Source organism: Schistocerca serialis, chromosome 6 (genome assembly GCF_023864345.2).
Source record: "Schistocerca serialis cubense isolate TAMUIC-IGC-003099 chromosome 6, iqSchSeri2.2, whole genome shotgun sequence".
Lineage (NCBI taxonomy): Eukaryota > Metazoa > Arthropoda > Insecta > Orthoptera > Acrididae > Schistocerca > Schistocerca serialis.
Window position 1 is genome coordinate 370,559,777 of NC_064643.1, and position 144,179 is coordinate 370,703,955.

A 144,179-nucleotide genomic window follows, 5' to 3' on the forward strand; every position below is an offset into this window, starting at 1 on the left:
CTCTCGCAGCGAGGCACGGCGCGACACGGCCTGGTGAGCAGTGAGCAGTTCGCCGCAACTCCGGCAGGCTGCCGCGCTGGCGCAACACGGCAGGAGACGGGAGCTGCTGAAGAGAGGGTCGCTGTCCGTGAAGGACAGCCCCGCTGCCTGCCACCAACTCTGACTACAGCTCACTCACACACAACCACACACATACAAAATTTCCAAACATATTTGAGTACATATACACTACTGGCCTTTAAATTGCTACACCAAGAAGACATGCAGATGATAAACGGGTATTCATTGGACAAATACACTCCTGGAAATGGAAAAAAGAACACATTGACACCGGTGTGTCAGACCCACCATACTTGCTCCGGACACTGCGAGAGGGCTGTACAAGCAATGATCACACGCACGGCACAGCGGACACACCAGGAACCGCGGTTTGGCCGTCGAATGGCGCTAGCTGCGCAGCATTTGTGCACCGCCGCCGTCAGTGTCAGCCAGTTTGCCGTGGCATACGGAGCTCCATCGCAGTCTTTAACACTCGTAGCATGCCGCGACAGCGTGGACGTGAACCGTATGTGCAGTTGACGGACTTTGAGCGAGGGCGTATAGTGGGCATGCGGGAGGCCGGGTGGACGTACCGCCGAATTGCTCAACACGTGCGGCGTGAGGTCTCCACAGTACATCGATGTTGTCGCCAGTGGTCGGCGGAAGGTGCACGTGCCCGTCGACCTGGGACCGGACCGCAGCGACGCACGGATGCACGCCATGACCGTAGGATCCTACGCAGTGCCGTAGGGGACCGCACCGCCACTTCCCAGCAAATTAGGGACACTGTTGCTCCTGGGGTATCGGCGAGGACCATTCGCAACCGTCTCCATGAAGCTGGGCTGCGGTCCCGCACACCATTAGGCCGTCTTCCGCTCACGCCCCAACATCGTGCAGCCCGCCTCCAGTGGTGTCGCGACAGGTGTGAATGGAGGGACGAATGGAGACGTGTCGTCTTCAGCGATGAGAGTCGCTTCTGCCTTGGTGCCAATGATGGTCGTATGCGTGTTTGGCGCCGTGCAGGTGAGCGCCACAATCAGGACTGCATACGACCGAGGCACACAGGGCCAACACCCGGCATCATGGTGTGGGGAGCGATCTCCTACACTGGCCGTACACCACTGGTGATCGTCGAGGGGACACTGAATAGTGCACGGTACATCCAAACCGTCATCGAACCCATCGTTCTACCATTCCTAGACCGGCAAGGGAACTTGCTGTTCCAACAGGACAATGCACGTCCGCATGTATCCCGTGCCACCCAACGTGCTCTAGAAGGTGTAAGTCAACTACCCTGGCCAGCAAGATCTCCGGATCTGTCCCCCATTGAGCATGTTTGGGACTGGATGAAGCGTCGTCTCACGCGGTCTGCACGTCCAGCACGAACGCTGGTCCAACTGAGGCGCCAGGTGGAAATGGCATGGCAAGCCGTTCCACAGGACTACATCCAGCATCTCTACGATCGTCTCCATGGGAGAATAGCAGCCTGCATTGCTGCGAAAGGTGGATATACACTGTACTAGTGCCGACATTGTGCATGCTCTGATGCCTGTGTCTATGTGCCTGTGGTTCTGTCAGTGTGATCATGTGATGTATCTGACCCCAGGAATGTGTCAATAAAGTTTCCCCTTCCTGGGACAATGAATTCACGGTGTTCTTATTTCAATTTCCAGGAGTGAATATTATACTAGAACTGACATGTCATTACATTTTCACGCCATTTGGGTGCATAGATCCTGAGAAATCAGTACCCAGAACAACCACCTCTGGCCGTAATAACGGCCTTGATACGCCTGGGCATTGAGTCAAACAGAGCTTGGATGGCGTGTACAGGTACAGCTGCTCATGCAGCTTCAACACGATACCACAGTTCATCAAGAGTAGTGATTGGTGTATTGTGACGAGCCAGTTGCTCGGCCACCATTGACCAGACGTTTTCAATTGGTCAGAGATCTGGAGAATTTGCTGGCCAGCGCAGCAATCAAACATTTTCTGTTTCCAGAAAGGCCCGTACAGGACCTGCAACATGCGGTCGTGCATTATCCTGCTGAAATGTGGTGTTTCGCAGGGATCGAATGAAGGGTAAAGCCACGTGTCGTAACCCATCTGAAATACAACGTCCACTGTTCAAAGTGCCGTCAATGCGAACAAGAGGTGACCGAGACGTGTAACCAATGGCACCCCATACCATCACGCTGGGTGATACGCCAGTATGGTGATGACGAATACACGCTACCAATGTGCGTTCACCGCGATGGCACCAAACACGGATGCGACCATCATTATGTTGTAAACAGAACAACAGAACCTGGATCCATCCGAAAAAATGACGTTTGGCCATTCGTGCACCCAGGTTCGTCGTTGAGTACACCATCGCAGGCGCTCCTGTCTGTGATGCAGCGTCAAGGGTAACCGCAACCACGGTCTCCGAGCTGATAATCCATGCTGCTGCAAATGTCGTCGAACTGTTCGTGCAGATGGTTTTTGTCTTGCAAACGTCCCCATCTGTTGACTCAGGGATCGAGACGTGGCTGCACGATGCGTTACACCCATGCGGATAAGATGCCTATCTTCTCGACTGCTAGTGATACGAGGCCGTTGGGATCCAGCACGGCGTTACGTATTACCCTCCTGAACCCACCGATTCCATATTCTGCTAACATTCATTAGATCTCGATCAACGCGAGCAGCAATGTCGCGATACGATAAACCGCAATAGCGATAGGCTACAATCTGACGTTTATCAAAGTCGGAAACGTGATGCTACGCATTTCTCCTCCTTACACGAGGCATCACAACAACGTTTGACCAGGCAACGCCGGTCGACTGCTGTTTGTGTATGAGAAATCGGTTGGAAACTTTCCTCGGCGCGTGGGATTAGCCGAGCGGTCTAGGGCGCTGCAGTCATGGACTGTGCGGCTGGTCCCGGCGGAGGTTCGAGTCCTCCATAGGGCGTGGGTGTTTGTGTTTGTCCTTAGGATAATTTAGGTTAAGTAGTGTGTAAGCTGAGGGACTGATGACCTTAGCAGTTAAGTCCCATAAGATTTCACAGATAAAAAAAAAAACCTTTCCTCATGGCGGCACGTTGTAGGTGTCGCCACCGGCTCCAACCTTCTGTGAATGCTCTGAAAAGCTAATCACTTGCATATCACAGCATCTTCTTCCTGTCGATTAAATTTTGCGTCTGTAGCACGTCACCTTCGTGGTGTAGCAATTTTAATGCCCAGTAGTGTAATACAGTAAACGAACGAGTCAGATGTAGCAATGAGACAAAATCCGCACAAGTGCGAATAGGACTCGCGCACTAAGCGCTCTGTACGAAGTTAATTATGTAAACAATTAGTTTACCCATTTTGGGAATCGAGAATCTCTATGATTTATGTCTGTTATCGATATCATCGATACAATTCGCTAATGACATTGCTATCCCCAGTGACAGTGAAGAAGAAGTACATGATCTGCTGAGTGGAATGAACAGTTTAATGAGTACAGAATATAGAATGAGAGTAAAAAAAATGGTTCAGTCCCCTAGAACTTAGAACTACTTACACCTAACTAACCTAAGGACATCGCACACATCCATGCCCGAGGCTTGATTCGAACCTGCGACCGTAGCGGTCGCGCGGTTCCAAACTGTAGCGCCTAGAACCGCTCGGCCGAATGAGAGTAAACTGAAGAAATACTAAGGTACTGAGAAGTAGCAGACATGAGAACAGTGATAAGCCGGCCGGGGTGGCCGAACGGTTCTAGGGGCTACAGTCTAGAGCCGCGCGATCGCTGCGGTCGCAGGTTCGAATCCTGCCTCTTGCATGGATGTTTGTGATGTCCTTAGGTTAGTTAGGTTTAAGTAGTTCTAAGTTCTAGGGGACTGATGATCACATATGTTAAGTCCCATAGTGCGCAGAGCCATTTGAACAATTTTTTTTTTTTTTTTTTTTTTTTTTTGACAGCGATAAGCTTAACATCAGGATTGATGGTAACGAAGTAGGTCAAGTTGAGGAGTTTTGCTACGTAGGAAGCAAAATAACCAACGACGGACGGTGCGGGGATAACATCAAAAGCAGACAAGCACTGGCAGGAAGGGCTTTCCTGGCCAAGGTAAGTCTAAAGGATCAAACACGGGCCTTAAATTGAGGTAGAAATTTCTAAAAGAAATGTGTGTTAAACCTTATGGGACTGAACTCCTAAGGTCATCAGTCCCTAAGCTTACACACTACTTAACCTAAATTATCCTAAGGAGAAACACGCACACCTGTGCCCGAGGGAGGACTCGAACCTCCTCGGGGACCAGCCGCACAGTCCATGACGGCAGCGCCTAAGACCGCTCGGCTATTCCCACGTGGCAGAAATTTCTAAGAATGTACTTTTGGAGCAAAGCATTGTATGGTAGTCTAACATTGACCGTGGAAAAAGCGGAACAGAAGAGAGTAGAAGCGTTTGACACGTGCTACAGACGAATGTTGAAAATTAGGTGGACTAATAAGGAAATGAATGAGAGGTTTTTGCGCAGAATCGGTGAGGAAAGGAGTGTGTGCAAAACACTGACAAGGAGAAGGGACAGGAAGGCAGGATATCTGTTGAGATATCAGGGAATGACTTCCATGGTACTAGGGAGAGTTGTAAAGGGCGTAAACTGTAAAGGAAGACAGAGATTGGAATGCATCCAGCAAATAATAGAGGACGTAGGTTGCAAGTACTACTCTGAGAAGAAGAGGTTGGCTCAGGAGGTGCGATTGAGGGGGGGGGGGGGGGAGGGTGAATACGTGGCGGGCCGCATCAAACAAGTGTGAAGACTGACGACTCGATATCGATAGTGGCAAGTTACAATTGCTCCCTAGAATTCCAAGACTTTCGAGAATGCTATAATTTTTACTTTTAAGCGTGTACTTCGATTAATTTCGCACCTGCATTTTTAATTCTTCATTTATTTTATTAATTTGTGAGTTATATTAACATGTTGTACTAACTAGCGACTGCATTTATGTCACGTATTTTGATAGTACAAAATGCACTCTTCAAAACCTATAGGGTGCATCCCGTTGACCCAGAGTCACGAAGTTTGACAGGACAAATAAAGGAAAAAAATCCCAAACTGTTAACTCCACCGCCAAGAGGCCGTAGTATATGACATCAATTCGAACGTCATACGTCTACCTGTTACTGAGAGAAGGGGGTCTTAACAGAGGACAGACACACAGTTGGGTAACAAATGACAAAAAAATATTTTTTTATTGTGATATAATTATAAATTAACAATTTTCGGACTTTTTACTTTACTGGTACTGATAAACCATGCGTCTTGCGAAATTTAATGATTCTAGATGGACGACAGGTACCGTATAGGTTTTGACGAGTCAGCTTGCGAATATCTAAATGCTTGACACAAATAGCTGTATCTTTTCACCGTATTGAAGTTTGAAGCTAAAATTTTTATAACCGCCAACGGACTGTAGGTCTCAGTACTTGACGTAAATTTCAACTTGATGCAGCTACCCGTTCGTGAGAAAAAGAGGTCTTAAGAAAGCAACAGGCAGACAAACAGGCGAACAACCAAGTGGGCTTATAAGAGTTGTGATTTTATCGATTGATACATGGAATTCTAATTGAAGAATAGAAAAGCAACAGGAACAGACGGAATAAATAACCAATTCCTAAAATATGGAGACCATTTATTGAAGGAATGTATGCCACATCTCATTAACTTATGTTGGACGGCAGCTAATGTACCTGACGAGTTGCATTTCGCTAAAATTTTCTGCATATTCCAGAAAGGCAACAGAACCAACCCAAACAGTTACAGAGGAATTAGCCTCATTAACTCAGACTGTGAAATATATAGCACTGTCTTAAATAATAGACTGCACTCTATCTCTGTTACGATAACAAGAAGATTTTAGGAAACGACAATCCTGTATTGATGTATTTGTAGTCTAAAAGAGTTGGCAATAAAAAGGAAATAATTTCACTTAAGAGTGTAGAGTATGAGATAAAAACATACCGTGTCAGATTATGGAAAACAGGGGATTAGTAAGGCATCTAATTAACTCTCTAATTCTAATCGGTCATAGAGATAACTTGCCTAAAAAGTGTTCAATAAACAGGGAGTTGAACAAGGACGTGGCCTCCCTCCACCTCTATTTGACGTCTACATAGGCTGCCCCGTCAGGGCTTGAAAACATAGTATAACCTACGGCATAAAAGTTAATAGGCAGAAATGCTTTAATACTATGACACGCACGGATGAACAACTTACAATTTAAGGAAATAAACATAATTTTCATAGAGTCATTTATCACTTTACTTTATTGGCTTCTAAATACACACATCGAAAAAAAGTTTTGCACCACCTCCGTTCCGAGAGTTCCGGAAACTGTACAGAAAATTTGAATAGAGATCAACATAAACATCATTTCCCCCTTGTTTTTGCTTATGAAAACCACACATTGCATGTTGTACCACCATACAGAGAGATCTTCAGAGGTGGTGGTCCAAATTGCTGTACACACCGGTACCTGTAATACGCAGTAGCATGTCCTCTTGCACTGATGCATGCCTGTATTCGTCGTGGCATACTATCCAAAAGTTCATCAAGGCGTTGTTGGTCCAGATTATCCCCCTCCTCAATGGCGATTCGGCGTAGATCCCTCAGAGTGGTTTGTGGGTCACGTCGTCCATAAACAACCCTTTTCAATCTATCCCAGACATGTTGTCGATAGGGTTCATCTCTGGAGAGCATGCTGACCACTCTAGTCGAGCAATGTCGTTTTCCTGAAGGAAGCCATTCACAAGATGTACACGATGGGGGCGCGAATTGTCGTCCATGAAGACGAATGCCTCGCCAATACGCCGCCTATATTGTTACACTGTCGGTCGGAGGATGGGATTCACGAATCGTACAGCCGTTACTGCGTCTTCCATGACCACCAGCGGCGTACCTCTGCCCCTGATAATGCCACCCTAAAACAGCAGGCAACCTCCACCTTGCTGCACTCGCTGGGCAGTGTGTCTAAGGCGTTCTGCCTGACCGGGTTGCCTCCAAACTTGTCTCCGACAATTGTCTGGTTCAAGGAATATGCGACACTGATCGGTGAAGAGAACATGATGCCAATCCTGAGTGGTCCATTTGGCATGTTGTTGGGCCCATCTTACCGCACTGCATGGTGTCTTGGTTGCAAAGATGGACCTGCCATGGACGTTGGGAGTGATGCACATCATGCAGCCTACTGTGCACAGTTTGAGTCGTAACACGACGTCCTGTGGCTTCACGAAAAGCATTATTCTACATGGTGGCGTTGCTGTCAGGGTGCCTCCGAGCCATAATCCAAAGATAGCGGTCATCCACTGCAGTAGTAGCCCTTGGGCGGCGTGAGCGAGGCATGTCATCGACAGCCCCTGTATCTCTGTACTTCCTCCATGTCAGAACAACATCGCTTTGGTTCACTCTGAGACGCCTGGACACTTCCCTTGTTGAGAGCCCTTCCTGGCACAAAGTATCGATGTGAACGCGATCGAACCACGGTAGTGACTGTCTAGGCAAGTTGAACCACAGATAACACGAGCCGTGTACCTCTTTGCTGGTGGAATGACTGGAACTGATACCCCCCCCCCCCCCTTATTATAGGCGCTGCTCATGCATGGTTGTTTACATCTTTGGGCGGGTTTATTGACATCGCTGAACAGTCAAAGTGACTCTGTCTGAGATACAATATCCACAGTCAATGTCTATCTTCAGGAGTTCTCGGAACCGGCGTGATGCAAAACTTTTTTGTTGTATGTATAACATGAGTATATCTACTAATAAAAGAAAGGCTATGGCACTTAACGCCTATAAGGCCGAGTTTTATTATAAATAATGTAATATTCGAAAAAGTAACCCACTTTCAGTGTCTTGGCTGTTACATAAGACTAATTTTGGATACATGTATTGATAACATGTTCACAATGTACAACACGGTTTGTGGAACAATTAAAAATACCCTAAAGAAAAAGAAACCGCCACGAACGAGACATGGATGAAGTTTTTCAAAGCCATGACAGTACCTACCATGTCCTGTGGATCGGAAACCAGGGTTCCCACTGAGAAGGATATGTGCAAGATGCAGGCCGAGAGAATGAGATCCCTCCAGCGTGTTAAAGGGGGCAGCAGAGAAGACCGCTTCAAAAATGAATTGCTAGCTGTTTCAGTGAACAAGAAAATAGATCTAAACAGAAACACATGACACAAGACATCAAAATATACTTGCGAAACGAATAAATTCTTGAGTACAGACCTAGAGGTACAAGACTGCTGGGATGACACAGAAGAGATGGCCGGCCTTTCGTTGACTGGAACAGATGAACTCACCCAATTCATCAAGAGGAAGAAGAAGAAGAAGAAGACGTACGATTGGGCTAAAGACTTGTTGTAAAGTAAGCTCAGCTTCTTATGGATGACATGACCAGCACACAAAAAGGTGAAGCCAAAAGGTGAAGTGGGAGGGTCACTGCTGTTCACGAATTAAATTGCTCAGAAAACTGAGACCTGAGTTTCTCCCGGCGTGCAAATAATTTACGGCACTGCAGGCTGATGAAGTTGGTTGGTTGGTTTGTGGGAGTAAAGGGACCAGACTGTTACGGTAATCGGTCCCAGGCTGATGAAGTCGTCGACTATCGCCGATGCATGCTTGAACATAAGTACGGATGCTATCCAGGACTGCAGGTTGCGCTGCTGTATATGGCTACGAACGACCATGAACAACGTCCACATTACGTTGCAAGTGTCAATCGTGGTCAGAACATTGTTCCGTTTAGTTGTCAGTGCATTATGTCAGAGGTAAGTGAATTCTAACACAGGCAAATTGTGGTGCTTGGATGTTGGCTGCTCCCATAATCAACTGTACCAAAGGGTTTGGTGTTTCAAGAGGCACATTATCTAAGATTTAAACAGTATACGGAGAAATCGGAAAAGCATCATCCACTAAGTCACAAAGCAAGCAAAGGTGTGTGTTGACTGGTTGAAGAGGACTGTGACGAGAAATAAGAGGACGGCAGCTGCAAAAGTCATTGCAAAGCTGAGTGTCGCACTCACGAACTCTGTCAGGATCAGAAAATCACAGAGGGAGCTCCATAAGCCGTAAACTACAGGCGAAATAGGAAAAAGGGATGTGATACCTGGCCTATGGAGCAATGCAAGAAAGTCATTTGGTCGGCTAACTATTATTTCATACTGTTCCCAACTCTGGTCGAGTTCACGTTCCAAAATTGAAATAAATACTCACAAACTATGGCTATTGTGCAGCAACCGAGAATTATTTTCAATAGCAAAAAAAAAACAGTCTACGTTGTAAAGATAACGTAAGATTTATTGAAGGGTTTCGCGTCTTGAGACATCGTCAGAAATCGTATATAAACTGCAAGTAACGCATTAGTCATAAGTAGTCGAAGTTTGGGTGTGTACCTTCGACGAAGGCCTGGAAATATGGCCCTATCTGAGCATAGCTGCATTCTTTCGCCGAAGGTACACACCAGAATTACGGCTAATACATTACCTGCCGTTCATATACGATTTCTGAAGATGCCTCAAAAAGACGAATAAAGCTTACGCTATTTTTGCAACATGCTCTGCTGTTTCCTACTCAAAATTGAAATGGGGCAGGTGTTCGGTGACCAAAATTGTAAGGGGGCAGGGGTTCGATGATAATTTGGACAACCATATCATGCATGGTATTCCATGGGCACCATGGCTATTCTGCAAGGCCGAATAGCTGCTAAGCATTATGTGATGATCTAACATGTGTGAGACTGGTTGTGATCTATCTTCCTACCACAACTGCGCAAGGACGCTCTGTGAGTGTTTTAGGAATTTGTGTTGAGCCTACAGCTTGCAAGGTAGGAAGACACCATTTCACCATCAAGACTTCAGAAGAGTGCAGCAGTACGGAGGGTGATGTAATCAGGCAATGATCTCAATGCCGGTTCCACTATACTCCCTGTAAAAGAAACGTTGTCGGTAACGGAAATTAGTGTATGGGTTCAGGCATAAGTATATGCCAGCAAAAAATGAAAATCTGAGATTTTCGTTATTCAGGGTTATATTTTGCTCTAAATACAACTTTATGACATTGCAATCATAATTGTGACACGTACAGGATGGTAAAATATTGATATTGACTGTTACGCAACTGTAAAGCTAAATTTCTAACTATTCTATGATTCTTTAATGGTAAATGGTTGATGATCACGTCTGAGGGTCGATAAAATACAAGCAAATTAAATACAATTGGGGCCAGATATATCAATTAAGTTAAAACGCACAATTAAAATAACCAAATAATGGATGGGGGTCGGTAAACAGCAACCGGCAGGAAGTACACATTTTAAAAAAATCAGGAATTTCAGAATATAAAGCATTCTACAGTGGCTGATCAATTCTTTTCGTTAAATCAGATATCTCGCGTTTCTGGTTCAATTAAGCCCAACAATCGTGAGTATGGTAAACTACTGGTCATGGTTGTGACGGAGTCTACTGCAGTTCTGAGTGTCAACTGAATATCACTTGCTGGTGTAGGCTGCTGTAGTGGCTGCTGTCAGCGTGAGCTGTGAACCTGAGAATCTACTCTAAATCTCTCTCGACTGTTAAACACCACTCTGATACATTTCCTACGTCTTTGGTGAAGCCGAGACTCCTAGTTTTTCCTTAGGCATGGTACATGCTGTTTGGCTGGAACAGCGAGTACGCCGTTGCCCTCAAATCGCTCGCAAGCGTTAGCTGTCAGTGCTTGGTGCAATTCTCCGTACTACAACACTTTTCAGTTTAACTCCTTAACAGTTAAGACGAGCCTGTCAACCATTGTTCACATAATCACTCTCGCAATCGTCTCAGTGCAGCGCGAGTTGCCTTGGTCAAACGCTCGACGATTTCCTTCAAGAGAAAGAGCCAATTTCTCTGTCTGCAGTTTGCGTATATCAAACATGATGCGATGCTTTTTCTTTCGGGCCAGTCAGGGAATTCGTAAGTGATATAACTCCACCCACTACAGTTTCTGTACCCTACCACAGGCGTCGTTTCTTTCAAAGGGCAGAGTCTAACTTGTGCTATGTAATACTGACGTAAATAGCTTCTTTCCACACGGGTTTTTATGTAGGTGGCCACAGTGAGTCAACACTGTTTTGAGTTGGATTTCTTCGGATGTTTATCTGCTATCTCAAGCCGTGTTGCTGTAGAAAGGCTTTCCGAAGGTTCGTTGTTAAAGTCAGGGACAAGGGCGGCTTTTGCCGCCGGTCTGTGCAAAGGGTCCAGCGTCTCATTGTGCCTGCTGGATGTCCTGCTGTGAAGGTTTCGGCCTACATGGGACACGTGTTGCCATCGTTTAATTCTCATTTTCCTGAGAACTGCAACTCGTAGCTCAGGTCTGGGAAATTACTTGCGCGCTATTGCATTGTATTGTATGTTAACCAGGGACCTAGAAGCGACGGAGAGGCTCCGTCCCCGTCGCAGCCGCAGTGGTCCACAACCCCACGACGACTACCGCAGCCCACTTCAGCCCTCCGCCGCCCCACACCGAACCCTGGGTTATTGTGCGGTTCGGTCCCCAGTGGACCCCCCAGGGAACGTCTCACACCAGACGAGTGTAACCCCTATGTTTGCGTTGTAGAGTAGTGGTGGTGAACGCGTACGTGGAGAAATTGTTTGCGTCGCAATTGCTGGCATAGTATAACTGAGGCGGAATAAGGGGAACCAGTCCGCATTCGCCGAGGCAGATAGAAAACCGCCTAAAAACCACCCACAGACTGGCCGGTTCACTAATCCGCCGGGTGGATTCGTGCCGGTGGCCAGGCGCTCCTTCCCGCCCGGAAAGCCGTGCGTTAGACCGCACGGCCAACGGGGCGGGCTGCGTGCAATTACTAGTGTGAGTGTTAAGTGGTTTATATTAACAAAATGACGGCTACTTTATTCGATTTGCATATCAGTAAGATTCATACGATTTCGTGTAACTGTCGTGTGACATATCGATTTATTTGGAATTGTTTTAGGAATTCAATGTAAGGTGTGTTATTTGTTTGACACCTTACAGCCATTGTGGCCAGTCAGGTCCATCCCATGGTACAATGTTCCCCAATGCTGATACAGTGTTCCAGGATGACAGGACAACAGTTCACACAGCTCTCATGGTTCACTGCTGGATTTGTGAGTACGTGGATAATCTGTCGCGTCTCCTCTGGCATCCATAGTCACCAGATTATGTTATCCCTCTGCGATCTACTTTGGAGAGATGGGTGCGTGATCGGTATCCAAATCCAAAATCGTTTCCTGAACCTGCCGCTAGTTTGCGGGAAGAATGCTATAAAATTCCCCTGAAAATCGTAGAGGACCTGCGTTTATCCATTCCAAGACGACTGGAAGCTGCCTCGAATACCAACGAATATCCTACATCGCATTGGGCGTGGTAATGGGCTGTGTTTGTCTTGTTTCCTTATTTTTGTCCAGCCCCCGTATTTATTATTCGTTTAATGGAATTACAGATACATTATTATGTTGTAGTGTCACAGCGGCCCTTTGGAACAGAAAAAAATAATGTTGTTGTTGTTGTGGTCTTCAGTCCTGAGACTGGTTTGATGCAGCTCTCCATGCTACTCTATCCTGTGCAAGCTTCTTCATCTTCCAGTACCTACTGAATCTGCTCAGTGTATTCATCTCTTGGTCTCCCTCTACGATTTTTATCCTCCACGCTGCCCTCCAATACTAAATTGGTGATCCCTTGATGCCTCAGAACATGTCCTACCAACCGATCCCTTAATCTAGTCAAGCTGCGCCACAAACCTCTCTTCTCCCCACTCCCATTCAACACCTCCTCATTAGCTATGTGATCTACCCATCTAATCTTCAGCATTCTTCTGCAGCACCACATTTCGAAAGCTTCTATTCTCTTCTTGTCCAAACTATTTATCGTCCATGTTTCACTTCCATACATGGCTACACTCCAAAAAAATACTTTCAGAAACGACTTCCTGACACTTAAATCTATACTCGATGTTAACAAATTTCTGTTCTTCAGAAACGCTTTCCTTGCCATTGGCAGTCTACATTTTATATCCTCTCTACTTCTGCATCTACATCTACATGATTACTCTACAATTCACATTTAAGTGCTTGGCAGAGGGTTCATCGAACCAGAATCATACTATCTCTCTACCATTCCACTCCCGAACAGCGCGCGGGAAAAACGAACACCTAAACCTTTCTGTTCGAGGTCTGATTTCTCTTATTTTATTTTGCTGATCATTCCTACCTATGTAGGTTGGGCTCAACAAAATATTTTCGCGTTCGGAAGAGAAAGTTGGTGATTGAAATTTCGTAAATAGTTCTCGCCGCGACGAGAAACGTCTTTGCTTTAATGACTTCCATCCCAACTAGCGTATAATATCTGTCACACTCTCTCCCCTATTACGTGATAATACAAAACGAGCTGCCCTTTTTTGCACCCTATCGATGTCCTCCGTCAATCCCACCTGGTAAGGATCCCACACCGCGCAGCAATATTCTAACAGAGGACGAACGAGTGTAGTGTAAGCTGTCTCTTTAGTGGACTTGTTGCATCTTCTAAGTGTCCTGCCAATGAAACGTAACCTTTGGCTCGCCTTCCTCACAATATTATCAAGGTGGTCTTTCCAACTGAAGTTGTTCGTAATTTTAACACCCAGATACTTAGTTGAATTGACAGCCTTGAGAATTGTACTATTTATCGAGTAATCGAATTCCAACGGATTTCTTTTGGAACTCATGTGGATCACCTCACACTTTTCGTTATTTAGCGTCAACTGCCACCTGCCACACCATACAGCAATCTTTTCTAAATCGCTTTGCAACTGACACTGGTCTTCGGATGACCTTACTAGACGGTAAATTACAGCATCATCTGCGAACAACCTAAGAGAACTGCTCAGATTGTCACCCAGGTCATTTATATAGATCAGGAACAGCAGAGGTACCAGGACGCTTCCCTGGGGAACATCTGATATCACTTCGACCATCATCAGTTATTTTGCTCCCCAAATAGGAAAACTCCTTCACTACTTTAACTGTCTCATTTCCTAATCTAATTCCCTCTGCATCACCCGACTTAAGTCGACTACATTCCACTATCCTCGTTTTCCTTTTGTTGGTGTTCATATATATATATATTATTATTATTCACGTTTGGGCCCTACTGGACCACGCGAAGTACAATCACGGGGCATTCAGTTATTTTCTTTTAGACTTTCTCTCTGCCCAAATTGTTTTCATTCTCTCGGAATGAGCTCTTTTCCTTTCATCAGACCATGTGGTTCCAGTTTTCTTTGGTTTTTCAGCTTGACCAACTACCCAGTCATGAATTTTTTGCCTAAATAATTTTCTGTCTTGAATTTCATCTTGTTTTATATCTGCCTCTTTCATGTCCTCTTTTATAGCAGCAATCCATTTTATTGTCTCAAATTTAGCTTTACTTCGATTTTCGTAGAATTCCACTACTTGTTTAGTTAGTCTGGTGGCATCCATTCTTTTAATATGCCCATAAAATTTTAATCTGCGTTTTTTCATATCCGAATATATGCTGGTGTATTGTTGAATTTCACTATTTGCTCTTAGCCTGTATGTTCCTTCTTCAGTATATTTTGGACCTAGAATTTTTCTGATTACTTTTCTTTCTCTTTTTTGGATTTCTTGAATGTCCTTTTTTCTGTTTAAAATTAGCGTTTCAGCCCCATAAAGGCACTCTGGTTTTATGACCGTGTTGTAATGTCTCGCCCGCATCTCGTGGTCGTGCGGTAGCGTTCTCGCTTCCCACGCCCGGGTTCCCGGGTTCGATTCCCGGCGGGGTCAGGGATTTTCTCTGCCTCGTGATGGCTGGGTGTTGTGTGCTGTCCTTAGGTTAGTTAGGTTTAAGTAGTTCTAAGTTCTAGGGGACTGATGACCATAGATGTTAAGTCCCATAGTGCTCAGAGCCATTTGTAATGTCTCAATTTAGAGTACCTCGAGAGACATTTTTTGTTGTAGATGTCTTTTGTAAGTCTAAAAGCTGTCTCCATCTTTTGACAACGAATTTCATTTCCAATTTTTTCTAGACCATAGGAGTGAGTTACCCAGAACGTGCTGCAGCAATAACAGGGCAGATGACAACGGTGCGTGTTTGTGAGATGGAGGTTGCTACTAGTCCGACTACAATAATGGCATGCAAATGGGGCATTCATAACCTTGGGAGTCCCTGTAAAAGTACAGAGTTCGAGAGCAGAGAGGCGTGTCCTCATTAGGGCCCAGCCTCGGAACTCTGTAACTACTCGCGTTTATCCGGCTATTTTTACTGGTGGAGGCAGTGCCGCGGTGACCGCTCTCGCAGCTCCTCCGAAGAGCCCGCGGGGACCGGTGTGGCTCGGCGATGCATTATGCAGATGCCGGCGTGTGCGTGATAAGCATCGCCGGGCTCGGGAGCTGCACTAATAGGGGCCCGGGGCGCAGGTGCGCCGCCGTGAGGCGCGGGGGCGTCGCGCGGAGTGGCGTGGCGTAACGCTGCGACCAGCTGCCCGGCAGGCGCGGACGCCCAAGGCCGGCAGCCTTCAATGGCGACCAGCAGCCGCGGGGGCCGATTCAGGAGCGCACTCTGCCTGCGGGGCCACTTCCGCTCTGGCCGCGCTAAGCTCCTATCTTCACTCCTGCTAATACTCTGACGTCAAAAAGAATCATAACACGACGACGAAGGAGTTGTGCGACATAAACAATAGTTGGTAGGCGTGTATCTACAAATGGAAGATGACACATTTTCAAATTTCATGCCAGTCGCGTAAGAGCGGAGGATGCAAATCAGGTTTGCTTTAAACCTTCCACAGGCAAAATAAAAAATAATTAATTTTTAATTTTTCCTTGTTTTTATTGTATTAATTTTCATACAGTGAGACAGAAACATGTAAAAATTAAATGAAATATACATAAACCGAACACATACAGGGTGGTTTCAATTGGACCCACTGCCCGCTAAATGTCATCACTTTTGATGATACAGATAAGGATTTATCCACTATGCCTTCAACTTTTCCAGTATATATCTGAAAATCACAAATATATCCAAGCTTATCAGCTCTGACCCAGATTTTGTATCCCCTCTTGATTGGCTTTTGGGGCATATATTGTTTGAATGCGATTCGTCCTTTGAACTTAACCATGCATTCGTCTATAGCTTGCTCCTTAGTAGGTGCATAGAATTCTTTGAAGTTTATTAGTATCTGAGTGATTAGTGGACGGATTTTATATAATTTCTCATAATTTCTGCTCTCCCTTGAAGGCACAACAGCGTTGTCATTGATGTGAATATGTGTCAAAATCCAGCTGAACCTTTTTACCGACATTAGTGAGGAAATGTACTCATCTTGAAGTTCCTTATGGGATGACCAGCAATCACGATAATAACAAGATTTCTTGTTTCCCATTAGAATGTTTATTGCCAAAAATACTCTTAGTTCTGCTTTAGAAACATTCCTGAAATTGCCACCTTTCTGTGCTGCTTACAGGGTAGAATGGAAAACTATGTGTTCTAACATAGTGTCACAAAACAGACACAAAAAAATATACTGGTTGCATACCTTCACTGTTATTTTTAAGTTTTCCTCGTACACCGGATTCCTCTGAAAAATTGGTAGCAAAGTTCATTGTACTGACGTACTTTCTCCATGAAAAATTCGCAATGGAAGACAGTGGCAAATCGTCATTAGTGCTGAAACTACCATCACTGTCATTGTCAAAATGGTCCTCACTCTCACTTTCCGAAATAATTTGAGACAAAACAGGTGTTTTCATTCGCAAATCCAGATCACCATCTTCAGCTAGCACATCACTTTCACTGTCACTGCTAGTGTCTACCTGTGGGTCTGCATCTGAAGGAATATCTGCGAAAAGGCACTCCAGAATTTCCTCATCCTGTAGTCTGTGAGAATATATCACGTGAAACTGGGGGAAAAAAAATTCGTCACACCTACTAATGCTGCCGTTACAGGAGCAGTGGTTTCGAATGGAACCACCACAACATTCACGGAAGTAAATGCATTATTCTGGTTATTATTGCAGTACATATAGTATTGATGTAAACAGAACAGTATTCTGCATTTAATACATGCATAAAAGTTACATAATACAGAAGAATACAGTCACAATTTGAGAACAAAGACGTTCACGCACAGTGTACAAAAATAGGTATCCAACTCGCCTCACTGCTTGCTAATAATTATAGATTTTGAAGTGGTTCCAGTGAAAGCCGCTAGAGAGCAGCACGAAATAGGCTGCTGAATGCTGTCCCCAATTGTAGCTACTGCCCTTTTGCCACAAAATGAGAAAATTGTAGGTGGTTTCAAACGGAACCACTTCCCCTGAAAGGGTTAAGTACATGCTGTAACGGTCGTGAGCGTTAGTTACCTTTGAGATTGGATGTGGTTATGTCAAAGCGGTAGGTGGATCAAAACAAAATGTCCAGACAGTCTGTGACCAAAATGGTACTGAAACAGAGGATGACACACTAAAGGCCGAAATACTAAATGTGTCTTTCCAAAGCTGTTTCACATCTGCATCTACATCTACATCCATACTCCGCAAGCCACCTGACAATGTGTGGCGGAGGGTAGTAGTGTGTAACACTTCCATGATATCCGAATCTTATCGATCGTTTCCAATGGTGTCGTAGGTCTACAATTACATGTTGGTTTTTTCCTGATATGAAATGCTCTTTCCAATGTCATATTTTACCGGCGAATAAGTACCTGTTGAAAAATTTGAAGATTGTCGCGGCTTTTATTCGGTAGATAAAAGCAACAGTGCCAACGTTATTGGTCAAATGTGCCCCTCGCCCCATTCAGTCAGCGTCTAGACGTATTTAAGAGTGTAGCACTCAGCTGATCTTCGGTTGGATGGAACGGATGAGAGAAGTGTGATTAGTACGTACGTTGGTGCGACAGCGCCCCAGGTACCGTTTCCCGGGGCAGAGAGGCGCGAGGAAGACTGCACTGTAGTTCCTTCTCTAGATTGTCTCACAGATGACAAAATGGTAGATATCGAAATAGATGACAAAGGGAAAGAAAAACAATTAAAATCGCTCAAAAGAGGAAAGGTCACTGGACCTGATGGGATACCAGTTCGATTTTCCACAGAGTACGCGAAGGAACTTGCCTCCCCCCCTTCTTGTAGCGGTGTACCGTAGGTCTCTAGGAGAGCGTAGCATTCCAAAGGATTGGAAAAGGGCACAGGTCATTCCCGTTTTCAATAAGGGACGTCGAACAGATGTGCAGAACTATAGACCTATATCTCTAACGTCGATCAGTTGTAGAATTTTGGAACACGTATTATGTTCGAATATAATGACTTTTCTGGAGGCTAGAAATCTACTATGGAGGAATCAGCATGGGTTTCGAAAAAGACGATCGTGTGAAACCCAGCTCGCGCTATTCGTCCACGAGACTCAGAGGGCCATAGACACGGGTTCCCAGGTAGATGCCGTGATTCTTGACTTCTGCAAGGCGTTCGATACAGTTCCCCACAGTTCAAATGGCTCTGAGCACTACGGGGTTTAACTTCTGAGGTCATCAGTCCCCTAGAGCTTAGAACTACTTAAACCTAACTAACCTAACGACATCACACACATCTATGCCCGAGGCAGAACTCGAACCTGCACCGTAGCGGTCGCGCGGTTCCAGACTGTAGCGCAGAGAACCGTTCGGCCACTCCGGCCGGCCTCCCCACAGTCGTTTAAAGAACAAAGTAAGAGCATATGGACTATCAGAACAGTTGTGTGATTAGTTTGAAGAGTTCCTAGGTAACAGAACGCAGCATGTCATTCTCAATGGAGAGAAGTCTTCCGAAGTAAGAGTGATTTTCGATGTGCCGCAGGGGAGTGTCGTAGGACCGTTGCTATTCACAATATATATAAATGACCTTGTGGATAACATCGGAAGTTCACTGAGGCTTTTTGTGGATGATGCTGTAGTATATCGAGAGTTTGTAACAATGGAAAATTGTACTGAAATGCCGGAGGATCTGCAACGAATTGACGCATGGTGCAGGGAATCGCAATTGAATCTCAATGTAGACAAGTATAATGTGCTGCGAATACACAGAAAGAAGGATCCTTTATCATTTAGCTACAATATAGCAGGTCAGCAACTGGAAGCACTTAATTCCGTAAATTATCTCGGAGTAGGCATTAGGAGTGATTTAAAATAGAGATGGGCAAAACTGTTCTTTTCAGAGATCGGATCAGAACTGTTCACTCCCTGAAATGAATTAGCTCTTTTTCATGACTCACCACTCATTTACAATAGAAAATAAATGGAAGGCACATTGCCCTTTAGACTTGGTTTATTCCAGTACTATACCTGTATTTTGATCTTATTTGATCCTATTTTGAAGTAACACAGATAATGAGTAAGAATTTTGTATTGTTTATTGAAATTTCCACGATATGACAAAGTTTTTGATTATTGATTTATTTTGCACTATCGTGGTTTTTTGGGTGATCGGAAAATGTTGTAACTTGAGATTTACATTAACAATATATTTGGCTACAATGTATTAAAATTTCATTAACCTCATACAAATACATCGCAAGCCATATATTTTTAAAGTGAACGTTTCCTTCCGAAGACGCCTAAAATCGCAAAATCCGTACCAGAATAAGAAAAAAACTATAAATTTGACTGTAAAACGAAGGTGCTGCATATAGCCTTACGCAGAATAAAACAAGGAAAATATTGGTGTATCACATTTTGCGATACGTTTATCAGTTCGCTCGTAATTAAAGCGTAAATTCGAGTGTCCATAATAAAAATCCTATAGTAAGAGGAGTCGTCAGGAACCTAATCTAATCAGTTTAAACAAATAAAAATAAAATAAAAACAAATGATGTATACATAACATAATAATGTAATATACGTAGCGGTATTACTACGAAGAACATTATCCAGTAGAGACGAACTCCGATGCAGAGCCGCTGAGTCGAGCAGGTCGAGCCGCGAGCTGTATTACTGCGGGAGCCGAGACTGCAGAGACCAGAGTGACACCTGAGTCGCTTTGCTCAACGCTCTGGCTAGAGTCGAGACGGTGGGGTGAGCGTTGAGCGGGTGAGTTCCGAGGGTGGGGGGAGCGGTGAGCTCACCCGCTCCGAGACAAATCGTCTGTTCTCTTGCGAGCAGGTTGTTGCAAGTAGTTCCTATGTTATCCGCTAGGTGGCTCTCTGTCCTGTTGCTCGCATCAACTGCCCAGAGGGCAGGCCGTGCGACTGAAACGATCGCCGACAGAGTGCGATGCGAAGTCAAGCTGCGCCAGACACTGCGCGCGGCAGACGACGCACAGAGACGGCACGGCATATGTGAAACACTAAATCCAATGGGGCACTGCACAATGGAGGCAGCCAAGGTAGAAGCAGGGCAGAGGCCGGCGCTGGCTGTGCACTGTGCTGTGACCAGCAGAGGCGCCGCTGATATGCTCCGTCTCTCTCTCTCTCTCTCTGCCGTGGGAAACGTTTGGAGCTACCGTTCTTTTTTTCTGAATCACTGATTGTTCACTCCTTTGAAAGATTCAACTCTATGAATTAGTTCAAGAGTGCATCCCCCATCTCTAATTTAAAATGGAATGATCATATAAAGTTGACCGTCGGTAAAGCAGATGCCAGACTGAGATTCATTGGAAGAATCCTAAGGAAATGCAATCCGAAAACAAAGGAAGTAGGTTACAGTACGCTTGTGCGCCCACTGCTTGAATAATGCTCACCGGTGTGGGATCAGTACCAGATGGGGTTGATAGAAGAGGTAGAGAAGATCCAACGGAGAGCAGCGCGCTTCGTTACAGGATCATTTAGTAATCGCGAAAGCGTTACGGAGATAATACATAAACTCCAGTGGAAGACTCTGCAAGAGAGACGCTCAGCAGCTCGGTACGGGCTTTTGTTGAAGTTTCGAGAACATACCTTCACCGAGGAGTCAAAAAATGGTTCAAATGGCTCTGAGCACTATGGGACTTAAATACTGAGGTCATCAGTCCCCTAGAACTTAGAACTACTTAAACCTAACTAACCTAAGGACATCACACACATCCATGCCCGAGGCAGGATTCGAACCTGCGACCGTAGCGGTCACGCGGTTCCAAACTGACGCGCTTAGAACCGCGGCGGCCTTTGACCGAGGAGTCAAGCAGTATATTGCTCCCTCCTACGTATATCTCGCGAAGAGACCATAAGGATAAAATCAGAGAGACTAGATCCAACACAGAGACATACTGACAATCTTTCTTTCCACGAACAATACGAGACTGGAATAGAAGGGAGAACCGATATAAGTACTCAAGGTACCCTCCGCCAAACACCGTCAGGCGGCTTGCGGCGTATGGATGTAGATGTAGATGTAGGTATTAGTCAAGAATGCCTTTAAGGTGACAAAGACGCCGTTACTAACACCGCACTGAGTTTGAACTAGGTCGCTACGAGAAGCTGGATGTTTCTTCTGCGATAGTGGCGAGAGACTTGGCAGGAACGTAGCCATCGTGCGTGACTGCTGGTAGCGGCATTCTCGGGAATGTAGTGATCCAATAAGACTGCGCTCTCGACTGATACGTGCTAGTATCGAGAGGAAAGACTATTGTGTTCGGCGTGTGGCTGCGTCGTGTCATATTTCTATTGCAATGCCATTTGAGCAGCAGTTTGCACCACAGAGACACAATAGTCTGCTACAGATCGCTTGCTTCAAGAATAGCTCAGCACCAGTTGCCCTATAGTGTGCATTATGCCGACCCCAAACCACCGTCATTTACGACTCCAGTTGTGTCAAGCGAGAGCTCATCGGAGGGCACGGTTGAGGTCTTTTCTACTTTCTACTGAAAACTGATTCTGCCTCGGTGATAGTGCTAGCCGTGTATTGGTTATAAGGAGGCCATTTGAAGGCCTGTAACCAGCCTGTCTACATGCTAGACACACTGGACCTACACCTGGAGTTATCGTCTGTGGTGCGATTTCGTACAACAGGAGGAGAACTCTCGTGATTATCCTACGCACCCTGATTGCAAATCTGTGTCAATCTGGTGATTCGACCTAGTGTGTTGCTGTTCACGACAGCATTCCATTCCAGGACGTGCTTTCCAACAGGATAACGCTCGCTCACATACCACTTGTTGTAACCCAGCATGCTCTACTGTGTGTCTATAACGCGAAAGCTGCAAGTTCGCGCCAAATACAACGGTCTTGCAGACTAGCGTTACCCTTTGGGAGGAATTTAGAAATATTTTGACTACGTGTTTACCTAATCGGCAGAGGGTATTGAACAGTAATTTCGTACTTATAGCAATTAATACAAAACTGAACAGGCTTTGCTCTGGGAGTAATGAAAGTCGAAAGATTCGTACAAATAAAATTATAAACGGTCGCCAGCCTAATTAGGCATAATAATTTGAAATATTATGTTTTAAGAAAAATGACGGCTATCCCGGCCGAAGTTCGAGTCCTCCCTCGGGCATGGGTGTGTGTGTTTGTTCTTAGGATAATTTAGGTTAAGTACTTCAAATGGTTCAAATGGCTCTGAGCACTATGGGACTTAACTTCTAAGATCATAAGTCCTCTAGAACTTATAACTACTTAAACCTAACTAACCTAAGGACATCACACACGTCCATGCCCGAGGCAGGATTCGAACCTGCGACCGTAGCGGTCACGCGGTTCCAGACTGTAGCGCCTTTAACCGCTTGGCCACCCCGGCCGGCGGTTAAGTACTGTGTAAGCTTAGGGAATGATGACCTTAGCAGATAAGTCCCATAGGATTTCACACAAAAAAAAGAAAAATGAATATGAGTTACTAAATTGACTTTCATCAATTTTGAATAGTGCAATGAACACACACAACTACCGAACGAACTGAGTAGTGGGTAGCAGTAGTTACCGTTAACACAAATCAGCAATCATAGGAAATTTAAAAGTTATTTTACTCGTAGTAATCATAGTTACTGTAGCAATCAATAGCTAACTCAGAACTAAGATGTTATTAAAGACCTCACGAGACTAAAATTGGGCATGACAAGAACCCTGGTTTAACTAATATACAGACACCACAAATGAGGTTAAATAGCATTACACAGACACTTGTTATACTCACACTCTTATGGAAATGCTTCAGATTTCTTTAGCAAAAACATTATTTAGTTTATCTTTCTTAAAAAAGAAATTAATATAGTGGGGACCCATAAACTGAAACTGTCTTTATAGGCAAATTATGTGATTATTTCAGAAACCAATTGCAATCTACTAATATTGATTTTTAACCCCACTTGAAATGGTTTATGTGTTCGCACTTTAAAGCAAGTTAATTCAAATATTAATTAACTTCAGAAAATCGCAAAATCCGTACCAGAATAAGAAAAAAACTATAAATTTGACTGTAAACGAAGGTGCTGCATATAGCCTTACGCAGAATAAAACAAGGAAAATATTGGTGTATCACATTTTGCGATACGTTTTTCAGTAATATTAATATTAGCACTATTCATGTGTGTATACACTACCGGCCATTAAAATTGCTACACCACGAAGATGACGTGCTGCAGACGCGAAATTTAACCAACAGGAAGAAGATGCTGTGATATGCAAATGATTAGCTTTTCAGAGCATTCACCCAAGGTTGGCGCCGGTGGCGACACCTCCAACTTGCTGACATGAGGAAAGTTTCCAACAGATTTCTCATACACAAATAGCAGTTGACCGGCGTTGCCTCGTGAACCGTTGTTGTGATGCCTCGTGTAAGGAGGAGAAATGCGTACCATCACGTTTCCGACTTTGATAAAGATCGGATTGTAGCCTATCGCGAGTGCGGTATATCGTATCGCGACATTGCTGCTGGCGTTGGTCGAGATCCAATGACTGTTAGCAGAATATGGTGTCGGTGAGTTCAGGAGGGTAACACGGAACGCCGTGCTGGAAAATATGGTGTCGGTGAGCTCAGGAGGGTAACACGGAACGCTGTGCTGGATCCCAACGGCCTGTTAGGTAGTCTGAAATCTGCCTTCTATTACTATTGCTAAACAGATAAACCTTCCTCCCTTTTTTTATATTCCTATTAACTTCCATATTCAGGGATGCTGCAACGGCCTTATGATCACTGATTCCCTGTTCTGTACATACAGATTCGAAAAGTTCGGGTCTGTTTGTTATCAGTAGGTCCAATATGTTATCTCCACGAGTCGGTTCTCTGTTTAATTGCTCGAGGCAATTTTCGGATAGTGCACTCAGTATAATGTCACTCGATGCTCTGTCCCTACCACCCGTCCTAAACATCTGAGTGTCCCAGTCTATATCTGGTAAATTGAAATCTCCACCTAAGACTATAACATGCTGAGAAAATTTATGTGAAATGTATTCCAAATTTTCTCTCAGTTGTTCTGCCACTAATGCTGCTGAGTCGGGAGGTCGGTAAAAGGAGCCAATTATTAACCTAGTTCGGTTGTTTAGTGTAACCTCCACCCATAATAATTCACAGGAACTATCCACTTCTACTTCACTACAGGATACAGTGTATTACATACTCCTCTGAAGGCAAACTGTCATCGGATTTTTAGCAGCGTACACTATCTGATCGAAAGTATCGAGACACTCCTCTGCAGTCCAGACTTGAGCAGAGGCGTCACGAGCGGCAGACGCACCAGTTACAAGGAGGTAGGCAGGATTGTGGCACCAGTAAGGAAGCAGTAAGAGCAGGTAGGGTCGGTCTATGAGAGGTCAGTGACATCAAACGTCGCCTGGTCATTAGATATCACCTGACTAACAAATATATCAGCCTTTCTGTAGCTGCCCAAGTAGACCGTTGCTGATGTTGTGAGGGGTAAAAGCGAAGTAACAACCATTGCTAAAAGAAGACCAGACGGCCCTCATCTACTGACTGAAAGGGACCGTAGAGCATTGTGGAGTGTGGTCGTAATAAATGGCATGAAATCAGTGGAAAGAACCACCCGTGAGTGCCAGAGTGCTAGCAGCAGGCTTTGTGTCCTGCGTGCAGCAGAGGAACAGTTCGGACACGGTGATTGTATGAGCATGACAATGCACCCTGCCATAAACCAACATACAGCGTGAGTCACTAACTGTTGGCACCAAGAATAACCCCGAAAGTATGATAGGAGCTGAAAACTTTGTGGGACAAAAGTTGCACAAGACAACGGGGGCCATAATATGAATTGGTTTTTTGTTGCTCGGTGGGGTCGCTTCAGAGATATGAAGGTCAACTTTGTTTTTTAATGGGATGCTACAGTTTGGTACTGCTTTTCTGATAGCGGCTATCGAGATGATTCCAACGATGTGTAACAAATAGGTCATTGAAGGTCAACGAAGGTCACAAAGGTGGCATGAACGTCCATTTACAGAAGGTGTTCGAAGTGATGGCCTTTGGTACCAATGCAGTGCTGCAATCTTCTTATCATGGATTGAGTGGTATTCCTTATCACATCGGCACTTGTCGAAGTAGATGCTCTGACAATTCTCTCTCGCATATCTTTAGGTGCAGTTGGTATGTATTTCTAAACATTGTCTTTAACGAATCCCCACAAGAAAAAATTCAGAGGCGTCGAGTCTGGCGAACAGCCGGCAACGACACATATCCTCCACGTTCAATCCAACGATTTGGGAATTGTCTTTGCAACTCATTTCTAGATATCAGTGAAAAAGGTGCCAGACACTCATCATGTTGATACCAATTCTGTTCCTTGTTCCTACAGGTATTTCTTCCAATAAGAGTTCTAATATTTCTTGCTGGAATGTGGTGTACTTCTTACCATTAACATTTCCTTTAATGAAATAGGGGCCTACAGTTCTGTCCTCTAGAACCCCACACCATACATTCACCGACCACAGTTTAAGGTGTGCAACTTGCCGCAGTCAACATGGATTTTCAGTTGCCCACTAATTCATGTTATGCAAATTAACATTTCCATGGTTCGTGAATGTGAGCTCGTCAGTAAATAAAATCAAATTAATAATCGTGTCATCCCTCTGCATGGAGCCCACCGACAGAATTCAATGCGACGCATACAATCAATACCAGTTAGTTCTTGCTGGAGACTGATATGGTAATGATGATATTTATGGCGATGCTGAACACGAACACCACCACTCTGGCTCATGCTAAATTCCCTTGCGATTTGAAGCGAACTGACACAAAGATCTCGAACCACAGTGGCAAGAGTACCAATTTCCGTTTCCTCGTTAGTAACTTCCCTTTGCCGGATATATTTCCGATGCGTTAAAGATCCAGTTGTTCTCAGTTTATTATATACGCATTTAAATGTACGACGTGTAGGGCGAGTACGTTGAGGATATCTTTCAGCGTGTAAGTCTCTAGCTCTCACTGAATTTCGTTGGCATTCTCCGTAACTGAGAAGCATATCGACTTGTTCTTCGAAGGAATACATCACTGACATTCGCTTGATTCGTTGATACTAGTCTTACTGTTCCTATTAGTGTTGTATTGCGAAGCCGTCGAATGGTTCAAATGGTTCAAATGGCTCTGAGCACTACGGGACTCAACTGCTGAGGTCATTAGTCCCCTAGAACTTAGAACTAGTTAAACCTAACTAACCTAAGGACATCACAAACATCCATGCCCGAGGCAGGATTCGAACCTGCGACCGTAGCGGTCTCGCGGTTCCAGACTGCAGCGCCTTTAACCGCACGGCCACTCCGGCCGGCTCGTCGAATGGTGTTGACATGTCAATGGCACGTTACATGGATACGCCGTATTCGGCGAATATTTACTATTTGCACGATATACGAGAGAGAATTGTCAATGCATGTGTTTGATAAGTGCCGAAGTGATAAGAAATACCACTCAATCCATGTTAAGCAGATTGCAGCACTGCATCGATACCAATGGTCATCACTTCGAACACCTACTGTTATGGACGTTCATGCCACCTTTTTGACCTTCGTTAACCGTCAAAGACGTTACTGTTACACATCATTGTATTCGTCTCGATAGCCGCTATCAGAAAATAAGTACCAATCTATAGCATCCCATTTTAAAAAAACAACAAAGTTGACCTTCTTATCTCTGACTCGACCCCACCTAGCAACAAAAAACCAGCATCATATTATGGCCCCATTGTCCCATGCAGCTTTCGTCTCTCAAATTTTTCAGCTACTATCATACTTTCAGAATTATTCTAGGTGGCAATAGTTAATGACTCACCCTGTATATGAAGCAGTGTTTCCTGCAATAGACTGGGCTGGCCAGAGTGGCTACTTGAACCCAATGAAGCAACTTTAGGGTGAGTTAGAACGTTGACTTCGCTCCAGACCCCTCCGCCCAACATCATTACCTTCTCTGGTTTCGGCTCTCGAAGAGGAATTCGCTGCCATTCCTTCGCAGACATTCAGACACCTCACTGAAGGTATCCTCATCATCCAAGCCGTCATTAGCGCGAAGGATAGGCACACGCCATATAAATGTTCAGTAATAGGTGTCCGGTTGATTTTGATCTGATAAGATTATTAATATGTGAATCATAATAAGAAAGTTTTCGACAGGTAATTAATTATTTAACCGACAACAAGCATAAGAACAACCAATCAGCCCACGATTTCGGTCCCATCTTCCGTTTTGTGCTCTCTCGGATACGGGTTACCCGTCAGCGGCGGACATCAGCGATCTGTAAGACAATTTAAAAAAAAAAATAAAAAATAAAAAATAAAAAAAATAAAATAAAAAAAAAACTCATCACAACGAACTGCATTAACTGGATTTCATTAGGACTACCGGTTTCTGCCGTAAGCCATCATCTGGTACGAAAATCACTCAAAACATTTCATTTGTCATGAATACTGAACCAGAAAGCATTGAATATTTTAATTCACATGAAACACATTCTTAGCATTTACAACTGCAGCTATCATCCTATTCATGACAATTGAAATGTTTTAAGTGATTTTCGTAGCGGGTGATGGGTTACGGCCTACACCGGCAGTACTAACAAAAATGTAATATGAATCGAGTGCTGAAATGTTCCTCAAAAAGACCTGTGTTATGTTATTCTTTGACAACGTCATTGGAAAGATACGCGATATGCTGATTTAAATCATGTGTGGATAAGAATCCTACGTCAAGATCGCAAATTTTCTTTTCTCATTACCGATTTCGGCTCATTACTGAACCATCTTCAGATCAGTCTAAAATGTTGTTCAGTGTTGTACTTTCAGAGCTAAGTGGCCCTAATTGAATAAAAAATGCCAAAGTGAAAATCGTAGATGATTATGTAAATTGTAATTTACATAACCAACTACGATGAGCTCAATAAAATACGACGATGTGTACACACTGAACAACATTTTACATTGATCAGAAGATGGCTCAATAATGAGCCGAAATCGGTAATCAGTAAAGAAAATTTGTTGTGATTTCTTCTTATGTGCTTTGTTTCTTCGTGTGGTATTCTTCATTTGCAGAATGTGCGACAGTAATCTTGAAATCGGTTATGAAAGTGATACGACTATTAGGATCCAGCAAAGCGAACTCAATACTTGAAGTTAACGGCGAACATATGAACTGTCTTGGTAGCTAGCCATACAGGTAGCGATATCGGTACGACTTTCCACTTGCGCGTAGCTGCTGACTGACAACAAATCCCCACTCAATGCTCGACTATCGATCGCTTGGTTATTCTGAGCAACGTACCACCAAAATGATAATTTATGACAGTGTTCCTGGGTGCATTTAGTATTGTCGGTTCCCGCCATATAATGGTACGTCCAGCGTTGTACAACATGATCGCCGGCTGCTGTGGCCGAGCGGTTCTAAGCGCTTTAGTCCGGAACCACGCGGCTGTTAAGGTCGCAGATTGCCTCGGGCATGGATGTGTGTGATGTCCTTAGCTTAGTTAGGTTTACGTAGTTCTAAGTCTAGGGGACTGATGACCTCAGGTGTTAAGTCCCATAGTGTTCAGAGCCATTTGAAGCATTCTGAAAAACATGATCATTTTGGAGGTCCAATTTTTACGGTGTGGTTAGGCATAACGCTGCATGGGCCGTACTGTCATCCAAATCGTTGAATACGATACACTAACCAGTCAAAGTTATTATGACATAGTGCTCCTACCCCATGAGTGGCTTTTCATGGCTGCATTCGGCCATTACTTCATTTCTACGGATGACAATGCCCGACCGTATCGAATAGCGGAAGTGAAGGAGCCTTAGGAACGTAAGGACATTCGGCGAACGGACTGGTCAGCCCGTTGTCCGAATTAAACCCCGTAGAACTCGTGTCGTATACGTTGCAAGGACGTATTGCAGCACGTCCGCATGCACCAACGACTGTCCAGCGCCGGCCGTTGTGGCCGAGCGGTTCTAGGCGCTTCAGTCCGGAACCGCGCTGCTACTACGGTCGCAGGTTCGAATCCTGTCCGGACATGGATGTGTGTTATGTCCTTAGGTTAGTTAGGTTTAAGTAGTTCTAAGTCTAGGGGACTGATGACCTCAGATGTTAAGCCCCATAGTGCTCAGAGCCATTTGAACCACTTGAACTATCCAGCAGTTGTCAACCGCGGTGTTGGAGGAATTGAAACCCCTACCACAATAGCTCCTTACCAGTCCCGTGGCCAATGTGGAAACACGTTGCAGAGCATGCACTGCTGTCCGTGGTAGTCTCACACCCTATCAAGAACCATGGCCGGCCTATTGTAATGTCTAGGGGTACGTCATAATTCGCAGTGACTTCAACGTAGTTGTTATCTTTGAAAAAAGTGTAATTTCTGTTCGTCTCATGGCGTATTTCTTTCAGTTACTTTCTGCATTATACAGCAGCAGTTCGTTCTGTGTATGGTTTAAGTTTCATCGAGATATGATACTTGGCAGTGATACATCACGCGTAAGTCACTAAGTTTTGTACAACGTCGTATATTCTGATAGACCTGGGTAAAAGCTGAAATTTTTCCACGTTTAAGAAATAAATGAAAATTCTACCGCTGAATACGTATGGTCCTCCTCCAACTGAGAAAATTACCTACGCTGCCTGAAGAAAAAACCCTACAGAAAACGCCAAGGCAAGAGAAGGCTGTGAGGAAGGAGGTAGCGAGACAACCTAATATGTAAAGGCATTGGAAGATATGCACTGAAGAGTGAAAAGGGATTTAAAATTTTGTGTTCACGAAAAGTGGATCAACAAGAGACAGTGCCTGAAAATAGAGTTTCCGATTTCAAAGTGAATACCACTGGAGACTTTGATTTATGAAACCGAATGGACAAAAGACACTAGACTAGCCCAGAAGGTGCCTGAGATTTTTGAGAAAATGTCTCTCGGTTACCTGATCTGGTCACTCAGTATCGAAGGGATCATCAGTTTGAAGCCTCACGTGACAGAATCTCTGCTACCTTATGGGCAAAAACTGTAACTATGAAGACAAGTGAACACGAGGAACCATTATTTCGTTGTTGTAACGCGTTGTTTTGACAGTATCACGCTGTCCATTTTGCTGATTTTCAAATGCAAAACAGTACCAAAAGAAGACATACCTAGGATAATGTTTGTGAAAGTTCATGACAACGGTTGGATGGATCGGGATTAGACTTTTTCTGCTTTCAGAAATTTAGGAAAAGGTCTGTCGTTTTGGTACTAGAACAGTTCACACATAACCCAAAACAAACAGAAGATTTTTGCAGAGAAAAAACAAAACTTGTCCTCATACCTGGAGGCTTGACATACTGGTTTTCTTCTCGTGGTCGTAGCATTGACGAACTCTTCAAATATGCTATGAGGGACTGATGAATGTAGTGACCCGTCCGGATAGGTGTGCTTGCTAAAGCAGCATTTTCGGGACGGAGAGATGCGCCGGCCCCAGATCGCATCCGCCCGATGGTTTAACGATGAGGGCCGGTGTGCTGGATATGCTTTTAGGCGGTTTCCTACACCCTACTAGGTGACTACTGGGCTGGTACCCAAGTATCACCTCAGCTACACGAATCGAGAACATCGATAAATCTTTCACTCACTTTCACGTGAATAATTCTACTACTGTGAATGGGCTACACATATTCCATATCGGTAGGTAACGAGGTGGCGACAGTAAGGGCATACGTCCACCTCCTTTACTTGAAAGTGCCAAATCTGTTAATAACGATGCCAACTCTGCGGCGATGCGGGACAAAGAAACAAGCAACAGAGGTAGAAGAAGACCAATTAATATAATGGATGAAGTCTTCTGTTGACAGTTTTAAACCAGCAGGAAGAAAAGAGAATTCAAGCACGAGCGAAATTTATTCCTTAATTAAGACATCCTGAAATAATCGTCAATCTGAGATTATGGTCAAAACATTTGGGAAACGTAACATCTCAAAAGCTGTAGGTGAAACTGAGGTGGCCGGCCGGGATGGCCGAGTGGTTCTAGGCGCTACAGTCTGGAACCGCGCGACCACTACGGTCGCAGGTTCAAATCCTGCCTCGGGCATGGATGTGTGTGATGTCCTTAGGTTAGTTAGATTTAAGTAGTTTTAAGTTCTAGGGGACTGATGACCTCAGAAGTTTAGTCCCATAGTGCTCAGAGCCTTTGAACCATTTTTGAAACTGAGGTGTATGCATACGCTGATCCGTCTTCAAACACAGATGAGCAAAAGCTAACAGATGAGAGTTTTAACAACGATTGGTATGAGATATATGAAAGATGAAGCGAGTTCAGTAGCTAAATTTAACGCTTGGGTAAGCGTCTCGTAACGTGATCTTTTTGTACGTGGAGATTGTAAGTTATGTAATGGTACTGGAATTTTAAATAGTGATAACGCCATTCGGCATGGAAAAACGCAATACAGACATGATCATCAATAAATGCATAAACATTATTATATACTTAATGACACTCTTGGTCTACAGTGCATCAAATTATCTTCATGATTTCTGTGGGTCTATATTTCGTGCTTTCAGAATTATAAAAAATAATTGGCAGATCAATTTTCCGTACAACGCCTGTTGAGGAACGTACTATTTAATCTGAAACGGCCTACACTATCACTGAGCCCACAGTTTCTGATGCCCGTAAAGCAAACACTAAAGAAAATTACTGGGATCGCAGAGGTGCCCTGTCGAGCAAAACCTAAATTTTACCAGCAAATGGGAAAATATGGACAGAGGACATATACGGTAAGTAACAGCTCGCATAATCCGCCCAGAAATCGGGAATATCTCCGTTAGAAAATCACTGCAGAGATTCATACTTTAACACTGAACTGTGCAGCGCTAGCAGAATTCTCCACGTCACCCAATTAGCGATCATTATATATAAGCCTCTTAACTAGTAAGAAGAGTGTCTACCAAGCATCCATTGGAAGACAGTAAGCTACGAGTGTGTAGAAGATATGAGACCGAACAGGAAACTTAGTATATTGTGGTCCGACATATTTAGTCCGTGAACAGCTTCTGGGAGAGGCAGTTGGCGCAGTCGCGGAGCTGTAATGATGTGCCGTAGTTTTATTGCCACTGATGTATCAGATAGGCTTTCTTGAATATCGTATTCGGAGAAGTTGGATACTGCGCTCGCCACCCACGGAGGCAGTATAACGACTGGTGTTGTCTCGCAACATTCAGTTTCAAACCTACACACTCGCACGTCAAAAAGCTTCTAATTGAAAATATTCTACGAGCGTTATGTATTTATCCGCCATCAGTTTGCCACTGTCACTTAGTTACGTGAAGCTATTGTAATGGGTCTTTACATTCAATACTCGGCTATGTCACCAAAGCAGGTTGGGTCTCGCGTTACGTAAAATGCCAACTACAGATTCTTAGCAGTTTCTAACGACCCTCTGCTACTTTTGTTCCGCCTGTGTAGACATTGTATTACGTAGTTATGCTGCTACTGCTTTACACACTGAAATGCTGTTTAACCTAGACAAATGGAATTAATTCCCGCGACTTCTTCGTTCAATGTAGGTAAATAAACTGACGTTTGATGTAGAGCATTAATTATGATGACACATCTTTAGGAAATATTCCTGTAAAGTCATTGTAATAAGTCTTCTGCAGCTATCCTAAAACATTGAAAGGAAGCTACAATTCTGTCATTACGTTAACAAAAAGTTGTGTAACCTTGTAAAAACAGAAGAGGAGATAAAAGTGTTAAAGCAACCACTGAAGAATTTTATGAAACATGATGCTGTGCGAAATTTTCGGACATCATATTCGCATAGAAATTTTTATATCGGAATGGAAAACGATGTAACCCTGTAGTTGTAAAGTTCTTTACGTATTTTTAAGTTTCTGACAAAGTCTTGTTATGGGATGGGGTTAAATTCACAGTGCTAAAAACGAATATTGTTCAAGCAGTTGTACCATGCCATCTGCATTAGAATCAACAGTCATACAATAATACTGTAATTTAGAATACTATAATTTAGAAAATAAGTCAGGCATTTTAATTACATTAAATATATCAAAAGTAATTCCCAAACTTTGCCCTTTATTTGAAAGATATTACTGTCAATAGTTGGATCGTCGAGTGATGAGAAAATCTATCCTCAGAGATAAGGTGACAGGACAGATAGGATACCTGCGCGATTCTACAATTAAACGCCAAACAAACTGGTATAGGCATGCGTATTTAAATGCAGAGAAATGTTAACAGGCAGAATTCGGCAACGCGATCGGCAACGCCTATATAAGCCAGAAAGTGTCTGGCGCTTTTTTTTAGATCGGTTACTGCTGCTACAACGACAGGTTATCAAGATTTAAGTGACTTTGAACGTGATGCTATAGTCGGCGCGCGCGCGATGGAACACAGCATCTGCGAGGTAGAGATAAAGTGGGGATTTTCCCGTACCACCATTTCACGAGTATTTAGTGAATCCGGTAGAAGATCAAATCTCCGACACCGTTGCGGCCGGAAAAAGATCCTGCAAGAACGAGACCAACGGCGACTGAAGGGTATCGTTCACGTGACAGAAGTGCAACGCTTCCTCATATTGCTACAGATTTCAATGCTGGGCCATCAACAAGTGTCAACGTGCGAACCATTTAACGAAACGTCATCGATATGGGCTTTCGGAGCCGAAGGCCCACTCATGTACCCTTGATGACTGCACGACTCAAAGCCTTACACCTCGCCGGAGCCCTTCAAAACCGACATTGAACTGTTGATGACTGGAAACATGTTGCCTGGTCGGAAGAGTCTAGTTTCAAACTATATAAAGAGTGGATGGACGTGTACGGGTATGGAGACAACTCCATGAATCCATAGACCCTGCATGTCGGCAGGAGATTATTCAAGGTGGTGCACGCTCAGCAATGGGATCGGGCGTGTGCAGCTGGAGTGATATGGGATCTCTGATACGTTTAGAAACGACTGTGACAGGTGCACAAGCATCTGGAACACTCTCTTCTGAAACACTTCTCCTGGCCTCCAAACTTCTCAGATATGAACATTATTTATACATTTGGGATGCTTTGCGATGTGCTGTTCAGAAGAAATCTCCAACCCCTCGTATTCTTACAGATTTATGGACAGCCCTGCAGGATTCATGGTGTCAGTTCTCTCCAGCACTACTTCAGACATTAGTCGAGTCCCTGCCACGTCGTGCTGCGTGACTTCTGTGCGTCCGAGGGGGCCCTACACGATATTAGGCAGGTGTACCAATTTCTTTGGCTCTTCAATGTATATACAAAATGCGAAAGATTTTGTCCAACTTTCATCTGCATTTTATAATAGATCGCTGGAAGGAAGCACGTAGCCATAGTCTTGTATGAGTTGTAAGAATTACAGAACACGCTTTAAGCTTGCGTATTTTGGCTTTTAAGCAGACTGAAAATAGCCTTAGGGACCACTATAATCAGCACTGCTGAGAAATTCAAAAGTCCTCGAGCCGTGACTACTTAAATGTTGGTGGGCATGGCACTCAGCTGGCGCCTATAGCTATCTGGTCTGTTGATTTCGAGCATGTTGTGGGTTTTCAGTGGGCTGACAATTATAACGACGACTGGGCGAGTGAAGCTGTAGAGACAGAAACTGGATCCTGTGCTGTGTGTGTAAACGTCGTCGCAAGCTGAAAATGTTTGCTCCTGAACTATTTGTACAGTTCGGGGTGCCGTCAGCGCTAGCACATGTAATGTTCGTTCATATTAATAGAAGGCACGGTTCTAACAGGATCAGGATCATAAAAACGTATGTTCTTTTATAGAAAATATACAAAGATTTTGCTTTTTTTGTCTCTTTACTGTGGGAGAAGATGTCTTCTGAACTAAGAAGATATTATTTTGGATCATTGTTCTAAGCGAGAGCAGCGATCGTAAAATTGTATGAAAACTGGCTTAGCGCTAGTTACGTCGCTCAAATAGACTCTAAGGTCTGCAAAGACATTTTTTCTTTTTCCTTAATCGAATTTTTATGTTGATCACAAATTGCAACAACCTCTGAACTTTTCACGCTAATTAAGGACATAGAAGCATGGGCTTTTTCGAATGTGTTCCTGACCAAAGTGAGACTCTGTTACCTGGAGTCGAGGGTTTTTGTTAATTCTGCCTCTTGAGTTCCTGCAGTAATATTTGCATAGAAACTTTCGTCCCATAAAACACATTTCTTTATATCTAGCTCAGAAGTGAAATAACAATTTTCATACATTTAGCTTTCGATTTTTTTAATACAACGAAATATTTTCTTAAAAATTTTCATCCTCTGTTTCATTTAGCTTTCGATTTTTTTAATACAACGATATATTTTCTTAAACATTTTTGTCCCTTGTTTCATCCCGTTAGGGACAGAATTTCCAAAAGCGGAGAAACCACGTACAAATTTTCATAAATTTAGCTTCAAAACAGGTTTAATAATGAAACATTTCCAAAATACTTTCATCCTCTATTTTACCCCCTTAGGGGTTGAATTTCCAAAAACAGTGAAAAACGTAGATTTTTTTCATCTAACAGAGAAGCCAAATCAAAATTTTTATAGAGTTAGTTTCAAAAATTATGAAATATTTTCAAAAATCTTTCCTCTTCTATTTCACCCCCAAAGCGACTGAATTTCCAAGAACACGTACATTTTTATTTTGACCGAGAAGCCAAACACAAATTTTCTTAAGTTTCGCTAAAAATGCTTCCATAAGGAGATACTCTCATAAAAACTTTCTTCCACTATTTGATCTCCATAACGGTTGAATTTTCAAGAACACTGAAACCCGTAATTTTCTGTTTGCAATGCCTGTATTAATAGATGTACCCCTAAAAATACTATAGTAGTACTTTAAGCAAGATTTATTTTAAAAAATTTCGCTCACTATTTTATCCCCTTAGTGGCTGAATTTCCAAAAGCGCTGATACTCGTCTTTACTTCTGACCGAATCCAAATACCAATTTTCGTAGTTCTAGCTTCAAAATTGTCTTACTACTGACGTAGTTTCAAAAAACATTTCATCCGCTATTTCACATCCTTAGGGGTGGAAATTCGAATAATCTCTTGTCGAACGACGTCTACAGTATGTCAACGCCTTCGACAAATTTCAGGTTTATATCCTTAGCGGTTTAGAGTGGCCAATGATGATTCAGTCGGTCAGGACGTTAGTGACGGTAAGTATCCCCTGTAATTCTGCGTCGTCCCAAGAAACCTTCATTAGGAATATTTCATCTGAGTCTGTATGACATGTGCTTGATACAGATGGAGTTTCTGTTTTACGAGTCACGTCCTACAACTCAAAGGTGGCCCCTAACAGTTTTTTGCGGATTCCCGCAAAGTATAGGCAAGAAAAACTGACTCCATACCAGTATATGTTGGCTTCAGATACGCATGACATCTATACACTGCAACGTAGTGGGATCGGTCTTATTGAACACAAGTTAAACCACAAGAATCCGTACAAAAAGAAAGCGGAACAAATTAAAACAACGCTAGTCTATCAGATATTGCCGCAGCATATTTCAGTGGGACAAGGATTTAAATTTCACACGGAAACAACGGAACGTCTTCGCAGCGCGACCAACAGTTTCTTTCCCATGTCTTCCAACTTGTCGTATTACCTGCTGAACATGTTAAGATTTCCCCTGCTAATAACTCACTCCTCAATACCAATATCGTATACAGTTTGAGCTCTTAAGCCATCTGGAAAGACGCTATTTAAAGTTTCATTTTTCTTTCAAGGCTCGTTTGCTTTTGTGGTATTGTGTGTAGACAATGCCGATGTCTGTGGCGCCTCCACCAAATATTGATTGTCAAATGCCGTTCTAGTGTATTTTTGGGTGTAGATTGCCGGTAAAAAGTAATTAAAATGTCTATTCATGTACAATTTTGATAGAAATTGCGAATTTTTATGAGATATGAAAATTGTGGCTATTTAATCATTATAATAACGCCTGCGCTGCTTTTTATTTTTTGAAACGCGATCTACCACATAAAATTATTTTATAGTCTGTAACCCAGCTATCGTAAACCAGGAGTACCTGAGTTCTGAAGTTTTTTTTAGTCCAGAAAAGAAAAAAATTCGAATGGACTATTTGTGGGAATTTCTTGACTGGGTGACTATACCAAGTACCCCTGCTCCCTGCGCGAAGGGGTCGGTCATGCGAAAGACAAACACTAATCTCAGAAAATCTGGCCAAGTTGAAAGCCAAAATTTGGAAGAAAAGCGTACTGTTTGATACTTTGATAGACCCTTCAAACGTTCTCCTGCTTCCACTTCGTATAAAAGTTGTACCAGACAATTTTCTAAGGCCCTACCAAAAGAAGATAACACATTCAAGTATGTGGCAAACAAATTTCTGCGCCTTTAGAAGCTAAGCTACGAGAAGGAATTCGATCGACCGTGACATTAGGGAACTCGTGAAAGATTGGAGGCAAAATGAAAGAAATTGAAAAATTAACTTTCTTATCCTTTACGAAGTTGTCAACAAGTTTCTCGGCAGCTACAAAGACATTAATTAAGACATCATAATAAGAAAGATGCGGGATAACTTCACAGTTTTTGGTGCCTTGATGAGCTTAAGCTGCAATACATGGACTTCCAGTCAGCTATTTTCCATAAAATCTAGGTGCTATAAGTGAATATGAAGGTGAAAGGTTTCATCAAGACGTCCAAGGAATGGAACGGAAGTGCCAGACTAAGGAGCCGGTGAAACACGCCTAGAGTGGTTTGTGCAAATGTGAAGGTGGAATATGATAGACTAGGGGAGCGGGACATAAGCGCTGATAAACTGGAGGAACTAAGAAATTTGTACTACCAGTAATGATCTGCACCAATGGAGGACAGATTACCTCTGACTAATCGTACAAAACGGACGAAACGTTAGTGCTTCAGAAGAAACAGCACACAGGAGAGCGAACAATGAAGGAGTGCTGCACATACAATAAGTGGATCTTATTCTTGCTATCGTCAATCTGCCTAGTCTTGTGCCAGATGCCGGTACGCGGTCTTGCCCAATGATGGCCTTCACGGCTGATTGACTTCGGCGTTTCTCCGGACTGTTTGCCGACGTGATTCGCGCACACGCACCGCATCGAGATGCCGATCACAAGGCATCCGCTATCTGCCGCATTTAAGATGTGATGGGCTTTCAACCGACATGGAGTGATAGAGAATGCTACTTGGCTGGAGTGCAAATGTACACTCCTCATTCCGTGATCAAGAACACTGACGACGTACACCTTGCTACATGAACGACATTCAGTGACCCACGTACAATTTATCTTCCACCCACACCAAGTGTTCTGACACGTACTAGGCAGTGTTTTAATGCCCTTGTTTGATTAAAAATCCATAATTAATTTTATATTTGTTTTCTCTAGACTATGTCATCCCCTATCCAAAGAATGACTAATACATAATATTTCCCACCCATGGCTCGGAAAAGTACTGTTACAAATGGTTCAAATGGCTCTGAGCACTATGGGACTCAACTGCTGAGGTCATTAGTCCCCTAGAACTTAGAACTAGTTAAACCTAACTAACCTAAGGACATCACAAACATCCATGCCCGAGGCAGGATTCGAACCTGCGACCGTAGCGGTCTTGCAGTTCCAGACTGCATCGCCTTTAACCGCACGGCCACTTCGGCCGGCAGTACTGTTACTTCTTTCATGTGTGTGTCATGTGTGTCGCGTACTTACGAGTATTTACAATGTCAGTATCAGTGTTCAAAAATGGCTCTGAGCACTATGGGACTTAACATCTGAGGTCATCAGTCCCCTAGACATGGAACTACTTACACCTAACTAACCTAAGGCAATCACATATATCGATGCCCGAGGCAGGATTCGAACCTGCGACCATAGCAGCAGCGCAGTTCCGGACTGAAACGCCTAGAATAGTCCGGCCACAGCAGCCGGCAGTAACAGTGTGATGATCACTAAATCTATCGTATACTATGTTCAAAAAATGTTGAAATGTGTGTGAAATCTTATGGGACTTAACTGCTAAGGTCATCAGTCCCTAAGCTTACACACTACTTAACGTGAATTGTCCTAAGGACAAACACACACACACCCATGCCCGAGGGAGGACTCGAACCTCCGCCGGGACCAGCCGCACAGTCCATGACTGCAGCGCCTTAGACCGCTCGGCTAATCCCGCGCGGCATACTATGTTCACCATAAGCAAATTTCTACACAAAAAAAGAAAGAGCAAAAAAAAAGTATGCCATTAGGTGCCTATGCATAAATCAAGGCATCAATATAAAGTTTTTGCCGATACTATCCCGTAAGTAGGGCATTCGTTGACCTGTGTTGTGTGTAGAACCCGTATATGTGCACCGGACCGATTTCAACCAAACTTGGTGTAAATTTCCCTTATTGTTAGGTAACACTCGCCTGGGGTTAAGAAATACCTGTCTAGCCTACTCGTAGTTCAGGAGATGACGATGATGATGAGAGGTACCATACTCCGAGAGCGTAGGGAACGATGCGAGAGACCCGCACAGCCGGCTAGGCAACATCCTAGCGGAGGTGGTTAGCCATTGTCTTCCTCCAACCGTAATGCGGATGAATGATGATGATGAAGACGACACATCGACACCCAGTCATCTCAAGGCAGGGAGAATTCCTGTCCCCGCCGGGAACCGAACCCGGGACCCCGTGCGCGGGAAGCGAGAGCGCTACCGCAAGGCCAGGAGCTGCGGGCAGTTCGGCAGATATGAAGTAGTAAACAATGAGATGCATGAGAAACAGCCGCATCATGCATGACCTTTAAATGTATTACTTATGTACTACTAACTGGATTCGCAATAAATTTCGCAGGCAATCTCAGCATGTGCCGTTAAATCCTCTCACAAAAGTATGTCATGGTAAGACGCACAGTTCAGGAGATATGGCAACATAAACATTGAAATATGTGAAACGTTGGAGCATTGTGAATAACGTTTATATTTATTACTTTTTTCTGTTACATTTTTTCACAACACATTTTGGAGACAATACCCACATATGCCGCTGAATGTGCTTTCAAAATTCTGCCATTGTATGACACATGGATCAAGAGATAAGACGTCATGAGCAATGAAATGCGTGAAAAAATGCCGCATGATGCATGACGTTTTAATACATTTCTTCTTCACTACTAAGACACTCCCACAGCCGAGTCAAGGAAATCCGTGGCACCTGGTAGCACCTTGCGAAGCGCAAACAGCTGCAGCCGAAAACGATAGCCGTCTATAGGGCTATGAGGAGGCGTTGCCGTAGAGACGTTCATGAAATCGCGTTGTAGACACGTGAAGCAGCTGCGCCCAGGGTACAGAAACTGTTTCTTAATCACGTTTCTTAATTTGGATACGGAACTTATATATTTGAACGACATTTTATGACTATTTCAGAACTTCGAACTTGTTTTTACGAATACACGGAAATGAGGGGTTTGGGTTGTTTGGGGGAAGAGACCAAACAGCGGGGTCATCGGTCTCATACGATTAGGGAAGGATGGGGAAGGAAGTCGGCCGTGCCCTTTCAAAGGAACCATCCCAGCATGTGCCTGGCGCGATTTAGGGAAATCACGGAAAACCTAAATCAGGATGGCCGGACGCAGGATTGAACCATCGTCCTCCCGAATGCTAGTCCAGTGTGCTACCACTGCGCCACCTCTCTCGGCACACGGAAATGAAACTTTTTCGATACTTCACTACTGGCGCAGTTCACTTTTTTGTTTTAAACTGACAAAATGCGCATGAGGGAATGACGGGTTTGTCAGACAGTAAGACATTAAATTTAGACCGAAATTAGAATCGTCACGCTGTTCACAAACTACGCACTGCTTTCCGCCACTTCTTACCATGATGTGCCCGCAGAATATATGTCAGTTTTTCCGAAAACACAACGTCAAGGAGATAAATAGGGAGACAATTACCAGCACTGTGTCATCTTATTCTTCTGAAATTGTAAAAACGCTGAATATTTTTATTACCCTACTGTGTAGGTATGCGAGTTAAGTTTCTCTTCCTCTGGCACCAAACTTACAAAAGCATTAAATTGTGTACAAATGAGTTCATTAGGAACAAGAAAATAATTGTGACCAAACTGAGCGAATCTGAAGGAAGTTCTGAATAGAATGGTTCAAATGGCTCTGAGAACTATGGGACTTAACTTCTGAGGTCATCAGTCCCCTAGAAATTAGAACTACTTAAACCTAACTAACCTAAGGACATCACACACATCCATGCCCGAGGCAGGATTCGAACCTGCGACCGTAGTGGTCTCGCGGTTCCAGACTGTAGCGTCTAGAACCTCTCGGCCACTCTGGCCGACTTCTGAATAGAATTACTTCCTTACATTATATTCTTTTTTTTTATATTAGCACTAAATTAATTTTTGAGACATAACGTAAAACAATAAATCGAACTATAAATTTCACGAACTTTGTGCGGAATATTTGTTGATTGTGACCTTCTGATATTAAATCTGCAATTCTCCTATTAGATTCATAATACTACAGCCTTCTTAAAGTGTGGAGATTTTTCAAGGTTTTTCTCCTGTTCTCCAGGGATCACATATTCGTTAAGGCTATTCTTTAGTGTGGTAACGTATCCTGTATACCCATTATGATATTCACAATATCTTACTCCAGAGTCACGGGTCTAATAACGCAGGCATCTGTTATATTGAGTACTTGACTAAGAGATGCCAAAATACTATTGACTCTACAGTCTAGTATTCGACGAAATCAATAATTTCAAGACAGAAACGAGGAGAAGAAGGAGAAGTTGAAGATGACGAGGAAAAAGAACAAGAAAAAGGAGAGCAAGAATAAGAAAGACACAAATTCCATTTGTTCACCAATAAATCTGGAAAATTCATATTTTGGATCTTCTAAAGCGACTAGGTTCAGGAACTTTTGCAATCAGGATAATTTCCAATTTTGAGGATATAGAAATTAGTAAGCTAACATCCTTTGCATATTTTCACTCTCTGATGTCATACGGAATAATATTTTGGGGTAACTCAACACTTAGACAAAAAGTATTTTCATAGTCGCACATCCTGTAGGCATCTTTTTAACAGATTGGGAACTCCTATAATAGCCTCACAGTACATTTACTCACTAATGAAATTTGTTCTTAAGAACATGGACCAGTTTAAAAACAACAATGACATTCATGATTATAATACCAGAAAAAAGAAAGACTTACACTATCCTTTACTCAACCTATCTTTGGCACAGAAAGGTGTAAAATACGCTGCTATAAAAATTTTTGACGAACTACCAGATGAAATAAAATGTTTGACAGACAGCAGTACCAGCTTCAAAAATAAATTTAAATCATATCTCCTTGACAACTCGTTCTATACCATAGACGAATTCTCAATAGGAATAAACAAATCTATAAGTATTGTATATGTATGTTGTGCCATTTAAGGGAATGGGGTAAGTAATAAAAATATTAATATTTAACAAAAAATCTTGTTTCATACGTGCATTTCCTGTCCACTTGACACGTTCCATGATAACGGCTACCGTACCGTGCGATTGATCAATGGAACACGCAACTGACCAACTAACTCTGTAAGGAACAGTAATTCGCACTACATCCTACAGTTTTGTTGGACGCTCGTAGAATCAAATGCTGTGCAGACCATATGAAATCGTAATGCGGTTCTCAATCCATAGTATAGTGCGATTTATGAGGCAAAGAATCTTGTGCCATGGGGATGAAACTAAGCCCTCGAACAGGCGATGAGTATATCTTTTAAATCAGCTAGAGTACTTGAGAGTGCATACTGGGTGACATTTTGAGACTGGTCCGACAGGTTGTCAGATACTCCGAGCACCGCAGCAAAATGGCCACTTCGGCAGAGACTGATATATTCTGTCACCAGAATAATTTAACGGTGGTTTATAAAACGCTATTGAAGGTTATAGCAGTTGGAAAGTTCAGGGGAAACTGCTGAACGTCTTATTTAGTGGAAGTTCTAGACACGAAAGGCACTGCATCACCTGCACTCTCTTCTATCACTGTAGTTGATGCAGAAAATTCCCGTAACTACGGTCTACCTCACGACTCTCTTCCCAGCTGATGATTGGTCCGTAAATAAAGAAGTAAAAGAAAGAAAATGTAGCTCAGAGACGAAGTTAATGTACTGGACATCCTAATAACGAATAATCAATTGGTAACGTACATTATAAATGACTTCGTTTGAAAATATTTCTGTTTGTGCCACACCCGCACTTCACATTTTTAATTTACTATCAGCAAATATTTAAATGTCATTTGTACAGCGTGTGAAACATATGGACACAAAGGACAAAAATTGAGTTATAATTTTTCCAGGTCTTTTCACTTAATTAATATGTAAATATATATTTGGCATAACCAGTATTTTACTCTAAACGTAATTACAGACCATGGGGAAATTAACGAACCATCTGCTAAAAACTGTCTTCTGTGTAAAGTCTATGAGAATGATTTCAAAGGCCAATCACAGTGTACATGCGCATCTGGTGAAAAAAGATCTTAATTTCCTTATACAGTGTGATTAAAAAATATTATATGTTTAAAAATATTACATTATTTCATAAGCAGATAATATTACAAAATCAATTACAATTATTTTCCTGAGCATCTCAAACAGGGCAGTTCAGAGACTTTTTCTCTTCGCATAATGTCTCGTTTTCGTAAACGAACAAAATTAACGTCTTAACTCATTGTCTCATGTTCACCTAATGGCCAGTCATCGCTTGGAAGGAATGTATTAATTTATTAAATGCGGCCAGTGGGATTGATGTATGGTGTTCACTGAAAGGCATCTACAGAGTTGATGGCACTGGGGAGCACAACTTTGTGTTACTGTGTAAACACGAATTCTGAAAACTGTATGAATGGCTTCGTCGAGACGTCTTTACAAATACTGATAACTTGATGGAAATTTTTTATATGGAATTTCCGGAAGTGAGGTTAATGAATAGGTTGTCGTGGACAATTCCAAAAATCACAGATCAAGAAACTGAAAAAAATAGTGATTTAATGAAATGGTGACCCTATCGAAGAACCTCAAGTAGATGACGTGGATGACTGAGTTAGTGCTGATAACGGTTTTAGGGCACTGGAGGTAGACCTGAATTAGGAATTTGTAATTTTCAAAAACCTAATGGTTGTAGTACAACGAAGAAATTACAGCACATATGCTGTTATTTTATATTTCTCTAATATTTGTTAAACGCTGACGTCCTTCTAATGAAAAGATGGCTGGACATCGCTCCTTGAAAATGTTTCGAAAGGCGCAAGAAACAAACAAAATGTGCTACATTTTTTTTGAATGAGTAATTCATATGCTACAAACTATGAAGTACAGTGTATTATATATTGCCGTATGTAAACCAAAAATGTACTGTTGAATTCAATAAAGAACGTAAGAGTAATAAAGGAAGGGATTTTTGAATTCGTTTGACCTTCAAACGCTTTAAAAATATGTGCTGTAATTACAATACAGAATACAGTAATACGTATAATACGCAGTAGGTCTTCATGGATGAACCAAAAAGTAGTTAACGCAAACGTCAGCACCCCTCCCCCCTATAGTTCGATATGTACTAGAAAATATCGTGGAGTATGAGAAAGTACGATTAATAACTTAGTTCCGTGAAAGTGAATGAAGGTTAAACATATAGAACCAGGCAGCACAAACCGAACAATTTCTTCAGTAAAATTAAGTCAGTACGTGATAAATAATAACTTTTTAGCGTGCAATGCTCCAAATTCGATGTTTTTTCGGGGTGCTGTCTCCTTGGCGCACTAAGACGGTATTTCGCAACGCCACTGCAACTAAATTTATTAACTCATTGACTTATACAGCCGACTCACAGCTTCCGCAGGTTTGAAGTCCGTTATTACATTGGTGGCAGTGAGACGGGTCGAGCAGCTATAGCTTCTTTTTAGTGTTTCTTCTTCTCTATTAATAGATGGCATGACATCTTATACACCATTAGAATGCTGAAAAACTGATCTATTTAACGATGTATAATATACTCGGTTTCCTTCTACACTTTGTGAGCTATATGCAATCGTTTTAAGCATTCGTTAAGTTGATTCCCCCACCCCCCACCCCCAATTCCATGAAGGAAACATCCCCACCACCCTCCAGAAATTGTGGTGTGTGCGAAGTAAGGAAGAACGAAAGTGATACATGGTATGAGTGTGAAAAACGTCTGTATACTACACCAACAAAAACTTTCGAAACAGTATTATCTTCACTACTCATCACTTCAATAATAATTAAACGTAGATTTATAAATAATTCCTATCAAAACATTATATAATTTTGAGAAAAGTGTTTAAAACAAAATATCCTGGTTTTCGTAAATGCAAATAGTAAATATAGGGTCGACCATGGAGAAAAAATATTAGTAAGTCAGTGGGTACAAATCCGATCGGCAATATGATCAAATACAACACAAAACCTAAGAAAGTAACGTGGCTATCCCTTCTTCTTCCATAACAGACAACTAGCAACATCTGATGTGTCGCGCCTGTTGCAAACACTCCAAATGCCCTTCCATTTAACCCTTAAATGCTTGAAGACAAGTTAAGTCCAGATACCGAATGCAAATAATTAAGAAGACTATGAAATGCATTTAAAAAAATCGATGTTATTTTGAACAAGTTCTGCCTGTACCTTCGATCTAATGACATTCAAAAGCTGCAGAGAGCTTAAGAAGGAACCTTACGCCACGGTGCTTCTTGAGTCGATGGAAGTACTATATCTATGCCAATTCCAGTACATTTTACGCTTAGATGCATTAATTGAGTATGCGATATCACTGATTGCACAATCCAAAATGGCAGCCATTTGACATTGAAAATTACAAGAGTTGTTGCGGGTCAGCTACATGCAGCAGCTATGTTATCGGTGACATCATCATCCTCACCAATGACATCATCATGCCAGATCCCCTCCCACACCCTCAACCCTTCCCCTCCCGCTTCCTCTTCACGAACGCTCTGATGTTGTATTTGTGCCATGTTCCAACGTAAGAAGGCAAACTTCCAGTATTTAAAAACACTTTACAAGTTGCACAAATGTATCTGAGCCTTCTGAAGTTTCTGCAGCATGTTCTAAAGTACACTCCTGGAAATGGAAAAAAGAACACATTGACACCGGTGTGTCAGACCCACCATATTTGCTCCGGACACTGCGAGAGGGCTGTACAAGCAATGATCACACGCACGGCACAGCGGACACACCAGGAACCGCGGTGTTGGCCGTCGAATGGCGCTAGCTGCACAGCATTTGTGCACCGCCGCCGTCAGTGTCAGCCAGTTTGCCGTGGCATACGGAGCTCCATCGCAGTCTTTAACACTGGTAGCATGCCGCGACAGCGTGGACGTGAACCGTATGTGCAGTTGACGGACTTTGAGCGAGGGCGTATAGTGGGTATGCGGGAGGCCGGGTGGACGTACCGCCGAATTGCTCAACACGTGGGGCGTGAGGTCTCCACAGTACATCGATGTTGTTGCCAGTGGTCGGCGGAAGGTGCACGTGCCCGTCGACCTGGGACCGGACCGCAGCGACGCACGGATGCACGCCAAGACCGTAGGATACTACGCAGTGCCGTAGGGGACCGCACCGCCACTTCCCAGCAAATTAGGGACACTGTTGCTCCTGGGGTATCGGCGAGGACCATTCGCAACCGTCTCCATGAAGCTGGGCTACGGTCCCGCACACCGTTAGGCCGTCTTCCGCTCACGCCCCAACATCGTGCAGCCCGCCTCCAGTGGTGTCGCGACAGGCGTGAATGGAGGGACGAATGGAGACGTGTCGTCTTCAGCGATGAGAGTCGCTTCTGCCTTGGTGCCAATGATGGTCGTATGCGTGTTTGGCGCCGTGCAGGTGAGCGCCACAATCAGGACTGCATACGACCGAGGCACACAGGGCCAACACCCGGCATCATGGTGTGGGGAGCGATCTCCTACACTGGCCGTACACCACTGGTGATCGTCGAGGGGACACTGAATAGTGCACGGTACATCCAAACCGTCATCGAACCCATCGTTCTACCATTCCTAGACCGGCAAGGGAACTTGCTGTTCCAACAGGACAATGCACGTCCGCATGTATCCTGTGCCACCCAACGTGATCTAGAAGGTGTAAGTCAACTACCCTGGCCAGCAAGATCTCCGGATCTGTCCCCCATTGAGCATGTTTGGGACTGGATGAAGCGTCGTCTCACACGGTCTGCACGTCCAGCACGAACGCTGGTCCAACTGAGGCGCCAGGTGGAAATGGCATGGCAAGCCGTTCCACAGGACTACATCCAGCATCTCTACGATCGTCTCCATGGGAGAATAGCAGCCTGCATTGCTGCGAAAGGTGGATATACACTGTACTAGTGCCGACATTGTGCATGCTCTGTTGCCTGTGTCTATGTGCCTGTGGTTCTGTCAGTGTGATCATGTGATGTATCTGACCCCAGGAATGTGTCAATAAAGTTTCCCCTTCCTGGGAAAATGAATTCACGGTGTTCTTATTTCAATTTCCAGGAGTGTATTTATCAAAAAAAATAGTAGTACATAAGGGGAGTAACTTGCAGTATTTCAAAGTACTTTACAGGTTCCAAAACGAATCCGAGTGCTCTGAATTTCTTTTGCACCATATACACACAAAAAATTATATACAGGATATTTTCAGAATTTCAACGCACTTTGGATGGCGCTCAAAACCATCCGAACATTCTGAATTTTTTGTGCAATATTCAGAAATATTTATCCAAAAAGTTACTTGCAGTACTTGAGAGAACTTTATAGAGCGCTCAAAAGTATTGTAACCCTCTGAATATTTTGCGCCACGTGCATTTCATGTCCTCCTTTAATCTGACTTGGTGGGAATCAAAACACCCCAGGCAACCCTCAAGAATGTATCACACTAGTGTTCAATGTGTGATCTCCTTTATGGATGACATACATACCAAGCATGAACGACTTAACGAGTGATCAGGTAATGGAAAGGGGAAAGTGGCAAACAGCAAGCAGCAAGTACCAACTGACAAACGGCAAGCACCAATTGCAATGGGCAAGCATCAAGTGGCAAGCAGCAAGTGCAATGGTCAAATGGGAAGTGGCAAGCAGTAAGTTCAATGGGCAAGTGAAAGTGGCTAGCAGCAAGTAGCAAGTGGCAAGTGGCAAGTGGCAATTGGCAAGCAGCAAGAAGTAAGGGATAAGTGGCAAGATGCAAGTCGTAATTGGCAAGCAGTCCATTCAAGGCCATTGTCCTCACGTAATACCACCAGATGACATCACTGAAAAAGTGTCTCACCACATCGCAAAGCCAGGACACACAGTAGATCTGAATCTGAGAAAAGGGGTAAACGGTAAACAGTACATCTTATCCATTATCAATTGTACGTTATCCATTTATCCATTTACCTATTAATCTTGGGTACAGACGTAGAGCTCCCAGCATCATGATCTGTTGAGGTCATTTCTGTTATGACGCTGAGAACCCTGGCAACATCATAGACTGAAGAGCCAAAGGAAACGGTACACCTGTCTAATTTCGTGTAGGGCGCCCACGAGCACGCAGTAGTGCCGCAGCACGACATGGCATGGAGTGGACTAATGTCTGAATTAGTGCTGGAGGGAACTGACAATATAAATCCTGGAGGGCTGTCCATAAACCTGTAAGAGTACTAGGGAAGGAGATTCCTTCTGAACAGCACGTTCCAAGGCATCCCAGATATGCTCAATAATGTTCATGTCTGGAGAGTTTTGTGGCCAGCGGAAGTGTTTAAACTCGGAAAAATGTTCCTGGAGCCACTCTGTAGCAATTCCGGACGTGAGCGGTGTCGAATTATGCTGCTGGAATTGTCCACGTCAGTCGGAATGCACAATGGACAAGAATGGATGCAGCTAATAAGATTGGATGATTACGTATGTGTCACCTATCAAAGTCTTATTTAGACGTATCAGGGGTCCCATATCAGTCCAACTACAACCGCCCCACACCGTTACAGAGTCTTCAGCACCTTGAACAGTCCCCTCCTGGCATGCAGGATCCATGGATTCTTTAGGTTGTCTCCATACCCGTACACGTCCATCCGCTCAATACAATTTCAAACGAGGCTCCTCCGACCAGGCAGCGTGTTTCCAATCATCACCAGTCCAGTGTCGGTGGTAACGGGCCCAGGCGAGGCGTAAAGCTTTGTGTTGTGCAGTCAAAAAGGGTACATGAGTGGGACTTCGGCACCGAAAGCCCATATAGATAATATTTCGTTGAATGGTTCGCACGCTGACGGTTGTCGACGGCCCAGCACTGAAATGTGTAGCAATATGTGGAAGCGTTGCACTTCTGTCACGTGAACGACACCCTTCAGTCGTCGTTGGTTTCGTTCTTGCAGGATTTTTTTTCCGGCCGCAGTGATATCTGAGATTTAATGTTTCATCGGATTTCTGGCATTCACGCAACACTCGTGAAATGGTCGTACGGGAAAATCCCCACTTTCGCTACCTCGGAGGTCCTGTGTCCCATCACTCGTGCGCCGACTATAACACCACGTTCAAACTCACTTAAATCTTGATAACCTGCCACTGTGCAGCGGTAATCGATCTAACATCTGCGCCGAATACTTGTGTCTTATATGGGCGTTGCCGACCGCAGCGACGCATTCTGCTTGTTTACATTATTTGTCTGTATTTGAATACGCATGCCTATACCAGTTTCTCTCGCGCTGTAGTGTATGAGGTCAGTGAACGAGAATGTGCCATTGATTGTGGCTGTTTACAGTTTACCATTCACAAAATACATTCGTCATTTACCTTCTTCAACATTTACCATCCGTTAATTACCTTTCATTTGTTCAACTCCTTGTGCTGGCTGTGTAGCTCTTCTATAAGGTAGGCCATAGAACATCAGTGGTGTAAGGCGGAAATAATTTGTCATCATGCATTTAATTATCTGTAACTTATTTTTGATTTGTATTTACATAAGATCACTGTTTATGATGCACAATCAGACTGTTATCCATTCCATTGCCTCACACTGGCTAGCATCACTTACTAACAATTTCTGCAGCACTGCATGTCTGGGAACTAATTAAAGCTGAACACTGACAGAAAGGGGGGGGGGGGGGGCGGGCGTGGGCAATGCGTTACTCAGAAGATGCTATCGGCTAAATAGGATCTGGGAAAAGAGCTGTTGTGTTCTGCAGGGGCGGACATTTACTGTCCTGAGAGAGAAAAGAGCAAGGAGGCGGCGGTTTACAACGCTGGAGGCCACAGCACTCCCAGAGTGCAGAAGGTGCGGGCTGGAGGTTGCAGTCTGGAAGGTGGAAAAAATTCAGAGTAGCATACCTGGCAGAAGTTTCGACGGCAGAACGAGGCGAAAACATGTCCTTTTTAGTGTGGAGGACTGCGAGGAGTCACAAGTGATGTTCTTGACTGACCTCCGAGGACACGTTTCCCACCGAAAAGCAGGGACACGTATTTGGCTGGCGGAGTGTTAAGGATGTAAGAGGAGAAATCAAAACTTCCAGAAAATCTTCTGAATGGAGTATGAAGTTCAGATCGCTGGCTGGCAGATTCATGACCCAGGCAGTGGGAGGCAACGTTTTTGTAACGGCCATTGGGATTCGTCATCTGATCGCAAACACAGACGCTGAATTAAAGGTGGGAGCGTGAGTATGTTTCGATCATACACCTCCCTGTGGCGATCGATCGAAGATATTTCGCTCTGCGGATCGAACTATGAACTCCGCTCGTGAGACCCACAGCGGAGAATCTGGCAGAAGAGTTTGAGACGTGTTGACTTAGCCACAAGTATCATGTGAATTGTTTCTCTGTGAACAGAGTTGTGATTCTGTTTACTCGAGAGATGATTCTTTATCTCTCTGTGAAGTTTGAGACAAACTGAAATGATTCTTCATGGAAAAACATTTAAATCGAACTTCTCTTCCTGGCTGGTGAGCGAACAGAAATCTTGATCTGAGGTAATCTCAACCCTAGGAGTTTGCGGACTGCATATTGCGTCCATTGTGTGGGCAGGGAATTACAAGTACACCTAGTACATCTTCTACACAGTGGCCAACGCCCCAAAGAGCAAATATCGGTGTAGAGTAACTACTGCCCGTACTTCAACAGTTGATACGCGTACTTTGGCTAGGCAGATAGGGAAACGCTCACAGAAAGTGTGTTGATTTCCATTTGCTTGTCAAATGGTTCAAATGGCTCTGAGCACTATGGGACTTAACTTCTGAGGTCATCAGTGCCCTAGAACTTAGAACTACTTAAACCTAAGTAACCTAAGGACGTCACACACATCCATGACCGAGGCAGGATTCGAACCTGCGACCGTAGCGGTCGCGCGGTTCCAGACTGTAACGCCTAGAACCGCTCGGCCAACGCGGCCGGCATTTGCTTGTCCACTGAGCTTTGACTGATAGTGCTAGTCAAGCTGTTGGTCTTCTGTTTCTCACTGCTAATCAACAACAGCTAACTTTGAGTCCGTCTGATAAAAAGAGGCACCGCCCAAGTAAGTCAAACATACGTTCTGCCAGTCTCGAACTAGCATTTAGGGTAGACTAACATCGTGTACTTCATATTTACACCCTTTTTTGAACTCTAAACGTTTTTTTGAGATTAAATAGTTTACGGTATTAAAGTTGTGAGTCATTCTAGTAGCATCGTGATATGAATAATTGGTTTGATTTCCTAAACTAGAGTGAAATGAATCGACAACCAATACTTCGTTTTATGAATACCCCTAGATGTAGGTTATCAGTATTAGGGGCGTTTTAATCATTTGTAGGTTCAGAATTCCACTGTCGAGACAACTGTAATCAACCACACACTCACGCAGTATATTACGAACACCACGATGTTCACATAAAATAATGCCGATTGTGGTCCAGGATAGTTCACAAAACCGGAGCTTTTGTAAATAGTTGGGGAATTTTCCTTTCAGCACGTAATTTGTTAACCAAGATTTCCGTTATATAGAACTATAACTAGCTTTGTTAAAACTGCAATTTGTGTGTTGTAAATTCACATTGTAGGGTTTATTATATATTTTCTGTGGCGCGGTAAACGTTATCTCGTCTTTTCAGAACTGTTTTTTTTTTTTTAGTTGGGTCTGACCCCGAACATTATTTCTTTCCGACTTTGTTTTTGTCGTCGTTTGTGCTGGGTCTTAGATTATTGTTTCACTACCACTGAATTTCGTGTAGCTCAAGATGACAGAAAGCGTCGGTAACAAATAGGTACTGTCAGTCACATTTTGAGTCCAGATCGTGAGTTTCATAATGATTTTCATTATTTGTCTGTATATGAGTGTACTTTGAAGTTGTGTTGATGTAGACGCAAAATAAAGCGCTTAGTGCTAGTCAGCACAACGCAATACTTCGTCGTATGGAAATTTCTAGGTGTAGGTTATCAATGGAAGAGTCGTTTTAATCATTTGTAGTTGTGAGAATTACTATGCGGCGACAACATTAGGCAACCCTACGTAAACCTTATCTTAGAAACACCACAGGTTTTATAATGTGGCATATTCTTGTGTACCAAACGGGTATTTGAATTCCCACCAAAGCGATTTAAAGGCAGACATCGAAGAAATTCAGAAGCATGCTGCTGGATTTATTATTGATAGGTTCGATCAACAAATAAAGTGTGCTTCAGCAAGGGAGAACTCATTTAATTCTGAAAATTCTATATAACTGTCTCTGGGTCGTTGTTCTGAAGAAGTATCTGGAACAAAATCGAGGTATCAGAACTCAGCGACTTAACCCATGTGTTCCTTGACCGTTCTGTGCTTCTTCTAGTTTAAAATTATTAACATCGATTCCAGACCGAGCATTGTGAAGTTTGATGTAGGAGGACCTGTGTTTCTACAGCTCGTACTTTCCTCAAAAACGCTTCTGAGTTTGAATTCGTGTATCTAATGTCTGCAAGGTAAGTACAAGAGATATTTTTCCAAAATCTTTTCAGTCAAAATCATCCATAGTGTGTGTATTTAATGCTGTTGAATCGAAAAGTAATGTATTAAAAGAGGAGCGAAAAATTCATTCTACGAGAATTTTGTAGTCAACTTTTACCTGTTCTTTTCCATAGTTAGCTCAAAGTCTGACTTATGCGTAAAATGAATATAGAATGAGCAGTGAGTGAGTAGTGAGACACGAGCTTTTGACGTGGGAATATATTATTTACTTCTGAGCCTTGTCCATAAGTGCATTTCAGCTTTAAGTTGGCATTAGCAGTAGTTCTCAAATGTGTTTTTCTACGTAATCTTATTACTACTTTGAGCTGAGAAAATCAAATGCATTGGATGTCAGCTAGAGAAGGTTACTTGGAATGAGCAAAATGTTCATTTAACAATTTCATTTTTGCTGATGCTTTCCTGCTTTGTGACACTCGACAGCTATTTTAGAATAATTTAGATATGGAAAATAGTTAATTTGGACTCCACTGTGACGTATATTATGTATGGCAAAGAAATCGAAATTTGCAAATACGAAAGCGCTACTTTAAGTATTTCTTTTTGTAAATACTTCGGAACATTGCAAAAAAATTCGGAGCATTCGAATAGTTTTGAGCATCCTGTAAAGAACTTTTAAATACTGCAAGTTATACGTTTTACATATTTTTTTATATAAATGTAACGCAAGAAAGAAATCCAGAAGGTTTGGATACTTTAGTGCACGTTGCACAGATTGTTGCCTGCGGCCTCATACTTCCCCGCCCCCCTTCCCCCCAGCCCCCTCCCCCTGAAATGCTCTGATCTTTCGTCCCTTCTTGGAAAGGAGAGAGCAAGCCCTTTTAGAACTTAGTTCTTTTGACAATACGTTGTTGCAGCTGTATTTGTTACATGTAGTAAATATTTATGACACAAATGATGAGAACTAATTACGCAGTCACAGTCAGGGGTAAACGGGCCTTGGTACCAGCAAGTATGTACACCACAGCTTTAGAGCACAGCCATAATACTGCACGTTACACCTTTACGTGAATTTTTGGACAAATACCTTTGAATATTGCCCCGAAAACAATTTCATAGCGTTTGGATGCTTTCGAGCAAAGCCATGCTGACTGGACTGTAATTCAGTATTCCCTTTTAAAGTCTGTAAAGTATTAGGATTTGACTGGAGGGCTGGGGAGGTAAGGAGGGGAATGACATGTACGAGTAGCAGATCTTTGTTGTGAGTGGTTGTACATGAGTCGACAATGACGAATGACAGTGGACATCCGGGGCGAATTTTTGATTTGATCACTGCTTGTGGTTTCGTATGTTGCGGCACAACAAAAAATTTGGAGGGTAACACGTCAACTTAATTATTACAAACCACGGAAGATCAATGAGTTGGGACGTTTCAAACATTTCACGAGTAGTTTGTGTAGTGTTGGCAGAAGAGCCAACACCGTGTTGCTAGAGGAGGCCGAAATGCACGCTTTTAAGCTCACGCAGATTGGCGTGAGGTCTGGAACAGTTAATGGGATTAATAGTAGCAAATAAAGTACGTAGTTGATGTAATACTTAACTTTAATCCATAATTGGTGAACATTGGTCTGACGGTACAGGCATCACAATATATATAGCAAAGGATTATGGCGCCTTGCTAGGTCGTAGCAAATGACGTAGCTGAATGCTATGCTAACTATCGTCTCGGCTAATGAGAGCTTATTTGTCAGTGAACCTTTCCTAGCAAAGTAGGCTGTACAACTGGGGCGAGTGCCAGGACGTCTCTCTAGACCTGCCGTGTGGTGGCGCTCGGTCTGCAATTACTGACAGTGGCGACACGCGGGTCCGACGTATACTAATGGACCGCGGCCGATTTAAAGGCTACCACCTAGCAAGTGTGGTGTCTGGCGGTGACACCACAGTTTGTACAACATTCAGATACTCACAGTTGAAACAGTATGGTGAACCGTATTATTGAATAGCAGGAGGACTTGATTTGAATAAATATCCACACACCCACACATATATACGTATATTGAGAAACATACATGCAAAACTTTAATTTTTGTTTGAAATAATGGGATTAAAATGGAATTTAAATTCAAAGTGACAGGATACCAATAACAAGATTTACTGATATCATTGCTACACTCAGAGAAAGTGAAGCAGAATTGCATGATGTGATGAATGCAATGAATAGTCTAATGAGCACAGAACATGGACTGAGCATAAAACGGAAAAAGACAAAAGTAATGAGAAGTAGCAGAAATGAGAATAGCGAGAAATGTATCAAAACTGGTGAACATGAAGTACACAAATTAAGGAATTCTGGTACCTAGGCAGCAAAATAACGCATGATGGATGATGCAAGGTAGACATAAAAAGTAGAATAGCACTAGCAGACAGGGCATTCGTATCCAAGAGAAGACTGCTAATATCAGAAAAGGCTTTAAATTAAGAAATTTCTGAGAATATATGTTTGGAGCACAGCATTGTGTGGTAGTAAAATATGGATAGGGAGAAAATCGGATCAGAAGAGAATCCAAGTATTTGACATGTGGTCTTACAGAAGAAAAAATGAAGTGGACTGATAAGGTAAGGTATGAGGAGATCCTCTACGGAATTGGGGAGGAAAGGAAGATATGGAAAAAACTGACAAGAAGGAGTTACAGGATGATAGGGCATCTATTAAGGCACAAGGGATAACTTCAATGGTACCAGAGGGAGTTGTAGAGGGTAAAAACCGTAGAGAAAACAAAGATTGGATTACATCCAGCATATAACTGAGGATGTGGGTTGGAGATGAAAAGGTTGTCACAGAGAGGCACAACAAACCAGTCAGTAGATCCATGACGCAGGAAAATTTGGTAATGAACATTTTCCCAGAATTTACACCGTAAGTAACCAGATTCAGCAGCGAGATTGAAATGTCGACAATCCATCGAGTGACCACCTGCTACTTACTGTAAGGACTACAGATTTTTTCCCCTCAGTCTTCTGACTGGTTGGATTCGACCCACCATCCCTACTTCCTCTCTTGTGCCAGCCATTTCATTTCTGAATAACACCTACATTCAGCGCTCTTAACTATTTGCTGGATATATTCCAAACTTTGTCTTCAACTATAGTTTTTACCATCCACAGCTCTCTCTAGTCCCATGCATGTTATTCCTTGATTTGTCAACATATGTCCAATCATCCTGTACCTTTTTCATGTCCGCATTTGTCGGCCGCTGTACCCGAGTGGTTGTAGGCGCTTCAGTCCGGAACCGCGCTGTTGCTACGGCCGCAGGTTCAAATCCTGCCTCGTGCATGGATGTGTGTGATGTTCTTAGGTTAGTTAGGTTTAAGTAGTTCTAAATCTAGGGGACTGATGACCTCAGATGTTAAGTCCCATAGTGCTTAAAGCCATTTGAACCATGGCCGCATTTACCACATACTTCTTTTCTAGCCAGCTCTGCACAGAATCTCATTTCTTGTCTTATGAATGCACCTAATGTTCACCTTTAATAGTAGCACATATCAAATGTTTCAATTCTCTTCTTTGTCGATTTCTCCACAGTACATGACGTTTTATATAGTTTCGTCCTACACTGTATACTCTCAGAAAATTGTGACGAAATGTTATGGTTACTTATAAAGACTACAGGACCAGTACATGGGTACGTTATACTTGGGATTTGATCCGTTTTGATTTGCACACTGATATAGCAATATTTTAAACAACACTAGCTCAAGTCACCAGTTGCATATACGGTCAGTTCCACAGCTAAAATTAGAGCGACCATACCCGTTTGTTACATCGATTCAGAATAATTATTATTAAACAAATGCTGTCCCCTCCACACTAACTAAGATTGGTTCTATCAGGTAGAATGTCCCACGTAAATGCTGTGTATGCATTCGCATTTATAACTCACATTTCATATCTTATTTGAAAAGTGTTTCAATGGAAAATTATTCATTCTTCCTAGCAGAAAACTTATACGCTACTATAAAATAGATACTTCCTCTTAAAAAAATAAGTCGCACTCCCCCTTCTCATGCAGCAGCAATTTCTGTTAAGAGGTTTTGGTAGTACGCATAATTTTGCATCTACATCTATATACCTGTCCTGCAAACAACTGCAAAGTGCATGGCGGAGGGCACATTGTACCACTACTAGTCATTTCTGGATAAATTTGCTGACACAATTCCAGCGGATGAACATGTATGTGATGCTTCTGTACACGTAGTATCAAATAAGAACGTGAAAGTCCATATGGCGATATATACTCAGCACAACTGAAACGTATCAGCTAAATCAGTTTCATGAATGCCGAGAACATTTGGCGTCTTAACATGCAGGCAATATTTAGATCGTTTGAGTTTCACTCTGTGACAGTCACACGTAGCTCCTGCAAAAGGGATGAGCAACCTTTGGTTTTTTTATTCAACCATGTACAGCCTGTTTTATTCCTGTATTTTCCTAGTGTGTGTACGTGTGTGTGTGTGTGTGTGTGTGTGTGTGTGTGTGTGGGGCGAGTCTACGCAAGCATGGGAGCATGTGGGATGCCTCCATTATGGCCAGAGTTCGTAGAGTTGAAGTTTTACAGCTAGCCTAATTTGGAAAAATAGAATCCAGAGAGTTTATCGATCGGTGACAGGGAAACAACCAGATCAGTATACCTCAGGGAGGTGGTTCATACCCTGCCACTGGACTAAAGGAAATTTCTCCCGGTACCGGTCACAGAGTCTACAGCAGTAACCAGTGCACTTATTGTCATTCTGTAGCTGACGCTGGAACTGTGAATATTGGATCAGCAGTACACTGGTAGATGGAAAAATGTGTTGGTGTTGCTTGATTTATTTTTATGGGATCATGAACTTCTTTTCTTTCAGACATAACGTTTAGGCAGGTATTTCGTTGTCTCATTTTCATTTTATATCATTATTTTTGTTTGTATTCGTGTGGTTGTCTGAACTTCGAATGATAACCCTTTGTTCTGATAGTAGCTCCACTGACTGTTGAACTATCTGTAATATACAAGCTGATCATCTGATCCCATCTTCTGATAACCCACGGGTTAACCTGTGCAGCGTAGCTTTTGGGTCTCTTGACAGTTTTTTGTTGTGTTCACCATGGTATCACTTGACCGCTAAATTCATCACATACTTGTATATTGGTTACTGTGGTAAATCTGTGTTCTTGAAACAGAAGATTATAATGTGTAGCGTCAAACGAAAAACTATAAATAAAAAGAATTTATACTAGTTTTTCATTTCCGATTTTTCTCAGAGACAGAGTGAATTTGTTGTTGAGTGTACCTCGTGTCTCATCGTTAATCTACTAGAGATAAACAGTACTGCACAAACTGTAGATCATGAAGTGCTCAATAAAATGAATACCTAGATGCGGGTGGGATTATTCCTGGTTTCCATTTTTTTTAAATAGTGTGATTTTCGCCAACTATTCCAGAACATGTCCTGAGTTTCATTGTTTTGGATCTGCACATTCGATCGTTTTATCGGGCTCGTTACATTAAGCAAATAAATTTCGCTTGCTCATTAAAGATTTTTCCTCTTTTGGGTGTTTATTGTAGAAATAGCTCCCCAGGTCAAACTCACGTCACTAACACTATCGATTTTTATCTGGTCTCTGTAATAAGACTAGATTGCAAAGTAACTGTTGTTAGTTTTCTGTATGTGGATATATGCAGGAAAATTCAGTTCTTCCTGCCTTTTCGCTAACATAGCTCCACTTTTCTAAAATCCGAGCAGTGAAAGAGTACGGTATGTTATCTCAATTGCTTTCCGAATTTATTTAATTCAAGTTTTTCTTTCTGGAACTACTTATGAAAAATTTAACTGTAAAGTCCTGCTGTTTATGGGATGATGTCTCCTTTAAACCCCATTAATGTATAACCATAGAGAACGATGGATGTCATAGCTAAATTAATAAATTCACAGTTTGATTTCTTAATACTCACCATTCAAAAGTTTCCAAAATTGCGCCTATTCAGTCCTTAATCCATTTCATAGGATGCTCAGGCGTTTTGACATGCACAACGCCTAACAGAACTCTGAAACTGAGAGAGAATGATGATTGTGAGGCTATTTGGTAAGTATATATTCATTAAATACGTACTATATGTACGAAAACCTTTTCTTCTCTCAGATGCAGATGTTTGTCTTCAAATAAATCTTTTCCGTCCTAATTGTCCGTTGTGCGTAATAAAACTAAAACTACGTGAGTAATGGGCTGGTAAAATTGCACGAACCCATATCAATTTTGGTGGTCACGCTCGACTGTGAATATGATGGAGGAGGTAACGAATACAGTCCTAGGAACACAAGAGGTTACGATATTGTCCCCAGCAGGGCCGGCGCAAAGCACGTGCGAAACGTGCGGCCGCACGGGGCGGCACTTTCTGAGGGGCGGCTAATTTGCCGCCCCCCACCTTTTTTAAGGACAAACTCAACATTCATGCCCAAGAGGGGATTCGAAACCAAACCTCGGAGAGAGCGGCTTCGGAAACTGTGGCATGGCGCCTCGACTACCTGCTAGCCGATCCTGTTGAACAAGGGGAGGGAGGAGGACTAATTTCTTCCTCGCCACTGTGGCAGCACCGTCGTGCTTACGCCGAAGGAACAGAGAGGGGGAAGCAGTCTGGCGTACAGTCGTACACGCCAGTATTCTTATGAGTGGAGTGCTGCCAGCCTGTTACGCGCCGTGCGTTTACTCACAACTAATTTTGCAGAAGACGAAATCTGATTTGGAAATTCGAATGCAATGTTCGATACTGCGGTTACATGTTAAGCCTGAAGCAATTTTGTTAAGTTTTCAATGGCAGTTTCCGAGTGTTTTATTCTTCCCGCATTATGGAAAAAAATGACTGAACGTTAGTACAGCCAAATATGTCCAACACCTACAATGGCTAGAAGTATTCCGAATGGGTAAATACGCTGCGAGTAATTACAAGGGATAAAGAGATTGCTAATAGGCCTGGCATAAGTTGGGTTTCGACGTATTTTTGAAAATTTTTGCTACCCATTTCAGAGTGATAATCGGACGCGTTTGTTTTTGAGCCATGAAACACCTGTCTCCGCCTGTATGAGCAACAATTAAACTCTGACCGGCACTTTTGTTTGACAATACTACTCGCACACTAGATGTAAGCACATATTAAAAGCTTTGAGACTGGCCACTCAGTGGCCGAAACCTAGGTAGATCTGAAAAATAAAAACAAAAATTGCGATTTATTGCTGACACTTCCTACAGATTTGTTTAAATAAAATGTCACAAACGTTTTGTAAAAAAAAAGAGGGGGCGCGGCAATTTAGCAGGTCGCACGGGGCGGCATTTGGGTTTGCGCCGGCCCTGGTCCCTATATAGCCGCGCGGTCACAGGTGCCCCGCCACGGTCCGTGCCGCTCCTCCCGTCGGAGGTTCGAGTCCTCCCTCGGGCATGGGTGTGTGTGTTGTCCATAGCGTAAGTTAGTTTAAGTTAGGTTAAGTAGTGTGTAGGCTTAGGGACCGATGACCTCTGCCGTTTGGTCCCATCAGACCTTACCAGAAATTTTCAAATTTCCTATTGTCCCCAGATGATCGAGATTAAGGAGCGGGTTCAAATATAGAATTTTAATGAAAAGAACAAGCAAAACGAATTTGAAAGACCCCTTCTCAGTGAATAAATTCTCCACTGAGCTTTGCATTAAAGTGGAAATCGGTATGGTCACACATACTCAATACGCACGACTCTCGTTGAGCTGAAGCTATACGTCTGCGACGATCAGAGCGTATCGCTTTCCTGAGACAGCTAAACATATTCCTTCCAGCGAAAACGCAGCAGCCACGTGAACCAGTTCCCGACTTCCTAGCAGAGGTTCTGTTTTATGAGTCCCTCGCCGTCTATAAAGTTGTCCGGGCGGCGGTGCGGTGTTGACATCTGCACAGTGTCAAACCTTGCGACCTCGCAAGCAAAGAGCCCGGCTGCAGCGGTCCACAGTCAACATCTGCCACACCAGCGATGCAGGGCTGCTACTCTCTCCATTAGTACACCGAACTGGCCAGTCATCTTTGACTGTGTTCTGAAAATGGTGTTTTGACACTTCTTTCGACTGATTTGTTAAAACGGGGTATTGTAGGAGTGATGAAATGACTGCTCTGTGGAGACTGGTTGCCTTTAATGATGAGCCTGCCTGTTTAAGCGCCCCGTAACTATCTGCCGACGAAGTCTGTTGAAATTATACTAATGAAAGTCGTTTCTAAGAGTGGATATAGAACCTGTAACGAAATGAAGCGACACAATGGAAAATCATTTTATAGCGTGAGGACGTTAGTTATTTTTCTGGGACCTTAAACATACTTTAATAAATATACTGTGAATCGTGATTAAAATTTTTGACGAATACTTTGCCTAATTTAACAAGATCATGATCAAACTGCTATAACCGAATAAGAATTATTTTGAAACTTGGAAACGTGTACTATATCACCCACGAAGCTCAAATACACTGACGGGAAAAAAATGGCAACACCAAGAAGGAGTTTGTCCCACAGAAACGAAAGTTGGTAGGGGTGTATCTACAAATGGAAAGTGATATCTATTCAAAATTCGAGCCAGTCGCATGATAGTGGCGCTAGTAGTTCCGCTAAGAGGATACAAATAAGGTTTGCTTTAAATAAGCGCTTTAATTGTCTTGAGAGTTAGTTACGTTGGAGACTCGACGTGGGGGGTTGACATTGGTCGAGAACGCGTTTAAGTTTTCATTGAATGTGAACGATGTCATGTAGAAGGACTACGAGAAGCTTTATGTTACTTCTCCGATGCTGCAGAAAGACTTGCCAGGAATGTAGCCACTGCACGTGTCTGATGGCAGCGGTAGTCACAAGAATGCACGGTCGCAAGAAGAGTCGTCTCCCGACGGCCACGTGACAGTACCGAGCTGGTATACCACCGTGTTCGCCATATGGCTCTGGCGCATCGTACTTCATCTCCAGCAGCAAACTGAGCATCAGTTGGCACCACAATGACAAAACGAACTGTAGCAAAACAGTTACTTCAAGGACCCGTTCGAGCCAGACGCCCTGTCGCGTCCACTCCACTGACCCTAAACCACTGTCATTTGCTACTTCAACGGTGTCAAGTGAGAGGTTATTTGAGGGCAGAGTGGAAGCCTGTTGTGTTCTCTGATGAAAGCTGGTTCTGCCTCGGTGTCAGAGAACGTCTTGTTTTAGTTACAAAGAGCCCGTTTCAGGGTCACTAACCAACCTTTCAACGTGGCAGACAACCTGGAGTGTGCGAGGGTGCGATTTCGTACGACACCAGGAGCACTCTCGTGTTTCTCCCGTGCAACCTGATTGCAAAACTGTATTTTAGTCTGATGATCCGACCCTTTGTGCTATTAGTCATGAAGAGCAGTCGAGGGGGTGCTTTCCAAAGGATAACGCTCGCCCACATTCCGCTGTTGTAACCCAACATGTTCTCAGAGCGTCGACGTGTTGCCTTGGCTTGCTCAGTTACCAGATCTGTCTCCAATCGAGCACATATGAAACATCACCGGACGGTGACACCAGCGTCATCCACAAACAGCGTTAACCGTTCCTGTATTGACCGACCAAGTGCAACGGGCATGGAATTCCATCCCACGAACTGACATCCGGCACCTGTACACTATAATGTACGTATGATTGGATGCCTGCATTCAACACTCTGGCGGTTACACCAGTTATTAAGATAACATTAACCTGTGATCTTGCAATGTTAGTCGCTTAAATAAGTTACCTTCACAAATGTAATCACAATTTCACTACTCTATATAAATTACATTTTGGTGTTGCGATTTTTTTCCGTCAGTGAGCAGTAAAGTTCTGTATTTGTATACGATCGTTGTTTGAAAGTTGACTAATCAAAAAATTCTGCAGCACAAGTCTTGCAAGCAACAACATCTGTTGAAACTAGATCGTCAGAAAGTCACCTTCACAGTTATTCAGTCTTACGAGAGGCTTGAGTTGCAAAAATGTCACGAAGACACTCTGTTCCGGAGTTGTCGACTGCTAAATTTGCTACAGTCTTAGGCCAAGATTTGTATGTAGCAGATACTTTTGGACGTATAGTGAACTTACCAATCAGGGCCCTATGTGGCAATGGACTGGAAGCATAGCCTGTTGAAAATGACACGAAAGCATTCTAATCTTCTCTTGATTCCGGGTTCCTGCGGACGACACTTTTTGCCTGTTTGTCGGTGCTTGTTGGAGGTGGCTTGTAGATGCTCTATACGGTGTTGAGGTTATCTGATTGTCCTACGTATTCTGCATACTACGAGGACTATGATGCGACGGAGGGTACAGCTTCGAGTAATATTTTGTTTGTAGCGCTTTCAGAAATATAGATGGACTTCGAATCGTGTCTAGACTTAACTTAATGCTTGAGGTACGGTATCGTTATTTCGTCCATCTGTGGAGCTAGCGTGCGGTATTCATCACGTTCTCTTTGATTTAAAAATGCTCAGTCTACGAGATTGTCTAGAGTTTTCTTTTGGTCCAAATCTCATGTATCGTGGATTATTAAACAACGTTGTCCATCATAGATCAAGTGTAAATATATTATTTGCAACCCCTTACTGAATTGGAAATTAATAATCATGAATTTCACTAAAACATTTATGATTATTTTCCTCCGCCAGTCACTTATATTCATACTTGAGCCAGTAGCTCACCTACGAACAAATTATTTCGTATATTCTGCTTCAGTGGATTTATTAGTCACAGTGAAGCCAATTTCCATCAGCAGAAATATTTTGAGTTCTTTTCACGCCTTCACCGCTCGTAGCATAGGTGAGTGCGGCCGAGGCTTCGAGCTGAATGCTATTCCCGATTAGTTCGATGTGAGTGTTATATTTCATTTTCTTGTTAAATTAAGCGTTTAACTGATTTTGCACTTCCTTCCAAACAGTACCTGAAACGTCCAACTTCAACGACATAATTGCTTTTCAAGAATGAATTTCCCTATTACCTTTGCCGTTTAGGGGATTTGGCATGTTCCAGTTTAGTAGTCCACCTCTTTCTGATGCTTCCCCCTACACTGTTTCTGTAGACTGGAACCTTTTGTTCACCACAGTTTCACGAAACACTGAAATACGTTAAAATTCAAAGAACTTCAATTTAAAAATTTATTGCTGTATTATCATAGCAGCTAAAGAAGTCACAAACATTAATCATACTGCTTGCTACTCGTCTCTTTCCGTACTCCACTTCCCGAAAACATTGTGTAAATGTTAAGTGAGATGCTCTGAGTATTATTCAAGGCTTCAATATTCACCGAGTTTATCACCTGTTCACTTCTTTTACTGTCCTACGGATCTGGGGAAGTGAAATAGAATTCAGTATTTACTGGGTTTATCAGCTATTCGCTTCTCACATGAATTGGTCATTCTTCTCTACAAATAAATACATAAGTCGCAGAACTCACTTGGGAGCTGAAATGATGTTGTTGAAGGTTATTTGATCGAAAACGAATCATTCTGTCGTGTGAAATTTTGTTGTCAGCTTCAGTTTAATGTATATTACAATGTTTGATGTAGCTTGGAAATAAATTGCCAGATTGGTAGAGGTTTGTGCTTGATTTTTGTCTCCCAGTTTAATAAAATTATGGTCATTCATTAGAAATAATCTGTTCTTTTCATTTCGCTAACCCACTAACAGCTCTGTTTTTTATCTTTGCTTGCGCAGCAGGTTGATCTGTCCATGACGCTAACATCCAGTTGGCTGTCGCGTGGCAGCGTGACATCATCCGCTAAGAAGTGTGGGATCGCAATTACATCATGCTTAGGGTAGACTTGAAATACGATTTAGCGGTGACCACTTCTCCCATCATGCTTAGTACATCAAGTTCATAAATACACTCCTGGAAATGGAAAAAAGAACGCGTTGACACCGGTGTGTCAGACCCACCATACTTGCTCCAGACACAGCGAGAGGGCTGTACAAGCAATGATCACACGCACGGCACAGCGGACACACCAGGAACCACGGTGTTGGCCGTCAAATGGCGCTAGCTGCGCAGCACTTGTGCACCGCCGCCGTCAGTGTCAGCCAGTTTGCCATGGCATACGGAGCTCCATCGCAGTCTTTAACACTGGTAGCATGCCGCGACAGCGTGGACGTGAACCGTATGTGCAGTTGACGGACTTTGAGCGAGGGCGTATAGTGGGCATGCGGGAGGCCGGGTGGACGTACCGCCGAATTGCTCAACACGTGGGGCGTGAGGTCTCCACAGTACATCGATGTTGTCGCCAGTGGTCGGCGGAAGGTGCACGTGCCCGTCGACCTGGGACCGGACTGCAGCGACGCACGGATGCACGCCAAGACCGTAGGATCCTAGGCAGTGCTGTAGGGGACCGCACCGCCACTTCCCAGCAAATTAGGGACACTGTTGCTCCTGGGGTATCGGCGAGGACCATTCGCAACCGTCTCCATGAAGCTGGGCTACGGTCCCGCACACCGTCAGGCCGTCTTCCGCTCACGCCCCAACATCGTGCAGCTCGCCTCCAGTGGTGTCGCGACAGGCGTGAATGGAGGGACGAATGGAGACGTGTCGTCTTCAGCGATGAGAGTCGCTTCTGCCTTGGTGCCAATGATGGTCGTATGCGTGTTTGGCGCCATGCAGGTGAGCGCCCCAATCAGGACTGCATACGACCGAGGCACACAGGGCCAACACCCGGCATCATGGTGAGGGGAGCGATCTCCTACACTGGCCGTACACCACTGGTGATCGTCGAGGGGACACTGAATAGTGCACGGTACATCCAAACCGTCATCGAACCCATCGTTCTACCATTCCTAGACCGGCAAGGGAACTTGCTGTTCCAACAGGACAATGCACGTCCGCATGTATCCCGTGCCACCCAATGTGCTCTAGAAGGTGTACGTCAACTACCCTGGCCAGCAAGATCTCCGGATCTGTCCCCCATCGAGCATGTTTGGGACTGGATGAAGCGTCGTCTCACGCGGTCTGCACGTCCAGCACGAACGCTGGTCCAACTGAGGCGCCAGGTGGAAATGGCATGGCAAGCCGTTCCACAGGACTACATCCAGCATCTCTACGATCGTCTCCATGGGAGAATAGCAGCCTGCATTGCTGCGAAAGGTGGATATACACTGTACTAGTGCCGACATTGTGCATGCTCTGTTGCCTGTGTCTATGTGCCTGTGGTTCTGTCAGTGTGATCATGTGATGCATCTGACCCCAGGAATGTGTCAATAAAGTTTCCCCTTCCTGGGACAATGAATTCACGGTGTTCTTATTTCAATTTCCAGGAGTGTATCTCCAACACCCACATGCCTCTCCTGCCATCGCCCTCTTCCATCTCCATCACACAGCCCAGGCTTCGTGAAGTGGAGCAGTAGACCTCCTTAACAACGACGACGGTTATATTACATTATGCGCTCAGCAGACAACTTCGCAGACACCGTCAAAATCGTCATTAGCACCGTCGTCGCATCAACAATACCAATGCAACCCGAATAACTGCACTTACAGCAACTTCATGGTCCAACATAAAAAATTCGAAAATGATTCCACAGAACTCCATATGTAATAAAGAAGTAATTATTGAGGTACAGCAAACTCACTCCCGACTGCCCGTCCCTTATTGAGAGTGAAATTATAATCAAGAAGAAAACCAATATCAGATAAACTGTCGCTCTCACCCCAGCATATGGACTCCACCCTCCAGTGGATACTGTGATAAGTGGACAATCGAAAATGACCCTAGGTGTCTTAAAGGTCGTGGAATGGTAAATAGATGTTGTGCAATATGGTTATTGTAGCAGCGTTCGCAGAATATTATGAAGGATTGAGTTTAATGGTCTCACAGTTTCGGGCAGGCATTTGTGAGCAAGGTGAGCAACATCAAACGGCTCACGTTCACAAGTATGAATAAAAAGTTCGGAGTGGTGAATCCACAGGCTACTTTGGAATGAAAAAAAAGTTATTGCAGTCAGCCATGAAAGGCAATTCATGTGGACGAAATTCATGTTTCAACTGATCCATAAAAGTGTACCACCACATTTAACAGTTAACTTAGTGACTAAGCGTAGGTGGATATTCGGATCAAAGATTTTTAGATAGTGCTCAAATACTTGATTATGTAGACTGCAGTTTATCAAGACATTGATATTAAACGTATTGCCAGACTTTTGAATGTTGTTAGCACTCTTAAAAAGACCTTTGTTGCCGACCCAAGGTTTCGAATCGCCAAGCCCTAAGCTAATACAGCACGGACGGTACACTTCGCAGAAACAAAAACACAATATTCTCGCTTAAATTCATTTGGAAATCGTACACTGTAGGGCACTAGACCTGATGAAACATAAATAGAATTCCACGTTTACTAATATTGCAGCCGGCCGGTGTGGCCGTGCGGTTCTAGGTGCTTCCGTTTGGACCCGCTCGACCGCTACGGTCGCAGGTTCGAATCCTGCCTCGGGCATGGATGTGTGTGATGTCCTTAGGTTAGTTAGGTTCAAGTAGTTCTAAGTTCTAGGGGACTGGTGACCACAGATGTTAAGTCTCATAGTGCTCAGAGCCATTTAAACCATTCACAAATATTGTCTTTTATATGTTATGTAAGTAAACAAATAATTTTGAGTTCCAAAAAATATTTCGTTTTCTTAGCTATTCCTCAGGTGTGGTTTATTTCTTTTGTATTGTTATACTACATGGAACTGTTTTTGTTTATTTCCATTTTTTGTATCTTTTTGTCAATTCAACGTTCCTATTCTGAGGTGTACTCTAGAATTTCTTTATGTAGAGGTAAACGTGATTAACTCTATGATAGTGTACTTGCCTTTCGAAGCAATGACACATCGCTAGCTAACTGCCCTTTCCTTCTTAGAGCACATCGTCTGGTTAAGTGTAGTGTGAAGGAAGTGTTGCCTAGTTCGGAATATTGTAGAACGATCTCCATAAATGGTATGAGTCCACTGCCCGTGAAACTAGAACAAATTAATTATTAAACTAGAAAAACTATGAACAGAATGAGAATGGGCTTGTGGGGAGTCGCCGCTACAACTTGTACATCATAATGAAGTCTTTCTGCATAGCAGTGACATATTTTATCGGTAATCCTACGACTCAATAGACGTACGATCTAATATGGGTGACTGTCCGCCTGGCAACTGCTAGGACTATTCAATTAACATTCACAGGCAACATAACTCAACAGTCAAGCAGTAACAAACTGACAGTCACAACTAACATATCTCAACACAAACATAATATTTTTAAACTTACCTTATATCAACATACATGAGCGGTGCATGGCTCGTGTTCATGCCATTTATTGTTTGTCATCTTCAATTACGGTATTGCCACCTCGTTTTCTTATTCCATTTACTGGAGTCACTAACTTCCTGCCTTACTTGCCCGTGAGTGGCAGCAGCAGCGCGTATCGATAAGTGCACTGTCGTACCATCTCTGGAGTGACCGATAGTATTTCTGAGTCGTCGTGTGTCTGACAGTCAGTTCGAGACAGACCAGCAGTGCAATCGGGGACGGAGCCCCAGTGAGATCGGCACAGCCAGTACCAGCGGAGACGACCGTTGGTTGGTCGTTCGGTCGGTCGTCTTATCGACGACATGTATTTGGGCCGGTTCCTTCCTGCGCAGAGACGTCGGTTGTGTTACCTCTGCATGGTTGGGTTGGAGCCAGTTTCTCCATCCGAAGGAAGTCAGTGAGTTGGAGACGCACCAGCAGTGCAGTCGGACACGGAGCAGCAGCCGCGGACTGACCAGCAGTTTAGTCGGTCGGTTGGCGTGGAGCACCAAACAAGCCCCCGTCGCGCAAAGTCGGGCTGGAGCCGATGGCGGCGTGCACGCGCGGTGGGAGTGTGAGGTGCTGCTTGCGAGTGTTACCAAGTTCATCGCCCACCGATCTTTGACATGAAAATTGAGTCCTCACTTAACTTACTATCGAGCCTCAACTGTTTATGTTTCTTTGTTTGATCCTGGTTGTCACTTTTCGGACATTCCCGCAAGCAACAATGTGTGTGTATTTAACTCGGCTAAGGTCCAGCCACCTTCCTGTGAAATTTAACTTAACTATTTTTTATTCCCTGTTATGGTAGTTCACCAGCGGTATCTTCTGCCTTGTGGCCATTGACGTTCCGGTTACCTGCCCTGATCGTTGACGTAATTTTAGGCAGTGTATTTTTCTCGTCGTGTTGTTGCTGACCAGTGCGGCGTGTAGTTCGAAAACTGAGGTGTTTTTGGTCGTTGTGGGCGCCAATATTCTATGAGTCGTGTATTGAAATCTTGTGGACGTTTTGCTGGTTGCGTGCAGCGGAACTGATTTGATTGATTGGTCGGTCGGGTGTCTGTCGGTTGGGTTGCCTCCAGATTAAGAAGTCGTTGGACAGTCTATCTGTCTCACCTAAACGGGCGTTAGTGTTACAATCCCAGGCCGACCCTTCGAAACTTCTGAGCGCTGTTCCTTGTGTGTTATGTTGTAATCCCCCTGTTTGGATTTTAGTTATTTGGTTGATGTGTGGCTTTCAGCCGAGTATCAGTATCTCTTAAATTAAGGCCCTTAAGGCATGATTGTTATTCTTTATTTTATATGAAATGTTTTAAGATAAGGCCTTTTCCTATTGATTGAAACTCCTCTTATTCCTTAATATGCGACCTCCAGCCTAGTTCCATAAAAATTAAATTGCTAAGGGCTTCAGCCGATTAGATTGAAGATTTAGAAAATATTCTTGTGTGAAACGCCCAGAAGAACCTTGTATTTCAGTTTTTGCTTAGGCCTTGTGTCTTCTATTTTGAATGTGGCCTTCAGCCGATCTAAGGTTAATCAAGAAGGTCGATTAAAGTTTTGAGTGTTTTGCATTCATGTTGTAATATTATGTGTTGATAATAAAGTTTGTATGTAAAGTGCAACTCACAGGAACTCATTTTGGCCCCTTTCCACAACATAACCCGCTCTGGCCTGCTAGCCCAGGTATTTCAATACAGAAATGTTTAGGATACCCCAAAATCTTGAATGAACAGGGATGTAGACGAAAAATATACATTTACTCGCACTGTCGTTTCACCTCAGTTGTTCATTATTCGTATGAACATGTAGAAATTCTAAAACTTAGTTTGTCAGTATTTTTAAACAACAATGTTCTGGAATGCTGTTGTTTTGTCATACTCGAATAAGCTGCTCAGAACAATACAGTGTACATTACAAACAAAGGTTTCGTGAGAGTGAAATTATATCATACATAAATTTTGAATATACAGTATTTTTGTAACAGTCGCTGAATGTAGCTATTGTTCAGACCAGAGAGACTATGTGGTGCGCCAGGCAATGTAAATTAAACACACACAGTCAGCTGATCATCTTCCTCAGACCAATATTCGTGATTCACTTTTGATTATATGCGTTCTATACTAATCAATGTTTCCCATCCAACCACACTCATGTTCAATGCATTAATACTATATTTTTCATATTCACAACAGTACTCTTCTACAGATATTAGAAAGTTGTACACATGGTTATGTTTGTTTTAAATATTTACATTTACCATGGTTGTAAGAAAAGTACTAATAGAGTATTTTCTGTGACAAACTACCTAATTGCAATCCAAAGACTGGGTAATTGAAGAAAATAGAAGTATGAGAAATATCACACACGTCATATCTAAGAAATTTAGAATCCATATCAAATTTAACATTACCAAGAAAATACATTTAAATTAAATCTTTAGCTGGTGTGTTAGAGAACTACTAGTAAAAAGTATTCATGTCTGTACGTGATGACGTACCATGAATAACAAACTTTTGCGGCTAATAGTATAATAAGTGTCTCGGAAATCTGACTGCCATCATGATTAATTTCAATGTACAGTTTACTTCACCCATTTTTTTATAATTTTAATGTTAGTGATCACAAAAAGATGTAATTTCAAGTTAATGGTTACCAGTTTCGGTTGATTGGCAACCACTCTGAGATCATGCTTACTTAACAGTTCTAGTACAAACATGAGCTAAGAATGTTTGTTGGTCAACCGAAACGGGTAATCATCAGATTGTAATTATATTTTATTGCGATCGACAGTATTAAAATTTATAGTAAATAATAACGGTCGCCAGGTATCCCTCATCCGACAATGTCAGAGCTTGCACAGGATTTACCTTCACACGATCGAATAAGTGGAGTCACTTTAACGATATCTATCTATTAATGCTCTACTTTCACATTCAGAGTCTAGACCACTAACAAAATATTGTGCGTCCAACTAATAAACAGACTTCCAACGAGTATTTTAACACTGTTTATAGGCCTATAATATTTATGGACAAGTCCTATTCAAGCGCAACCTAATACTGCAGTTTTTGCTATAACCTGCAAATTCTGTTCCCCATCCCTCGGGATATTCAGTTACTTTTGGTATAATAATAATAATAATAATTTCCTTCTTACGTACATTGCCTTACAAAAAAAAGTGTGAAAGACATCAATCGAGACAGATATACCCTCTTGGAGTCGCAAATATCTGCATCGGTTGGATTTCACAAGAGGCAGATATCTCCTCAGAAATCCAGATGCGGTAATGAAACCTGTCGAACAACGAAATAGAGATGAAAAGGGGGCGCTAACAACTGAGTTCTGGGTGTCTATTCTTTCGAAAAGCATTGATAATCTCTATAAAAATGGATTCATCAGTCTATTAAACAAAGTATCGGGTCAAATGGACTCAAATTTATACAAAAACTCTATGTCGTATATATAACAAGTGTTTTCAGACAGACTCATATCTAGATTCATAGTTTACAGAGAAAAAAAACAACCAATGTTTATGGATAACAGTCCCTAATTACAGTCAATTAAAATCCTTAACTTTTACTCAATATTTGATTCTTTCAACTTCTTTCTTATTTTGGCATATGCTCTATAACTTACCTAAACCGTTTCGTTATACCTTCTTTTTTTCATTGTGTCGTAGTTTTTTTTGTCAGTTTGCTAGGGCTCTGTTTTTGAATGTGTTCGTAGAACATTAACCTTTTATTGTCAGTTAATCTACAATGTTTCCTATATATTTCTCTAAACTTACGTCATTTCTTAAGTCAAATTTTTCAACTGTTTTTCTTTTATCCTCCTCACATTATTTAGTCCTTCTTTGCGTGATGTATTGATCTACTTGCATAGTTTATAAAGGTTGTGTTTCTGTTGAGAATTTTGCTTAATTATTGTATTGTAATGATGAATTACACTACTGTTTGTGGAAATTGCAAAGCCAAGAAGGAAACGCATGAATACCACAGGTCAGGTACATGACAAGTAACAAATGATTACCTTTTCAAATCTACAGGGTGAAAAGTATTTAAACCGACAAACTCTGGGAGGTTGTAGGGGACATCAAAACAAATATTTTCCCTAATGTCATTTTTTCCTATGAGGAGTATTTAAACCGGTAGAGGAAGGTTTCACTGGCGCCAAATTAATTAAACCAATAAACACTTTTCCATTTTTTTATGACCAAGAGACAACACATTAACGCAATCCAATTTCAATTACAGTAGATTTTCAAAAATGCCTCCATTGACACGTAAACAAATATTACACCGTCGGATCATGTTCTGTCTGACACAGGCAAAAGCCCCAGGAGTATCCTGAATTGTTCCTGCTGCTGCTACTATCCGGGCAACCAGATCCTCTTCTGATGAAACAGGAGTTGCGTAAACAAGGTTGCGCATCTCTCCCCACACAAAAAAGTCCAGAGGGGGCATATCTGGGGATCGAGCAGGGCATGATACAGGACTACCTCTGCCAATCCACGTATCTGGGAACTGTCGGTCGAGGAATCGACGCACACTACGGCTGAAATGTGCCGGCGCCCCGTCATGTTGGAACTAGATGCGTTGACTTGTAGGGAGCGGGACATCTTCCAGAAATTCTGGCAATGCTCTGGCGAGAAAATTGTAATAGTGCCTGCCATTTAATAGCCTAGGTAGCGGGATACGGCCCAATTAAACAGTCCCCAATAACACCGACCCACACCTTACCCAAGAACCGCACTTGATGAGCGCTAGTAACTATGGCATGTGGGTTATCCCCACTCCAAACATGCGAATTGTGCATGTTGAAGACTCCGATAATCAACTGGTTGCAGGTTGTGGACACGCAGTAAGTGAAATGGACGTAACAATTGCTCTCGAAGGACTGTTCTTACACTCGTCTGATTCGCCCCCATGTTACGTGCAAATGCACGAGTGCTGATTGAAGGATCCCGCTCCACATGCTGCAAGACAGCTTCCTCAAGTTGCAGCGTTCTTACCGTGCAACGGCGTCCCTGTCCAGGTAATCTGCTAAATGACCCGGTCTCACGCACATGTTGGTACACAGCAGCAAAGGTCGTATGATGCGGGATACGGCGATTAGGATATTGTTGCTGATAAGGCTGCTGTGCAGCTCGTCCGTTGTGGTGCGCTACGTAGTACGCACCAACCATATCATTGTACTCACTCCAAGTGTATCGCTCCGTTAGTAATCAGAGACAGTGCACTACTACACCGGTGGACAGCAGTTGCCTACAACTGAAGAGCGCAATAAGCCCTCTAACAACTGAAGATCGTAATACGGCTTCCACCGGTTTAAATAATCCTCATAGGAAAAAATGACATTAGGGAAAAATATTTGTTTTGATGTCCCCTACAACCTCCCAGAGTTTGTCAATTTCAATACTTTTCACCCTGTATACATGTGCTTTGAGCCCTACTATTCCAGTATGTCGTGTGGCCACCATGTGCCGCAATTACAGCTGCTATACGCCATGGTATTGAATCAGTAAGGTTCTGAATATGTTCCTGAGGGATTTTCCTCCATGCAGTTTGTATCCGAGCCCACAAATCCGTGACACCAGTTACTGGAGGACCGCGACGCACCAGGTGCCGTCCAGCCATATCCCAGACATGTTTGATGGGCGACATACCTGGCGACCGTGGAGGCCGGGGAAGCAGTGGTACCCGTCGCTCTTCGAAGAAGGCCTGTACATTCCTCGCAATATGTGTCCGGGCATTGTCCTGTTGAAATGTGGCCTGTGGAGATGCCTGAAGCAGGGGGAGTACCTCAGGCTCCACAACCTCCGTTAGGTACCGGTTGCTGTTCAAAGTGCCCACAATGCCTACGAGGCGAGATCTGTTGTTGTAACCAATGGCGCCCCAAACCATCACACCTGATGTTTGTGCGCTATGCGGCTCCATAATGCAGCCCTCCAGGTTGCTCTCGCCACGGTACCGCCGGTCATGTATGCGGCCATCACTGCAGGACACGTTGAAGCGGGACTCATCAGAAAAGACCGTATGTTGTCACTCAGCACCCCAGTGATGGTGTTCACGTGCCCATTGTATCGGAGGAGCTTATGATTTCTAGACAACGGAAGCTAACGTAATGGCATGCCTGCAATCAGCCCAGCCTGCAGCAGACGGCGACGAACCGTCGATGCAGACAAGTTCACACCTGTTGCAGCGCTCCAGCGACGAGCCAACACTGTCGACGACGCTGCACGGTCCGTAGTGGCCATGCGGACAAGATGACGGTCATCCCGTGCTAGCGTCATGTTCCAAGGTCCTGTTCCCGCTCGTCGATGCGTACGACCTTCCTCTATCCACTTCTTCCACACACGCATCACCGTCGTAGCAACATACCTTGTGCGAGCCGAAATGTCACGGTATGACAACCCCGGTCCCGGAGACCAATCATTCTGCCCTTTTCGAACACGCTCACATGCCGATATGGCTCCCTTTAACGCCAAGGAGGCTTACTGGCACTCACTGTATTGTTTCCACCTTGTGTGGCAGCTCTGCACCGACTACACTAGGCGCAACACCGACCCTGTCGGACCGACACGAGAGGGCTCTGTTCGGCCTAAGTGTACACCAACTCGCTGCAAAACGTATGGCGTACTGCTTGCACATCCGTCGCCTCTTCCACCAAGTGTGGCGCTATTCGGGTAATTCCTTCTCGGTGTTGCACTTTTCTCAGACGACAGTGCATAAATTTTCTAGAAAGCGTTCTTTGTTGATAACGTATTTCTTTACTGCAATACCGTTACAGTTGCGTTTTATGAAACTGGTGACTAATTTCGAACCACGGGATTCAGTTTCAAGTAAGTTCTATTAAAGCTGCAGTAGTAGTGCTTGGTTAGACGACAGTCAGTTGCCATATAGGTAATTCACACACAATACACAGTCACGTGGAAGCCAGACCAGTAATGTAGACATATTCATGAAGTGCAGTGGAACTACACTAAGTCTAGTCTAGTTTAACTGCACTTCATGAATACGTCTACACAGTGAAAGTGGTCTGGCTTCCATGTGACTGTGTATCGTGTGTGTATTGCCTACGTGTCAATCGTCACCTATTAGTGCAGTTTTAATAGACCTGGCTTGAAAATGAACTTGGTAGTTCGAAACTTGTCATCTGTTTAATAAAACACAACTGTAACGAAATTACAATAAGGAAGTTGTTACCCAAGTAACTATTCCTGTCTTCATGATGGAAATATGCATTAACATATTTCGTAATATTGCTCCATAGCTTCACTTTGTCTACATTATTGTTCCTATATTAATTTTATCTAATTTCCACAAACTTCTTGCATAATTATAATGAAGCTGTGGTGTCACCGCCAGACACCACACTTGCTAGGTGGTAGCCTTTAAATCGGCCGCGGTCCGTTAGTATACGTCGGACCCGCGTGACGTCACTATCAGTGATTGCAGACCGAGCGCCGCCACACGGCAGGTCTAGAGAGACTTCCGAGCACTCGCCCCAGTTGTACAGCCGACTTTGCTAGCGATGGTTCACTGACAAATTACGCCCTCATTTGCCGAGACGATAGTTAGCATAGCCTTCAGCTACGTCGTTTGCTACGACCTAGCAAGGCGCCATTATCATTTGCTATTTATCTTGTGATGCATGTACCGTCAGACCGATGTTCACCAATTATGGATTAAAGTTAAGTATTCCAGAAGCTACGTACTTTTTTTACTAGACTCAACTCCTTTAACTGTTCCAGACCTCACGCCAGCCTGCGTGAGCTTAAACGCGTGCCTTTCGGCTATCTCATAGTGGCTTGGCTGTCTTGCCAAGTCACAACAGAAGCAGTCTTATTTGTTTATTTATTCCAAAGGAGGTCTGTAGGAATCCCTTATCTTAAGTTGAAACAAATGAGCCCTCGGTCACAAATTTTAGTCTTATTAACCAGGTTTCAACACTTCTAAGAGTGCCTTCATCAGAGTATTTTTTAAAATTTTGTGACTAAAGCCCTCCAAGCCTGCTATTTATTTTATACGTGACATGTAAGTACTGTCTCTCTCTTGTATTGTTAGTCTGTACTTACACTTTTATATAAAAAATTTTCTTTTCCCACAAATTTGTAATTATGTTATAGGCCACTTTAAACATTTAAATTGTGATGAAGGCACTCTTAGAAGTGTTGAAACCTGGTTAATAAGAGTAAAAATTGTGACTGAGGGCTCATTTGTTCCAACTTAATTTATAAACGGTCACTGAACCAAGTAGCCATGTTTAAAACCTCGCACCCTTTACCTACTGTTTGTTAAGAATTTATATTAGTCTTGGGACAGCTCTGCGCTTTGCGGTAGAATTACCAAATTCTGACAAACAGAATTCGTCACTCAGTAGCGAATGTTTAACAATGATTAAGAACAATGGGGGCAGAATTTAAGTCTGTACTGTAATGAGTATTCAAACAATTGACATGTCTCTAATGATACGAATGCCAAGGTTGACGTAAGCCGTAACGTTTGTTGTACGCAATAAAGATCACGTGGACGTGTAATGATGTCACGGTATAAAATAAAAATCATCACGATATAAAATAAAACCACTGTGGCAGAGAGTCTTTCGTAGGATGACAACTTGTGGCGTGTTATTGCAGCTGAATGTGTGTTAATCTGTTGCTGATGGGTCCCTGTGCCCTCAGATACAACTGGACTCACTTGGCATTCCGTGTGTTGTAGTATTACAGGCCCTAGCGGATGGACATAAGGTTCTTTATTGCTGGTACTGCTAGATTTACATTTTGGTTGATTACTGACGAGAGACCGCCAGGACACCCTTTCATATGACAACAAGAGGGGCAAGTACCCAGTAGTACTAAGTACAAATACAAGACATGTAAAACACTACACAGAAACCCCAAGTGAAGACGGCTACAACAGTAACAGAAACATCGCCTCGAATGTTACGTTATGTTGTACACCTAAGAAGATACCATATCGAGAAGTATTTTATTGAAACTGACTCGAGCCGTAAATTCCTATGCTCATACTTTCACGCCAAAAACTCAATCTACCAAGCAATTAAAAGGAGTTTAATGTCCATGGCTGCCAAATTCACGTATCTACGGGCGTTCCTTCAGACGAGAGATGGATCAAGCAGTGCGATTCCAAGGTGTTCAAATGGCTCTGAGCACTATGGGACTTAACATCTGAGGGTATCACTCCCCTAGAACTTAGAACTACTTAAACCTAACTAACCTAAGGACATCACACACATCCATGCCCGAGGCAGGATTCGAACCTGCGACCGTAGCGATCGCGCGGTTCCAGACTGAAGCGCCTAGAACCGCTTGGCCACACAGGCCGGCTCCAAGGTGTTGTATGCGAAAAAGAGCAATGGTATCACAAGGCAAAGCTGCTATCAATCTGATGGTTTGTTTAAAGACCACAGAGCTTTGCAAAGAATAGTCCTGCTGGAGGTGGCCTGCCCTTCCATGACTCATCAAGCAAGATACAGGACAATCTACAGTTTAACGCGAACGCCAGGCAACTGTATATCAAGACACTTTTCACATCAAACAATATCGTCAGGGTTGAATGAAGTGGTAAGCGACAAGCAAAACTATTATGACTGACTGAGGGTTTGATATCACACCTCTCAGTCTGTATAGACTGACACTTAGCTCTGAGCCACCCAGCCGTAAATGACCCTTACTTCGCGTATTACAACCGGGGAAAATGGGATTCGTATTGGAGAACGCTTTCGCTCAAATATCCGTCCACGTATTTCGAATCAGAATTCTGGGATATTCTTAAATTCAGCTCCAACCCGTCTGTCATCCCAGACATCATTCCGAAGATTCCCTTCAGCTCCACAACCTTTCCTAGAAACGTTTTTCATGTTGGATTTTGCCTCAGGGTCTTCAGCTGAAAGTTGTTTAGTGATTTTTCTGACGTTTGGGAAGCAAGACTGGATGGCAGTTTCAGAGATGGTGGTGGACTGAAGATAAATCTTTGACAATGCCACCAACCAGTCATGCCTTCGAAACGAACGTGGACCGAAAATCACGAGCAAACATTGGTGATACGTCAACAATTACACTCGAAAGCCTCAGCAGTTGTGCATTTCCAGAAAACCACGTCAGAGGGTATCCACGAAGAACTTGTGATGCTAGATGTCAGCACTAACCTTCTCTCATACACACTCATGGTAAAACAAATAAAAAAGAGAAAGAAAAACCACATCTTGAACTACTAAAGACAGGACTTTCATATTCACAGAATATGTAGCATACATTCGCATGTTCTGCAGAAACGATTAGCGTTTGAACCATGTCGACCCGCGTGTTCAAGGTCAACATCGATATCGCGGGCAACACTACCTACTGGTAAAATGTGTCTGATGCTCTCGTTGTCGCTATAAACCAAAGGTAGTGGATCAGTGTGACTTGAGCAGACGTGCAAGATGCCCCGTAGACGTATGCGTGATCCATACCGTCAAATCAGTGGGTTTGAAAGAGGTCTCACTATTGTCATGAGAGAATGTGAAGCATCCACCCGGGAAATTGTTGCCCGTGCGGGACGAAATGTTTCGGCAATGCAACGGGTGTGTGCAGAATGGTTGACGGAAGGTCGTAGAACACGGTGATATGGATCAGATCGTACCACCCAGACCAACCCCCGAGAAAATCGACACCTCATCCGAATGGGACTGCAGGTCAGATCTGCGTCCTCCTCGATTCCAGCGCAACAGTGGAACAGTGTAAATCATACACTATCACGGGTGACAGTCCTTCGCCTATTATTACGGCACGGGTTACGTCCGCGTCGTTCACTTCTCCGCCTAACTTTCACGAATGTACAGAAATATGCTAGACGGCAATGGTGTATGGAACGACGCCACTGGGAACAAGAATGGCGTCAGATAGTGTTTTAGGACGAATCCAGGTTCTGTCTGTTTGAAAATGATGGCTGCGTTTTGGTTCGCCACAGACAGGTGGAGCGGCATCACAGTGAATGCATTCGCAAAAGACGTACAGTGCCAGCCAGCTCAAGGCCATGGTGTGGGGTGATATAGAGTACAACCAAAATCACAATTTGTGCGTATCCAGGGCACTGCGAGCAGTGTGGCCTACGTGAATGACGTCCTGGACCAGTAGCACAATACCCCTGTTGCCGTTTTTCAGCAAAACAATGCACGACCACATGTTGCTGCTTGGGGTCACCGGATGTCAGCCTTTTGCCCTGGTCAGCCAGATCACCAGTCTTGTCTCCAATCGAAAATGTGTGGGATATGGTGAAACAACAGCTGCAGTGCTGTGACCTAATGCCAACCACCACAAATGAACTGCGGTACCTCGTGAATGCAGCATGGGTGGCTACACCACAGGACGCCATTCGCGCATTATATACGTCGATACTATCACGCACGGAACAAATTATCAGGGCCCACGGCAGACCTTGTGCCTACTAGGCAACAGGACACATCTGACCGAGGTAACTAAAATGCTGATAATTTCTGCAGAACAAGTTAACGTACATGTCCTGTGGATATTAAACGTCGTATCTCTAATCGTTCAAGGTGTTTGGTTTTTTTCTGAACATAGGTGTACATTCTGTATGTGAATTCGTCGACCTACAGCAGTTGTATTATTGCTGCTTCATAAAATCTACCGTTGTGTCCCCGCTGCTGCTCACATCGGTATTTCTCTGTTCCCCTTGCGGATTCATTAAGAGAACTCCACCAAAGACGCGCCCGGCCTTCCCTCCCGCAACACGAGGAGGGGCCACAGAGCTGGCGGTGTGGCGGAGTGGCAGGAGCGCTCCCGGAGGGCCCCTGTCGCCATTACGCCTGACGAGTGATGGAGGCGCCGCTCAATGCGAAACAGATGACGGCCCAGACCTGGCGCCCCTGGTGCGCGTTCCACCAGTATTTAGGGGGCCAAGGGAGGTAGGGGAGGAGCTTCCTCAGCCGTCGTTGAGTGATATTTATTTTCAGTTTCAAGAGACCTTGTGGTCCGTAAGGAAGCTGCAAGTTCCCTGCAGAACTCATCAAACATAATGAGAAGAGAGCTCTTATAGTAATTTTCCAATAGAGTTATTGCACAATGTTTGTTTTACATCGTCAGTAGCTGCCCTATCAACTGATGGTTTGGTTACTATGCCAATTAATACACACTACTGGCCATTAAAATTGCTACACCATGAAGATGACGTGCTACAGACGCGAAATTTAATCGACAGGAAGAAAAGGTTGTGATATGCAAATGATTAGCTTTTCAGAGCATTCACACAAGGTTGGCGCCGGTGGCGAACCTAAAACATGCTAAAATGAGGAAAGTTTCAAACCGATTTCTCATACTCAAGCAGCAGTTGACCGGCGTTGCCTGGTGAAACGTTATTGTGATGCCTCGTGTAAGGAGGAGAAATGCGTACCATCACGTTCCCGACTTTGATAAAGGTCGGATTGTAGCCTATCGCGATTGCGGTTTATCGTATCGTGACATTGCTGCTCGCCTTCGTCGACATACAATGACTGTTAGCAGAATATGGAATCGGTGGGTTCGAGAGGGTAATACGGAACGCCGTGCTGGATCCCAACGGACTCGTATCACTAGCAGTCGAAATGACAGGCATCTTATCCGCATGGTTGTAACGGATCGTGCAGCCACGTCTCGATCCCTCGATCCCTGAGTCAACAGATGGGGACGTTTGCAAGACAATAACCATCTGCACTAACAGTTCGACGACGTTTGCAGCAGCATGGACTATCAGCTTGGAGACAATGGCTGCGGTTACCCTTGACGCTGCATCAGTGGCAGGAGCGCCTGCGATGGTGTACTCAACGACGAACCTGGGTGCACAAATGGCAAAACGTCGTTTTTTCGGATGAATCCAGGTTCTCTTTACAGCATCATGATAGTCGCATTCGTGTTTGGCGACATCTCGGTGAACGCACATAGGAAGCGTTTATTCGTCATCGCCATTCTGGCGTATCACCCGGCGTGATGGTATGGGGTGCCATTGGTTACACGTCTCGATCACCTCTTGTTCGCACTGACGGCACTTTGAACAGTGGACGTTACATTTCAGATGTGCTACGACCCGTGGCTATACCCTTCATTCGATCCTTGTGAAACCCTACATTTCAGCAGGATAATGCACAACCGCATGTTGCAGGTACTGTACGGGCCTTTCTGGATACAGAAAATGTTCGACTGCTGCCCTGGCCAGCACTTTCTCCAGATCTCTCACCAACTGAAAAAGTCTGATCAATGGTGGCCGAGCAACTGGCTCATCACAATACGCCAGTCGCTACTCTTGATGAACTGTGGTATCGTGTTGAAGCTACATGGGCAGCTGTACCTGTACACGCCATCCAAGCTCTGTTTGACTCAGTGCCCGGGCGTATCAAGGCCGTTATTAAGGCCAGAAGGTGGTTGTTATGGGTACTGATTTCTAAAGATCTATGCACCCAAATTGCGTGAAAATGTAATCACATGTCAGTTCTTGTTTAATATATTTGTCCATTGAAATTCATCATCTGCATTTCTTCTTGGTGTAGCAATTATAATGGCCAGTAGTGTAACAGCAAATAAGAAATTCACTTGCGTTACCGGAACTGCAGAACAAGCTGAGTGTCGAAGTCATTTGAATGTTTGTAGTATCCCCTCCCTTTTCACTAAACGTCCAGAAGTGTCTCAGTTTACTTAGGGAGCCAGTAGAAGATGGCATAAGAGGCGCAGAGTACGACTGGCCGTGCTTATCCATCCGAGACTTGACAGAAATTAAGACGACCCGTCCTTGGATTGTCTTAGTAAAAGGTAAGTCGTCGCGTTGGATTTCATCCTACCAGTTTCACCGCAGAGGTATTGTATTTGACGTCCCTTGCCGAATCAGCACCAGCACCATCGGATTTCCTGCAGTGTAACTGTATAACCCATAATTTCTAAGTGATGAAGCAGGAAGCTATACTACTTCCGAAATCTTGTAACCTGATAGTAAATGAAACAATATGTCACTTATTAACTGAAACCAGCAATTCCTTGAGAGCTTGGCCTTATAACAGAACTAGACCGAAACGCATCACACCGGAGACTGGCGACTTATGGCGCGCAGTCTACATCTTGTCCACTGTAGTGAAACATTGTATCTGTTCTTATGACTTCGTTATCTTATACGTTATCCGTCTCTTTACTGAAACGACTGCTTTCTTGTTCAAATGTGTGTGAAATCTTATGGGACTTAACTGCTAAGGTCATCAGTCCCTAAGCTTACACACTACTTAACCCAAATTATCCTAAGGACAAACACACACACATCCATGCCCGAGGGAGGACTCGAACCTCCGCCGGGACCAGCCGACTGCTTTCTTGCTTCATAGTATTGTTGTAAGAAAATGTTTATGACTAGTAGGCTTCTTCTAACATTTGTAGTGGAAGAAATGGCTTTATTAGTAAATATTTATTAAACAAAGTTTTTTGCTTCGCCCCAGAATGACTTGTTTCCCTGCCTACCTTGAGCTGGCGTAACTATCTTTTTCATAAGAAGTCAGAGCACCTCACCCACCCTCTACCGGAAGCGCCACATGGTCCGGCGGGTACATCAGCCAGAGCGTGAACTATAATCTCAATCCCTGCTTTGCGTTCTGGAATGCTACTTGAGCTTTATGAATGCTACTAATATCTGCAGAAGCAATATAAAAATAAGAAAAATAAGAAAATAAAATGTAATCTGAAGAATAAGGAGTACGCTAAACGGTTGTCCCGCTTGAAAATGTACCGTATGTCATGCACGAATATTGCACCGAATTGTGTCGTTTAAGGCGAACGCAGTTACTGACAGCTGCGCAGCGTTCACGGCAGTAAGTCGCGTGTTAACCGACTTTGAACGTGGGATGATCGTCAGTGCAAGATGCACGGGGCACAGCATATCGGAGATTATATACGAATTCGGGTTTCCGAGGTCAATATTGTCTATGTTAGATTTCAACACTGTAGAGACCGTGTTTCTGCAAGCGTAAACCACAACACAGGATGGCCACAGCTCTTCGACGAATGTACGCAGGAGCCACACGGCAGTATCGACGATGTACGATCTACTACCAGTAGTTTCAATGTCTGGCATCGGCAACCAATTTCTCTAGTACAGTACGGAGCCAAATGCATAGCATACGTTTCAACAGACGACTACAGACACGTTATGTGGGCATTCTCGCAGTAATCCAGCATCCCTTTCTGATTTCTTTTTATATCGTCCATCTTCTGACTGGTCTGATGCGGCTCGCCAAGGATTCCTCCTCTCTGTCTTCCACTAAAGTTTTCATCATCTACAGCTCGATCTAGCAGCCTACCCACCTTTAATTTTAGTTTTAATATGTCATGTTTTGTAGATCATTTTCCCAATTATATTATCGATATGATGTGGAACAAGTCAGATTACAAAATATATACACTACTGGCCATTAAAAGTGCTACACCAAGAAGAAATGCAGATGATTAACGGGTATTCATTGGGCACATATATTATACTAGAACTGACATGTGATTACATTTTCACGCAATTTGGGTGCAGAGATCCTGAGAAATCAGTACCCAGAACCACCACCTCTGGCTGTATAACGCTTGAGCATTAAGTCAAACAGAGCTTGGATGGCGTGTACAGGTACAGCTGCCCATGCAGCTTCAACACGATACCACAGTGCATCGACGGTAGTGACTGGCGTATTGTGACGAGCCAGTTGCTCGGCCACCATTGACCAGACGTTTTCAATTGGTGAGAGATCTGGAGAAAGTGCTGGCCAGGGCAGCAGTCGAACATTTTCTGTATCCAGAAAGGCCCATACAGGACTCGCAACATGCGGTCGTGCATTATCCTGCTGAAATGTAGGGTTTCGCAGGGATCGAATGAAGGGTAGAGCCACGGGTCGTAGCACATCTGAAATGTAACGTCCACTGTTCAAAGTGCCGTTAATACGAGCAAAAGGTGACCGACACGTGTACCCAATGGCACCCCATACCATCACGCCGGGTGATACGCCAGAATGGCGATGACAAATAAACGCTTCCAATGTGCGTTCACCGCGATGTCGCCAAACACGGATGCGACCATCATGATGCTGTAAAAAGAACCTGGATACATCCGAAAAAAGCTCGTTTTGCCATTCGTGCACCCAGGTTCGTCGTTGAGTACACCATCGCAAGTGCTCCTGCCTGTGATGCAGCCTCAAGGGTAACCGTAGCCATGGTCTCCGAGCTGATAGTCCATGCTGCTGCAAACGTCGTCGAACTGTTCATGCAGATGTTTGTTGTCTTGCAAACGTCCCCATGTGTAGACTCAGGGATCGAGACGTGGTTGCACGATCCGTTATATCCATGCGGATAATATGCTGTCATCTCTACTGCTAGTGATACGAGGCCGTTGGTATCCAGCACGGCGTTCCATATTACCCTCCTGAACCCTCCGATTCCATATTCTGCTAACAGTCATTATGTCTCAACCAACGCGAGCAGCAATGTCGCGATACGATAAACCGCAATCGCGATAGGCTACAATCCGACCTTTATCAAAGTTGGAAACGTGATGGTACGCATTTCTCGTCCTTACACGAGGCATCACAACAACGTTTCACCAGGCAATGCTGGTGAACTGCTGTTTGTGTATGAGAAATCGGTTGGAAACTTTCCTCATGTCAGCACGTTGTAGGTGTCGCCACCGGCGCCAACCTTGTGTGAATGCTCTGAAAAGCTAATCATTTGCATATCACAATATCTTCTTTCTGTCGGTTAATTTTCGCGTCTGTAGCACGTCATCTTCGTGGTGTAGGAATTTTAATGGCCGGTAGTGTATACACACATGAATAGTGCTAATATTAATATTACTGAAATTGATTGTTCTACACATGCAACTATATTTAGAGGTACATTTTTTTAATTTTTTTTTTGCCATTTCTGAACAGAAAAGCGTCCATGGAGTAGAAGGAGTTGTCCAAAAGAATGGATTTTAAGCTATATCTAAAACCTGATCTGCTACCTGCCAGACCCTTTTTATTGTTGGGCAAATGGTCAAAGATTTTTGTTACAGAATAGTGTACTCCTTTTTGAGCAACTGACAGCTGCAATAACTGATAGGAAAGGTCATTTTTCCCTCTAGTGTTGTACGTATGAACATCAATGTTCTTCGTGAATTGAGATGGATTATTTTAACGAATTTCATTAGCGAATATATGTACTCTGATGGTGCAGTTAAAGTACCTAACTCCTTGAAAAGGTGCCTACATGACGTCCTTGGGTGAACACCACTAATTATTCCCAATGCTCTCTTTTGTGTAATCAATACTTTATGTCTAAGTGGTGAGTTACCCCAGAAAACTATTCCATAAGACATTATTGAGTTAAAATATGCGAAGTACGTGAGGAGGCTGATCTGTTCATTACCAAGACTAGCGATTATACGAAGAGCAAAAGAAGCTGAACTTAGTTGCTTGAGAAGCTCAGTCTTATGCTTCTTCCAGTTCAAGTTGTGATCAATGTGAACACCCAAAAATTTGGAGCAATCTACCCCGTTAACTGAGCCCTGTTCATATGCTACATCAATTGTCGGTATGACTATTCGGTGTACAGAACTGGATACAGTAAGTTTTTTCATAATTAAAGGAGAGTCAATTTTCTGGGAACCACTTAATAATTCTTTGAAAGACATCCTTAACAATATCTTCAGCTGCTTTTTCTGGAATGAGATTTATTATAAGACTTGTGTCATCTGCAAAAGTACTAGTTCCGCTTGCTGAACGTTAAGTGGGAGGTCATTCACATGAATAAGGAACAGCAGAGGACCTAAAATTGAACCCAGTGGGACTCCCTTTGTGATAACTCCGCATTCACTAGAATTAACCACCCTCCCAACATTATCTGTGCTATATAGCATAACTTTTTGCTTTCTGTTCATTAGGTATGATTCAAACCAGCTCTGTGTATAGCCTTCAGTTCCATAAAACCTGAATTTTTCTAAGAGTGTGACATGATCCACCATGGAAGCTTCTCCCTGATGTCTTAACCGATGTCCTACAATCCTGTTACTTCTTCTTGTCAGTGTTTTCATTTACACCTTTCCTCGCAGATACTACGGAGAACCTCCTATTCCTTAACAGTCCACCTAACATTCTTCTGTAGCACCACATCTTAAATCGGTTGTTGGCAATGAAAACCTCGTAACGTCGTCTGTCTGTAAAAACCTCGTTATTCCAGTAACCAGTAACTCCATTAGTGAAGAGAGATTTGAAAAATGTGTGCAACTCGATAGTTTGTCAATAAATAGGCTTCTACTATATAGTTGCACATGTAGAAATATCATTTCTATCACTTTACATATATATTTTTAAGTGTCATGTGGGGCGGCGGGTGGAAATTAATTGGTGTTATTTATTTGAATGTAGAAACACTGCAGAAAAGATGCATTTCCCGGCCGATTAACCATATGTGGAGCGGCGGGTGGAATTAATTGTTGTATAAATGTTCCTATTGTTTATGCTGTCTTTTGCCGTTCTCAGCACTGGCTCTCTAACTACAATATGGGCAACCAGAAAGTGATTAGCAAAACGTGAAGCCTGTAATTAGAATTCCTAGTGGCCACTTCATCTGAGAAATACACTTATAGCTACAGCTTATAGCTCTGAGGAATTAGGAGATTGTCTGGGATTCATAATCAAAAACGATCCTGTAAAAACGTTCGCTATATTCTGAAAGTCACAGGTAAAAGAAAAAAAAAAAAAGAATCCACACAATCCAGCTAACAGAGCAGTTCAGAGCCTAATGCGCTGATACAACTATAAATGTCCAAATTAAATGTTTAAGTGAATGCTCGCCATAGTTTGATGATAATGTTCATCAAACGCCACGCTAAATAATGGTAGAATGTTTGTCCCGCGACGGCACGTGAAAATACGACATACGCAAACTGAAGATAGATCATTAAAGTCATCCCAGAATTAACACTTCACTAGAAAATGATTTCATGGTTACGCGGATCCCGAGTAACTTAATACGGCATCCGAGGCTGTTTATAGCAATGATACCGACACGACGCGACTCCCGACACAGATGGTGTGCTATTCAGCGTCTGGAGAGAACTGGGGCCTTCCTCTCTCGCGCAGCGTTCTTATGTATAAAGCCGCGGTGCGGACGGCTAAGGGAACGCCTGATCAATTCCGTTCTCCCGACTAGCCGCTAGGCTAGTAATGCACCACTTCAAGTTATTGAATAAATCATCGCTTCCTTTGCTGATGGCCGATGAAGCTCTCAACTTAAATGTGCATTCAGCACACAGGTAAGTAATCACAATAAAAGTCTGACACGGTTAAGTAAAATATTTTGGGCGAGAGAATTAATTTAATTACACTACATGCAGTAGACGAGCTCTGAACGTGCCCTTTGGAGATACGCTATCGCCATAGTTTTATAGTTATTCAAGTGAAACTTCTCACATCTTTATGATTATAGCGGATCTCTCTTCTACTTAAATTTAAACATCCTAGCCTTATTTATTCTCCTACTTAATCTATCTTGCTTCCTTAATTTTTAAGACAAAAACCCGAAAATCTTGAATTTCAACAAAATTTTTAATTTGTGAGATCCAAAATACTGTTTCTACTAAATTATTACGAAAAAGGAATCTAAATATAAATTTTTAAGTTTCTAGCTTTTTTCTGTTGAGCCAATGATTTTTACAGAAAAACATCCAAATTTTGAAAATGGTTAAAGTTATTGAACTGATATTTAACACATACTGATTTAGCATTCCTCCTGACATGCTAGAAACGTTTCAGGTTATTTACTTGATTTTTAAAGTATTGTGCAACATTTATGACGTCAGATCTAGTTACAGCGGACTGGCTGGCACACAATGGAAAGACTGATGTGAATTTTATATGGCGTGAGTAGGCTGCTTCCCTACATCACCCTCTACTTAAATTTTTTTTGAATGTTAATGAATGGAAAAAATTTAATTACAAAAAGGGAAGCAAGAGTACAGCTTAACTCCCTATGAAAATTAAAATGTAAATGTAAACATATAGAAATATTAAAAGAAATCTTATTACCTACTTCAATTATTTAAATTGCTGGCATGTTCACTGCCTCTTAAGCAACATTAACACTCAAAATTTAAGCAAAATCAATGAAACACTTTGGCATACATATTGCCTTAGACAAACAAACACATAAAAATATTTAAAACTATGAAAATCTTAAATCCATTAAATACATTTTTACATACACAAATACAAAGAAAATAACACAATTATTCATGATACATTAACAGATAATTATATCTTAGCAGTCTTTTCTAAACCTGAAAGAGAATTTCATAAATTCAGACAATTTCATTTTTACACACGTGGTTGTAGCCGCTTTGGCTGGCGTTCTACACTTCCATTCACAAGGGTAGAGGAGGGGAAGTTGCTATGGTGTGCGTCCTTCACGTTCACTCTAAATTACATGGGGAAAGGGGAGGGGTCACTGTGAGTTGTGTCCAAGTCAATCCACGCTTTCACGCAGCTACCAGGCTGCCATTATCTGGTTTGTCCTGTAGAACAAACAAAAAGAGTGCCTCAGACTCTGTTCACTTAATATCTAAGGGTGGGTCACAATGAAATTGGGATATGTACATTTTATCTTCTAATATGTTACTGACATAAAGTTAACAGAACCTTTTTAATTTTACTCTCACGGTTACTTGACTGTCATGAAATCGGTAAACAAATGGCTCAAAACGCCGTTAGTCACGTACTAGAGAAATTTTATGCTCAAGGCATACAATCATAAATCCTATTTAATTTCAATTTATTATTTCTGGGCCGGAATACTGAACCAATGCTCGGTAAGTTCCTGATACATTTGTATTTTATTTACTTAGCTGACTCATCTTTGAGTACCTTATTCTTACAGACAGTATGAGTATATTTGATTAGTAGTTGTCTTCTCAGCTTCTTTGTACATGTGAGTAACTTGTGGTAATGGTAGAGTTCTGAGTGTTCAAAACACACTACGTTTAGTTGACTACTAAATCCACTTATTGGTCCTCTGCTGTTGTGTCAGTTCCACATCTGCAATTATGTTCTTCCTTCATCGAAGTGTATTTATGCTGAGCTGTAAATAATGTTTCACGTCTGCCATCATGTTACTCAATTATGTTGCTAGTGTATGTACTTATTTAACACACACTCTATTCACATTTAACGCATAGGATAGCACATTATTTCATATCTATAGTGTATTGCAGCTGATCAGTTTGCTCACGTGGCAATCCAATTCCACTCGATCGGACGCTGAAACCACAGGTAGTCTCTCTCGACCTACCACTAAAGTGCATTAAGTAATTATGGACGAGCGTAATGCTACATTCCTTAAACCTATAGGACACCGTGAGCTGCTCTGTCTCATCTAATATAAGGGTACCTATGGTCGCAAAAAATGGTTCAAATGGCTCTGAGCACTATGGGACTTAACATCGCAGGTCATCAGTCCCCGAGAACTTAGAACTACTTAAACCTAACCAACCTAAGGACATCACACACATCCATGCCCGAGGCAGGATTCGAACCTGCGCCCGTAGCGGTCGTGCGGTTCCAGACTGAAGCGCCTAGAACCGCTCGCCCACAGCGGCCGGCACCTATGGTCGCATTCACACCTCCAACTGATAACCTCAATACCTGTAGGTGTGTCACCGCACACCCAACACCAAAATAATGGCCAACTCCAACCTTATAAATACTTCAGGGACGTGTCCTTCACGTCTCAACCACAAACACTGTTCAATTCTATTACACTGCCATTCCTTGTTACACAAGGTGAGTTCATTTTTACAACTTATCTACATATTTTTCATAACACTAAGCAATCTCTTTTACTATTAAGTAGTTAGCTCTACAGCATACAATAGGTTTCACTGCCACTTCAGATCCTGCTTGTACACGAATTCGTATATCTTTTTAAATTACTGTTGGTGGACCATTTAAAATAAAACAACACTTTGTACTTACAATATTACCAGGGTTCCATACATACTTGTTACTCAAATACATTTGTATCTTAATTACATCATACTTCTCTGTTGTTTATGTCACTGTTAGGTTTGTCACATTAGGTACTTTTTCTTCACTAATCGGTGGACAGAATGGTTACAGAACTCATGGCTTGATAGTCATAGCGGAAAATTTAATGTGTTGGAAAGAAGAGGTCGAAATTTTAGGTGTATAGGAAAGTTGAAGATGAGTGAGACCTGAAAAGGAAAAAAGATCTCACACAGCTGGGACTGCACAGCTGCCACACTGTGTAGAGGTTACAGAACAACCCCCTCCCTACAGAATTCATTATTTTATCATTGGCTTGATAACCATAACGGAAAATTTAATGTGTTGGAAAGAAGAGGTCGAAATTTTAGGTGGATAGGAAAGTTGAAGAATGAGTGAGACCTGAAAAGGAAAGAAGATCTCACACAGCTGGGACTGCACAGCTGCCACACTGTGTAGAGGTTACAGAACAACTCCTCCCTACAGAATTCATTCACTACCTATGAACTTCTTTAGGTCGATCACGTTCCTGAGACCTAATAGCTTTTTACTCTTAGGGTACTCTAGCCTATATGCATTGGCATGTGGTTTTCCTATGATCCTGAAAGGTCCTTGGTATTTACTAAGATTAATACCTTCGTCCCAATATCCCCTATTTTTCGGAACTCGTATAGGCAGCTCCCAAGTTTCACATTAGTTACTACATGTTTATCAATAAAAGGTACCGTAATTACTCCGGTTATCGGCAAGACCATTTATAACTGGCTTCTTTCAAAGTCAACAACACTCTGATATTTCGGCAAGAAATCTATGCCAATTAAAACCTCAATACTGAGATTGTTTACAATTAAGCAGGGATGATCAATTAAATTAACATTAATATCAAAGGGCAGCAAAGCTTCTTGCTTTACCGTTTTTGACACCTTGCCAGTAGCACCAATTATTCTTAGTCCTGATACCCTCATTACTGTAAGCTTGTCTTTACCAGGTAATGCATCAAAGACGGACTGAGATATTGCACTCACCTCACTTCCACTGTCTAAGAGACAACGTACATTGATACCCAACATATTCACTATTATTATAGGGTGGCTTATTCTAGTTTGTACAGGTGGTTCCTCAAACTCATCCAATAGTTCCTTTTGGATTTGTCTCCAACTAAAGTGATCGACATCTGTCTTCATTACATTTAGGTCAAAGTGTGTAGGGGTTTCCTGAATTACATTTTCAGTTGCCTTTTCCAGTCGGTCTGTTAATTTTAAATCGAAACACCGCACGACTTCATTACATTTAGTTTGCTGAACATGACCCAATTTACTGTAGTCTGAGCGATTCTGCGCCTCCAGACCGGGCATATCACTAGTTACAGCTAAACCACTTTCATTATTATCGTCGGGTTCCTTCTCAAGTGACAACTGGTCACAGCTACCGGGTTCATCGACCCCCAACAGGCTATCCTCTACATTCTCACTTACCTCCTGTCCTAAATCTATTAGTACAGTATCAACATCCTGCACAGGCACTTTAGATAAGAGCACATCATCCTCATCGTAATTATAAGCATGAATTTCTTCTGCTTCTTCACCTTACAATTCAGTATTTCGTAGCTCTTCCCTACCGTTACATTGCTGCGCCTTCTCTTTCTCTTCCCACTTAGAAAGCGTCTCCAACACGGTATCTATCAAATACTATGAGTGATCTAATATTTCTGCTGTATCCTTAGATGCTACCGACCCTTCATCCACATGTTCAGATTGAGTATTCTGATCTGTCTTACCAATTACTGTAATTACTGGCTTAGGAAAAGTAACCGCCTGGTGAGCGCCAGTGTCCTCATAGACGGGAACTAGTTTTCCTGCCTCGGCCTACTACTGTTTCCTTTATTTCCATTATAGTTAACTGGCACAGCGAGCATTGCTTTCCGCACTGTTGTTTACCTGCATAATTTTGTTTGGAACAAAATTACTATCATTTGGATGCCATTGTTGGTTCTGATAATTATTTCTCCAATTCCTACCTCTCTTAGGATGGCGAGCACCTACTGTTCTGATGTTTACATTGCCGTTCTGCTCGTTCTTAAAATTACTACTAGTGTTATTACCATTTCTGTTATTGCGTGCTTGCTCCTCATTGGCAGCAACACGCTCTACGCGTTCCAAATACTCAATGAAACGATCTAGATTGTCTCTAGGGGCAGATATAATTCTAGTTTGCCAATACCATGGCAGTTTGGCTTCAAGACCTAGTATTATCATTTCAGGTTTTAGCTTTTCGGCCAAATGTGACAAACGTGAGATCCATGACCTGGCAAACTCTTTAATAGATTCCTTGCCTACATTGGAGCGTTTCCCACTCCAAAATTCTCTCAACACTTCATTTTGCTTATTGTTAGACCAATACTCATTACTGAAAGCTGTTTTAAATTCCGCTAATGTTTTACACCTCAACATAACATCAGCTGACCAACGCATGGCGTCACCTGGTAAATGGCTTCTAATAAATGAGATTTTCTCTCGTCCAGACCAAGTTGGTGGAATCACATCTTCAAAATCGTTCCAGTAATCTAGCGGGTGGATATTTTTATCTGGATCGAACCGCAAGAACTGCCGACACCCGATAAAGGCGGCGTTTGCAGCTACAATTTGTTGCATACTACCATTACCAGAAGTTACTGCAGCTACTTTACTCTCAATGTTAGCAATGTTAGTACTAATATTTACTACTCTTATTTCAACATTATCTACTCTTTGCACAATATGAGTAGTGTCAGTTTTGATTGCGTCTACTTCTGCTTGATATATGTTTACTTTTATATTAACATCTTTAAACCTATCCGAGCACAGTTCAGATTCCGCCTCTATCTTTTCTGTTAACTTGTGCTCCAGGTTCGCATCTTCCATTTGGAAGTCTTTGCGAACCTCAGCAACTTCGGATTTTACTGTTTTATACATTTCAGAAAATTGTTGAGCAACCTTTTTCTTAATATCCTCATGGTTGTAATCAATTTTATAATTCAAACTGTCCAGATCCTCTTTCAACTTATTGCAACCAGCCTTGAAGGTATTGTCCATTACCTCCAATCGTTTATTAACATTAGTTTGGCTGGCCACAATCTCATATTTTAATTCAGCAGTATTGGTTTCTAATTTATTGTCTGTTACCTCAAACCGTTTATTAAAATTGGTTTGACTGGCCACAATCCTGTTATTTACCTCAATTATATCAGATTTTAACTCAGCTGTCATTCTAGCATTACTGGCTGACAATTTTGCATTACTGGCAGCTATTGCTTGTATTATAACATTTAAATCAATAGCCCCAGTATCTTTGGGTTGCTCACTAGCTGGCTTTTTACCACACTCAGGTGACGAAAAACTAGCTCCAACACCAGAATCATCAAAACTAAATAAAACTTCTGATTGATCAGTCATATCTAACTTCTCCTTCTTAAACTCTACCAACTCTGACGACTGTTTCATTTTAATTCATCAGAGAGACTATCATCCAATAAATTAACAATTTCTGATTTCTGCTTTACTACAGGGGTCTCTATTATTGAATCATTGCCCCTTTTCACACTACTGCCAGGAGACGTACTTCATATTTCACTTTAACATTACTATTTTCATGCATATTTACACTTGAATCGTTGTCTGGATTTACAGTTCCCTCAACAGACATAGGTTCTGACTTAAGTTTAACCTCAGTTTCTTCTGGCAGTTCCATCGCCGACAATTTTTTAGTGCAGGTTAGTAAAATTTTTAACAGCTTTTCACTTAACTTAGTTCCTTCTGCACGACGTATGGCGTTGCCGACGCGGCGTACCAGGATTACTGATGCGACGCGGCGCATTGAATTGCAGACGGCACTCTGACGGCTGCTGTGTGTTTGTGTGGCCCGCAACTGCAGGTGAGGCGAAACTGACTTCTCGCGATGCCAGCAGTGCAGCTACTAGACTCAGCGCCAGCTCCGTCAATCCAGATGCGTTGTTAATCCACTTGCGTCGTCACATACATACGTAACACTATCACTGTCCTATTACTAAGTTGCGTGTCGCATTTCACTCCCGAATCCAAATATTTAAAAATCACTTTCACTTTTACTCAGTTTCTTTCTTTCCCAGCCGATGCACCAATTGTGGGGCGGACGGGTGGAAATTAATTGTTTATATAAAAATGTAGAATGTAGATGTAGGAAAGATGCATTTCCCGGCCGATTAACCATATGTGGAGCGGCGGGTGGAATTGTTATATAAATGTTCCTATTGTTTATGCTGTCTTTTGCCGTTCTCAACACTGGCTCCCTAACTACAATATGGGCAACCAGAAAGTGATTAGCAAAACGTGAAGCCTGTAATTAGAATTCCTAGTGGCCACTTCATCTGAGAAATACACTTATAGCTACAGCTTATAGCTCTGAGGAATTAGGAGATTGTCTGGGATTCATAATCAAAAACGATCCTGTAAAAACGTTCGCTATATTCTGAAAGTCACAGGTAAAAGAAAAAAAAAAAAAAAGAATCCACACAATCCAGCTAACAGAGCAGTTCAGAGCCTAATGCGCTGATACAACTATAAATGTCCAAATTAAATGTTTAAGTGAATGCTCGCCATAATTTGATGATAATGTTCATCAAACGCCACGCTAAATAATGGTAGAATGTTTGTCCCGCGACGGCACGTGAAAATACGACATACGCAAACTAAAGATAGATCATTAAAGTCATCCCAGAATTAACACTTCACTCGAAAATGATTTCATGGTTACGCGGATCCCGAGTAACTTAATACGGCATCCGAGGCTGTTTATAGCAATGATACCGACACGACGCGACTCCCGACACGGATGGCGTGCTATTCAGCGTCTGGAGAGAACTGGGGCCTTCCTCTCTCGCGCAGCGTTCTTATGTATAAAGCCGCGGTGCGGACGGCTAAGGGAACGCCTGATCAATTCCGTTCTCCCGACTAGCCGCTAGGCTAGTAATGCACCACTTCAAGTTATTGAATAAATCATCGCTTCCTTTGCTGATGGCCGATGGAGCTCTCAATTTAAATGTGCATTCAGCACACAGGTAAGTAATCACAATAAAAGTCTGACATGGCTAAGTAAAACATTTTGGTCGAGAGAATTAATTTAATTACACTACACGCAGTAGACGAGCTCTGAACTTGCCCTTTGGAGATACGCTATCGCTATAGTTTTATAGTTATTCAATTGAAACTTCTCACATCTTTATGATTATAGCGGATCTCTCTTCTACTTAAATTTAAACATCCTAGCCCTATTTATTCGCCTACTTAATCTATCTTGCTTCCTTAATTTTTAAGACAAAAACCCGAAAATCATGAATTTCAACAAAATTTTTAATTTGTGAGATCCAAAATACTGTTTCTACTAAATTATTACGAAAAAGGAATCTAAATATAAATTTTTAAGTTTCTAGCTTTTTTCTGTTGCGCCAATGATTTTTACAGAAAAACATCCAAATTTTGAAAATGGTTAAAGTTATTGAACTGATATTTAACACATACTGATTTAGTATTCCTCCTGACATGCTAGAAACGTTTCAGGTTATTTACTTGATTTTTAAAGTATTGTGCAACATTTATGACGTCAGATCTAGTTACAGCGGACTGGCTGGCACACAATGGAAAGACTGATGTGAATTTTATATGGCGTGAGTAGGCTGCTTCCCTACAGTCAGTGTTTGCTTCTCACGTAAAATTTAACAAAATGGAGTTACAAGGTCTTCATTGCCTACCATCTAAAGGCTTCGATTCGCTTCTTTTACGGTTTTCGCACAGTCCATGTTTCATTAAAATACAATGCTGTGCTCCAAACGTATATTCTCAAAAATTCCTTCCTCAAATTAAGGTCTATGTCTGACACTAGTAGACTTCTCTTGGCCAGGAATGTCGTTTTCGCCAGTGCCAGTCAACTTTTGACGTCCTCCTTGCTCCGTTCCTCACGGATTATTTTGCTGCCTAGGTAGCAGAATTCCGTAACTTCATCTACTTCGTGATCTCCAGTTCTGATGTTAAGTTTCTCGCTTTTCTCATTTCTGCTAGTTCTCATTACTTCGTCTTTCTTGGATTTACTCTCTGTCCATAATCCGTACTTATCAGACTGTTGATTGCATTCAACAAATCCTGTAATTTTTCTTCACTTTCACTGAGGATAGCAACGTCATCAGAGAATCTTATCATCCCAGTCTTGAACCATTCATTACTTCTTGGATTGAACAGTAGGGGCGATAGATTACATCTCTTTCTCACATCCTTTTTATTCCGAGCACTTCGTTCTTGGTTTTTAATTTCCCCTCTTGGTTCTCTGCCTATTGTATACCAAGTCTTTCTCTATAGCTTATACCTATTTTTCTCAGGATTTCGAACATCTTGCGCCATTTTAGATTGCTGAATCCTTTTTCTAGGTCGACAAATCCTATAAACATGTCTTGATTTTTCTTCAGTCTGGCTTCCATTATCAACCGCAGTGTCAGAATTGCCTCCCTGGTGCCCTTAACTTTTCTAAAGCCAAACTGATCGTCATATAACAGATTCTCAATTTTCATTTCCATTCTTCTTTACATTATTGTTGTCAGCAACTTGGATGCAAGAGCCGTTAAGTTAATTGTGTGATAATTCTATCGGCTCTGGCAGTCTTGGGAACTATATGAATGATATTTTCTCCTAAAACCTGATGGTATATCGCCAGTCTCATACACTCTAGACACCAAAATGAATAATCGTTTTGTGCCACTCTCCCTAACGGTTTTAGAAATTCAGATGCAATGTTATCCATCCCTTCTGCCTTATTTGATATAAAGCCTTCCAAAGCTCTTTTAAATTCTGGTTTTAGCACTGGATTCCCTCTTTCTTCCCTATCGACTCCCGTTTCTTCTTCTATCGGTTCATCAGACACGTCTTCCCCCCTCATAAAGACCTTCAATGTACTATTTGCCTCTATCCACTCTCTCCTCTAAATTTAACACGGGAATTCCCATTCACTCTATTGTTACCACCCTTGCTTTTAATTTCGCCGAAGGTTCTTTTGACTTTTCTATATGATGACTCAGTAGTTTCGACAATCATTTCTTCTTTGATTTATTCACTTCTTTAGTGCAGCAATTTCGCCTTAGCTTCCCTGCACTTCCTATTTATTCCATTCCCAAGTAACTTGTGTTTTTATATTACTGAATCTCTCGAACATTTTTCTTTCATCGATCAGCTGAATTTTTTTATTCTGTTACCCATGGTTTATTCGCAGTTACCTTCCTTGTACAAACGTTTTTCTTTCCAACGTCTGTGATTGCCCTTTTTAGAGATGCCCATTCCTCTTCTATTGAACTGCCTACTAAGCGATATCGCAGTATCTACAGCCTCAGAGAACTTCAAGGTTATCTCCCCATTTCTTAGTAGTTCCGTATCCCACTCCTCTGCTCACTGATTCTTCCTAATTAGGCTCTTAAACTTCAGCTTAGTCTTCATCACTACTACATATTGATCTGAGTCTATGCCTGATCCTGCTCCTGAGTACTCCTTACGAACCAGTATCTGATTTCGGAACCTCTGTCTGAGCATAATGTAATCTAACTGATACCTTCCTATATCTCCCGACCTTTTCCAGGTATACCTCCTCCTCTTGTGGTTCATGAACAGGGTATTCGCTATTACTAACTGAAATTAGTCTTTCTCCTCTCTCGTTCCTAATACCAATACCACATTTTCTCGTAACCCTTTCTTCCACTCCTTCCCTTTAAACCGCACTCTGATCACCCATGGCTGTTAGATTTTCATCGTCCTTCATGTTCTGAATCACTCGTTGAGTAGCCTCAAATGCTTTCTCTACCTGTTCATCTTCTGCTTGCGACGTCTGGATGTATTCCTGAGCTGTTGTTGTCGGTGTTGATTTGCTATCTAACCTGATGAGAACAGCCTTATCACTGAATTGTTCACAGTAACGCACTCTCTAACCTATTTTCCTACTACTGTTATACGATTTTATTCTGCCCTTGACGTTACCTTACACTCATTTGACAAGAAATATTTGTGTTCTTTTTCATTTAACTTCACTGACACCAACTGTATCTAGACTGAATCTTAGCATTTCATTTTTGAGTTTTTATATCTTCCCTACCAAGTTCAGACTTCGGAAGTTCCGCTTTCCGACCCGTATAACGCTGTCCTTTCATTAGTTATTCAATCTTTCTCTCATGGTCACCTCCCCTTTGGCAGTCCCCTTCCGGAGATCCGAATGGGTGACTATCCCGGATTCTTTTTCCAATAGAGAGATCATCATGACACTTTTTAAGTTACAGGCCATACGTCCTGCGGATGCCCATTACGTGTCTTTAATACAGTGATTTCCAGTGCTTTCTGCATCATCACACCGTTATCATTGCCGATTCGTCTGACATTAGAGCACTATTCCTGAGATGCTGTTTTTCAGCAGGACAACGCGATAGGCACTGCCTTTTAGTTGGACGCAGTTCACTCGATGTGCTCCTTTGAACTCATGACCATGACTTTCCGCCTCCTCCCCCCCCTCCCCCCCCCCCCCCCAGTCGCCCACATTACCTGTTCTTAAACCACATGGAAAATTACGGGATGCTAATGGATATGCATATACACTTAACGAACGCAGTACGAACTGTAAGTGCGACGACGTATTACTGTTTTCAGTACTTGTAGAAGTGAAACTCTGTTTTGACATATCATCTGTATCCTTAACATGACTTTCGAGCACTCAGAGTATATAGTATCACAAACATTTGGGGCAAAAATTATCCAGATGGTATATCCTGTCCTTCTGCTACTGTCGTACAGAAATTCAATACGTTACGCGATACTCCCGCATGGCAATACAATATACATAAAGAGCCCCACAGTTTCTATTTGTCCACAGTGGATGAACTGCGATTAGTGCCTTCCTCTACTCAAAAGCGGCGTTTGGAGGTTGCAAGGTGCCCCTTATTTGCAGAGAAGAACGCATTTTTCCTTATTTCCGGTTCTGCTATTTCACGTCTGTGAAGTGAATGTATCAGCGCTGCAGAACCTTCAGAGTAAGGAGCGAGTGGTAGGTTCCCCCACTGGCTAGCAGAAGCGGTGGGCAATGTGGAGCTTTCAGAGCCAGTAGTAAGGTGCCGAGCAGAAATCGCTCGTGACGTCAGCAAAGAGACACGCAGGGAATGTACATTTATTATGACGCGAATCAAGTAATTATTATTAATAAACATTTGCTAACAGAAGTTGCCTTTTGCCACTCACACATTAAGAATCTACGGGTCATAAACAGTCTCTTTAATTTTACAATGCCAGGAAACGTTGATATTAACAAATAAATTAAGAACTTTGGCATAACCGAAGATGAACGATTTTATACGAACTATACGGATTGTACGCTCAAGTTACAGACTGTGCGCCGTACTCGGCAGTCGTCGATAGGATGCCTTTCGATCTGGTCGTGCGATGGACCATACTCTCGTAACGTTAACAGTTAGCTTATAATCAGTGTGGCCAAATTCATTTTACAGCCTTCCTTAAATAAACGCACCATAATGGTATGCTGGGTAAAAGTATGTGCACAAAAAACTTTTTCCCGTTTCATTACGTAAAACATAGACAATAGTATTGCACTTTCAGAATCCGACGGCGCTGCTATGGGGACACAAAACTACTGGAGCATCTCTACATTTTTATAGATAGGAAGAATTCCTGCAAAACTCAAGTTGAGAGCGTGGCCAGTTATACTGTACGCCCCTTACACGACCATCTACGAATTCACCGGCTAAACTGATAGAAGGCCATTTCTGGAGGTTTAGTACGAGTGGGGGTTCTTGCAAGGTCGACGGGGGTGTGTGGTGGCAGAGTTACGGCTGCTGTTCTCCGCATTAGACAGTCTTCAGAGCGTTGGATAGAATTAAGTCCGAGAGTTGCTAGACGCGTGATACGTTCACGTTGCAGATACTCGTCTACCAGACTTACTGTTCTGTCGCACCTTATTACCTACACGATGCAACTTAGGTCCATATTCACCAGTAGGATACTTGTTTTCTCTCTCGACTGCAATCACCACAGTATCCCTAGGAATCACATCCAGAAGCTCACTAGCTCCTCGCTTGTGATCACTCTTAGCACTGACGTCGCCATATCGGGCCGATTTCATAACAGTGGCAGGTTTGTAAAAGTGAACTTTGGTAGGAGAGGATAAAGAAGCGGAGCGAACCACTCCTCATCTCAATTCGTGAGTCTTCCTTCAGCAGTTCAGTACCAAGTTTGGGCCAATGAACGTGATAACTTCTTGTAAGTTACTGCTCTGAACTGTACTGAAATCGTATCTGACTTGAACTAGTCATTATCGTAGTTCACTTAGTTGATTCCTAGAAAATATGTAGCTTCAACACGAATTACTGACAGAATTGTGCGTTGAAACTGAAGAACTTTCCTTTAGCACCTGTGAGTACGCACAACAAACAATATGTGTTCTGTCTGTGTATTGCATCTCGTAGACTCGAGCAGCGAAAACTGTACCTCATACGCTGCGAGAAAACACGTTCAACTACTTGTATTGTCCAATGTACACAACTCATTTTGTTACAAAGAAACGGGAGTGTGGAGAGGAAGACGATTGCGAAAGATTATACAAAGGGTGTGCAAAATCAGTAACAAAGATTTCCAGTAAATCTATATTGAGTGAAAAGCAAAAATAATGGGCGTTCCAATCCTAGCGCGGGCCCGAAAAACCAGCTAATAGGAATTTCACAACCATAAAACGGCCAGGCTGTGTAACGTACCTACAACAAATATGTAACGTAGCTACAACAAATAATGCCTACGTTCGTCTGCGAAAATGAAGTCGATAAGCAACATGAGCTATCAGTAATCGGAATCTAACCTGCTAACACTGTATGCGCGTTGCATGAGTGTCAGTTTCACTGCCATTTAAGCCCTCAATGGATCGTTACATGAAAAACTTAAAACTAAGAATTGGATAAGCTATCTGACTGTTTACTTGATTAAGAATTTACAAGTGATACAGAATCTGGCTTGTGCTACGGAATTCACTCGATTAGAGTACATGACATGTTATGGTGTGTCAGTGTCTCTGTTTTGCCCCTAAGTTTTGCACTCACCTCTTTAGATGACTGCCATTTTCCATGTGGTTTACGGTACTTCGCAGCAGCATGCTGCAGCAGCGACTAAAGCTTATTGTTACTGAGAATGAATTTAATAAAAAGGAGTTTGTTTGAGTCCTGTTAACTACTAAATAACTTGTGAGAAAGGATTTCATAAATTAAGTCTATAACTTCAGAAATCATCATGACCAATAACAGTTTCACATGTATTAATACTGGCGAAATTCCTGACAATGACACAAGTATCAATAATGGCTGAGTGCCAGATTAATAAATTATTTCAATTTCAGAGTTACATTAACATTTAATAACCACAGCATATTTATTTGGAGGGTAAGGAGGCGTCTTTAACTGACAAGCAAAACATGGGATTACTGAAAACTCAGAATAACAACCACGAGCCTAAGCCAGAAATTGCAGGCCGGAGTGGCCTTGCGGTTCTAGGCGCTACAGTCTGGAACCGAGCGTCCGCTACGGTCGCAGGTTCGAATCCTGCCTCGGGCACGGATGTGTGTGATGTCCTTAGGTTAGTTATGTTTAATTAGTTCTAAGTTCTAGGCGACTGATGACCTCAGAAGTGAAGTCCCATAGTGCTCAGAGCCATTTCAACCATTTTTAAACCGGAAATTGGGCTTTACGCTATGCTTGCGAATTTTATTACCTTTAATTCCATCTTCAAGCTTAGTTAAGCCATTTAAATCCCTCCTGGGCATATAAACGAAATCAGGCCTTGAGTGTGGTAAGCTCTGCCATCACCGAAGTGAGGGGAGCGAGACACGTCTTCTCTCTCTCGACCGACACTACTCAGAATCGCGCTGCCATGTTTCGTCCTCAGATTGTTACTAGTCTCACAACAATGCTTAGAACCGCGCTCCCATGTTTCTCCTTCAGATTGTTGCTATCGATATCTAAGTGCTTATTTATTTCCGATCTTACACAATGGAAAGAATAGCGTTAAGTTGGCTATATTGTTTTTATTGTAATGGAGAGTTCTGACGCACTCCTTACAACTGTGACTTAATTTTCATTGATTAAGGAAGTAGCACATGGTTTTCCCGCCCACAGGGAATACTTTCTGAAGCTTCAGAAAGAGTCTAAGGGTGACATTCATCTCCTTGCGCAGTTGGGGCCGACATATGGCTCGAGCACTGTGTGGCAAATGCACGCAAATATATAGCCAGAACCACTATAACGGAGGTCGCTTACTCTTTGGACTATTACAGGTGCCCTAAGTGGCATCATAGGGGCGCAGAAAATCTCTCACGTGTTTCCTTGTTGTCCTGTCGTGGTTTGGTCTGCACAGTGTTGTAACGCCGCAATGTAGTACCGTCGATGTCGAAGACACTTTAAGTTACGGACATGGTTGTATATTGCATTGCAAATAGAACACTATGGAATAAAATATACACTGAATTGCAGAGGATAGATGGAGACGTAGGAAATAAACAAGCTCACTAAAATCTGACTTACTAGGAAAATGATAAAGAGCTAGGGCGCAGAACTTTACTCACGAGCTCCATCAGTTTCAGCACATTCACCAGCATAGAACTGTTCTTGAAACGTCATCGAACAACTCAAAGCTTCTTACAATCCCGAAGTTGCTCCCTCTGGCTTTTTTTATGCAGCGTGGCATCAGGAAAATTGCTTGCAGGATTGAAATAAATTACTTGGGAGGATAACGGCTTAGATTTGAAGATGTTGTAACCTGAATCACAGTGATCGTTATCCGTAAATCGGACACTAAATTCGTGAAAAGACGTTTAAGTGTCAGAACTGCCAAGGTTTCCCACACGGAACATCGTAAGGACGGACAATGTCATTTTACCGTGATATGAAAATTATCCTTTTATGACATATTAACTTAAAAATTAATTTGCTTCATAATCCAACGAACGAATTATGAATAGTCAACATTTTTATTTCATCAGGGTTTATGAGAACTAAGAAACATCTTTGTCATAAGTGTAAAACACAAAACTTCGTCTTGGAATTTGCCACCACACGAGGCATAAAGCCGGATGCTTCTGAAAGTTTCGCTGCTACTTTGTATCCTACCGACTATACCGCGACGAATTGAGCATCAGTCGCCAATCCAACACGAATTCGCTCCGCTCCAGAGCTTTTGGTGGCCCTGCCGATGACCCGTTCCCTCCTTTATACTACCTCGGACGGCGCTTAACAACACAGCAAGGAGAATAATGGCGGCAGGCTCTAATCGTAAGCACCCAAGTCCAAGGATACAGTCTAACGTGGTGTAGCGATGATACAACAAATCGAGATACAAACCTTCCGTCAGGCGCACCTGATATGAATAGCCGTTCTTAAGCGGCTACTTGCCCACAGCGCCATTTCCAAGCTCTGCAGGTGTTCGAAATAGACAGTAGCAGACTATGGCAACGAATCTGCAAAAATATATGCTCACTGTCCAACTTAACGTATAGTTATTTTTGATGTTATAATACTCTCTCAACGTCTCCTGAATGATGCGTGACAATAACTTTAATGCTAAATTGGCGAATATTAGGCAGGTTTCAGACCAAATAGGTCTTGCCCATGACAAATTGTAGCCCTGAAAGCGATGAGACATGAAAAAATTTATAATGAGAACGCAGTTAGTACTTCGCAGATTTAAAAATGTTTATGACTCAGTGGACCATAAAAATGGCTCTGAGCACTATGGGACTTAACTTCTGAGATCATCAGTTCCCTAGAACTTAGAACTAATTAAACCTAACTAACCTAAGGACATCACACACATCCATGCCCGAGGCAGGATTCGAACCTGCGACCGTAGCGGACGCTCGGTTCCAGACTGTAGCGCCTAGAACCGCTCTGCCACTCCGGCCTGCAATTTCCGGCTTAGACTCGTTGTTGTTATTCCGAGTTTTGCTTGTCAGTTAAAGACGCCTCCTTACCCTCCAAATAAATATGCTGTGGTTATTAAATGTTAATGTAACTCTGAAATTGAAATAATTTGTTAATCTGGCACTCAGCCGTTATTGATACTTGTGTCATTGTCAGGATTCGAACCTGCTACCGTAGCGGTCGCGCGGTTCCAGACTGTAGCCCCTACAACCGCTCGGCCATTCCGGCCGGCTCAGTGGACCATAAGTCTCTCTTCCAACTTCTGGATCTCAAATCCACTATAATTATTAGTTAAACTTTAATTGGAATTAAATTGAAAGTAAAATACAGGGAAGAAATTTCGGAAAATTTTGATTTAAACCTGGACTGAGAAAAGGTGAATGACTCTCCATCAGTTTCTAGTATGTCTTACGAATAGTAATCCAAAAACGGCGAAAATTAAACTTACCACCTATCAAATAACTTTAATGGACTGCATAACTTCTGCAGACAACCTGGAGATCCTACATCGGTACAATGAAACCGCACAAAAACAAATAAAGCAGAAATGTTATTTGGAAAAAAACGAACGACAAAAACCCAACAGTACTTACAACAGAAGGGTCTGACAACCAAAATTCTAAAACCAAATACGGGAAAATCGAGAATGTTTTGTCAGTTGAAATATTTATACGAAAGGATTCAGGAAACTTGCGCGGGTACGAGAGTATCGACAATTGTGGTTTGTTTCACCCGTCTTATCTGGCGGCAACTGGCACTGGATCAAATTTATGGCTGTTGTAGGCTTTAAGTTGAATAACTGTGTTTAAACTTGACCCGCAAAGCTGGTTCATCAATCAAGAAAATAAAAACTAGTCTGAGTAGCGATTCTGAAGTTCAAGTCTTCCAGATGAGATCATGAAACTTGCACATATATTTCGAATTAATCACGGTTGGATTACTGTTAGTGTTTTTGAATACCACAGTGATAAGGATCTGTAAATGATTCACAGTTATAAATAAGTTCACACAGTCGAATCTTTTATTCATTTCACAATTGCATTATCTTGGAACGAATTCCGCATAACTACGCTCACAACGTTAAATGTTCAAAATTCAAATCTGTGTGATTTCCTAAGGGACCAATCCGCTGAGGTCATCGGTCCCTAGACTTAAAAACTACTTAAACTAACTCAAACTATCTTATACTGAGAACAACACACACATCCACGTCCGAGGGACGACTCGAAACTCCAGCGGGAGAGGCAGCACAGTCCGTGCATGGCACCTCAAACCGCGCGGCCCACAATGTTAATTTGAACCTGTAAAAATGGATCGAGGGAATAAAAAAATGGTTCAAATGGCTCTGAGCACTATGGGACTCAACTGCTGTGGTCATAAGTCCCCTAGAACTTAGAACTACTTAAACCTAACTAACCTAAGGACATCACACACATCCATGCCCGAGGCAGGATTCGAACCTGCGACCGTAGCGGTCGTGCGGTTCCAGACTGTAGTGCCTTTAACCGCTCGGCCACTCAGGCCGGCGATCGAGGGAATAAAAGAGGACCTAAAGAAAGCAGAAATAACACAGCATTCTGTACTAGACAAAATAATTTTAGGCAAAAAGTGCACGAACGGGCAGTTATCCCGGCAGAAAAACCTGAAAATACCGGAAGAACTTCGCCTGAAGAGCCCATCCTGGGAAAATGAAAGTCATGAGGAGAAATGAAACTTATGTCGTCAATATTGGACTGCGGCTAGGATATTGCGACTGTTGATGACAATGACAGCTAACTTTAACAGACGGTCGGAGTGGCCAAGCGGTTCTAGGCGCTACAGTCTGGAACCGCGCGACCGCTACGGTCGCAGGTTCGAATCCTGCCTCGGGCATGGATGTGTGTGATGTCCTTATGTTAGTTAGGTTTAAGTAGTTCTAAGTTCGAGGGGACTGATGACCTCAGAAGTTAAGTCCCATCGTGCTCAGAGCCATTTGAACCATTTAACTTTAAAAATGTTCTTTGTTGTATATCGCGTGGTTAATGTCTACTTGCGAATACAAAACGCGACATCTAACAGCTTTATTTGAGTGCAAATGTGACTGATGCTGCTTGTTAAATATTACTGTCGTTGTTCACTTCGAAATGATAGATCGAATCCTGGAACCATTCTCTGAGCATCTCATTTACAGTTTCACATGAGCTTTGCCGATCTGTTACGGTTCTACATGCGCGTCTCCGTCCGATTTCAAGACAAAGCTGTAGAGGATCAGTCTAGAAACTATCACACTAACGTTTAGTATCCTGTTCACATATTCGTTTCATTTAAAATCGCATTGTACTGCGCTACTGCCAATGGTATGACAAATACGAAAAGTTTATAACTTACAAGCAAACTGCGCTCTAAAGTAACTGGATTATTTCTCTTATTTACGCCCATAACTTAGTATTTATCTCCTGTCACTTAGTACAGTTTTTCTGTTCATAAATTACCCAGTGTTGATACTTTCCCGTAGAAAACTACCTCGCCAATAAACAATCTGAGAGTACAGTTGCACGTTTCTGTTAACATTCGCTGTCCAGTACAACGTGCTTTCTACACTATGTGATCACAAGTATCCGAAAACCGGGTTGAAAATGATTTACAAGTTCGTGGCGCCCTCCATCGGGAATGCTGGAATTCAATATGGTGTTGGCCCGCCCTTAGCCTTGATAACAGCTTCTACTCTCGCAGGCATATACCCAGTCAGGTGCTGGAAGGTTTCTTGGGGAATGGCAACCCATTCTTCACGGAGTGCTGCACTGAGGAGAGATATCGATGTCGGTAGGTGAGGCCTAGCACGAAGTCGACGTTCCAAAACATCCCAAAGACGGTCTATAGGATTAAGGTCAGGACTCTGCGCAAGCCAGCCTATTACAGGGATGTTACTGTCGTTCAACCACTTCGCCACAGGCCGTGCATTATGAACATATGCTCGTTCGTGTTGAAAGATGCAATCGCCATCCCCGAATTGCTCTTCAACAGTGGGAAGCAAGAACGTGCTTAAAACATCAATTAGCCCTGTGCTGTGATAGTGCCACTCAAAACAACAAGGGGTGCAAGCCTCTCCATGAAAAATACGACCACACCATAGCACCACCGCCTCCGAATTTTACTGTTGGCACTACAAACGATAGCGGGTGACGTTCACCGGGCATTCGCCATATCCGAACCCTGTCATCGGATCACCACGTTATGTACCGGGATTCGCCACTCCACACAACGTTTCTGCACTGTTCAGTCGTCCAATGTTTACGCTCCTTGCATCAAGCGAGGCGTCGTTTGGCATTTACTGGCCTGATGTGTGGTTTACGAGCAGTCGCTCGACGATGAAATCCGAGTGTTCTCACCTCCCGCCTGTCATAGTACTTGCAGTGGATCCTGATGCAGTTAGGAATTCCTGTGTGATGGTCTGGATAGATGTCTGCCTATTACACATTACGACCCTCTTCAACACAAAAATGGTTCAAATGGCTCCAAGCACTATGGGACTTGACATCTGAGGTCATCAGTCCCCTTGACTTAGAACTACTTAAACCTAACTAACCTAAGGACATCACACACATCCATGCCCGAGGCAAGATTCGAACCTGCTACCGTAGCAGCCGTGTGGTTCCGGACTGAAGCGCCTAGAACGCTCGACCACAGCGGCCGGCCCTCTTCAACTGTCGGCGGTCTCTGTCAGTCAACAGACGAGGTCGGCCTGTACGCTTTTGTGCTGTACTTGTCCCTTCACGTTTCCACTTCACGATCACATCGGAAACAGTGGACATAGGGATGTTTAGGGTTGTGGAAATCTCGCGTACAAACGTATGAGACAAGTGACACCCAATCACCTGATCACGTTCGAAGTCCGTGAGTTCCATGGAGCGCTCCATTTTGCTCTCTCACGATTTGTAATGACTACTGAGGTCGCTGATATGCAGTACCTGGCAGTAGGTGGCAGCACAATGCACCTAATGTGAAAAACGTATGTTTTTGGGGTGTCCGGATACTTTTGATCACATAGTGTATCAGTTGAATATTCTTTTAGAAAGCCATATATTTGAGATGATACTCAGTATGATCGTATCTTTGCTTTCCGGAGACAATTTTTTAGTCTCTAACGCCTTATAATAAATATGCTAAGGTGGAATCTAAGTGCGCAGCCGTACCCACTGTTTCAAAAATATCATGTGCGGAAAACGCTAGCTGAGGTGTCAAGTGCTGATTCCTGAACTCATACTGACCTTGGAAGTAACAATTTCTACTCACGAACAATATCATTACGGTCAAGCTTAATGTAAGCTCTAGGATCCTACCATATACAGAAGCTAGAGAGCGAGATCTTGTTGGTAACTCTAGTTATCAGTTTTTTCAGTCACCTTATAAACGAGAGTGACTGATACTGCTTTGCAATTTCGTGGAGCTATTTACTGGCTCAGAGATTTTCGATGCATGAAAGCTGAAAGTTATTAAAAATGCTAATTCCGAACCTCAATCAGTGCTAAACAGACAGAACCTGATACGACAGCTGTTGTAGTTTTGTCTTCATCAGTTGCGTTAGAATGTCTTCGAACGAATGGTCAGCTACCACTTTTTTGGGTCTTAGAATCCAAGACATTTCAGACCGGGTAACTCCATCGTTAATAACTTGACCTTGCTGTAGGTGGATATCCTCCTACGTATCCATTGGGATTCGGAAGACATAGTCCTGTTTCTTCGAACCTTTCTCTCTTACATGTTGTTTTATATCGAGAAAGTTGATGTGTAATTTGATCGTTTTATCCAATAAGAAAGTAGCAATCGCGGGAATGTTTTGTCATCTTTGCTTTAGTAGCTATCGAAATGACTTCGATGGTAAAAGTTCTTATTCAGGTTTCATTAATGGTGAACAATTTCGTAATATTTACAGTGTACGAGTGAGCTACAAATGTCAATTAGGACACTAGATCAATGACCACCAGAAACTGATTTCAACGTTTTGATCATTTAGTGTTTGAAAGAGACAATGAGGTTTATTGTTCTCATTTTTTGATCACGTGCTACGAGGCCACCACCAAAGAACCCGATACGCCACGAAACTAAATATTTGGAAACACGTTGCAAACGAAAAAATTTTATAGATAATGGAATAAGTGCTGGGATATGCTATACATCCTACGTAATAATACATAGAGGTGACAAAAGCCATGGGATATCGATTAGCATTATATACTGAAGGTGGTAGTATCGCGTACATAAGGTATAAAAAGGGAGTGCATTGGCGGAGCTGTGATTTGTACGAAGGTAATTCATGTGAAACGATTTCCGACGTCATTAGATCGCACGACAGTGATTAACAGACTATGAACGCGGAATGGTACCTGGAGCTAGATGCATGGGAATTAAATATTCCGATATCTAAAGTGTCAAGAGTGTGCACAGAATACCAAATTTTCCGGCATTTGCCTCTCACCAAGGACAATGAAATGGCCGTTGGTCTCCACTTAACGACCGGGAGCCACAGCGTTTGCCTAGAGCGGTCAGTGCTAACAGAGAAGAACAGTGTGTGAAATAACCGTGAGGGAAGTACGACGAAGGTACCCGTTACGACAGTACGGCGAAATTTGGCGTTAATGGGCTTTGGGAAGTGCCCTTGCTAACGGCACGACATTGCCTGCAGTGCCTTTCCTGGGCTCGTGACCATAACGGTTCGACACTAGACGACAGGAAAACAGTGGCTGGTCAGATGAGTCCCGATTTCAGATGGTAAGAACTGATGATAGGGTTCAAGTGTGGCGCAGACCCCACGATGCCATGGACCCAAGTTGTCAACAAGCCACTGTGCGAACTGGTGGTGGCTCCCTAATGACGTGGGCTGTGTTTACATGGAATGAAGTGGGTCCCCTGGTCCATCTGAACCCATCATTGACTGGAAACAGTTACGTTCGGATGCTTGGAAAACATTTGCAGCCATTCATGGACTTCATGGTCCCAAACAGCAAAGAAATTTTTATGGACGACAATGAGCCATATCACTGAGCCAAAACTGTTCGTGATTGATTTGAAGGACATGGACCATTCGAGAAAATTATTGGGCCACCCAGATCACCCGACATGAATCCCATCGAACGTTTATGATACATAATTGTCAGATTAGTTAGAGCAAAAATTGATGCACAGGCAACACTCTCGCTATTACGGATGGCTATAGCGAGAGCATGGCTTACCATTTCTGCAGGGAATTTCCAGCGACTTGTTGAGTTCATGCCACGTCCAGTTACTGCTGTGTGTTGGGCGAAAGGAGGTCCGACACATGAGGAGGTTTCACATGACTTTTGTCATCTCAGGTACTGAATGCAGACCACCATGAGTGAATATGTCTAGCCCCAGGGTATTAGCAATAGCCCAGTTTCCAGTATCTGAGAAGTGGTATGCGAGTGGCACTAGAAGGAAGCGATATGTTGACTCCACTAGGAACGTACATTCTCGGATATTGAACACTAGATCAAAAACATGATGCACAACACTTCTCTAGTAGCGCCTGTCAGTGGAGTTGGACGAACATCTCTGTCAAAGCATTCGCACTTACCGAACAAAGTCATGAGGAAATACACTGTTTGCTTTTTAATCTTCTCTGTGCGATCTATCTGCCCACCTGGTACAGACCTACGACTGACCAATAACTCTCAAGTGTCACAGCCTAACGAGGGTTTTGTGCGCTACCTCATTTGTGGGAGGACTACTACTGAGGCATCTCCCACTGAATAGCAGCCTGGAATCTACGTTTTCGACCTTTTGTGTGGTCGTTCCACTTTAGATCGTTCCGTACTCATACACTTACATATTTAATTGTTGTGACGTTTCTAGTGATGGCTCGGCATTATGTTAATCATATCTTAATTGGTCTTCGTCCTTTTTGTGACAAAAACATTAAATTGTTTATGTAGACGGTAAACTGGTAGTCCCTGCACCAAGCGTCGATTCCCTGCAGAGCCCTCTGAATTTCTCTTTACATTTCAGTGATACAACGTCTCCATATGCAACAATATCACACATGAACTGCCTCATGGATCTTCCATTGCGTCTTTTACATATATCATAATCAATAACTGTGTACCCAAAAGCTGCTTTTACATCTCCGTTAAGAATGAAATGCTGTGTTCTCTTTGCAAGGATCTCTTCAGTCCATTCACAAAGGTGGTCTATTACGTAGTTCCTTTGTTAGGCGACTGCACAGACCTCTACCGAATACCTTCCGGAAGCTAAACACGGCAATAGCTTGGGCGCCGATATCTGCTACTTTTTGGGTTTCTTGTATGAACAAGGTGAGCTGGGATTCATACGATGTTTATTTGCGGAATTCATGTTGTTCGTGCAAAGCAGTTTTTATGTGTCCAGAAAATTCTTAATAACCAACGTAAAACACATTCCATAATTCTACAAAAGAGTGACGTAAGTGAAACTTGAGTACAGTTATGTGCTTCTTTCTGATGATCCTTCCCGAAAAAAGTGAATAACTTGTGCATTTTGCCCGTGACTTGGAACGCCTCTAAACTGCATCGATTTACGGTAGATTTCTGCTGGACCAGAAACGAGTTATTTGACGTACTCTTATAGAACTTTTTTTGTACAGTCAGACTACTGCCTTTATGCTGCTGAACGATTTTGTTTAGCTTTTCACCCAGAAGTCACCTATCTTGGTATCTGACATTTTGTTGTTCCTGCTTGGACTAATAAAGGGAGGAATCACTGTGCAATCTTCTTTTGTGGAACAATTCCTAAAAATTGGAATTAGTATATCGGCCTTCTGTTAGTCATTTTCCATTTCTATGTCCATGTCTTGTAGCCAGATTAAGAATAAATTTTGTGAGAAGGTGCGACGAAACATTAGATTAGTCGCTGATGAACAGCGAGTGTCGACATCTAGGTCAAGAGGACAAGCATGTGACATTATTGTGAGATTGGCTAGCGTCACTAGGCATAGCTTGCCAGTGTAATGGTAAAACGTGGTGCATGCAAAGTGATATCTTCATAATTCGGGTATCGGTGGTGATACCACGTGCGTGACCAGGAGCGGCAGTTTGGCACAGCAAGTGCGCTGCTGTCTGGAGCAAATAACCGTTGCTTTTATAACAGATTCATTAGCAGTCCAGCAGTACCACTAAGATGCAGGGTCTGTCCAAGACGAGGAGATGACATGGAGCCGCCAGCTGTAGCCGCATGTCTGAGTCCCCACTGGGGTACCTGCTTTCAACACTAACTCCAGTCACCTTGTGCCAGAGTGTAGCAGGCCTATCGAACCCCTCCAGGAGAAGGTGGATTCCTGATAGCAGGCAGTGGGTCACACCCTAGACATAGCAGCAAGCATTCCAAACAGCAAGCATTCCAACGACACAATGGGGCATGCCTCTTACTGCTCGCTTTGGCTGGCTGGGTGCGGTCTTTCATGAAAGAGAAGCTACCCCTGAAGATGCCAGTATGCGTACTGATGTCAGTGCTGCGTCACACGAAACATAGCCGTAGGCTCGGCGCCGAATTCAGATGTCACCAAAGAAGGTGCCAGCACGCATTGCAGCGAAGTGGATAGATGCTAGAAACTGGCTAACCAACTACCGGCTCCTCGTTGTGAGGCAAGGGCATGATCGCCTCGTTATCGCGCCACAGAACCAATGTATAAATACCTGGGTCTCACAGGCCTGCCATCCAGTCGCACGACTCGTCCACTCAGCCTCCTGATAATGGTAGCTGCCTCCCTGGGATCAACTAAAGTACACTACTGAGTCAACATAGGGAAGGTCCCTTTTCTTAAAGGTTTTCCTTGACCATTTATTCAGGATGTCCCTAACATATAGGCCTTCTGTCACCGTGCATAGTACTGAGCGTGTTTAACAGAGTGGTCAATGCAACAATCTCTGGTTTGGGGGGCCAGGATACATTCCCAATACCGCCAGGACTTGGGCAAGACTGGACCGGGGCGCATTCAACCTTGTGATGCCAACTGAGGAGGTACCTCTTTGAGAGGTAGTGCTCCAAAGACGAAACGTCGACAACGGTTGGGACTGCTGTGTGCTGACTCATGGCCGAGCGTATTGCATCCGGGGATGAGTGACTGTGGATGATACGGCGGTTGGTCTTCAGTGTCTGACTGTGGGGTTTCTTTTTTTCATTTTTACAACACTGCGCTGTATGCTAATATGAATGATCGAGGGAAGTAATTTCTTATTTGCCCCTATAACCTTGTAACTCTACTGGCCACCGACAAATGCATCCAGCAGGAAAAACAGTAAAGATTATTTGAGATATTATTCTCCTCTTACAGCGGAGGGGAAGGAGCTTGCACATAAATACCCAGGGATTTGGGAACAAATTAAGCTGGTACACCAGCCAAAGAAATCTTCAAAAGTCAGAAATTCGAACTATGCGATCCCTCTGCAGGCTACTACCTCGCGGTTGAACCAAGAGAACAACTAACAGTGGGAGAAAAATGACTGGAGCCATGAAAACAACCTGCAATAATTAATTTTTATTTACTTATTTATTTATATATTACATTGCTGCCTGTCACCTGTAATTGAAACAAAAGCTGTATTCATTTATACTTGAATTAGTATCATCAACAGTACAAATTTTCTTCCTATATATCGGCATCAAATACTACTTCCCATCACTATAAATTCTTCTACCCATTAATGAAAACTACCCTTACTAACATACCTAACTACATCTATTACTACTATTGTCCTACAACTTGTTTCCTGCCTCTTTGCCACCATTATAAACTATAAATAATAAAAGTAGATTATGAATAGTAACGACACCAGTTTATCTGCCCCAATCCACAACATACTTCATTGCTTCCCAGTCTGTAGAGACACCAAGTCGGTTCCTTGGGCGCTGCGAAGTGCGCTGTGAAAACTGCTCTTCGGTTGTCTGCCAGTTCTCTCATTGGGAAGGGGCTGCTCCCCTGTTCCGAAGTGGCACCGTTGCTGCTGATGAGGAGTGCAGCCACTTCTCAGTCCAAATCAGCACAGTTCTAATTTCTTAGGCAGCGAGACACGACGCACGACTGCACTTCCACTCTGGTGCTCTTACCGTGATCGCTATGCATGCACAGTGCCTGTTTACCTGCTGTAGCTATTAACCTATTTTAATTTTTTCTCGATCTTCTGTCTCAACCACTCACAGTGCAGCGGACTAGGTTTCATTGATAAAATGATGCACTACTCAAGGCGTTTTGAAACAGCGTCAGACATAGTGTCCAGGAACTTCCCTTTTCATGAAATCTTCTCAGGTGGTCAGCTGAGTAGTAGAGTCGCCTGGCAGCAACGTTTTGATGAGTTTCGTAAGCATCATCTTCAAGCAAAGTGTTGGGACGCTACGCTACTCGACGCTACACTTAATGACAGACCTTTCCTTAGCAGTTCATCCTTATTGGAAGTGACTCCTGTCGTTCCTCACTTGTTGGCGACTGATGACCTGTCTTGGTGGTTTGGCGTCTGTGATCAGTGGATCTGAGAAACGAATAAAACCATGCATTGCCTGTCACCCTGGCGTTAGTTATGAGTAATTGGAGAGCCTTCGCTGCATCTCTTCCCTCCTCCTCCTGTTATTCTGCCTTAGCGGCTTTGATGCTGAAAGCTCGTCGAAGTCAGGATCCTGTGGAGTGTTGTTCTGGATGTACCTGACTGCCTCCTCCATCAACTATTCCCAGTCGTTGGGGGGTAAGATTGGGTAGGGATTAATGAGCTCGAGATCTTGTCTCAGGCTGGATTCCTGCTTCTTGAATTTCCATTTTAAGGGTTCCCTCCTTCAATGGAAAAGATAGGGTCGATTGGGAGTTCACGAATATCGGTATGGGAGAAAGGACAGTGATAGTCATGGTGGGGATACAAGCTGTCGCAGAGAGACACGGCGATCTTGTGGAGTGCCATCCTGATACCGTTCCTGCCCGGAAGGCGCCAGGCACACGAACGACGGCTCGTATTTTACCTTTGTCGCCCCTGGTTCGTGAGAGAGAGTGGGTGAGTCCAGCATCTCCACATTCACAGCCACGTCCTCAACCTCTTGCATTTCAGCAAGGACCAGAGATGCGACCGTGTCCACGGCCACTACCTCAGCCAACTGCGTTTCCACCTGTGTTCCTGCATCAGCCCCCGTCATGATGGGAGTAGGCGCCCCTTTGTGTTGTGTGGAACGCGCCTCGCCCAACTCCGCCCTCACGGTCTCCCTCTCCTCCGCCATGTCGAACTTGAGTACAGCAACGGCGTCTGAGGCAGCTTTCCAAAATGTTGCGAGGAAGTCACCGTTGTCTTTTTCGTAGCGGCGTGGCCCGCTTCGCGCTCTTGGTTTGGAAGGAGTGGGGGGGGGGAGGGGTCGCCGCTGTGACGGGTGGTATCGCCTCGTCGAATGTGGCGGCCTTGTCTTCCTTCTTCTGCTTCTTCCTGCGGCTCCAACTCTTTATGTAGATGCGGCTGCGAGTTGTGGCAGCGTGGGCAACGCCGCAGTTGAAGCATGTGGCAGCGACCTTTCCCGGTTTGTCACAGTCGCGTGTATTATGCGCTTTTGCGTATTTCGGATACGGAGCAGTGTCCCTGCTACATGCCTAATTTTAGCACTGACCCTTTTTCACCTTGCTTTTCTTGCTCTTCTCGTTGCCGTGGTCGTTACCGGCCAGCTTGAGTAGGAACTCCACCACAGCAGCAAATTTACCTTCCTTTCCATGTCCGCATATGGCAAAGTGCTGGCGATCGAGACGAGTGACAGCAGCAAGGAAGCAACCCGCAGCGAGTCGAGCAGCAGAATCTGTCGAGATTCTGACTCTACTTTCGTGAGCTTTCCTTGCTTGGCACGTTGAGTAGTGTAAGCCTGAAAATGCTGCTGTTCCTGCAGGGAACAAGAGAAAAACTTTACCTATACGAATTGCCTTGTGTGATGCGGTGATAATTTCCTGTGTCTTCTGCGAAAAAAATTATTCTCACAGCAAGTCAGGCAAACGTGTGGTTGGCCTGTGATATATTGCACCTATTTATACAGGGTTATTACAAATGATTGAAGCGATTTCACAGCTCTACAATAACTTTATTATTAGAGATATTTTCACAATGCTTTGCACACACATACAGAAACTCAAAAAGTTTTTTTAGGCATTCACAAATGTTCGATATGGGCCCCTTTAGTGATTCAGCAGACAAGCCGATAATCAAGTTCCTCCCACACTCGGCGTAGCATGTCCCCATCAATGAGTTCGAAAGCATCGTTGATGCGAGCTCGCAGTTCTGGCACGTTTCTTGGTAGACGAGGTTTAAACACTGAATATTTCACATAACCCCACAGAAAGAAATCGCATGGGGTTAAGTCAGGAGAGCGTGGAGGCCATGACATGAATTGCTGATCATGATCTCCACCACGACCGATCCATCGGTTTTCCAATCTCCTGTTTAAGAAATGCCGAAAATCATGATGGAAGTGCGGTGGAGCACCATCCTGTTGAAAGATGATGTCGGCGCTGTCGGTCTCCAGTTGTGGCATGAGCCAATTTTCGAGCATGTCCAGATACATGTGTCCTGTAACGTTTTTTTCGCAGAAGAAAAAGGGGCCGTAAACTTTAAACCGTGAGATTGCACAAAACACGTTAAGTTTTGGTGAACTGCGAATTTGCTGCACGAATGCGTGAGGATTCTCTACCGCCCAGATTCGCACATTGTGTCTGTTCACTTCACCATTAAGAAAAAATGTTGCTTCATCACTGAAAACAAGTTCCGCACTGAACGCATCCTCTTCCATGAGCTGTTGCAACCGCGCCGAAAATTCAAAGCGTTTGACTTTGTCATCTGGTGTCAGGGCTTGTAGCAATTGTAAACGGTAAGGCTTCTGCTTTAGCCTTTTCCGTAAGATTTTCAAAACCGTCGGCTGTGGTACGTTTAGCTCCCTGCTTGCTTTATTCGTCGACTTCCGCGGGCTACGCGTGAAACTTGCCCGCACGCGTTCAACCGTTTCTTCGCTCACTGCAGGACGACCCGTTGATTTCCCCTTAAAGAGGCATCCAGAAGCTTTAAACTGCACATACCATCGCCGAATGGAGTTAGCAGTTGGTGGATCTTTGTTGAACTTCGTCCTGAAGTGTCGTTGCACTGTTATGACTGACTGATGTGAGTGCATTTCAAGCACGACATACGCTTTCTCGGCTCCTGTCGCCATTTTGTCTCACTGCGCTCTCGAGCGCTCTGGCGGCAGAAACCTGAAGTGCGGCTTCAGCCGAACAAAACTTTATGAGTTTTTCTACGTGTCTGTAGTGTGTCGTGACCATGTGTCAGTGTATGGAGCTACAGTGAATTTATGAAATCGCTTCAATCATTTGTAATAGCCCTGTATAGTCACTCGATCGCGCCTCCAGAAGACGTTGCCACGTCGGTGACGGAGGAACGTGATGCGACTGGTGGTGAGGGGCTGATCACGATGCGGCCGTCGCCTCGAGAAATGAACGTTCCCGGCATATGTTCTCAATTTCGGAATCCTGCACAACGCTAAGCGTGATAACATATTTCAACTTAGCGCAGCATGGGATTCCAAGATTGAGAAAATGCATCAGGGACGCTTTGTTCTGAAGGTGGCGGCGACTGCAGACAGTTTGGATAGCAACCGCGACTCGTCGCCCGCACCACGGCCGCCCCGAAATCCACCATCACCGGTCGCGTCGCGTTGCCCCACCACCGTATGGCACACCCTTCCAGAGGCGCGTTATTGGCCAGCCTGGAGAAGAGGACAGCGATGGAGCAACTACATGCACAGGTAGAACACAGCTTCCCTACATTCGTTTGAAGATGGTGGGTACGACACCCACAGAAGTGTTGCGACAAGACGACGCTACCACTCAGGTGATCACCCAACAGGATTTCATCATTGAAATCCTGCTGTCTAATAAACCGCCCATGTGTATCGCAGCGCAGTATCTCCTAGACATCGATTCTTCCGTGCCAATTCAGTTGCTGCCCATCAGCATCAGCATCATCGATATAGAGTTTAATACCTTCTGTCATACCGTCTTCACTAAAGGCGAATTAGGCGGCTAGTTTACGACCAGATCGATGTCAGTAGTTGGCGTAAGGCCCATGGCCTTTCAAGCCTCTTGAGTGATTAAGGTGACTCATTCCCAGTCTCTGTTTTAAGTTTTTGAGGCTACCATAAGCACGTCTCTCTGTTTCGGCATTATCCCAACGTTTCTGCCACAGGAGGAGAATTTGGTTATGGATTTGATTCTTGCCTATGATCCTTGTTCCTAAAACATTTCCCATTTCATGACATTGTTCTTTCTTCAGACAATATATCTCCCGTATTTTCCGTATTGGAGGTTATAATCATGACTGGCTAGATTAATAAATTCATTCATGATGTTCTTGTCTCCCTTGTTCATTTCCTCAATGTAAGTGCAATAATTTTGTCGCTCGTCCATAAAGAGACCAAAGTATCTGGTGACAGACTTTCTCTTTATGGCTTTGTTGCTTAATTTCATGAACGAATCTCTTAAAAGTTTTCATTTTAATAACATGGACGTGGGATTTTCAGGCGCAACACACAATTTAGCTCCTTGGCACCAGTGATGTATTTCTTGAAGGACTGCATGTATGTTGTATGTTCGAGAATTAACAATGAGTGGACATACTGCACAGTCATCTACCTACATTCGCAAATCTAGTATATGGTACACCCAAAGTAGTAGAGGAGTGGATAATGATGGTACAGAAATTGTGAACCATACTGCAGTGTCATTGGTCAGCATTGAAATTATGGGAGAAATACTAAAATTGCTAAAATTGACCGCATTATCAACTTTGGTGCTCATTACATTACATCACACTATATCGATGGTGTCTTTTCCATCACATCGATCCACTGGTTCACTGTTGATTATCACATAATGATAGACTCTCACGTTTTAGATGGAAAGAGAGCCTTCCAGGGTATAGTCAATTCAGTGATCACGTACATGACTGCAATACGAGGACTCGATCAGAATGGAACACTGAGACATCTGCTATCCTGTCACTGTGAAAGATGAGATTAAGTGTAAAAGTCATCAATCACCTTTGGGCAGCCGTTTAGAATCGCTCCACAATGCTGCAAACTCTTCCAGTTCTCATATGTTGTGATGGCTTATGCATTTTTGTCAATAAGGAACACAGACTCTGTCTTTTATTTCAGTTATCCTGTGTGTTGCGAATGCGAACCAGCAGCAGAGTAATTTACACCATGCACTGTCTACTTCCCTGTGAGAGACTGTGGATCTAAATGTAATATCAGTTTAGCAGCTGACACAGATCTTGAAGTCATGGTAGAAAAACAGTATGGACGGCTGTGTACACAGTTGCAGTCATACAATGCTTTGATGTGTTAACAGCAAAAAAGCAATGGCACAAACTGCTTATGAAAGAGCAACCCAACGGCGCTCTCTTGCGACATAGACTGTGGGATAGGGTCTTGCTACAATATGGGCGAGAAAACTTTATACTGGTCTGTGGAAGCGACTTTGCTGCCTGATCGCCTGCTCAAGAGGACCAATACATGTATAGTTAATAGGATCATCATGTATGGTCCATGGCAGCATGCAGATGTTACTTGTTTTCCATATATTGTAAGACAGGGACACGCTAATATCTTATCGAGTTTTCAACCAAGTGACATTAGTGGAGTTTTTGTAGTTCATGGTACAAAATAACAAGGATAGAGACAACGTTTGGGTGACAGACATGAATGTAACCCTGAGAGATGCAGGTATCCCTCGGACTGCAGTACCTGCATGTAGTTTGGAGACGCACTGCAATGCAGTAGCACAATACTCGTCGCTCTTTCTGTTCCAGTATGATGTGGAGACTTCCTCATTTTCCCGATAAAAACACCGCTATAACTGCTCATACTGTATTTTCTAGTACCTCGTGTTCCAGGAGAACACTTCGTCTGGTGCGATCCTTACTGATCCTACACAGTTGCTGGAGCTACGACAACATGTTCTCATATCCACCGAGTGGTCAAACCACGGTCCTGTTGCACTGACTCAGCTCATCCTTTTTCTCCACAGGATTCAGAATGTCTTAGATATAGTGCTCTTCGACTTCCATTTAGTTCCGTCCTAAACTGGAACAATCAAATGGATAAAGCTGCAGGGAGGGTGGGGCAGAGACTGAGGAACAGGTACAAGATGCAGAGGGACTGTCTAACAAACCAAGCTGGGGTTTTGCTGTATGAGATCTTTAGCACATAGGTTCGAAAAATAAAGCTGACTCGTTTTGGGACATGAGAGTGGCACGAATATGATTCACCTGTGGCTGTAAACATTAAAAGACATCTCCATAGTATCCAACACAAGTTTGTGGTTGAATGGATAGACTTGATTCCAAATCGCAGATAGCATTTCTAAGAGAAAGCATAACACTATCAGCGGCTCTTGTACGAAAATGTACAGGGTGTCCGAAAAGTCTTTCCCTGATTACATAAATTGATAACTCAGGCTAGAAGTAAGATACAAATATGATAAGATAGATAAATAAGATACAAATATGAAACTTGTGTCGAATTGTTTACAACTATCAAAGTTTTTTTCTGTTTTAGGTTCGCAGTACGTAAGTAGTGGATGAGGTGCAGTGTCCAAGAATCCAAGTTAACCAATCAGAAGAAGGCACAGTGAGTCCTGTGGTACCATGAGACACGATCACCAGCCACAGTGCAGAGACACTTCCAGACAACATTTGGAAGGAATCCACCTGATGTCAAGAACATTAAAGCTTGGTATGGGAAGTTCAAGAACATAGGATCGGTTGCTGACTTTCCGAGGTCTGGTCGACCAAGAACCTATGCATACAGGGTGGAAGCTGTAAGGCAGTCTTTTCTCTGAAGTCCGAAGAAATCGGTGCGCAGGGCCTCACGTGAATTACAAATGCCAAAAAGCTCTCTCCATGACATTTTACAGAAACGTTTATTGTTTCGTGCATACAAAGTGCAAATCGTTCAGGCCTTGTTGCCCAATGACAGTACACGTCGATATGACTTTGCGGTCGAAATGCTATCACGTATTGAGGACAATGATGGTTATCTCAGAGGAATTGCCTTTTCCGACGAAGCGACTTTTTTGTCAGTGGAGCAGTGAATCACCATAATGTGCGCATTTGGGGTTCACAACCCCCTGGCGAGATCATGGAGTGCACCAGAGGCAGTCCAAAGGTGAATGTTTGGTGCGCGCTATTGCACGATCGAATTATCGGGCCATTCTTCACAGAGGCTACCATCACATCTGCAGTGTATCTGGACGTATTGCAACTATATGCAGTTCCTCAGTTGCTTCAATCTCACCCCGATGTCTTGTTTCAGCAAGACGGTGCACCGCCTCATTGGGGTTTGGACGTCCGTGCCTATCTCGATAAGACCTTTCCTGGGCGATGGACTGGTCATGATGGGCCAACGGTTTGGCCTCCACGCTCTCTTGACATAACTCCATTAGACTTCTTTTTATGGGGTTATGTCAAGGACAAGGTCTACCGAACACGTGAACCAGTTCTTGAAACTCTGCGGCAACAGATAACCACAGTCGTTGAATCGATCCCTCCAGTGATGTTGGCTAATGTGTGGACGGAAATTGAATATCGCCTAGATGTGCTACGTGCTACCAAGGGTGCTCATGTGGAAGTTTACTGATGTGTGAAAAAAACTTTGATAGTTTGTAAACAATTAGACACCAGCTTCATATTTGTATCTTACTTATAGCCTGAGTTATCAATTTATGTAATCAGGGAAAGACTTTTCGGACACTCTGTATTTTGCTGGCAGTATAATCCCTCTATAGTCATAAGAACATTGTCTTCCCTCCAGGGATCATCATTTCAGCTACCTGGTGAGTGTGCTCCGACTGCTGGAGAAAATTACACGCCATGCAAAGTGATTCCCATGATCAATTTTATTAATTACAACTGATTATAACAGATTTTTCTCTACCTGATGAGAGAAAGACGAAATATAACCAATGCCATACAGTTTTCACAACAAGTAATGACATGTTAGTGATGTGAGAAAGTGTGTATGCCCTGATAAAAGGGAAGAATCTCCATTTCACGTGAGAAATTCGGGGTGTATGGCCCACAACATTGCTGTCTCGGATTGGATAATGTAGATTTTGTAAACTGGGGGGGGGGGGGGGGGTCTATGTCAGGTTGGGATTGCTTAGAACTGCTGTAAACATCTGATCTGCAGCTGTTAGTTTCGCAATGCATGGCGCCTGGGGGCATTGTTTTCCCATGCACTGATCACTGCAGATGTTGGCAGAAGTGGCTGGCAGTAGGCTTTGGCGACCGGAATTTGTGAATTAGCTGAGCCTGCGATAGGCAGTTACGTACAAACAATGAGCCAACATATCTGATCTTGCCCATGATAGTGGAGAGATCAGTGTGCTGAGTAAGCAGGGATAGAAGGGGAAATGTGTGTTGACTGAGGGAGATTCAAAATGATGGGTGTTTGCTCTGTATGTATTGCTAACATCTGAATTCATAACACTCCAATCATCCCCAGATACCCTCCATGCCTGGGGATGGTGCACTCTGACATACACAAAAATTCGCAACTGGGACTGCCGCCACATTGGTAGGTTTCACTGACCTCTCAGCATTGGCGCCAGTGACATGCTGCATGTGGACATCAAGACATGAGGCACAGGCTGTGCGAGTGTTTCAGTGATCTCTCATACTGCTGTGGACGGGATTGTGGTTTAAATGTATTATGTTTAGGGCCTCTCAGTAAATAACAGTGGACTCTGTCTTGCAGAGGTATTTATTGTTGTTACTATCCCATCATGTGGTAGACCCTCCCTTCTCCTTCTGAATTCAGTAGAGAGGACCAATTTAGGATTTCTGTAGTGCTTTAAAAACCCAATTGCAATGTCAAATTCCCGACTGAGTAACTGATTATTTCCGATATTTGTATTGCGAGCACATATACGTTTAGTATGGGCGGGCATGGCCTGCATGGGTGCAGGTCTCTCTCCTGGCTTGTGTGGACAGGGCTATCCTGTAGTTGGCAGATAGTGTACACCTCGTGATCCTTAGTTTGTGTGATCAGCTGGATTTTTTTTTTCACCAGATACCTTTAATGGAAACGTTGTGGTGGAGGAGGCTCTCAAATGATAGTGCTCTCAAATGATAGTGTGTACAAGAACTAGGATATAGTTAGCGCTACGGTCTATTTGTGGTGGAAATTTCATTACTTGATTCACATAATATTTGCGTGTGATACTCAAATGTTGAAAATATGTTTTATTATGGAGAAAGATCATCGTAAGGTGGAGCTGAGTGTTTTAAGCTATCTATTTAACTCCTTAAATCGTTAAACAATTAATTTGATAGGGTGGGGAAAATGGATTATTTCACTCTATTTTTGATATCTAAACTGTGTCAGGTCACCCGTTGTCTCCAGCATTAGCTAACTGCATTCACAGGACAGATGGAAAACTCCATCTGCATTTTTCGGAATGTTGGTTCACGCTGACAAACAGAGAGTGGCCTCTTGAGAAAGACAGAGACAAGAAGCGAGTCTTGAATTTCTTGATCAACAAAATACTGCCACTTGATGCTTTGTTTGGGTTCAAATGGCTCTGAGCACTATGGGACTCAACTGCTGAGGTCATAAGTCCCCTAGAACTTAGAACTACTTAAACCTAACTAACCTAAGGACATCAAACACATCCATCACACACTGTGTCAAGCAGTACTCAATTAATCCATGACTATTTTTCTGCACATCCGCATTATGTTGCATTGTTCCACATTTAGAAAGACCTTCCATTCATCACATTTAGTAGATAGTTTGTCAAAGTCATTTTGTATCTTACCACAGTCAGTCAAAGACGACAGTTTCCTGTAGACTGCTACATCACTAACAAACAGTCACAGATCGCTTATGTACACAGGGTGTCTCAAGAGGAATGGTCTGTGTTCAGAGTCCATGTTCACTAGACTTTTTTGCTTCGAATGGCCATTCATGTCATATCCCTGAATACTGACCGTTCGTCCTGGGACACCCTGTTATAGAGAACTGGCCGGCCGCTGTGACGGAGCGGTCCTAGGCGCTTCAGTCCGGAACCGCGCTGTTATTATGGTCGCAGTTTCGAATCCTGTCTCAGGCATGGATGTGTGTGATGTCCTTAGGTTAGTTAGGTTTAAGTAGTTCTAAGTCTAGGGGACTGATGACCACGGATGTTAAGTTCATTAGTGCTGAGAGCCATTTGAACCATTTTGAACACTTCCTTGGGGCACTCTTCATTTTGCCAAAGAAATCAGCAAAGCTTTTCTGAAATTCACCCAGAAATATTTACATCGTTAGCAACAATAAAAGAAAGAGAAAAAATGTTCACTGATAGCTGTTGGACAACCTGCAAGGACAAGCGACCTGACATTAACCCCTTAATGGCGAACGTCGCGAATTTGTATCATACCAATGCTGTTCTAATAACTGGAATTTCTGAGTGACAAATTATGGTACTGATTCTGAATGAAGTTACCAACGCTTCTGACAAATGCTGCATTCTCCTGAGTGCTTCAGGTACCTCTAAAGCGCCACGGTTTTGATTTCTATCTTTCACCTAGAAGTTTATTCAGGTATTAAGCGGTCAACTGAGGCTTATGGCGGATGACGCTGCAGTATACACAGAAGGCGCAGGGCCGGAAAATGTAGCGAAACACAGGAGGACTGGCAGATGATCGACACTTGCCTCTGGGATTGGAAACTGACACTCAAAATATATAAAAAAAAAAATGTATTACGAATACATAAACAGGGACACCATTCAGTGTGTGATTACACAATTGCAGAACAATAACTGAAAGCAGTACTTCCATAAGCTATGTAGGAGTATGCGTACGGATCGATCTGAAGCGGAACGATTACATAAAATTAATCCCAGATAAGGCACATGCCAGACAAATTCACTAGAAGAATCCACTGGAAGTGTAGTCCATCAACAAAGTTAGTAGCTTATAAAACAACCGTTCGACCAATACTTACTTGACACGTGGAAAAGTGCTCCTACTGGAGTAGAAAATATGCGAATATGTTCTTGTTTGTTTAAAAGACTGGCAGAAAAGTGGGGTACCAGGTGTCTCATTCTACCTTCTTCACCACCTTTAAAAGTTTTCCTAAAAAATTTTGACATGCCAACATATTGAAGGTTTCTTTAAACATGCAATTCACCTCAAGCTCCCATAGACACCTCTAACTTCAACTCCCTCACACCCACTAATCCATTACTCTAAGTCGCTCATACCCACCCAGTCTCGGTTGTCCTTTCTCACTCATTCATTCAGCCTAACTCATTGCCATTATCTCTTTATGTCTCTCTATCACTGTCTAATGTGTCACGTCACAATCCCCTTCGTTCTGTCCTACTATTACAGGCTCCTCTCACTATCTCCCTCTCATACTGCCAATATCTCGTCCTTTCGTCCTACTGCTCTTGTCTCTACTCACTGTCACTATCTCTCTCTTCCCCATTGTCTTCTAATACACTCTGTCTCTCATTATCACTGGCTGTCAACCACTTTCACTTTCTCTTTATTCCTCTCCCACTGGCACTGTCTCCTTCACTCTTTTCCTAGCGCTGTTCTGTCACTGTCAATTATGTTCGACTGCTACTGTGTCCTCTCTTTCTCTCACGCTGCCATAGTCTCCATGGACCTTGCCGTACATGGAGACGCTTGCGTGCCTCAGAGATATAGATAGCTGTACCGCAAGTTCAAGAGAGGGGTATCTGCTTAAAGGACAGACAAACTTGTGATTCCTGAAGAGAGGCAGCAGCCTTTTCAGTAGTTATAGCTGCAAAAGTCTGGATGATCGACTGATCTGGCCTTGTAATATCAACCAAAACGGCCTTGCTGTGCTGGTACTGCGAACGGCTTAAAGCAACAGGAAACTACAGCCATGATTTTTCCCAAGGGAGTGCAGCTCTTTTGTACGGTTAAATGATTGTGGCATCCCCTTCGATAAAATATTCCGGAGGTAAAATACTCTCCCATTCGGATTTCCGAGCGGGGACCATTCAGAAGGGTGTTGTTATCAAGAGAAAAAGTTGGCGTTCTACGGATCGGAGCGTGGAATGTCAGATCCCTTAATAGAAAATTTAAAAAGGGAAACGAAAAGCTTAAAGCTATAGTGGGAGTTAGTGAAGTTCGGTGGCAGGACCAACAAGACTTCTGTTGAGGTGAATACAGGGTTACAAATAAAAACTCAAGTAGGGGTATTTCAGGGGGTTGGCTTATTAATGAACAGAAAAACAGGAACGCAAATAAGCTACTGTCAACAGCGTAGTAAACACATTATTGTAGCCAATACAGACACAAACCCCACACCCACCACAGCAATACAAGTTTATATGCCAACCAGCTCCGCAGATGGAGATTGAAGAAATATATGATAAGATAAAGAAAGTATTCAGGTAGTTAAGGGAGACGAAAATTTAATAGTCGTGGGGGACTGGTATTTGATAGCAGGAAAAGGGAGAGAAGGAAAAATAGTAGGTGAATGTGGACTGGAGGAAAGGAATGAAAGAGAAAGCCGCCTGATAGAACTTTACATAGAGTATAATTTAATCATCGGGAACACTTGGTTTAAGAATCATGAAAGAAGGATGTACGCGTGGAAGAGACGAGGAAACATCGGAAGGTTTCAGATTGATTATATAATGGCACGACAGAGATTTTAGAACCAGATTTTAAATTGTAAGACATTTCCAAGACCTGATGTGAACTCTGATCACAATTTGTTGGTCATGAACTGTAGATAAAAACTGAAGAAACTACAAAAAGGTAGGAAGTTAAGGAAAAAAATGGTCAAATGCCTCTGAGCACTATGGGACTTAACTTCTGAGGTCATCAGTGCCCTAGAACTTAGAACTAATTAAACCTAACGAACCTAAGGACATCACACACATCCATGCCCGAGGCAGGATTCGAACCTGCAACAGGAGCGGTCGCGCGGTTCCAAACTGTAGCGCCTAGAACCGCTCGGCCACCCCGCCCGACCAAGGAAGGAATTTAAGGAAATGGAACATGGATAAACTGAAAGAACCAGAGGTTGCAGATAGTTTCAGAGGGAGCTTAGGGAACAATTGACGAGAACAGGGGAAAGGAATGCAAAACAAGAAGCATATGTAGTTTTGGGAGATGAAATAGTGAACGCAACAGAGGATCAAGTAGACAAAATGGCGCGGGCTGGTAGAAATACTTAGGTAACACAAGAGATATTTAATTTAATTGATGAATGGAGAAAATATAAAGGTGCAGTAAGTGAAGCAGGACAAAGGGAATACAAACATCTAAAAATGAAAACGGCTAAGCAGGAATGTCTACAAATAAAGGGTTTAGAAGCATATAACACTAGGGGAAAAACTGATGCCGCCTGCGGGAAAATTAAAGAGATCTTTGTAGAAAAGAAAACCACCTGCTTGATTATCAAGGCCTGAGATGGAAAACCAGTCCTATGCAAAGAAGGGAAAGTAGAAACGGCGAAGAAGTATATAGATTCTATATAAGGGAGATGTACTTGAGGACAATATTATGGAAATGGAAGAGGATGTAGATACAGATGAGATGGGAGATATTTTCCTGCGTGACGAATTTGGCAGAGCACTGAAAGACTTAAGTCGAAACGAGTCCCTGGCAGTAGACAATAATTTGTTTGAACTACTGACAGCATTGGGAGAGCCAGCCATGACAAAATTCTTCCATCTGATGAGCAAGATATGTGAGACCGGAGAAATACGCGCTGACTTCAAGAAGAATATAATAATTGCAGTTTCAAAGAAAGCAGGTACTGACAGGTGTGAAAATTCTCAAAGTATCAGTGTAATAAATCGTGGCAGCAAAATATACTACTGGCCATTAAAATTGCTACACCAAGAAGAAATGCAGATGATAAACGGGTATTCATTGGACAAATATATTATACTACAACTGACATGTGATTACATTTTCACGCAATTTGGGTGCATAGATCCTGAAAAATCAGTACCCAGAACAACCACCTCTGGCCGTAATAACGGCCTTGATACGCCTGGGCATTGAGTCAAACAGAGCTTGAATGGCGTGTACAGGTACAGCTGCCCATGCAGCTTCAACACGATACCACAGTTCATCAAGAGTAGTCACTGGCGTATTGTGACGAGCCAGTTGCTAGGCCATCATTGACCAGACGTTTTCAGTCGGTGAGTGATCTGGAGAATGTGCTGGCCAGGGCAGCAGTCGAACATTTTCTGTATCCATAAAGGCAATTACAGGACCTGCAACATTCGGTCGTGCATTATACTGCTGAAATGTAGGGTGTCGCAGGCATCGAATGAAGGGTAGAGCCACGGGTCGTAACACATCTGAAATGTAACGTCCACTGTTCAAAGTACCGTCACTGCGAACAAAAGGTGACCGAGACGTGTAACCAATGGCACCCCATACCATCACGCCGGGTGATACGCCAGTATGGCGATGACGAATACACGCTTCCAATGTGCGTTCACGGCGATGTCGCCAAACACGGATGTAAACAGAACCTGTATTCATCCGAAAAAATGACGTTTTGCCATTCGTGCTCCCAGGTTCGTCGTTGAGTACACCATCGTAGGCTCAGCGTCGAGGGTAACAGCAGCCATGGTCTCCGAGCTGATAGTCCATGCTGCTGCAAACGTCGTCGAACTGTTCGTGCAAATGGTTGTTGTCTTGCAAATGTCCCCATCTGTTGACTCATGGATCGAGACTTTGCTGCACGATCCGTTACTGCCATGCAGATAAGATGCCTGTCATCTCGACTGCTAGTGATACGAGGCCGTTGGGATCCAGCACGGCGTTCCATATTACCCTCCTGAACCCACCGATTCCATATTCTGCTAACAGTCATTGGATCTCGACCAACACGAGCAGCAATGTCGCGATACGATAAACCCCAATCGCGAAATGCCTCAATCCGACCTTTATCAAAGTCGGAATCGTGATGGTACGCATTTCTCCTCCTTACACGAGGCATCACAACAACGTTTCACCAGGCAACGCCGGTCAACTGCTGTTTGTGTATGAGAAATCGGTTGGAAGCTTTCCTCATTTCAGCACGTTGTAGGTGTCGCCACCGGCGCCAACCTTGTGTGAATGCTCTGAAAAGCTGACCATTTGCGTATCACAGCATCTTCTTCCAGTTGGCAAAATTTCGCGTCTGTAGCACGTCATCTTCGTGGTGTAGCAATTTTAATCACCAGTAGTGTACTAACAAGACTTCTTTACAGGCGAATGGAAAAACTGGGAGAAGCCGATCTCGGGAGGGATCAGTTTGGATCCTGGAGAAATATACGTAGAAATTAACGAGGCAATACTGACCCTACGACTTCTCAAAGAAGATAGGTTAAAGAAAGGCAAATCTACGTTTATAACATTTGCAGCCACAGAGAAAGATTTTGACAGTCTTGACTGGAATATTGTCTTTCCGATTCTGAAGGTAGCGGGAGTAAAATATAGGGAGTGGAATGCTACTTAGAATTTGTACGGAGAGCAGATGGCTGTTATAAGAGTTGAGGTGCATGAAAGGGAAGCAGTGGTTGAGAATAGAGTGAGACAGCGTTGTAGCCTATTCCCCCTGTTATTTAGTCTGTATAATGATCAAGCAGTAAAGGAAACAAAAGAAAAATTTGCAATAGAAAGCAAAGTCCAGGGAGAAGAAATAAAAGCTTCAAGTTTGTGCTTACATTGTAATTCTGTCAGAGACAGCAAAGGACTTGGAAGAGCAGCTGAACAGAATGACGGTGTCTTGAAAGGAGGCCATAAGATGAACATGAACGAAAGCAAAACTGGAGTAATGGAATGTAGTTCAATTAAATCAGGCGATGCTGAGAGAAATAGATTAGGAAACGAGACAAGTAAAGTAGTAGATGGGTTTTGCTAGTTGGACAGAAAAATAACTGGCGATGGCCGAAGTAAAGAGGATTTAAAATGTACACTGGCAATGGCGAGTAAAGGATTTCTGAAGAGGAATTTGTTAACATCGAGTATAGATTTATGTTTCAGGAAGACTTTTCTGAAAGTATTTGTATAAAATGTAGCCATCTATGTAAGTGAAACATGGACGATAAACAGCTTAGACAAGAAGAGAATAGAAGATTTTGAAAAGTGGTGCTACAGAAGAATTTTGAAGATTAGATGGGTAGATCGTGTAACGAATGAGGAGGTACTGAATAAACCTGGGAAGAGAAAAGGAAATTTGTGGCACAACCTGACCAGAGGAAAGGACCGCTTGGTAGGACACATAATCAAGGGATTGTCATTTTAGTACTCTAGGGAAGCGTGGGGGGGGGGGGGGGGTAAAGACCGAAGAGGGAGACCAAGAGATGACTATAGTAAGTAGATTCAGAAGGATGTAGGTTGCAGTAGTTACTCTGAGATGAAGAGGTTTGCACAGGATAGAGTAGCATGGAGAGCTGCATCAAACCAGCCTTCGGACTGAGGCAAAACAACAAAAACACGTGGTATACGCCAATACGACGCGGTTCAGATCCGCTAAGCCCGTTGTGTTCTGATCACAGTGATCTGAGGGAATGATTTTCAAGCGGTGCAGGTGGTGTCACAGCCTCATGCTGGTGAAAGAGGTCAAATGACGTCTACTAAGCTTTAAAGAGGTGAGAAATGGCTGAGAACAGACGTTAGGTAGTAGGGCCGCCACGAATTGGGGTTGCGGAGCGTAGACGTACATGTAGATGTGGATGTAGCGTAGCAAACATCCCGACCTCGAAGGTTTTTACAAAATTTGTGCGGCGCGTCTACTGCGGTGTTGTCTGGTGTGCCCACGTGAGACGCGACAAACACGGGTCGGCCACGCGCTACCTTACGGCAGCCGCCCGGAAAGGAGAGACCGGAATGTGAGTGAAGGCCGTGTGGCGTGGGCGGCGCCTAATCAATGTTAATAGGCCGGCTGGCCCGTCTCCCTCCTGCCCTGTCCTGTCCCACCCATTATAGCGGCGGCTCCCGGACCGTTAGCAGCGCTCTGACGCACTGCTGTGGTCCCTGGTGTCTGGAAAGTCGGTGCGCTCCCGCGCCGAAATCAAGCGAGGCGCCAGCACTCTCCTACAGGAAAGCAGCGGCAGCGGGCGCGGCTCTGCTCTCATTTACTTGGCCTAATCGGAAAGTAACCTCTGTTAGACCGCGAGGGATCTTCAGAAAGTAGGTGTGCTGTGACCATAATGGGCTGTGGTGTTTTGTTTTTTGAGGGTTGGAAACACTGAGTGATAGAGAAACGGTGGTGGGGGTGGGAATCCCCTGACCAGATCGAGCACCTTAGGAAGGCTGTAGATGTAAATTCACGTTGTAGAGTCCAGTTGCGTGAAATATGTCGGTAAGAAATCTTGCCAAGTACGAGCCCCGTGCTGTGATCCGCTGCCTTCTCGCAGAAGGAACATCACCTACCGAAATTTTTCGCGAATCAGAATTGTTTCAAGCGAAGGTGTTGTAAACAGCACGAATGTGTTTTTTTAGGCAGATTAATGAAGGCATATCAAATGTTCATGACGAACAAAGGCTTGGAAAACCTTCCATTTTGACTGATGAGTTGGTGTAAAGATCGAGGAAACCGTACGTGAATGCCACTGATTGACAGTGGATGAAATTTCTGCGATCTTGCCAGAACTCTCTTATAGGACAGACTCACAGAAGCGTTGCTTGGAGGAAACTGTGAGTAAGATGGGCTCCAAAATAACTGACAGGGCATAGCAATAGAAATCTAGTCAAAAGCGCCCGCGAATTTCTTGAGCGACTTGAAGTGGAAGGTGAGGCTTTATGTGCCGTTGTTGTGACTGGAGATAAACGTAGTTGGCTCTTTACACACCTCAGACAGAATAAATTCGTCACGTTGTTGTCACACTAATTCCTCACCCGCCAAAAAGTAAAATGTTGAAAACTGCAATATCAGCCGAAAAAAAAGGTTATGGCTTCAATGTTTTGGGAGCGAAAAGACATCATTTAAGTCGAATTTCTGCCTCAGGGGGAGATCATCAATGCCGCGTGATATCGTGAGACGCTACAAAAACTGAAAAGGAGCATTCAAATATGAGAGGAGTGTGCCTGTTGCAAGGCAACGCCCGTCCTCCTGAAGCAACTTTAGCTCTTGGGCTTGTTTTGAACCCTCCCTCTCCCACCCACCGTATTTCTCAGACTTGCCCCGGTATTTCTCAGATTTAATGCCTTCAGATTATCATCTTTTCTTCACCCTGAAGACACTTACGAGTGGAATTAAATTTTTAAACGGCCAACAGGTGCAGAAAAAGGTTCTCAAGTGGAGAAAGTAGAGGGCAGGAGAGCTTCTCGAGAAGGGCATATAGAAGGTTGTGCCTCGGCTGACCACATGGATTAAACGGGACGGCGATTGTAATTTTTGCTAAATACACTTTGTCTAAAAACATATCAAAATCTAATACACTTTATTCCTCGTATAGTTAAAATACTGTAATAACTAAAGCAAATTTATTACAAATTTATTAAACAGATTGTAACTTGGTATTGGCAGATCAGTTTAGGTTCTAAACACGTGAGGCATTTCTGACACTACAGTTTATACTGTTTAGCCAAAACATTTAGGTCACCTGCTTAATAGCGTGCTGATTCAGCTTGGGAACGCAATAAGACAGCGATTCTGTGTGGCATCGATTCGACAACTCGATGATACGTTTCAGGAGGTATCTGTCACCAGGTCACACAATCAATTCGCGTAAGTTAAAAATCGAACGTATTTTGTATGTACGGAGCTGGAAATCGATAGCGTTCGATATGTTCCATCGGACTGAGATCAGGAGAAGACATCAACGTGAGTCCACTCTCGTGCTCCTCAAATGACTTAAGAACAATTCTAGTTTCATGATACAGCTGAAATGTTCAGGAGGAGAACTAATATATGGAAACACCGCGAGAAATGCGTGCCTGAACATGAATGTAGATGCCTGCAGGTTGCACTGTTGTATCTGACCACGAACGGCATCCGTGCAACTTCCTCAATACGTTGCAAGTACCTGAAAAGTGTTCTGTGTAGTTTTCAGTGAATTATGTAGGAGCTGAATAAATTCGAGTTGTTGGTGCTCGTGTGGTGGTTGGTTCCGTTGCCACGGAGCCGAAATGTTTGGCGTTTCAAGAAGCAAAAAATGGTTCAAATGGCTCTGAGCACTATGGGACTTAACATCTGTGGTTCATCAGTCCCCTAGAACTTAGAACTACTTAAACCTAACTAACGTAAGGACATCACACACATCCATGCCCGAGGCAGGATTCGAACCTGCGTCCGTAGCGGTCGCGCGGTTCCAGACTGAAGCGCCTTTAACCGCGTGGCCACACCGGCCGGCGAGGGGGAGAGAGCGAGTCGTGTCACCGCTCTGTGCGGCATGTTTGTGGGGGTGACAAAGTCTTAAATATGCTTCCAAAACGAGTAATGAAACGAGACAATGAAAGTTTTGTGTACATGAAGAAGTGTGAGAATAAGGTGTGAATGGAAATGATTCCTAGAATCTACTTACTAGAAACTGCCTACGGTATTGTGAAAAAGATAACAAACGAAGCGCTAAGGTTTGTTGTCTTGGTTGCCTCTTTCAAAACAGCAAAGATCACAGTTGGCATTGGCAACTCTGTTTCTACCATGCACCTACGCAACATTTGAAATGTACCTACGTCAGCTTGGAAGCCCCACGGAAGCGAAAAATTCGTATAAACATAAACATCTATATATGATGGCCTAAAAATTCCTTGAGTACCTATAGGGGTATCGCTCAGAGAAACACTTTGTAATAAATAGAGAAGGGATAAGCAAACTATGCACTGCCCGTCACGTGCCATAGTTTTCTGAATCCAAATGCTATGAATAATGGGTGCTTACACGTGGAAAGATGCATAGCATCCTGCCCCTCCTCTCTCCCCCACTCCCACCTCCACAACCACTTCCTCGTCTTTGGATATGCCATTAATCTCTTTTACACTGCTCTTCTTCTTCTCACCGTCCTCTAAATTATGTTTTCCTGTTTTGTCTGTAACTTCTTTTTTATGTTTCCATCATTCTCCTTCTTTTTCCCTCAGTGTTGAAGCCATATTCAACAGATATTAATATTTAAGATAATACGGAAACAACCTGTAAAACAACCTGTGGCAGCAGCAAAAGACTCTCTGGGATCCCGATTAGAGGGCCTCTGTTGTTCATCTGATGAATAAAATTCGGGTGATGTCTGTCTGATAAACATCCTGAGTAGGTGTATCCACTTGCCATGTTTAAGGCGAAGAATGCAAGATCTGGGCAGTCACAGATGGTGGGAGTACTGGCAGCTGGGAGCTTCGACATTAGATACGTAATGGAGGTCGTTAGGGATACGGGTGGAAAGGAATCCAGTGTGCACTCTGTGTGCATACCTGGAGAAGCCACTCCAAATGTGTAACTGGTGCATCTGGATGCTGCCAGCTGTAGGTGGTGGCTCATGTGTCAGTACTACCGATGTGTGGCACTTTGGATTGGAAGAGATTCTCTCTGGTTTTGGGCAGCTATCTGAACTTGTAAAAACTGACAGCCCAGGTTGGGAGATGAAGGCAGCGTTCATCATCTGTAGCATCGTCCACAGGACCGAGTGCGTACTTTTGGTGCAGAGCCGAGTGAAGGGTCTGAATCAGAGACTGAGACGGTTATGCGATCGTTTATTCCTCGTTTCACGCCATAGGGTGGTGGCGTTTCGGTTCTTCTCAACAGGGGATTACCCACAGGAAGCACTTACACGGGTAACGGGGGTTTCGTAGTGGGGACGAGGTGCTTTTTTTTCGGTTCTCATTAAATTAAAGAGAGGGCTTCAATCTAAAATGTGCAGGGCAAAGACAGCACGAGGGTAAACCTAGCAACAGTCCGTAGTTTAGTTGTAAGTTGTCGTTGAGAGAGAAACAGAATTCCAAGTGCTAATAGAAAGCATAGAAGCTCAAAACGATATAGGTAGAGAAATCTGGCTAAAGTCAGAGAAAAGTTCGTCTGAACCTTGAATCTGGCTAAAGTCAGAGAAAAGTTCGTCTGAACCTTTTACAAAGGATGTAACTGTGTCCAGAAAAGATAGATTAAATATAGTTGGTGGTGGATTATCCCCAGTACTGTCGGAAGTAGCTTACCTTGTACTGAAACTGAAACAGATAATTCCTATAATAACTGATTGAAACTTCCTGGAAAGATAAAACTGCAGCCGGTCTGAGTGGCCGTGCGGTTCTAGGTGCTGCAGTCTGGAACCACGAGACCGCTACGGTCGCAGGTTCGAATCCTGCCTCGGGCATGGAGGTGTGTGATGTCCTTAGTTAGGTTTAAGTAGTTCTAAGTTCTAGGGGACTGATGACCATAGAAGTTGAGTGCTATAGTGCTCAGAGCCATTTGAACCATAAAACTGCACTTTAATACAGGTTCACCGTACCGTATTTGCTCCCCTCCTGAATTCGGTCAAATGTGTCTGCTTGCCATTCATTGGTAAGGTGTCGTCATACTACAAACTTATTCTGTGCTAAAATTATTCAGATTAGTTCCTTTGGAAGTAATGAAATGAAAGATAAACTAATTCATAGCTTAAATGGAAAAAAATGAGGCACACAACAAACCTGATATTTACAGAGAGAATTCGCCAAATTTTATATTCGCCAAACTGGCGGGAGAAGACAAAAGATGCACAGATGCCGTTTAATTGGAATGGTTTTCCCTACCCTCCGCGTTTGCAGGCGCCTTTCCTTTGTGAAGTGTGAGAACTGAGTGTGTAAGGGAACCTGTTAAGTGTAAACGACTGTGACTGTGTGGCGTTGCGTTGTGTCCGTGTTGCAGCTGATGAGAGAAGGGAGAGGCTGAAATCCGGTACTAGCACATAGCCTACTGCTCTCGAAGACTACCAAGGGGGCCGCTGAGCTAAACGTCCCCACCTGACGGACGGATCAGCATCAGCAGTGCCGCACCACGCTTGTGCTCCGTCTGCCGTAAAAGCAAAGGGATGGTTGTCAACAGCACGCAGCGTACCCGTATGGTCACCTATCCACATACTGGGCACCCCTGACGCCAGGACAACATGGATACACAGGGAGAAAAGCATTGAAGAAAACTTGAGGAGGGTTCATTCGTATGAGAAATAAGTGAAGATGAATTCATTAGAGGAAACAGAAACCTATAATAATGGCGTGTCACGAGGGCCTCCCGTCGGGTAGACCACTCGCCTGGTGCAAGTCTTTCGATTTGACGCCACTTCGGCGACTTGCGCGTCGATGGGGATGAAATGATGATGATTAGGACAACACAACACCCAGTCCCTGAGCGGAGAAAATCTCCGACCCCGCCGGGAATCGAACCCGGGCCCTTAGGATTGACTGTCTGACGTGCTGACCACTTTTTTTTAACAGTACGTATATATATATATATATATATATATATATATATATATATATATATATATATATAGGGGAGCAAATACGGTACGGTGAACCTGTATTAAAGTGCAGTTTTATGGTTCAAATGGCTCTGAGCACTATAGCACTCAACTTCTATGGTCATCAGTCCCCTAGAACTTAGAACTACTTAAACCTAACTAAGGACATATATATATATATATATATATATATATATATATATATATATATATATATATACGTACTGTTAAAAAAAAGTGTTCAGCACGACAGACAGTCAATATATATATATATACGTACTGTTAAAAAAAAAGTGGTCAGCACGACAGTCAATCCTATATATATATATATATATATATATATATATATATATATATATATATATATATATATATATATATATATATATATATATATATACAAGAGTTCTTCAAGGCACCATTTAAGCATAAACAAATGAGTGTTAGTTAAACAAAATATTAGAATCACATTAAATACAACAAAATATAACATATTCTGTCTTCTTCCTTTTTTTATTAACTTTTTTGCTCGATGCATTAGAACGTGGAAAAGGGTGTTGCATCATGGCATACCCCAACTCTGAGAGGGGTCAAGGAAGACGCTGCGGAGATAACCGGCAAAAGTTTGTCGGTAAGATGGTTTTCGGGTGAGGGTGTTATGCACGGTCACAATTTTGTACCAGAAGTCAAGGACTGTATGCGGACCACTCTGAAAGAGGTATTCTAAAGCCTGTATTCGATACCATATTAGGGTATGGTGCTTAGCAAGATGGTAGTGAAATGTCTGGGGCAACAACAAGAAATCCGGGGTTACCGTCGTTGGCGGGGCACGGAGGTAAAAGCCGACGATTCGTTGGATGAGGAGCCATACGTTTTGTTTCAGGGGGCACGTAAGACGGTGCTCGTCGGTGTCTTCGAACTGACAGTCAGGGCAGAGTGGGGAGGTGGCCAGTCCTATGCGATAAAGTCAACTATTAGTCGGGAATTTGCCATAGACTAAAAGATACCAGAGTGCAGACACAGACGACGGTAAAGAGGGTGCAAGCACACACCCCCAAACCGTTTGCCAGTTAATGTCAGGGATCTATAGCACCGTGGGGTCGCAAGGGTTGGACAGCACAAACAAACGATAATAATCTTTTGTACGGGGAGGACGGGTGACTGGGAGATCGGCCCGAACGTAGCACAGTTGGCGACGTGGTACAATAATGGAGAAATAGGTGCCACGTTGATCGGCGGATCGAGAGAAGCTGGTCGGAGGATATCTAAGAGACTGCTTGTTAAGGACGGGACCACCACTCAGCTACCGGGGGCGTACAAGAGAAACATACAGCCACGGTTGCAATAAACCTGAGTGCATCTTGAATGACCAAATGAGTTAAGAGGCCAAATGTACGTCAAATGTCATACGATTAATCTATTCCTGTACTGACAGAAGGAATATTTATACTGCCATAATTAGCTTATTTAGTTAATGATAAAGGAAACCAAACATCATTGGAAAAAGTCTCACTTGCACATCGCTACTATTTATGAAAGTTAAGCGTATTGCTATGAGCGTGATTTAGGCTAAGAACAAGAATCTTACTAATTATACATAGGTTGGAACTTAAATAATGGCAAAAGTGCTGTGGAGACACTATGCAATGGAATCTACTATTGTCGCTGTTAGCACACGTTGTTGACATACCTACCTTACCTCCGAGCAAATGGACGCGCCCCGTCCCACGTCACCGGCTTGCGCAAAATCGAGGGAAACACTTGTGAGCGAGCGGTCTAACGTAACGGTGTCATTATGTTTTCGAAACAGGAATAACGGAGTTGGATCGTGAGCGAGGGGTCTAACGTAACAGTGTCACTACGTTTTAGAAACAGGAATAACGGAGTTGGATCAAGACTGAATGTGCCAGAGGTCGTACAGCACGACAGTGTCATCAAGGCCTTCAAGAGGCATGCGGGGAATCGGCATTGCCTTACAGAACAGTGGCACGTTGGGTAAAAGCCTTCAATGAAGGTCTGCAAGCTGTGGCAGACGTGCATCGGGTAGGTCGTCCTAGCGTCTCTGAAGAAGAAGTGCATGCTGTTGCCGCGTTAGCGGACAGTGATAGACGCCATACGATTCGTGAGCTCGCCCACGAAACCGGATTAGCGCATGCGACTGTGCTTCGCATCCTGAAGGAAAGCCTGGGCATGCTAAAAATTTCATCACGATGGGTTCCGCATGATTTGACGGAAATGCAAAAATGGATGCGTTACGACCCTGTTCAGACGCACTTGTAGCTCTATGAGCGCGAAGGAGAGGCTTTCTTACGCCGTATCGTAACACTCGATGAGACCTAGGCCACATCATACGAGCCAAAACTGAAACGCCAATCCAACGAATGGCGTTATTATGGGTCGCCGTAAAAGTCGAAAGTGCGTCAGAGGCCCAGTATGATGAAAGTTATGGTGATTCTCGTGTACGACTATGATGGTGTTACTCTAACGCATTACGTTCCTCCACGTCAGACCGTCAATGCTCAGTATTACTGTTCGTTTTTGGAGAATTACCTGCGACCAGCCCTGCGAAAGAAGCAATGAAACTTCCTGCGCAACCCACCCATCATTTTGCACGACAATGTCCAGGCGCAAACCGCGCAAGCCGTAGCTGCTCTGTTTGGTCGATGGGCCTGTACCATCCACCATACTCCCTGGACTTAAGTCCTTGTGACTTTGAGTAGATTTCGAAGATGAAGGAATCTCTTCGTGGCATTCACTTCAGAACTGTTCCAGAGATTCGACAGGCAGCAGACCGCTCCATACGCACCATCAATACGAGTAGAACAGGCTCTGCTAACGGTGTACCACGCCTTCCACATCGCTGGCAACGGGTTCTACACAACGCTGGTGACAACTTTGAAAGACAGTAACTGGTGCAAACAAGTAACTCTTTTGTATCGGTTGTGAATAAATAGTTGCCACAATTATGTTCCAACCCTCGTATATCCTGACGTGGCAAAAGGCAAATCAAATGGTTCAAATGGCTCTGAGCACTATGGGACTTAACATCTGAGGTCAACAGTCCCCTAGATCTTAGAACTACTTAAACCTAACTAACCTAAGGACATCACACAATCCATGCCCGGGGCAGGATTCGAACCTGCGACCGTAGCGGTCGGGCGGTTCCAGACTGTAGCGCCTACAACCGCTCGGCCACCCCGGCCGGCTGTCTTGGTCAGATAAGGACCGATTTCAGTTGGTAAGAGCTGATGGTAGCGTTCGAGTGTGGCACAGACCCTAGAGAGCTACAGACCCAAGTAGTCAACAACGCCATGATCACGCTGGTTTTGTCTGCGTATTGGAGTGGGCTGTGTTTACATTCAGTGGACTGGGTGTTTTGGATGTTCGGCTATTTGGAGACCATTTGGTCCCAAACAACGATAGAATCGTCATGGATGACAATACACCACGTCACTGGGCCACAAATGCTCACGATTGGTTTGAAGAACAATATAGACAGTTCGAGCGATTGGTTTAGCCACCCAGATCGCCCGAGACGAATCCCATCGAACATCTGCGGCACACAATCGAGAGGTCAGTTAGTGCACAAAATCCCGCACGTTAAACACTTTCGCAATCATGGGCAGCTAAAGAAGCAGCATGACTCATTATTTCTGCAAGGGACTGCCAACGACTTGTTGAGTTCATGCCACGTAGAGTTGCTGCACTACGCTGGACAAAAGGATATTCGTCACGACATTACGAGGTCTCCAATGACTTTTGTCAGGCCTGTGCACATAACAGCTGTAAAAGTATTCCATTACCGCACTATCTTATTTTTTAGTACAAGCAAACACTTGCTGGCTTTGCATCGTATGTAAAGACATGTGTCCGCCATCTTGTCTTTAATTATCTTTAATTTAGCTCATCTCCAGTATGTCATGTATCTATGATTCTGACCCCAAGATCTTGTATATACTGTAACATGGGTAAAGAAGAAAGCGAGACACTGTAAGAGAAAAATGTAAAATTTTTTGGATAAATATTCGTCGGTATCTGACGATGGGTAAAGGTCCAAAACTAGTTACGACGGAAAAAATCATTCAATCAAACGTGTGGCTACTTACACTTTTCTGTTCAGTGATGCCAGAGACTTCTGTCATTGCGTTCTAAGAAATTCATTTGGTGACTGCGAATTCCTTGACATCAGCCATATAAGGAATACATCTACTACGCTACAGTGATGTATAGAAATATGCGTCGACAGGTACCTGAACCCAGATTTCCCACTTACCACGAGCAGTCGTCTTATCCACTTTGGCTATCCCTGCACTGACCCAAACTTCCATATGTCACACTGTCTCCAACCTTACATTGTAGTCTACTAAATACATCACCTAACGCTGGGACCATTACTCGGATTTCCGCAACTGGGAGAACGAAAGAACGAGGAATCGAGGCCCTGTGCTGTTATCGTCGTGTGCCCTCATAGGTTTCTAATACTTAAATGCATGTCTGAAAGAGCAGACATTGTTGAGGATTCGTAAAAGTACGAAATACTTCGAAATGAATTCACTGACTGTGAAAACTCATTTACATCAGCTGTATTAGGTATAGATCTACTACCAGTAGTGACATATGAAAGTTTGCACTCAACCGGGACTCGAAATCGGGCCGCGCGGAATGGCCCTGACACGGATTGCCCCCCCCCCCCCCCCCCTCGCCGGAGGTTCGAGTCCTCCCTCGGGCATGGGTGTGTGTGTTGTTGTTGTTAGCATTAACTTAGTTTAAGTAGTGTGTAAGCTTAGGGATAGGGACCGATCACCTCAGCGGCTTGATCCCTTAGGTATTCACACAGATTTGATTTAGATTCGAAACCGGATAGTCCGCTTATCGCTGGTGGTCGCCTTGAAACGTCCCCTTAGAAAAATTAATGAATTACTGTGCTGGTAAACCCCTTACGTTATTTGATTTTCAAACAGCTGAGCAAAACTGAACGTACTCAGACATTACTCTTTACTTATTTTGATCAACACTAAACTGACACACAATATTTTTAGCGCAGCGCAATCTGACTTTCAAAAATCCCTACAAAAGAATGGCCCTGACTAACAATAACCTATACCATTCATGAATCACTTACCTCACAAAAATCTTCGTTACTCAAACTACTGCAATACAGCGTGCGCCAATACTGCCAGCTGAATAAAAGTTTCTAACTACTGAAGGCACTAACTACTGATAGGCATAGTTAGTAAATGAAAGATTTTGATAGAGAACAAACAATGTATTTACCTTAATAATGTTCAAAAGTCATAATATATATATATATCAGTTCATGATATCCAGTATTACAAATTTACTCTTTCTGGCGGACACACGTCCAGATCGTCAGCTCTTAGAATTCTGCCATCTCTCTCCCCACATCCACCACTGGTGGCGGCTCACCTCCAACTGCGCAACGCTACGCGCTGTTCACATCCAGCTGCCGCTGCCCAACACTACAATGGCGAGTATTCTAACAATGCCAACCAGCCACAGGCTGCACACAGCAGAGGCAGTGATTTACATACAGAGCGCTACGTTAGTCCAGTGAAACTGTCAGAAAAAAAGCCTGTACCTTCAAAAGGGGGGGGGGGGTAGAAGATCTTATTTTTTTAACTCGTTAATATTGTTGGAAAGGTTAGAAAACCAAGTTTTGCCAACAAAATTTCTCTTGGGAAAACTTTCTGCAGTCAAAAAACTTTTTTCAGCTTTTTGAAAATATCTCAGTTTCATTTGCTCCTATCGCTTTGATGTCTATTTTCTTTTTTAAAGAGCACAAAATTCTCTACAAATTTGATTCTTACCATTTTTTTCTACTCCCAGTATCTAAGGCGCTACAGCGCGTCAAACAATACCAATTTTTCAAATTTCGAACAAAGAATAGTTGGTGACAATTTCCACGATGTAAAGTTCCGTAGAAAAGATAAAGTTGTGATTCTCCTTTCTGCGTTCAATTCTGTAAAAGCTGGGAGCACTAAAATTACTCCTGTTGATCCTTTAACTCTTTTCCAAAGGATTTGTTTGATGAAACAAAGTGAAGAAGAGTTAAAAGCCTTTCTGAAATATGAACTTGCTCCTTACCCAATGTCCCTATTCTCAGAAAAACGCATGCGAAAAGAAACAAAATCTTCATTCTACAATGCCTTCGTTCCAGTGGAAGATGTGAAGTCAGGTGGACCGAGTAAATTTTTTGTTATTGATGGAGGGTACCTTATCCACAAAGTGACTTGGACTCGAAACGTTTGCTTCAAGTCATTAGCCCAAAGCTATGTTTCTTATTTGCAACGTCATTTTGGATCTCAATTTGCTATTGTACGTGATGGGTATCCATGTGAGGGAGACAAATGTAGCACAAAGAGTGCTGAGAGGATTCATAGGTCCAAACAACATTCTTCGGTTGATGTTGTGGTTGAATCAAAGATGGTGAACCAAGTCCCTCAGGACAAGTTCTTGTACAACGAACGAAACAAGATGCGTTTGATCACACTTCTTAAAATGGAATTTCTGGAGTGTAGCATTGAAGTGCACCAGCCACAAGAAGATGCTGACTTTATAATTGTAACATCTGCCATTTCAAGAACCAAAGATTTTGGAAGTGTTGTCATTGTAGGAGAAGATGTTGACCTGCTTGTGCCCATGACCGGTTTGGGGCAAGGCATTGAAAACATATTTTTCTTAAAGCCAGGAAGAGGAAATGCAGAAGACAAGTGGTTTTCCACTGCATCTTACAAGTTTGACAGTGAATATATTCTGTTCACTCACGCCTTTAGCGGATGTGATACAACATCTGCTTTTTTTGGTCAAGGAAAAATTAAGTGGTGCAATATTGCTGCGAAAAATGAACACCTAACCTCGGCGCTTTGCACGTTCAATAAACCAGTCCAAACAAGTCAATAAACAAGTCCAAAGTTGCATGGGAAACTGGGAACCTCCTGAGAAATGGGGCTGGAATCACAGTGACCACGGTCCAGTAGCCGTTATAATGAGCCAAGATCCAGCACCCGAAGCACTTCTTCAC